Genomic DNA, 143,371 nt, shown 5'->3' with positions numbered 1-143,371 from the left:
TTTAAATTTCTCCTAAATGGGCTATGTGAGTCATTCAAGTTAACAAATGAAGCCTTTGCAGGAAGACGGGTTTGCTGAAAGGAAGGCTGAGGCGGGAAGGGCCAAGACATTCTCCGGCCTCCTCCAACCTCCTCCCACCATCTTTCCGGTGGGATGGGCAGGGCAAGACAAGAGCAGAGGTGTTTGGGCATCTGGACCATGGAGACCATTCCAAAGGCAAAAGACACTCAAGAGCTAGGAACCTCCAGAAATTGATACCCACCCCCCCTCCCCGGCATCCTGAGTTATTGTCTGTAGACTACAAATATGGATAGGCAAAGAGACATTTAATATAATAACTGATTTTTATGCAATGTGGTAAAAGAAGACTTTTACTTTCTAGTTTACAAACTTGTATTGTTTGAATTCTGTAAGTGTACTGCTTTTATGGTCAGAAATAAAGATTTTTTTAAAAAAAGTCAATGCCCCTGAATGGCAACAAACGACACCTCCAATAAGGAACCTTTGCCCACCCAGGCAAGGGGAGGGTCTTCCCCACCTTCCCTCCAGGAATGTCACATGGCCCAGCTCTGAGCACCCATTACCTTGCAGCTGTTTAACATCAGTCCAGAGGTTAACTTCCCAGAACAGGTGCAGCCTCAGCAATGCAGGTTCTCTTGACCAGCAGGCATCACAGGCCCAGGTGAGTCCTGGAGGGAGTGATGGTACGGGAAGACACCATCGGAATAACCTGAAATCTTGACCCCGTGACTTGTGTTATTGGATGACCATCTCTGAGAATGCCAGGCTCTCCCAGTCGCTCCTGCGAGGTCCCACAAGCCCAGTGTGGAACTGCCCAGGGTGCCCCTGCCGCCTATAGGTGGAAGGCTCATGGTGCAAGTCACCTGTTTGTTGGGAGTTCCCAATGGAAATCACATCTCAGAGCTGGGTCTAGGAAATACCTCAAATAAACCCAACCACGAAAAGCAGGCAAGGCAAATGCCGATGAAAAAGACCCTACAGATGAGGGTGGCGCCAGCCTGCTGCTTGGGCTGCCATCACTATTAACTGTCTACCAAAACTATACAGACCAGGATGGTCTTCCCTTGCTGACTGGCACCCCTTAGCTTCCTTTAGGTGAAAGGCATCACCTGTGAACTGTGCCTGTGTGCACTACAATGCAACTTTCCTAAGTTTCTAAAAGCAATCAATTTAATATTTAAGTAGCTCTCTCATTGAAGCTTTAAAATAAGTCACCCTGACAGAAGCCTCAACATATCCCTTAAGTCAGTGGTCCCCAACCTTTTTTGGGCCACGGACTGGTTTAATGTCAGAAAATATTTTCATGAACCGGCCTTTAGGGTGGGATGGATAAATGTATCACGTGACCGAGACAAGCGTCAAGAGTTTTAGACGGATGTAACAGAGGGAATCTGGTCATTTAAAAAAAATAAAACATCGTTCAGACTTAATTATAAATAAAACAGAAATAACGTAAGTTATTCTTTCTCTGCTGACCGGTACCAGTCCACGGCCCGGGGGTTGGGGACCACTGCCTTAAGTGGCCCAAATTCACCTATTACCTTTAAGAAAAACATTCAAAATGGTGTACCCAAACAAAACTGCACTCTTAGGAAGCGCTCCAGCAGCTTGGCTTTCCTCCTGCCAGAGCCCCGGCCTGCCTTCCTTTTGACCTGCACCTGCCCACAGGGTCTGTGGCATGCAGCACAGACAGCACAGCTAGTGGCTTCTAGTCCCACAGTTCAGTCTTCATGTTTCAGGGTGTTGGCTACCTCTGCCTCTGCTGGCTCCTCAGGAGCTGAGTTCAGAGCAATACTGATCAGTTAACATGGGTAGGAAAAGGACTAGAAAACATCCTTCATCTACTTCAGAAATGTATCAAGTGTCACGAATGACATTCAGACCTAGTTACTTTAATTATCCTTGAAACCAAGATAGTGTAGAAGGAAAGCACATTTAGAATTGTGCCAGTGATTAAGTCTGTATTTGAGATCACTGGTATTAAATTCAAGGGGGCACCCAAGTTCTCTGAGGCTTATAGGGAATGGCCGACTCAAAGGCAGTGCCGCCGAGACCACCCACTGAGCAGGGCCAGGGCTCAGACACAGCATCCCTGCCACAACCAGAATTCAAGGCTCCATTCATGCCTTGAGGCAAGGTGGTCCAGTAGTCAGAGCCCCCTCAGAGCAGTTGTGACCCAGGTACAAATGCCCAACCCATCCACACCTAACACTTGTAAATGGTATGGGGGTGGACAGGTAAGCAAGACAAATGTTAGGAACTTGAGTTTAAATTCACTCATTTCTAGCACCATGCTTCCGAAATTTTATATATATACATATAAAGTAGAAGGTACCATGTCCAGCTCAGTAAGGCATTATTTTTTAAGTGAGAGTACACTGACCAGGATCCATCCAGCAACCCATCTGAGGCCCATACTCTGTCCATCTGGGACTATGCTCGTAACCGAGCTATTTTCAACACGAGGCGGAAGCTCCATGGAGCCTTTCTCAGTACCCAGGGCGCTGACATACTTGAACCAATTGAGCCATGGCTGCAGGAGGGGGGGGGGGGGGGAGTGAAGCAGACTGTCGCCTCTCCTGTATGCCCTAACTGGGAACTGAAACCAGGACAACTGGCCAGGGCCAAGACTTCAAAACGTTTAATGTAAAACAAAAATGCTCCCTATGGTATTCAAATTTCAATGTTTCACAACCCTCCAACCAGTTGTAACTGATTAAAATTAGGAATAGAGACTAAAGGTGGCAACTATCTTCTAGTCTCAAAGTATCTAATAGTTAATTACAAAGGTCAGATATGAATGTCACAGAGAAAACCTGAAGGCACCACCAAGTGCTCAGTAATCACCAGTGAAGAGACATCCTTTGAGGGCCTCACTTGTGAAGGCGGCTGCTGCTCTGGTCAACACAGCTGTCGTGGACTCAAAGTGTCCACTGGCCACATTTCAGCACTATGCCAAGGTTAAGCTGCTCCCTCCAACCCCTGTTGAGATCCCTACAGGTACTCAGAGCTGGGAAAGAATTGACAACCATGCTCAAACTGGTAGCATCTGCTGAATGGCCTGGTGGCCACAGGTGCAGATGTGGACTCGTGTCAGTGAGATCATACATGTGGCATCACTGGCTATGTTTGAAACCAATCTTTAACATGTTTCTTTTTTGGTTTGTTATAACGAATGTTCTTGGACCATGAATGATCAGAATAGTTAGACTAAAAGAAATGTCAAAAAAGTAAATCAGAAGGGAGGCCAGGACTGGGCAGACACCGAAATCCTCACCACTGCCAAGTCTTAGTGGTAACTGCAGTCTGAGGCTTGTTTTCCACAAAAACATTCCAGATGATCAGTTTCATTATTTTATTATACAAAGTCCAAACACAAACATCCCCCCCACCCCCCATTAGGAAGGGTGTTCACATCTTAATGTAGATCTGGCCATTTTCTAAAGTAAGCCAACTGGTTTATATACACTTAAGATACTTCTCTCCTCAAATATTTATCTGCCCCCAACTACAAAAATGGTGCTGCAAAGTATACAAAGATAAATGAGATAGTCTTGCTCTTGTTATAGTAAAAACACTTAAGATGACTAAAGAACTGTGCGAGTAAGGGGGAAAGTTACCTAATTAAGGAATGGAATGTCTGTTACCTATAACAAGTAGCTGAATTACTAGGTGTAGTTGGCACCTACCCTAAAATGACTGGTTGTAGGGACATGGCACAAGAAACAGCAAGACGACATGCGCCAGGCAACTGCTCACACTTGTTTCCAGGAGGCACGTGCTGCCTGTACCCTTCCGCAACTAAAGACACACCACAGAACCCAGCTGTAGGTCCTGCCCACTTTTAGCTATCAAATGCATTAGGAAAAGGTTAGTTATATCCAAGTAGCATGTGATAGAAATAGTTTTAAACCAACATGGTTAAGTGTTAAGATTTTTAGAAATCAAATATTTATTCACATAATTTTAAACTAAAGTCAAGGCAATAAATCTCCTGTGGTAATTAATGATTTAAGTGCAAGTGATGCTGGCTTTCACATTCATATCCTTCATCCAGAGTAAAGGCAGATCAGTTGTTCTTGAACAAGTCAATGCAGCTCTGCAACAGGGATACATTGTTCTGGAAGAAAAACAAGTCAAGATAGACCAATGAGTCACTCAGGAGTCTAAGACTTCCTACATATCTGGAAAATCAAACTCAAACCCACCCACCTAACTCTTCAGAGATATGAAGCCAGTCGAATTGGACTGGTATTTTCTTCCTTAAATCACAACAGAACCACAACCTACAAGCCCTCACCCCAATTTCACACTGGTGAGTTTCCTTCAGAAGGTCTGGGACCGCGCACAACTAGCTCAAAAGCAAGTGGCTGCCACTCCAGCACCCACCCCCCCGCCCCAGGTTTCCTCCCAGTGCAGTCACAACAGTTCTGCTTACTGTCAATTAACTTAACCGCTTCACGAATAAGCTGTTCTTGAAGATGAAGGCCTTGGGAAGAGTGGATAAAAAGCTGCTAAAATTAGAACTGTCCCCACATGCTGAGGCTGTGGGTTCAATCCCTGGTCAGGCACGCTTAAGAATCAACCAATAAGCCTGACCAGATGGTGGCACAGTGGACAGAGCATCAACCTGGGACTCTGAGGACCCAGCTTTGAAATCCCGAGGCTTACCAGCTGAAGTGCGGGATAATCATAGACATGACCACATGGTCGCTGGCTTGAGCCCAAAGTTGCTGGCTCAGTTGTAGCCCCCAAGTCAAAGCACATACGAGAAGCAATCAATGAACAACTAAAGTGCTGCAACTATGAGTTAATACTTCTCATCTTTGTCCCTTCCTGTCTACCTCTGTCCATTTGTCTACCTCTCTCACTTAAAAGAAAAAAAATTTGACCAATGAATGCATAAATAAGTGGAACAACAAACTGTGTTTGTTTTTCTCTCCCTTCCTCTAAGAATCAATTTTTTAAAAAGTTGCTAAAACTAGTTAGGGGTGAGATTTTAAACGAGACAACAAATAATTTATCTAGCATTGTGCAGATCACCTTACAAGTCTTACTTTAAAAGAAATTCAGAAATACCCAGAACATTATTGGTATAACTTTATTTATTTTTTAAATTTTATTTATTTATTCATTTAAGAGAGGAGAGGGAGAGAGAGAGAGAGAGAGAGAGAGAGAGAGAGAGAGAGAGGAGAGACAGAGAGAGAGAAGGGGGGGAGGAGCTGGAAGCATCAACTCCCATATGTGCCTTGACCAGGCAAGCCCAGGGTTTCGAACCAGCAACCTCAGCATTTCCAGGTCGACGCTTTATCCACTGCGCCAAAACAGGTCAGGCGGTATAACTTAATTTAAAAGTACTTAAAACTTAAGAGACAAGTGAATAAACACATCTATGCTGAAGCCCACAATAAAGAAATTAAAAACAATAAATGGCCTGACCAAACAGTGGCACAGTGGATAGAGGATCGGCCTGGGACACTGAAGACCAAAGTTTGAAACCCCGAGGGTGCAGTCTTGAGCAAGGAGTCACTGGCTCGGCTGAAGGCCCCCCACCAAGGCATGTATAAGAAAGCAATCATGAACTAAGGTGCCGCAACTACAAGTTGATGCTTCTCATCTATCTCTCTCCCTTCTTGTCTTTCTGTCCTCCTCCTCTAAAAAAATAAATAAGACACCAATGTTTGAAGTCTTCCTGCTTTAACCAATGCTGATGGCCGGTGACAGTTCCCTCCAATGTCTCCTTGCTGACTCAGGGCTAGCCCTGTTGCCCTGGACTAGACAGTACTCTTGGGGGACCAATCTAAGCTGCTGCACCCATGAACCATCCAAAAAGTCTTCCCCACAAACTCTGAGTGAATAGGTCTAGGCAGCAACAAGTCTTAAAAACTCTTCAGTAAATTCTAATGTGCACCCAGTACTGAGAACCATTGTTCAAGTTTTCTGTGCAAAATTAAACTAGGCATCAAATACACAATAAAGTTTTTCATTCTTTCTAAAGAATGAAAAGAAGTATCGGAAGACATTCAGCAAAACTGTAAGAATTTATTTTAAAAAATGGTTTCCATGAAAACTCCAGATATAATGGTGTGATAGATGTGCTCTCAAATTATTAGAACAGAGTCTTCAAAGTGTGGTAGAACTCTGAGAAGGGGGCAGGGTAGCTGCCATCAAGAATGCTTTTCTCAAAAAAAGGAAAAAAAGGCTCTTTTCAAAAAGTTATTTCATCAAGATGTTATGAATTGTTGTTCTGAGATAGAATAAATACTCTAACAAGTGGCTCCCATGTATACCAAAGGGTATTAAAGCCGGAAAGCAAACCCCACCTGCTAATGACACTGGGATAATGAATGAGAAACAACCTAAAAACAAACACCGGCCTGAGCAGGCGATGGCACAGTGGATAGAGCACTGGCCTGGGATGCCGAACACTCAGGTCCCATGGGATCACAGACGTGACTCCATGGTCACTGGCTCAGCTGGGGTCCACTCCGCATCCCACCCCCAACAAGGCACATATGAGAAAGCAACCAATGAACAACTAAGGTGTCGCAATAAAGAACTAACTGATGTTTCTCATCTCTCCCCCTTCCTGTCTCTTCCCCCTCACCCACTAAAAAAACCAAAACCTAAAAACTTTTGGACTTATTTTGGATACTTACCTTTGCATGCTTTATTTCCAGTTCAGACATTTCAATTAGATTCTTTCTAAATGCTGCCACCCTCTTCCGTTTGAAATTGCTTAGTTCTACAAGAGACAGTTTACCAAAAAGGTTGAGCAATTTTCATCTTTAATTTCCAAATATCATCCTTACAAATAAATTATCTCCAAAGCTTTGAAGCACCACCATATTTCCTCACATTTTTATTATCTCTGCAAATAGTACAGATCTCATTTTATGGGCACTGAAATGATATGCTTGCCATTACTTTTAAATGAGCAACACCACCCGATTACTGAGCACCTACACTCAGAGAAGGGCTACTGACTTGGAGACTGAGATGAGTAGCCTTGCCCTTAACTCTAGGTAGGTACCAATGTTTGCAGATAGTGTTGGGAAGGCAGTGAGCCACTCACACTTGAACCAATGGCTTTTTAAAGGATTTTTAAAAAAAATGTGAAAACCCTTCCTTCCTAGCTCATGTAGGTGATGTAGGGTACTTCAGAGCAAACTTATCCTCCTGTACACATCTATATAGCATTGTCCAACAGAAATATAATGCAAGCAAGCCACACTAAAAAGTAAAAACATGAAAAAATGTTTACAGTGATGTGCTGCATACCCTGGATAAACTAGGCTAAATGGGTCTTCCCAAGATGTGGAGATAAGCTCCCCTCCTTTCCATAAGGCCTGCTCACAGGACCAGGACTCCATAATAACCCATCTGTCTCCTGATACCACTGTTCTCCTATGCTTATTCAACCAATTCTAAACCAGTTCAGCCACAAATCTTACAAAGAACAGGTTAAGACCCATTAATCTCTAAACTGTCTAGAATATTGTACTTTTAAACATCATAGACCCAGGCTTACAATGTGACTAAAGAGGATAAACTCTAAAAACACAAGGACAGCCTGACCAGGCGGTGGTGCAGTGGATAGAGCATCGGACTGGGATGCTGAGGACCCAGGTTCGAGACCCCGAGGTTGCCAGCTTGAGCGCGGGCTCATCTGGTTTGAGCAAAGCTTACCAGCTTGAACCCAAGGTCGCTGGCTCTAGCAAGGGGTTGCTCAGCTGCTGAAGGCCCACGGTCAAGGCACATATGAGAAAGCAATCAATGAACTAAAGTGTTGCAACGTGCAATGAAAAACTAATGATTGATGCTTCTCATCTCTCTCCGTTCCTGTCTGTCTATCCCTCTCTCTGACTCACTCTGTCTCTGTAAAAAATAAATAAATTAATTAATTTAAAAAAACCAAAAAACCACAAGGACAAACCTTAGGCGATAAAGGACAGGCCAAAATTGGCACCATTTTTAACCTCTGGTTTTTCTTTAATCTCCTCTAGCTACTAAACTCTGGGCTATACAATAACCTAAAATTTCAACTCGGGAGTTTTTTTTTTTTCCTGTATTTTTCTGAAGCCGGAAACAGGGAGAGACAGTCAGGCAGACTCCTGCATGCGCCCGACCGGGACCCGGCACGCCCACCAGGGGGCTTCGCTCTGCTGCGACCAGAGCCACTCTAGCACCTTGGGCAGAGGCCAAGGAGCCATCCCCAGCACCCGGGCCATCTTTGCTCCAATGGAGCCTTGGCTGTGGGAGGGGAAGAGAGAGACAGAGAGGAAGGAGGGGGTGGGGGTGGAGAAGCAAATGGGTGCTTCTCCTATGTGCCCTGGCCGGGAATCGAACCCAGGTCCCCTGCACGCCAGGCTGACGCTCTACCGCTGAGCCAACCGGCCAGGGCAGGATTTTGAAGTGTGGGATTTTCCTCATAAATTAAATCAGCTGCTAAAAGGGGGGGGGGGGGGGGAAGGGGCAAGAATTTATATTAAAAATTGGGCAAAAAGGAAGACATTTCTTTGAAAGAATCCAAAAGACAGCCAAAACAGCCAAGTGAGTGTGTCTGTACGCCATATGCAAAGTTTTGTACAGAGAAGCTCTGATCCTTAAGTTAAAGAGTTATAGTCCTGAATAGACATGAGCTAACACAGATGAGCAGAACTCTATTGTTCACAGCTATTATATCAGGACATTTCAAAATAGGCCCAGATTTTGAAACCACAGAGGGGGAATAAATGTGGGGGAAAATGAAGTCTTAAAATGAGATAGAAATTTCTCATGGGGGCCCTGGCCGGTTAGCTCAGTGGTAGAGCGTCGGCCTGGCGTGCAGAAGTCCCGGGTTCGATTCCTGACCAGGGCACACAGGAGAAGCGTCCATCTGCTTCTCCACCCCTCTCCCTCTCCTTCCTCTCTGTCTCTCTCTTCCCCTCCCGCAGCAAGGCTCCATTGGAGCAAAGATGGCCCGGGCGCTGGGGATGGCTCCTTGGCCTCTGCCCCAGGCGCTAGAGTGGCTCTGGTCGCAACAGAGCGATGCCCCGGAGGGGCAGAGTATCGCCCCCTGGTGGGCATGCCGGGCGGATCCCGGTCGGGTGCATGTGGGAGTCTGTCTGACTATCTCTCCCCGTTTCCAGCTTCAGAAAAATACAAAAAAAAAAAAAAAAAAAAAAAAAAAAAAATCTCATGGGAAAGTGAGTTTTAAGGGGGTGGGGTTGTATCTTAAGGGTGAATCAAGCACAGAATTACTATAATTATGCTTTCTTCTGGAAGACACATTTTGCTCTGGTGTGTTCCATTGTCCCTGGGAACTACAACAATGATATCCCTTAAAAAAATGCTACATACTACTCTCATGTTCAGTAGCATTGGTATACCACTTCCCCCAAAAGCTACGGACTGGGAGAAGGCAAGAAAAAAATCCTGTGGATATGGACAGGAACTGAGTCGTCACCACAGACTTACAATTCCTGAGTCGAGAAGAGAAGCTAAGTCATGTGCACACATCGCTATACTTTCTTGCTGTCAGCAGAAGGGCTAGAAGCAGAGACTCCCCAGAAGCAATGAGCATATTTTACAGCCAATTTTGTTACCATTCCTTAAGTAACAAGCATATCAGCTCCTGAAAGAAATGGCAATTTCACCCTGGCTGGTTGGCTTAGTGGTAGAGTGTTGGCCTGGCATGTGGAAGTCCTGGGTTCAATTCCCGGCCAGGGCACATAGGAGACACACTCATCTGCTTCTCCACCCTTCCCCCTCTCCTTCCTCTCTATCTCTTCCCTTCCCACAGCCAAGTCTCCACTGGAGCAAGGTTGGTGTCCGGGCACTGAAGATGGCTCCATGACCTACGCCACAGGCACTAGAATGGCTCTGGCCACAACGGAGTTCGTCCCAGATGGGCAGAGCATCGCCCCCTAGTGGGCATGCTGGGTGGATCCCGGTCGGGCGCATGCAGGAGTCTGTCTGACTGCCTCCCCACTTCTAACTTTGGAAAAAACAAAGAAATGGCAATTTCCAGGGCTGGAGTAGAAAACGTGTAAGATTAACACAGAATATCTAACTGCTCATAAGGACATGCCAGCTTAAAGGTACCCCTCACTGGCAAGTCTGAACAATTTGAGCCCCAAAGTAAGTTAGCACAAAAATAAAATTTAAAACTATTAAAAAAAAATAGGAATCCATGTGGCTCTACTGTAATAAAGAAGTAGGAAATTAGGGAAGGCTTCTGCTTAAAGGTCAATGTCAAATGCTAATTTGGGAAGAACACCAGAATTAGGGAAGGGGAAAATTGCTCCTCTGCAATGACCAGGTAAAGGCTAGCTCGTGCAAGAACCATCAACACAGGCTACATTTTGGGGAAAAGTCTGATGAAGAACAGGACATATGCACAGTCTAAAATGGCCTCCTGTGAACTGCTAATTAGTGGCATGGAAAATAAATATTATATTAACTGCATAGCAGAGAAATCCAACACCACCTGACTATCAAAACTAATCCCACAAAATTTTGAAACTGCCAAGAGGAAGATGGACACACATGCCTTCAGATACCAACCCTCAGAGGGACACATTATTTATACAGAATTCTGTTGGGAATGCATAAATGGAATCTAACAACGAGGAAATAGGCCAACCAAAAATGAGGAACATTCTATTTGGAAAAGAGATTATTTTCAAATTGGCAAATGTCATTTTTAAAGAAGACTTAAGAAAAAAGAACATAATACATAAAACTAGATCTCAGTCTCAAATGTTAAATAAAAACTAATGTGTTTATAAAAACACACATGGGAGCATGTGTGACAAGTGACAAAGCAGAAAGAACAAATGGTGGACAGGTGGGTGACCCCCAAGTATATATGGTGTTACTTGCACTATTTATGCAACTTCTCTAAGGTTGAAATTATTTACAAATAAAAAGGAAGAAGTAAAGAGGGGCCCTGCTCAACCTTCTTTTGCAGATTCAGAAAGCTGTTCAAATTTCTGGCAGCATTCCTGCTGGTGTGCCTCAGCCAACTTGACATCTTTGCTTTTTAACCGGGCCTTATCCAATGCTTTGTTTGAGTTCTCAAAGTCAATGAGGGCTTTGGTACGTCTGTATAAGAGATCCTGAGAAAAAAATTAATAAATAGGACACGGCAGTTAAAATATCCTAAGTAATATGGTACCACTGCACTGCCTGAAATGTTAAGATGACAAGAATCTAATCTACACCTCTATGATCCTCCCTCCCCGTTATTTTCTTTTTTAATCTCAAGATTAGGCTGGGGACAATTCTTAGGGCATCACTGAGAGCTTTTTCAGTATTCTTCATATGGGGTAAAGAGAAAAAACCCCAACAGTAAAAGCTAAAGGACTTCTTTTCCAAAGAAAGTAATTTCAGAAAATTAACCACTGTGTTAAAAGCATGTCCAGTTACTGCTGGGCTAAGTCAAATGAGGATATGCTTTCACACTTTGGTGAGAGATAAAACTGAAGTGGCTGTGGTGGGTGGAAGGAGGGGAGTAAGGGGGGGAGGGGGGGACAAATATAAGGTGACAGAAAATGAGATGACTTTGGGTGATGGGCGCACAACGCAATCAATAGTTCAAATGCCATGGAGATGCTCACCTGAAACCTATGTATTGATCAATGTCATCCCATTAAATAAAAAAAGAATTGGAAAAAAAAAAAAGAAGAGGAATGCAAGTGAGCAATGAGACAGTAAGACTATCTCATAACCCTACCTGGAAAATCCTGCCTCTAGAGCAGGGGTCCCCAAACTTTTTACACAGGGGGCCAGTTCACTGTCCCTCAGACCGTTGGAGGGCCACCACATACAGCGCTCCTCTCACTGACCACCAATGAAAGAGGTCCCCTTCCGGAAGTGCGGCGGGGGGCAGATAAATGGCCTCGGGGCTGCATGCGGCCCGCAGGCAGTAGTTTGGGGACACCTGCTCTAGAGGGTCTGTCCTGAGGATCTAATCTGAAATATTCTTTGCAAATTTTACAGCAAAGTGGACATTAATTACCTCAGTATCTAAAATGGGAAGTTATGATGCATGTATGACTGACACATGAGTTTTAATTATGCCCACTTTTGTATTTATGCAAGAAACTTGGTCACCATCAGCACTTAAATCCATTATAAAAGCCTAGTCAAAACTATATTTAAAAATCCCAAATATAAGACTAAGGAAACACACCAAAAGGCAAACTAACTAAAATAAAACTGAACTATGGGGGAAACAATGAATTTCTACATCCTGACAACATTTCCTGTAACGTATTTTCCCTAATTTCATGTTGCCTTAGTACATTTTACACAAAAATAATTTAAGCATTTTTGTTCAGGGCTGTGTAGGTAATTCAATAAAACTCCACAAATCTGAAAACCTGCTTTGCCTCAGAGATATAGCCCTTTTGGGGGTCAAGTTTTCAGTTATGACCTGCATCCACTAACTCATAACCCCCAAACTGCATTATCTGTCTACTCAGCACCACACCCTACGGCTTCCAAGCAATACAAACTCGGGCATAATGCCACAAAAGTCACATCACCGTGAAGATTTCAGTCTAAATGAAACTAGAGGGCACAAAGTGAAGAATCTCATGCATGTGTCCAAAGAAGAACAGAACTTAAGAACCTAAGAGGCTAACTACTGGTATATGCCCAACTTATAGAGGACCCAGTGAACACCCACTCATGAACTTTCTGCTTGAACTCTGGCTGGACTCCCCACTCTTTGTACCCTCCTGCCCATAAGTACAACCTGCCCCAAACCCTCACCAGACTTGCATGTAGCTTGCTACAATATGCATTTTCCAAATTGCAATCCCTTTGCTATTCCTCAATAAACTTAATTTCTGGTCACTCAAATTTGTTTCAGTTTACATCTCTATTTAGGCCCACATCACTTACAAAAACAATCCTGACAAATTCCTATCTTTCTTCATTTTAACAAAAAGAATTCGTGTCTAACATCAGACCTCTTAAGGGTCATGGCCAGGTAAACGTAAAGAACTTACCTTAGCAGCTTCTATGTTAAGCATATAGTACCGAAGGAGCTCTGTCAGCTTTAAATCTTCATCTGAGGAGACTCGACCTTCTACTTTCTATTAAAAACAAATAAAGCTCACCATCATCTGAACAGGAATCTATAGGTTATAAAGTACATAATGAAGACCAACATAAAAATCCTTACCCTAAGTTTTTCAAACAGCTCAGCAACCTTCAATAGGTACCTAAAACACATACGATATTAGTTTAAGGGCTTGAATCCTATAAGACATATGACTTCATCTATAAGATATGAATGGGTAAATTCCGGAGGCCTAGCCTTTGATGCTTTAGAATTAACGTTATCAGAGTAGTGCTTTAAATGCAGTTGACCCAATTTGGTAGAAAAGATGATAAAAACTTATAATCTTAATAGCGTCAGTCATGGGTATCAGCCTTTCTTGGTGTGTCTTAAGCCATGCTGCAGTGCAGAAGCTGTGTCCCCAAGGCAATTCCTTTCCAAATTCAAAGCAGTGCTAACTGCTAACCAAGGTCAGGCTCTAGTGAACCACCTCGTATGTCCCAAAGCCATAAGCATATACTCTTTGGTCCTGCTTCTGCCATTACTACATTCTACTTTTCAAATCAGAAATACAGCTGTCTGTTATATCAAGCTTAGGTGTTACATAGAATATTGCCTCATATCAAAAATGGCCAGGATAGAGAAATAAAAAAATTCATATTAAAAAAAAAAGCTCCAGGTCAGCCTGGGGCCATTCAGTCATCCTTATGACCACTTTCACCAAACCTCTTCCAACTCTGCCAAGCAGCATCTGACAGAGCACATGCAGGACACATTTCAAAGACAACTCCAAAGTTAAAATTATCAAAAAGAAACAGAGACATGTACTAAAGGCTTGAACAAACACATCTGGTAGAGCAGTGTGCCTGTGAGTCCTCTACAAAGTGTCCGTGTTCAGAGAGTGTATAACACTTGAGCTACCAGACTATCTACCCATGATGAGCTTGTGCTCAAGAGCAGAACTGAAACTATGCAGTCATCACTTAGTATACCACCTAGTAATATTTGATTAGAGAATCAGGGGGAAAGCTCTTCCAACAAAAGCTTACTTTTTGATGACTGTGGGCTCTTCTAAAGCCAGGCTATGCAGGCAGGCCGCAGTGTGGATGTAGTCATCTGCAACATCTGCAGAAACAAGGAAAGCCTTTAAGTGAACAGAGCTGGCATACTAGCAAAGCTATGTAGCCAGTGGGTGAATGGTATTTACTTTTATGAGATCTGGTCATTTTGTCAGCTTTTGCACACGAATCCTTGATCCTATTATAATAGTTAATGAGGAAGTTCTTCTCTTGCTCAAAAAAGTCATCTACCTCCTAAAAGGAGAAAAAAAAAATTTAAGACGCAAAACTTTTAAGAACTATGGATTAGAACACTAAGGACACAAGCTCATGTGTATGTTTAACTTCTACAGACCAGGGAAATACAAATTGGAAAGAGACCATTATTTCATATCCAAACCAGCAAAACTCAAGTTTTGGCAGGAAATGTCAAGAGAACCATTTTGAAGATCCATTTAGCAATGCCCAGTACAGCTCTAGTATCTAAGATCTAGCAATTATGCTGGAGCAACAGTTCTGCCTAGTGGGTTGCAACCTAGCCTGGGGAGGGGAGACAGAGGGAGGGAGAGAGGGAGAGAGGGAAAGGGGGGTGAGAGAAACACAGAGAGAGTGTGTGTGTGTAAAAGAGGAATGAATTTGGTTGCTTGCTTCCAGACTAAAAGGCATTACTGGAATCTGGTGGGCATCAACCAGGGACACCAAATAGTCCCATATATCTTCAAATGCACCAATGAGATAGTCAAAGAGCTTCCAAATTTCTGACAATGCTCTCTGTACCCAGCACCTGTATTCTGGGCTACTTCCTCAAGCCCTTAAGTGACAAAGTTCAGAAACCAAATAGTAGCTATTAAAATAACACAGTTAAAAAGGGGGTGAGGGGGGCTGAGTGAAGAAAGAAATCAATCTACGAGGTTAATGAGAGAGACTTCTATATTAACTTGACTTTCTATTAACAGCACTGTCCAGTAGAAATGTGTGAGTCATACAAGCCATTAAGTTCAACAGCTAGCCTGACCAGGTGGTGGTATAGCGGATAAAACATTGGCCTGGGTCACTGAGACCCAGGTATGAAACTGTAAGGTCACCGGCTCAGCTGGAGCCCCTTGGCACACAAAAAAGCAATCAATGAGCAACCAAGGAGCTGCAACTGTGAGTTGATACTTCTCATCTCTCTCTTTTCCTATCTATCCCCGTCTCTCTAAAAATATCTAGTAGCTACATTATTTAAGAAAAGTGAGCCTGACCGGGCGGTGGCGCAGTGGATGATAGAGCATTGAACTGGGATGTGGAAGACCCAGGTTCGAGACCCCGAGGTCGCCAGCTTGAGCGAGGGCTCATCTGGTTTGAGCAAAAGCTCACCAGCTTGAGCCCAAGGTCACTGGCTCAAGCAAGGGGTTACTCGGTCTGCTGTAGCCCCATGGTTAAGGCACATATGAGAGAGCAATCAATGAACAACTAAAGTGTTGCAACGCCCAACGAAAATGATTGATGCTTCTCATCTCTCCGTTCCTGTCTGTCCCTGTCTATCCCTCTCTCTGACTCTGTCTTTGTAAAAAAAAATATATCTACAATAAAATTATCAGTGAGTTTATTAAAATAACTGGATTTCTGAGAAGTTAATCAATTTGCTTCACAAACATCTCTAAAAAAAAGATTTTATTTATTGATTTTGGAGAGAGGGAGGAGAGAGAACGGTGGTAGTGAGGAGTGGGAAGCATCAACTTGTAGTTGCTTCTCTTATGTACCTTGACCAGGCAAGCCCAGGGTCTTGAACTAGCAACTTCAGCATTGCAGGTTGACGCTTTATCCACTGTGCTACCATAGTCATGCCATATCTTTTCTTAATAAATAAAAAGTCACCTATATACAAGAAGTTAATCATTTTCTAAAAGCTAAAAGCCACTTACCTTAACTCCAGAAAAAAGGACTTCATCAGCACTTTTCACCACACTTTTAAAAAAGCCGCCAAACACCTCTTTGGTATTTTTCCGTCTAACACTTAGCTAAAGAAAGAGAATTTTGAAAGAATAGTTTATAGTACATTCTTTTTCTAGATTCTTCTAAAGAAGTACTGAATACATTCCAGACAACAATGTTTACTATATAGTACAGGTACACACGTTAAGATAAAGGTATAAAACGAATTCCATCATATTTCAGAAAAACATGAAAACCACTAGATGTAAAGTACCAAATAAACAGGTAAACCTAAGTACAGGTCAGAATTCTAAAAGTGTGACTTAAGAGATACTGTATTTTGAAAACCATCTTGGCACCAAGTCTTAGTGGCTTTTAAATCCTTGGCAAAATTATTTCTTTTTTTTAATTCATTTTAGAGAGGAGAGAGAGAGAAAGGAGAGAGAGAGAGACAGAGACAGAGAAGGGGGGAGGAGCTGGAAGCATCAATTCCCATATGTGCCTTGACCAGGCAAGCCCAGGGTTTCGAACCGGCGACCTCAGCATTTCCAGGTCGACGCTTTATCCACTGTGCCACCACAGGTCAGGCCATGGCAAAATTATTGTTCCGTTGTTTATTAAAGTTGAATGGTCAGGAGACACTGAGGAAATTTCTAAGTAGTGGTTTCCCTCATACATAATAACGGAAACATAACATTAAAACAAAAGTATACAATCCCAAACTTAATTGAGAAAACTAGCCTTTAAAAGGGGAAAGGATCAAAATTTCTAAGCAACCCTTTATAAAAATGTCTTGCACACTGATCTACAGGAGGGGCAGTGGCATCTACAAAAGGTTTCTGCTGTGTTGGTTAAGAAATCCAGAACTTTAAAAAAGTTAAATTTGCAGAAAATATATTAAGTATATATTTTTAAAGTATAGTCATACAGTTCGTTGGATCGTGGAAATGAAATTTAAAAAATGCCTTACATCTTGATCGTATTCCAGGAAAACATGAAAGTTGCGATCTTTACTGAGAACAGGGTGAGAAGAGAGCCGCTGAAGAAAGACTTCATGGGAGGAGACAGTCTTCTTAAAGACAGCAAGATACTCACTAAAAGGGAAGCACACAGGCATTTAGATGGCGGCACTACTCAACTAGCAACCACTCCTGTGCCCAGTCATCACCACTGCGCTGCTTATGCCATGAAGCAAAAGATCTGACTGGGACCTAAACATTTCAAAATAACTTTATATCTAACTGCCATTTCGGAATCTGTGGCATAAGCAAATGAAGGGGGAAGTGTTATTATAACTGGAATTGATGGAGCAAGTCTGCTAAGCCTGAAACGTACATGCAAAGTACTGTTGGTATTTAACAGCCAACAGAACACTGATTTCTTTAAAACAATAAAAACCTGTTAATTCTGCAGCCATATATACAGCATTGAGTCTCAGTCTCCTAATCATCAGAAATTACAAAGCTGCTTTATTTCAATCTGGACATTAAAAGATCACTCTACACTTCCCGATGGTAGAAACGTGAGTCCTATGTTCAGTGCCTTATCCTTAGTCATGTCACTCGAGTGTACGAATAATTCAAGACCTAGAAGTGTATGAGCACTGGCCCTCAATACAGGCTCAGGGCACAGCATGAAAAAGAACCGCTAGAATGAGCACCTGAATTCCAATACACTGATGGTAGATGAGGGGAAGAAGCCAAGATGAAGTGCAAGGACGGTTTCATAAGAAGCTTTAATGCAAACTAACTATGATATGGAATTTTAAGAATCGTTTTTATTTGAAATTATAACCAAAGAAAAAGAAACTCCCCATGGACCTCAGAATTCTTCTTTGTATCAGCATTCACTGTAATCTAGTTTCAACTCTATTTCCAGTAATAAAACTTCAGGGGAGAAAGCAGCTTGAAGAATTACTTATAATTCCACAAGTATAGCCTACATAGGGGAAAGCTATAGCCAGTGTTAGTGGTCCCCAGGAAGTCAAGGTCTAAAGTTCAAGACCATCCCCTACACTCTGCAAAATGTAATTCTAGAAGATAGCACTACCAACTAATCAAGTACTATACTTAAAAATATTCAATTAATTGTCAAGTCCTTATTTCTGTACCCATCATCCAGAGGCAGATTAAGGTTGGTTGATTTGAGGCCCTGGGCACATTAGAAAATATTGAGCCCCTTAAAAAAAAAGAGACAGGGAAAATAAAAATAGATGTTAACTATATTTTTACATAAATAACAAATATTATGTACTATTAATGTTAAAATTGCACATATGAAACCAAACTTGATGTCATTAGAAAAAAGTGCAAAGTTGGGGTTTTGCGGGGCCTTTCAGAGGTCAGGGCCCAGGGCACACGCCCGGTGTGCCCGTCCTTAAATCCGCCTCTGTCATAATCCGTTTTCTCAAGTCTCAAGAAGAGCCACTCACGCTTCCAGTTCTTGCTTCATCTTGGCAAATTCTTCTTTGGTCATAGACCCTTCACCCTCCCCCAGTTTCTGCATCTTCTCTCGGGGGCCATCGAAGTCAGGCTTTGTGGGAGCCGGTGGAATCTGTAGCCGAGACAGGTAACTCGTGAGCATTCTTGTCCCAGCAGTGAGATTCTAGTTAGGGCCTGTGCACAAGGGGCAGCCAGCCCTGTGGTCAACCTGTTTTTCTCTTAACCTTATTTCTTCTGGCATTTAAGTGTCCTCCCCTTCTGACTCACCTTATCTGCACTTATTCGTTCAGTTTATCTACAGTATTAGACAAGTGGTAGGGTACAACAGTGTTTATTCTGCTTCAACATCAGTTTAAAATTTATTACAATCGGCATTAAAATAAAGCCAATGAAAAATCACCAAGATTATCACCTCTAGACTTCATAAGGAATTTTTAATTCCACAGAATAACCAAAAGATTCTACTACTGAATGAAGAGAACATTCTTAGACATAAGCTTCAGTATTACTTCTGTTGAATTACTTGGCTAGATTCTTCAGTCTGCCTGCCAGCACAAGCCACACTTAATTCTCCTGTAAAATCAGTAAGTCTCTTCCTGCAGCCATGCATTAACTTTCAAGAGTGGAACACAAAGACAACTGCCTGCCTTACTCCTTAGGCAGATGACAGCACTTCTGAGAATGTAAGACTGGATGCCTCAATTCATTGTTATAATACTATTCTCACATATTCAGACTGTAACAGTAATGGTTAGCACATATGTACTCTAGTTGGCAGATGAAATCAGACTTTACACAATCCATTATAAAAAGTGGGTAGGTCTCTTTAAACAAACTGAACAGCAAGGTAGATAGAAGAGACCAGCTTCAGCAATTATTTCATTTTCCAAAATGCACTTACAATAAGCCCAGCATAGTCTGCGGTTTCAGAGAGAGTATCGTGCAGCCACACAAAGTCTTCATGTTGCCGTGTAACAGAAAACTCTGGGCTCTGGAATGTGGGCAGCGTGGTCTGCAAAGGAGGAGATGTGAACCAGTAACTACCACTTTTAGATACCATGGTTTGAGTTTCCTGGGCTACACTATGGGGAAATTCTGCATAACAATGAGATCCAGAAAAGAACAAACAGCAGCAGCACACGATCTCTAGACCACTAGAAGAAGACAGAGCCAAGTCAACATGTTCTATAAGGAATTCTTTTCACAAAATTCCACCTCTCAGGTCAGCTCGGGTATGTAGTGTTCACATTGCCTTCTGAGTAACTGAGGTATGCTAATCAAGTCACCAAGATATTAAGAGAAAAAACATGTGGAAGAAGACCTTATAAGATGATATTTGTGCTTTATTTAAATTGGTGCCTGTTTCTTCACCAGTGAGGCGGGGATAAAAAAACACTATCATAAGGCTGTTAAAAACCAAATCCATGAAAACCCTTTATGATATGATAGTTCCTGGCATAAGACAAGCAGTCAACACATTTTTAACTAGCATGGAGGGAGAAATGAGGCTAGAAGTGTTCCGGAAAGGACCGATTCTGAAAAATTCAATTTTCCCCCCTACATTTTCCACATTGGTATATTGCTTAAAAATATTAAATTAAAAATCCTATAATATCAAATTAAAAATCTGGAGACAAAAAAAGTCTTTGGTATCACAAAAATTAAGAGGGACAAAAGCCAAGAACTTAGTAAACATAGGAAAAGCAAGCACTTCCCAAGCATGCTAAATAAAAACAGAAATGAACTAATTTCATCTGTTGGTAGATGGCTCCGCCTACATCGCTGTGCCTGATTTGCCCTCCATGGAACAGAGTACAAGCCAAATTTAACATTAGCAATGGCCTAGCCTCCCAGCACAGTGGACAGTAGCGCAAGAGCACTGATTAGAGGCTCAAACAAGACAAGCGGGTGCTCCCTCAGCAGTGGTGCTGCACCACAAACAAACGGCAACCGTTTCAGTCCAGGCTGTCCTCCAGACTCTACGGTGAATAACAACAAGGCTGCATCTAGCAATGTGTTTATTATTGAAGTCATTCTGTCACTTACCTTGGTGTGTACTGTGAACTTGACCTTATCTCTCTCACTGAGTGCATCAGGTATGTCAATCTGAAGTGAGGGATCAACATTCAGGTCTACAGACACAGATCTCAGCTGAAATAGATTTTTTGGTTATTAGTTTCAAATTCAATTTAGCACTAAAAAGTATGCTTCCAAAAATAGGAGCTAGAAATTAAAAAGCAGTCAATACAACACCATTTAAAACAAAGTTGATGCCTTGGCCGGTTGGCCCAGGGCGCTAAGGACGGCTCCATGGAGCCTCTGCCTCAGTCACTAAAAATAGGTCAGTTGTGAGCATGGCCCCAAACGGAGGTTGCTGGGTGGATCACAGTTGGGTACATGGAGGGAATCTGTCTCTCTCTCTTCCCTTTGTTGAAATAAATCTAAGTTTATTTGATACTGTGGGGAAATCTGCAATTAAATGCATAGATGGGTCCCAGAGTATTCCTGTAATCTGAACAAAGCAACTATGATTCTAATATCAGGTACATTACTTATTTTATGTCTGCATGAAAAATACATTTAACCAACTACTTGAAACAACTGTACTAAGGAAGGCTTGAACTAGACAAGAGAACTCTTCTTACATAAATGCCCAAAATAGAAAGAACATTCAGGAGGCACTGATCAGACTACACATATCTGAAAGAAGAGACTAAGTAAACAGAGAAAAGGTACAAAGAACAGTCATGTGGTATAAAATCCTAGGTCAATAGAGAAGAAAAATGCAGCTCAAGAGTAGACTTATTTATTATATTCAGGGATTGTTTCAAAGAGTAGAAATCTAGACACAAGAAATGAATTGTAAAACCAACAAAGGCCCTAATTAACACAATTCCACTGTTGTTACACATGAAGGGCAAGTATGAGCATTGCCCAGAAGCAAAAGAGATTTTGTGAGTTAGAAATTCAGGAGGGCCTGGCCGGTTGGCTCAGCAGTAGAGCGTCAGCCCGGAGTGTGGAAGTCCCGAGTTGGATTCCCAGCCAGGGCACACAGGAGAAGCACCCATCTGCTTCTCCACTGTTCCCCCTCTCCTTCCTCTCTATCTCTCTCTTCTCCTCCTGCAGCCAAGGCTCCATTGGAGCAAAGTTGGCCTGGGCGCTGAGGACAGCTCCATGGCCTCCACCTCAGGCGCTAGAATGGCTCCGACTACAACGGAACAACGTCCCAGAATGGGCAGAGCATTGCCCCCTGGTGGACATGGCAGCTAGATCCTGGTCAGGCACATGTGGGAGTTCTGTCTGACTGCCTCCCCGCTTCTAACTTCGAAAAAATACAAAAAAGAAATTCAGAGGAAAATAGCATCCAACCCCATATTTGCTAGTTTAAAAAGAATTCTTAAAGACAAGCCAACAGTCAATCACAACCTGACACAAAATGAAGGATAAAAACTGCATGAAATAAGCATCTCAGGGCCTCATCCTCACACCCAACTATAAGCTGGTGCTTAGGTAAAGTCGTAACAATCTAGATTACTGCACACAGGGAGAATGCCCAGTGAAGACTGTAGAATGAGGACAGGGAATACTGAAGTATTTCCTGGATGAAAAGAATTCATTTTGGATTCTTTTCTTCAAAATAAAAAGCTCAAGACCAAAAACTGATAAACAGTTTTTGAAATTAGACAAACTAGTTCAATCAGGTATAAAAATATTAAATATATCCACTAAAAATGAATAATTTACTTCTCTCCTTTGTATCTAAGAAGCTGTCAGTACCTCCCCTCCCCTCTTAGCACTTAGAAAAAATTTAATTGCAAAAACCAGAGTTAGTCCTGTAACAAAGGCTTTCCTGTAAGCAACAAGCTTCAAGTACTATCACCAGGGCTTGATTTTAATATCAGGTATTAGAGTAAGATCACAATACACTTAAGTCCCCGACATCTCAACCTAAACATTCCTTCCCCAAATGAATTCTTGATGACCTCTATGAAAAATATTTGCTTATTTGGCTTAATTTTCCCATGTCTATTTATCAGAACTCTACAAAGGTTAGCCTCAAGGTCAGGGATACTTCATTTTGTCCTAACTGCCTCTAGCTCTGACATATTTCTGATAAAAGCTTCCTTCCTTCTGATAACTCACCACTGGACAAATATAAAGTTCAAAAAGATGTCAAAATATACACTAAATTTGACCGCAGAAAATAACACCCCCTACCATGTTATGTTTGTACCTGTCAGAGTCAGAACAGGAACAAAGTGAGCAAGTATAATAGGAGTGACAGACACTAGTAGAAAGACAGGCAGACTTGAGGTGCATTTCTCTGAGCTCAGCAATAATGCCATGCTTCCTGCGAGTCCATTTCCTAAAGTCACAAATCCTGGTTTTCTAGCTACCTCTCAATTTCCTGTACCCATAACCACACAGAGTTAATAAGCCTAGACTATTTACTACCTTCCTTTCTTGTCATCATAAAAATGTTTTTTTTTTGTTACAAATACAATGAGGACACATACAATCTACAATGTAGCATAGATACACAAGGCTCCAGAAAATGAAGCAGATAAATCATCAAAAAGTAAAACATTGTCAAATGTTTAAAACTTCAAAGTCAGCACAGAATTCTTACTCCGGAAGCACCAAATGTGATTAAAAGCTCAGCATTCCTTTCCTTCTGCTTAATCAACAAAACCAACACCCCACAGTACTTGCTAAATAAATCCCCAGAATGTATGGTGGGAAAACTGGGTCGCACCCCATCCATATACTATACTTTCCCCCTCGCACCCACCTCTATCTCCTTCCCAAAAAAAGCAGAAAACTGTTTAGCGCTGTGCGCCAACACCCATCTCTGACTAGGGTCCTAGATGTGAAAATGCCTAGAATGGCTGCTTAAATCAATGAGGAAAGGCAGACGTCAGAACAAGTCAGGTTAATAACTTTTCGGTCTTCCAGAGTCCCCTTAGGTCACGTGTGAGAATCAAATTTAAAACACTTATTCTCAAACAACGTAATGTAAATTTTAAAAGTGACCCCCTTTTTAGGGGGTCAGTTTCTACAGAAACCACTGCATCACATACCCAAAGTTTTAGGTGGAGTTTCAGCTCTCAATGTACTTCCCTACCAGATTCATCCTTACAATAAGGATTATAATAATCCTGTAACAAAATTTTAAAAAGGGGTAAACAAAGTAAATTTTTCCACGTTTACCCACGTGTAAGACTCACAATTTTTTGAAAAATTTGGGGTCTAAAAAACTGGGTGCATCTCACACAGTGGTTGATTTTATTTTATTTGCATTTTCCACGCAGATGAGGAGTTGTAGGAATTTTATGATGAATAAAACTTGAGTTCAGTAACTTTATGTAATACACCCCCCCAATTTTGGGCCCCCAAATTAAGGTGCGTCTTATACATGGGGAAATATGGTAAATGTTCTAAGAATTCTAAATGTGCCTGACCAGGCAGTGGTGCAGTGGATAGAGCATTGGCCTGGGATGTGAGGACCCAGGGTCAAAACCCCGAGGCCAAAGGTTGCTGGCTTGAGCTAAGAATCACTGGCTTGGCTTGGCTGGAGCCCCCTGCCCTCCACCAAGGCATATATGAGAAAGCAATCAATTTAACAACTAAGGTGCTGCAATAACGAACTGATGCCGCTCATCTCTCTCCCTTCCTGTGTCTCTCTCTTGCTTTAAAAAACAACAACAAAAAACCCTAAATGCATGGTAAGAGCCTGTAAAGAAGAAAAACTAAGAGAATCCCAGTGCATTTCCCCCACCCGATCATGGGCCTCCCAACTGGGGAACGTGACACTAGCTGCCACACAACTCTGCAGAGCTCAGTTAAGGGCCACTTTTGATCCAAATCTCACTTACGACTGACTTACTTTGGTACAAGACTTAATAGCATCTACAAAGTCACTCTTCAAAAGGTTTAATGACTCAGATGGCAAAGGGCACCTGGACAACATGGAAGGCTAGAATCTAACACAAGGAAAACAAAGACACATAGAGAAGATATAGTTAAGTGTTGTTATGGTGACTAGACTCTTGTTCACCCTAGTGACATATAGCAAAAATAACAAGATGGAAAGGAAACCATCGCCACAGTAACTGATCTGCTAGAATGTGAGCTAGTTGAACAGGACACTCCAATATATCCCCCATGTTAATCTGAATGCTGCAAGGAAACAACAGATAGAAAGACTACTTGTGCATATTTAAGTGATTTTCTGGTTTCCATTCCCAAAGCACAAGTAATGTATGCCAGCACATGTTACATCAGAGTGTTTTATCTTCCAACTGTTTTTCACTCCTAAAGATTTTGCTTTGCTATCCTTCATCCCACTGTATAAGGAATTAAGACTCCTACCAGGGACAGAGCAAATATAACAAGTCATCTATGAATGGTCTGTTAGCTCAAAGCCAAAACAGGCAAGAAGCGGGAAACACCGTATTTCAGGTAGAAACTTATACTGGCCTTGATTAGTACAATTCTCATTAGTGAGGAAACATCCAAAACTGTTCTGCTTGCAGACACTAGATCTGCATTAATTTCTGAAAACAAGACTCACAAGAGACATACTGATTAAACAGTATATATTACTTGGTTCTTGTTTCAACTCACAGGAAAGTAGTGTTCTACGAGAACTTCTAACACCACATCCTTCTCCAAATCCCTCTTTATGATTGAAGTACCATACTCGAATTTTTTGTTAATGTTGTCTTTCAACCTGAAAGTAACCAAAACCTGTTCATCTATTCTATTCCAGCTTTTCCTATGGCACTGGAGCATGAAAACAATGGACTCTCAGCAAGCAGTGAGCTCTTTTACCCATATATGAAGATTAGAGACCCAATGATCTTAGCCGAATTCACTTACACTCAGGGTGATTTCTGCCTTAGTGGTTCTCGAAATATTTCTATTTTCACCAGTCCCCAAGAGTAAAAAGGTTGAAAACCACTGTTCCAGAAGATCACAGTCTACTAACATAGATAAAAGTTATGAAAGTTAGTCATAAGCTTAAAAAAAAAGAAAAGAAAAAAAATTAAAGGGCCACAGCAAGTGATCAGATTTTCACCACTCATCTTGGTGAGATGGAACCCACAGGGGCCATCCCTGCTGACACTAACCATTCTTACCGGTAGTCTACCAATACGCAAGCTGTCCTTGGTAGAACACCACAGACTGCAGGGCATTGGGAGGCTACGTAGCCCCGAGTTCCTAGAACAGGAATCGAGACTTGGAAGAAGGTCAGTGCAGCGTACTCAGCGAATGGATAAACTGAATCATCATTTCACAAGGCTGCAAAGCCCATGAACTAGTCAAATCCCAATAGAAACAAGAAAGATTAAGTTGAACTATTGGCTTAACATGCATTTCAAAGAAATTCACCTAATTACTTACTAGATACCTGGATTACTTTCAAATGAATTCACGGAATGAAAGGGTCAAATTATATGGTCTCTAAGGATATCCTTGCACAGAGTTGTACTGGGAATCAATACAGCACTGCTACAGAGGAAGCAGCTGAACAAATGAAAAACTAATTTCTTCCATTCAAAGCTAAAACCCTTTTCCTACCTAATCCTATCAAAGCTCCTCCCCAAAATTGCCTGGCATATCAATTCCACAGCCCTCTGCTACAAACCTGACGTGTTACACATTACTCATGTTGATGAGAGAATTTAAGAACATTCACTTCCTGACCTTGATGATCAAACCAAGATGAAGAGAAATAAGTTAATAAAAACAACTTACTTTCACCACAAACAAAGATGATAATTCAGCAACATGATTAAAGTGTCTGAGTTTAAGCCTGATTAGGTAAATTTGAGGCACAAATGGCAGCATGAAGAGAAGGGTGCTGCTTCCTGGGGAGAATTCTATTTGGGAGTCAAAGGCACTACACACTCCCCAGACCATTCAGATGTAAATACTTCACTGCCTCATTTCTTGTCTCACCAGCAGCTTTGTACTGCTCTTCAAGAGAGATACAGTGAAAGCCAGGAGTTGGCTTCTGCATTTGTATTCACTCACCATCAACACTGACTAGAATGAAGGTTAGGGGGCCTGACCCTCAAAAACAAGTAAACTATAAACTCTTCAAGAAGAAAACGCCTAACACAGGTTAATATAAGCAGCTATCCTAAGGAAATAACACTTTTCTCTCCAGGCTACATAGCAGTACCTGAAAAACTACACCAAATATGTAAAAGAAATGGGTGGGGTACTCAAACCAAGAACCCAATATCTGAACTGAAACTCGATCCTTCCGCTGAACTTAACCGCAATTTACTTACTCCTCCCTCTGTATTTCTCCTTTGCCTTTGTGGTATGAAACAGTTCATGAATTTCATGTTCCTCTTTTAGAAGGACTATCTTTAAGAGTAATTCAGTGGCCAATCATAAATACACTGTGTTGGAGGTGAAGTAGTAGCTTTCTGGAAAGGGAGATCATGCAGAGAAACTTCCAATTTACACTTGTAAAATGTTCTCCTGCAGCCATCTTTTGTCACTGCTTCAAAAAGAGGAGGCAGAAGCTCTGGTGGGTCAGCTCAGTCAGAGCTGAAGCCTAAACACCAAGGCTGCGGGAGGTCAGGGCATACATTGGAATGGGAAGTGGCCAATCAATGCACAACTAAGTGGAACAAATGAAGGTTTGCGCATCGCTCTCCCCCTTCCTCTCTAAAAATCAATCAATAAAAAATAAAAGAAAGAGCAGACCTTATAATGCTCTGAAACTCCTCATAATTGGGTTCACTAAAAGGTTGTTTTTCTAACTACCTAATTTCACTGCATGCACCTCTCACCAATGGCTATTTGAAAGCTTCTGAGCTACAGAACTACTCTTGCCTAATTTCCTCCAACAACAAAACCCTGACAATAAAGAGAGCGAAATGTTTTTTAAAAGCACAGTTTTATACTTAGGTCTACCCCCTGCAGCACATGCTGTTTATCAAGTGAGCTTCAATTCTAGCCCAGTGTTCTGAGCGCCGCAGTACAAGGGCATTGATTGGGTTTGCAGTTCCCAGAGTGGGAACTAAAGTCTAACTTTGTAAACGCTCAGCTGCCTCTCTGTAATCCTAAATTGCCCAGACCTGCTTACTATCTTTTTTACTATTGCCTGATAAGGTTCCTCAATGTTGGGAGAAGGGGAACAAATCCCAATACAATCAATTATGCTTATGGATTTTTTTTTCTTTGACAGAGACAGAGAGAGGCATAGACAGGGACAGACAGGAAGGGAGAGAGATGAGAAGCATCAATTTTTCGTAACCCGAAACCAGCGACCTTAGGGTTTCGAACCTGGGTCCTCCGTGTCCTAGTTTGACACGCTCTATCCACTGTGCCACCATTTGGTCAGGCAATTATGCTTGTTTTAAACAGCATGTATTTTCTTATAATCTCTCAATTACAGAACTGAAAAAACTGAAAAACTAGTACACTAAATTATTAGACTCTGTAACACAACCTGGACCCACTCATACCATCTTAGAGAGTTTAAATCATTGATTCCCAAACATGGAACATTTAGCAAAGTTGGCATATACTCCTGTCAGAGCAGGGAGCTTTCACTCAGTAGATGCCAGGTATACTGCTAAAATACCCTACAAGGCACAGGACAATTTCCCACAACAAAAAACTACTGAGCCCAAAATGTCAAAAGTGCTCAGGCCGAAAACCCTGGTTTAAAAACTAAACCTCTACATAAGGTGTTAGTAACTTACCAGGTTTCACACTAAATGAGAATTTAGACCTGAGGATGTAGGAATTTCTGTAAATAGCCTCCCTTGACCATTTCTTCCTACAGCCAAAAAACATGTGAGCAGATCATGGAGATCTTAAGACACTGTACATGTTACTGATCCAGAACTAAGGCTTGGGCAGCTTTGATAAGCCCTACTCCCAGAGTTTAGAAAAGAAAAATGAAGTCAAGCCATTAAATGTAAAAAAGTCGGTCCATAAAAATTAGTAAATTTGGAACTGCTGCAATATTGGGCAGGATTGTTCCTAAATGAACCCCCACCCAATCTAGCAGACATTCAAGTGTCCCTAGAGACAACTTCCACACCAGTTTAAAAAAAAAAGCTACAAACCAGAGCAGCAGCATAAACACTGATGCCTGGCTGAGAAGACACTATCCACCCTGGGCCTCCGTAACCAACCAGTGAACTAAGTTGTAACAGCACTAGGCTGGGAAAGGCATCCACCCTGATCTTGCAAAGCTTTTCCTGTGTGCTCAACTTACTTCCTCTATTAGCAATTTACTAATCATTTAAATAAATAAACAAATAAGGTCTTGGGAGGCAATTAGGACCCATACTCTATTTGCCATAGGTCTGGTAGACTCATCACTATGAAGATACATACTGAATCTGAGTGGGAACTTAATCCTTTGAGTCGTGTTTTTTTCATGCTTGCTGACCCCAGGGAGTGAGGTTTTTTTCCCCCCAAAATGAAATTAGTTCTAGTTCAAGTTGTATTAACTTAAAATCATATTTGTTTGATAACAATTTATGGAAATAAGAACATACATTTGCCTTTTTTTAATGTTGCTTCACATATTTTTAAAATAAAAATTTTTGTACGATTGTACTCTGGATGGTCAGAAGGCACAAGGACATACATGAACGTTCGTACTCCTCAAAAGGCTAAAAATGATGCCCAGCTATTCAAATGGCTTTCTAGCAAACAGAAGGCCTGGAGAACCTAAAAGGTGCAAAAGGACTGAAGAACAGGATAACTTATTTTTTATGGGTCAAGGTTCTGCCTGATTTCCAATTAATTTTCCCTTTACCCACTAAAATCTCAAGACACCCAAATGTCGCAATACTCGATTATCATCAAGATGTAACCCAATGCCATTAATGCTTTAATTTTCAGGAGCTACACTTGGTAAAACCCTATGTTTTCTAAATTTAAAGATGAAAATACAATCTTTTCCATCAGTAAAGGATGAGTTAAAAACCATTCAACTCTTCCCTTACATTACTTCTTGGGAATGGAACCAAATCCCAACATCTTCAGCTAAAATGAAAGAGTCACACTAACTGATACAAAACAATATTCCTCTCAAAAAGTACTTTATGAGCCTTCAAAATCCTCAAGAATCAATTATGTTCCCTACTTTATTATATCTAAATCCCATGAACCTCTATTCTCATGGAAATTACAAAACCAAAAACTGAATTTTTAAACTTATAACACTTTCTGTAAAGATATTTCAGTTGACTTAACAAAGCTGTACTAGGTAACATAGTTTTGCCCAAGATTTGGCCTCTTGTTAATTCACACCTGCCACACACACCCCCCCACAAAAACAGAGAAGTAATTCTATATAATCCTCCTCCTGTAACCACCAAAACCAGGGAGCAGGAAACAGTCTTCAATAGCCCTCCAATTTGGCTGAAAGTGAAAATGATAAGAGCACATTATTTTAAATGCCAACTATCATATACTGTACTTGTACCAAAGCCCATTGAAGCAGTCAAGTCCTTTTACACAGCTATTTGAAACATTCTGGTCAATAAAGAAGTGTGGATGTATCACATTGCTATCAAAATTCTACTCAGTATCTAAACTTCTAGAAAAACTACCTTTAGAACAAATTTCTAGATTGGGTGATGGCCACACACAGTTCAAATGCTATAGAAATATTTACCTGAAAGCTACATACTTATTGATCAATATCACCCATTGAATTTAATTCCTAAAACAAAAAAATTTAAGTAGCAAAAAAGAATGTTCTATTAAGAATGGTAGCCTCAAGTTCCCACTTTCAGTTTTAGTAAGAACAACTCACTTCTTTCAACTTTCAAATAAAAGTACTGCAGCTCAGACCCTGCCCTACCCTCAAAACTGCATTTCAATAACTAATATAGCAATGATACTCTTGGTTGGAACATTTTAGTACTTACTATAAGAAAAACCGTCTCTCTCCCCAAATGAGACTTCTAAAATAGATGTAACATTCTAAGATGTTAAATCTTAACAGGTTAAATGTTAAGAACGCCTTGTTTTTAGATTCCTTTTTATTTTACACGTCTGTCGCAAAAACTTTTGTTGACGATTCTGCACATAACAGTGTGGTCACACCAACTTCCATGAACTGCGAAAAGCCAACCCCAAAGTAAAGGAATGACAACGGCGCGGGGGCTCGTCTCTGGCCGATTTCACTCCACTAGACACCTCGAGACCTCCAGATTCCAGCGGCATGCGGGCGACTTACACAAACACCAAAGATAAGAATTAAAAACCGAGTTCAACAAGTATTGGGGCACTTACTAAGAATTACAGAACTCCCGCAGTTAACACTTAGCGTTCATAAAGTTTTAAGAAACATGCTTACTTCAGACTTCTGATTTTCTTCGGAAATTTCCCCAGTATTTGGGCCAGAAAGTTTTCTCAAAAAGTGGAGAGTTTTTGAGGCAACGAAACGTTGCAGTTTAGAGGCAACGAAACCAAACTGTCGCTTCCTGTACGTTAAGTGGGTTCGTGTCCCCCGTCCAGTGGTCCCGAAGTCCAGGTAAGTATAAAAAAGCCCTTTTACATGAGAGCACGTTCTCGGGCCTCCAGAAACTCGCCGCGCGGCCCTCGGGACCGGACACCGGGCCGCGTGCCCGAGAAGCCCCGCGGCAGCCCTCGGGGAGAACAAAGGCGCCAGGGGTCCAGCAGGTGCCTCCCGCGTGGGGGAGCCCCTCGCAATGAGACACGGGTGCACGAGCAGCCCCAAGGCCCCCCCAGGACTTGGGAAGGAACGCGGGGCTCCGGGAGGTCGGCGGGGCCTCCAGTCCTGGAGAATGAACGTGCATAGGGCCTCACCTTGCTGCGGTCCTCCTCCTGCTGCTGCAGCACCTCGGGAACCGCGGCCATGGCGACGCGGGCCTCGAGCAGGGGCTGCCTGGCTGTGCGAGGAAAGAAGACGCTGGGCCGCCGCCGCCGCTGGGGAGCCTTCAGGGGCGGCCGCGGCCCCGCCTCCACTAGCCTCCCAGCCCCACGGCGGCGGGAGGCCTCGGGATTCCGCCACCATCCCAGAAGCCCCACGAAAGCCTAGTGGCACGCCACGTGCTCCCCCAGAGCTGCCTCCCCGGTACCCGCTGCCGTCCATCTTGGAGCCGGGCAAAGAAGCTACGCGGGGCCTACCCTCGCTCCGAGCCACGCAGAAGCCCCTGACCAAAAGGCCGCGACAGGACGAGGAGCCAGAAGTACTCGCAGAGAGGAGCGCCTCAAGAAAGGCCGCGCGCTAACGCGGGGCAATTTATTACTCAGCCAGGGTCCAAGATGGCGACGAGCTGTGACGTAAACAAGATCTCGTGAGAGCGAAAGGGCGAGATTTAGAGGCGCCCGCGCTTTTGCCGAAGAAATGGGGCTCCCTACGGATCGCTTGAGTGTCTGCGGTGGAGAACTAGGATCTAGGGGCGGGGCGTACGCGCCGCGGTGCGTGCTGGGACCGCCATACCGTGGGCGAGGCCGGCCACTAGGCCAGAGCGCGGGAGCGTTGAAAGTGTGCTCGGGAGAGGATCTTAGCATCCTGGAAGATAAGCCGAAGGTGGTAGCCTCAGAGGTACCTGCCCCTGCCCTGGGCGAGGCTTCTGTGTAAGCCGCAGGGCCACAGCTTTTCTCTCGCCGCCGTGGTTCCACACTTGCGGCGGCGGAGCGGGAGGCCACCCTCTGGAGTCATGATGGCGCGCCCCGCCGCCCGCGGCTGGCCAGCTCGGACCTGGCGTGGCCTTCAGAAGGGTCCATTTCCACGTCAGTAAACCGGGACTCAGTAGTACCCGCTATAGAGGGTGTGAGGGTTTATGAGAAATCTCCATCCAGAATACTTGGTATTTAGGGATCTGTGGTTAACTGTTAACTGTGACTCCTAGCCATTATGGGATGGGCTCCAGACCTCTGTTTCTCCATCACACCCTTCCTTCCTGGGCGACCTATTTGTTCAGACTGAATACTGGGGGGTGGCTTGCCCCAAGCTGCCCGGTATTTCGCATTTAGTAAGAGCTGGTCCTTGTGGTATTGCTGAGACCGTTTCTTTGGAAATAGCTATGTCCGAACGTCGCAAACGCGTATTGGATAGGCTTTTCCTGTGCAATATCATACTGATGCAGCTTGCGCACTGATAGTTCAAATATTTAACACATTTGGTACTAACACCTTTTTTCTCTTTAATAGGAATGAGAAAACTAAAAAGTCCCTCGGAATTGCAAGGAAACTAGAGGAAAGTGAAAAGTCTAAAGATGAAGGCGTTTCAGACCATCTGCAGGTGGCCTAGGCGTTCCGAGGGGTTTTCTGTGGGACCGTCCCCACGTGTGGGTTTCTCTACTTCCTCTTATTCCTGTGGTCGGAAGAAAAACATGAGCCCTTATGGGGAGGTGAACCAAGAAAAGTACTCTGATTTAGTAAAGTCTGTCTTGTCATTCAGAAGCCATGCTCAGACTCCAGAGACGTTGTTTGAGGAAGACTCTTTACTCTATGGGCCTGTGAGTAAGTGTAAGCCCCCAAAGCAAGATGAGGAAGCAAGAGTTCCAGGAAACTGGTTTCCTCTCTTTGATCCAGAGAGAAACATAGAACCAAATGCAACAAGCGATGCTACAATTCCTTTGAAAATCCCATTGCGAAGTAATAATATACCAAGTGTGACCCGAGTCCTTCAGAAGACCATGACATCAGAACAGGTTTTCTATTTGGAGAGGTGGAAACAGCGGATGATTCTGAAACTGGGAGAGGATGGCTTTGCAGAATATACTTCAAGTAATTTTCTTAATTCTAGTTTTGTACTGTTCCTATGCTTTCTGGAATGTAGAGCACTTAGTGTCATTCTTTTAAAGATTTTTTTTTTAACCTTAACTAGTGAGGTATTACTTTCAAAAGATACTAGCTTTAAATAGCATTTTAAGTGAGTTAATCTGTATTAACTCACTCAATACTTGTGACAACCCTATATAGCAGGGGTCCCCAAACTTTTTACACAGGGGGCCAGTTCACTGTCCCTCAGACCTTTGGAGGGCCAGACTATAAAAAGAACTATGAACAAATCCCTTTGCACACTACACATATCTTATTTTAAAGTAAAAAAACAAAACGGGAACAAATACAATATTTAAAATAAAAAACAAGTAAATTTAAATCAACAAACTGACCAGTATTTCAATGGGAACTATGCTCCTCTCACTGACCACCAATGAAAGAGGTGCCCCTTCCGGAAGTGCGGTGGGGACCGGATAAATGGCCTCAGGGGGCCACATGCGCCCCACAGGCTGTAGTTTGGGGACCCCTGCTATATAGCATAGATACTATTCCATTTCACAAATGAAACAAGCGTGGAGATCGATACTTTGACTATATGTGTATAAAATTTATTCAATTTATAAGCTACAAACTCGTGTTAGAATCGCCTGTTTCCTTTGATTATGGAGGAGAATCAATCACCTAATAATGGAATTCTAATTATTTGTAAGGCATTCTTTTCAGAATCTAGTAAATACCCCCTTGTTCTACTTACAATGTAGACTGATAAGCCAGACTAATGGAATTAAAACAATAAACTGGAACACATGATCTCTATTTAGATCTTGGTAAATTGATATAGTCAGATGCTCTCAGGAACCGAGAATAAACTTTTGCTTTCGACTTCTTAACTTATACAAGTGAAAAGAATAACTTCCTTGAAACATTGCAATCAAAAGCAAGATAAAAAGAGGGCTGCACAGGTGAATTAGTTGATATTTTGTTAAAACTAAGTTTCACATTGATCATTCCTTAGCCTATGCTTCCCAGATAACAGTATATGTACCCTTAGTGGCACATAAGCACATTTATCTTGAAAAGTAATGCACGTATTTTAAGGCATCTTAGAACTGTGGTGTGTGCGCACGCATATGTACAGGTGTGTGTGTGTACGCAACCCATTAAATGTGGTCACTTTTTTTGTTTTTATCGAGACTGGAAGGGAGAGAGATGAGAAGCATCAACCCATAGTTGCAGCACCTCAGTTCATTGACTGCTTTCTCATATATGCCTTGACCGGGGGACTGCAGCTGAGCCAGTGACCCCTTGCTCAAGCCAGTGACCCCTTGCTTAAGCCAGTGACCATGGGGTCATGTCTGTGATCCGATGCTCAAGCCAGTGTCGGGGTTTCAAACCTGGGTCCTCAGCATCTGAGGCCAATGTTTGGTCCACTGCTCCACTGCCTAGTCTCATGTTTTAAAGAAAATTATTAAGTATGTATGTAGGTGGCACCTTGATATGGCAAAAATTGTCAAGGTCATAGCATCTTACTACATTCCTCAGCTGTTTGAGACAAGTAATTCCTGTAGGGCTGACTTAGGAAGAAATTTAATTAGTAACCACCAAACTACAGACATACTTCATTTTATTGGAATCATTTTATTGCTGTTCACTTTATTGTGTGATTCACTTTATTGTACCTCACAAGTGTTGCATTTTTACAAATTGAAAGAAAAAGATTACAACTCACTTTATTTAGATACTCACTTTATTATGGTGGTGTGATACTGAACCCCCAGCATCTCCAAGATGTGCTCATAGTCTCTGCTTTCTAAACAAGCAACATAAAAAAAAATCTTTTAATGGCATCTTAAGTGTTTTATTTGTCATTTTCCCAAGTATCTGTTTACCTTTTGAAGATTGCTGAGGATAAGAAAGTCTGACTTGCCTGACTGGTGGTGGTGCAGTGGATAGAGCATTGACTTGGGACACTAAGATCCCAGGTTCGAGACCCCAAGGTTTGGGCACAGGCTCACAAGCTTGAAGCCCAAAGTTGCTGGTTTGAGCAAGGGGTCATTGGCTCAGCTTGAGACCCTCCCTGCCCAGCCCCCTTTCTCCACACGAATGAGAAGCAATCAGTGAACAACTAAAGTGATTCAATTATGAGTTGATGCTTCTCATCTCTCTCCCTTTCTGTCTGTCAGTCTGTCACTCTCACAGGCACACTAAAGAAAAGAAAGTTTGGCTTACTTTGATTTATATGTGTTAATCATAGTGGAAATAGCTGGAGTTTATTCTTTTCAGTGTTTTGCTACTGATTTTTTTAAATTCTAAAATACCTATTTTGTGAGTTCTATCAATCAGAAGGAACATTCAAGAGATGCAAGGCCTGTGGTGGTACAGTGGATAAAGCGTTGACCTGGAACACTGAGGTCGCACACTCAAAATCCTGGGCTTGCGTAGTCAAGGCTCATAGAAGAAACAACTATGAGTAGATACTTCCTGCTCTTCCCTTTCTCTCTCTCTCAAATTAAAATAAATCTTTAAAAAAGAAGAATATTGGAGACTTATGAATATAAATGCCCTTGATATACTTGGAGTTAAAAACATTGCACTTTATTTTCTTTAACTTACTGAGTGAATACTCTGACTTGACGCTAGCTGCAATAAATCTTGAATCTTTTGAAACTTACTTTTGACAAATTGAATTTTAATGTTCTGAGCCTTACAATCTAAGGGAGACTGTAATCTAGATTCCCACGTTTGTTGCCTTTGATATGCGAAGACCCTAGCCAGAGATTGTCTGCAGTGGGGAATGAGTTGGCTATTTGCTTGGCAGTTGATGAAGCAGTTTTTGTCTTCCTGTTTTTAACATGTTTGTGTTCTGCTTCCCTAAGCTAGTCTGTAGATGAATACACTTCTTTTTCCTAGGCTTTTTATTTCCCATCAGTCTTAAATTTTTGTAGGCTTTTCTTTGCTAACATTAAGCCCCATTGAGCTAAGTAAAATTGGAGTAGTATGCCTTAATTGCTGAGTTGAATTTCATTCCACTTTCCAAGAAATTTCCCAGAAGTGATTCCTTTTTTTTGCTAGTGGTAGAACTGACGTTTCAAAAATCTTTGTAAAAAAATACCTGATAAATGTAATATGGTTTGATAGTACCTCATTAGATGAGATTGTTTTTCTCATTTCTGTGGGTCTGTTGCCAAGCATGGGTATTTCTTACTGTTTCTGTGTGTATCTGAATGATGGCTCCTGAATTGACCTTCCTTGCTCTGTTGTGTGGTGGACTAGAATGAACACAGACTCTAGTGTCGGTCCAGCTTTTTCCTTGTGGGCAAATTAACAGCTCTGGCTAGGCCTCATTCATTTAAATGAGGGTAATGATCCTTACTTACTTTGCTGATTGTTGTATTTGAAAGCAGGAAGGCCACTGTTTAGCACAATGCCCCTCTTTCCTTCCCTTACAGAGAGTCAAGGGAATATGTAGTATTTCTTTCATTTGTTGAATATGTTTATGGTCTTTTAAAAGTATATGAGGAAAAAAATTCAGGACAGAGCAAGGGTCCTAGGCTGTTCAACCATTTAAAAAAGTGCAAGAGAATGTCACATATTTTCCTTCACTCCTTCCAAATCCCGCAAAATCCTCACAATAATTTCTTGTTTTTAATTTGTATGTGCTTTGATTTTCATTTTTTGGTAATTACTAAGCCTGTAAGTAAAAGGTTTCCCACAGTTTTTATGTCCATAATTAAGTTTAGTTGTAAAAGAAGTGTAAACTAAAGTACAGTTTTCTAAATTTCTAATAATTATATACCACACCAGTTAACTTACTAAACTGAATACTTAATTTCACAGTATCATAAATTAGGTGTGTTCCTATAGCCCTCAACTCTTTCATTTTAGTTTTGGCCTAATTAGAAATACTTGACTTTAATCCATTTTATTGCCAAATTATCTCAGTCCTTTTGGTTTTCAAAGTATTCTTAGGTTTCACAAAGGCTGAAATGTGGTGTCTTGAATTGTCACTTAAAAGTAAATTTTGTATGTTTTTTAGCACTGACTTGGTCTTTTTTTTTTTTCCTTTTTCCTTGATTTTCTTTTCAGATATATTTTTACAAGGCAAACGGTTCCATGAAGCTTTGGAAAGCATACTTTCACCCCAGGGGAACCTGAAGGAGAGAGAGGAAAACCTCGAATCTGGCTACATCGAAAGCGTCCAGCATATTTTGAAAGATGTCAGTGGAGTTCGAGCTCTTGAGAGTGCTGTTCATCATGAGACCTTGAAGTATGTGGGTCTGCTGGACTGCGTGGCTGAGTACCAGTAAGTACTTGGTTGTTTCTGTCAAAGTGTAGAGGTAAATTAATAATGTGGGATGGGGCCTGGCAAGGTAGCTCAGTTGGTTAGAACATAGTCCCAATATGCCAAGATTGGGGGTTCGGTTCCTGATCAGGGCACATAAAAGAATTAACCAGTGAATGCATAAATACGTAAAGCAACAAATTGATGTTTCGCTCTCTCAAATCAATTTTGAAAAAAAAATTATTATTATTTTGATAGACAGAGAAAGGGACAGGTAGGGACAGACAGACAGGAAGGGGAGAGAAATGAGAAGCATCAATTCTTGGTTGTGCACCTGAGTTGTTCATTGACTGCTTTCTCTATGTACCTTGACCTGGGGGGCTATAGCAGACCAAGTGACTCCTAGCTCAAGCCAGCGACCTTGGGGTCATGTCCATGATCCCACGCTCAAGCCAGCGACCCTTCACTCAAGCTGGTGAGCTCGTGCTCAAGCCGGCGACCTCGGGGTTTCAAACTTGGGTCCTCTGTGTTGCAATCCAATGCTCTATCCACTGTGCCACCAACTGTTTGGGCCAGTTTTGAAAATTTTTAATAATGCTGGGTGGACAGATGGTGCCTGTCAAACACAACTTTTTCCTCTTAACTCCTTGTTCAAGGTGCAGCCTCTGTAAAGTAAAAACCTATTTGATAGGTAAAGGAATTGGGTAAGGATGGATACGGGGGAAAGATCCTTGTATATCTATTCCAAAATTGAAGTGTTTGGTGGAGAAAAGATGTAACTTTTCAGTGTCCTTAACTAAGATGGCCTATTTTTTAGCATGTTCTTCCTCCCCACCCCTCAGGCCAGTTACCAGCCGTAAGATCCAATTTGATTTCTGCATTTTCTTTCTTGTTACCCTAAAAATAGCATCTTGCTCTGTTATCCCTGAAAATCATCTGTTTTCCTGCTTTCTGGATAGTTTTTGATATGAATGGGAACTCTGAGAGTACTCCAGCTTCCTGTGGTTTTAAATTGCTTCTCTTAACTGTTTTTCCCACTTGCTCAAGATTCTAAGGGTATATACCTGAAGATATCCCTGTCCCAAAAATGTATGTGAGCAGTTCAACAGAATGGGAGAAAAAAATCCTGTGTGTAACCCTTGGAACTCTAGTTAAAATTTAAATTTAAAGAATTTGACAATACTGTATTTATTACTCTGGAAAGTACATTTAGGCTTCCATACAGTTTTGTGCTTATAAGGTATTTTCCCCTGCTGAGGAAGAAGGAAGGGCGTAGCCACGAAGTGTGGATAAGTAAAGGTTTTATTTAGTACAGTGCATCCTGCCCGAAGAGGTTCTCTGGTCCTGGGGGACAGAGGCTAGGGAAGTCGCATGGGGTGATCCACGTGGGAGATATTTAGAGGGTCTCTAGGGTGGTCGAGCTAATATGACGTGGTGAAATCTCACTGGCTGGCTGACGGTCGCTCTTTTCCAAAGGGCTCCTGGGAAGTTTCTTTTGGCGCGCTTGGTTGTGGGCGGTTCTAGCCAAGTTCTCCGATCTGAGTTTCTCACGTGACCTTCCCCATTGCTGACTACCCTTACTACAGTGCTATATAGCTATGTCATATCTTAGAAGAGCTCTATGTACCTAGAAATTTAGTAGGCTATTTTTGACTGCCCTTTGGATTAATCATTGGAGCCATAGCCTACAAGAAGTTCCTGTCCCTGGCCAGTTAGCTCAGTCGGTTTGAGCATTGGCCCCAAAACACCAAGGTTGCGTGTTTGATCCCCAGTCAGGACACATGGAATACACACCTAAGTGGAATAGCAAATGAGTACTTTCCTCTCTCTATCTCCCTTCCTCACTCTGTTTCTCTAAAATCATTCAATAAAATTAAAAAAAAATAAAAATTTCTGACACTAGCCACTTCATAGGGACCACAAAATACATCTGCAGGACTGCTGGGTTTTTTTGCTCTTGACATAGAGTGTGTCAGCGTTGATAATATGGACATTGAACATTTTTGAAACTAAGGTTTTGGAAATGTAAAAATAACTTTTTATGGGTAATATGTGTACCTGAAACTAATATAATATTGTGTGCCAACTGTAATTGAAGAATTTTTAAAAAGATACCCACCTCACTCTTTTTTTAAATGTTTTTAATGTGATAAAAGACAAAATTGGCTGTTTACTTTTAAGTGTATAATTAAATGGTATTAAGTACATAATGTGCAGCCCTCACCACCATACATCTCCATTATACATTTCATCTGTTAGAACTGAAATTCTGTACCCATTTAAATAGTAACCTCCCCATTTCTCCCCCTACTTTCAGCTGCTGTGAACCACCATTCTACTTCCTGTCTCTGAATTTGAGTACTCTTAAGTACCTCATATATGTGGAATCATATAGTATTTACCTTTTTCTGACAGCTTATTTCATTACTGCGTAATGTCCTTAAGGTTTATCTATGTTGTAAGCATATGTCAGATTTTCCTGTCTTTTTTAGGCTGATTAGTATTACATTTTATGTATATATATATATATTTCACTTATATATTCATCCATCATTGAATACTTGGGTTGCTTTCAGGTTTTGGATATTATGAATAATTCTGTTATGAACATGGGTACATGAATATCTCTTCAAGACTGCTTTTAATTTTTTTGGATAAATGCCAGAAGTGGAATTGCTAGATCATATGGTAATTCTGTTTAATTTTTTGAAAAACCTCCATACTGTATTTTATTGGGGCAGTGCCATTTTATATTCCCAATAGTGCATAAAGATTCCAGTTTCTTCATATTCTCTCTAACACTTGTTATTTTATGAGGTGGGTTTTTTTTTTTTTTTTTTTGGTTGGTTGGTTGGTCGTTTTTTATTTTAGAGTGAGAGGACAGGGAAGAGAGAGAGAGAAAAACATCTATTTGTTGTACCACTCATTTGTGCATTCATTGGTTGATTCTTGTATGTGCCCTGACTGGAGATCAAACCTGCAACCTTGGCTTATCAGGCTAATGCTACAATTTGTTTTTTGGGTTTTTTTATAGTAGCCATGGGTATGAGGTGTGATACCTCATTGTGGAGTTCATTTGCATTTCCCTAATCATTTCATGTGCTGATTGGCCATTTGTTTATTTAATTTCATTGGTGTTTTGTTTTTTGTTGTTGAGGTGTAGAAGTTTTTTATGTATTCTGGATATTAATCCTTTTTCAAATACGTCATTTGAAAAATTTTCTTCCGTTCTGTCGATTACCCTTTCACTCTATTGATAGTGTCTTTTGATGCATAAATTTAAATTTTTTCCTGTAATCCAGTTTGTCTATTTTTCCTTTTGTTGACTGTGCCTTTGGTGTCTTATCCTATAAATCATTGCCAAATCAAATATCATTAAACTTTGGCCCTGTGTTTTAAGTCTTCTGTTTAGGTTATGGATCCATTTTGAGTTACTTTTTGCGTATAACATTAAGTGGGAGTTCAGCTTCATTCTTTGGCGTGTGAATATCCAGTTTTCCCAACATGTGACTATATAGACGAGGGCTTATTTCTGGGCTCGCTATTCTGTTCCATTGGCCTATATGTTTGTCCTTATCCCAGTACTGCACTATTTCAATTACGGTAGCTTTGTAGTAAGTTTCTAAATCAGCAAGTGTGAATCCTCAGTTTTGGTTTTTTTCAAGATTGTTTTGGCTATTTTAGGATAGGTTTTTCTATTTTTGCAAAAAATGTCACTGGGATTTTTAGACATTGCATTAAATTTATAGATTGCTTTCTGTAGTATGAACATCTTAACAATATTAAATCTTCCAATCCATGAACATGGAATGTGTTTCCATTTCATTTGTTTTCTTTCATTTCTTTCAGCAAAGATTTGTAGTTTTCATTATACATGTCTTTCACCTCTTTTGTTAATTACTAAGTTTTATTCATTGCAATGCTATTATAAATGAAGTTATAATTTTCTTTTCAAATTAGATAATACTGTTGATTTTTGTGTGTGGACTTTGTATTGTATCTCTCTATTTCACTGAATTTATTTATTAGTTCCTCCTTTTCTTGTGGATTCCTTTTTATTTTTTTGAGAGACAGGAAGGGAAAGAGATGAGAAGCATTAACTCAAAGTTGTATCACTTCTTAGTTATTCATTGATTGCTTCTCATACATGCCTTAATGGGGGGGGGGGGGGGCTCAAGCTAAACCAGTGACCCCTTGCTCAAGCCAGCAACTATGGTATCATGTTGATAACCCCACACTCAAGCCTCTGATCAAGCTGGTGAACCTGTGCTCAAGCTGGCCACCTCTGGGTTTTGAACCTGGGACCTCAATGCCCCAGGTTGATGCTCTATCCACTGTGCCACCACTGGTCAGGCTTGGCTTTTATGGAGTCTTTAAAGGTTTTTGACATAGACGATTATAACATCTGTGAACAGGGATAATTTTACTTCTTCCTTTCCAATTTATATGCTTTTTATTTCTTTGCATTGCTTAGCTGCTAAAACACCCAGTATTCTGTTGAATAGAAGTGGTGAAAACAGACAGCCTAGTCTTATTCCTTGATCTTAGAGAAAAACCTTTCACTCTTTTACATTGTAAATGTTTACTGTGAGTTTTTTTATATGTGGCTTTTATTATGTTGAGTAATTTTTAATCCTAATTTGTTGTGTGTTTTTATCATGAAAGGGTATTTAATTTTTCAAATGCTTTTTCTGCATCAATTGAGATAATTTTGTGGTTTTCTTCATTTTGTTAATGTGGTATATTACATTGATTGATTTCTGTATGTTGAACCATCATTGAATTCCAGGCATAAATCCTACTTGGTCGTAGTATACAATCTTTTTAATAAGTTGCTGAATTTGTTTAGTATTTTGCATCAGCGTTCATAGGGATATTGGTCTGTAGTGTTTTTTTTGTAGTGTGATTGGCTTTGGTATCAGGGTAATGCTGGATTCAGAAAATTAGTTGCGAAGAGCTCATTACTTTTCAATTTTTTAAAAAAAGTTTTAGAAGGATTGGTATTATTTCTTTAAATGTTTGGTAGAGCTCTCTCTTTTCCAGGAGCATGTTAGCACCTTCCACTCTTCTCCTCCCCACCTCTTCTTTCCCCCAGGAGTGTTTTCCTTGCCTCTCTGTTTCTTCTAAGCTCTAAGGGACCCCACGAGACTTGAACCAAGGAAGCAATGGGCGGCAGCAGTTTGTCAGGGCTAACCCCCTGAATCTGTCTCCAAGGTCCCCTTTTCTTTTACTTTCCACCTACATGGCCAGTAAATTCTTCCTTTACTTGCTGCAAAAAAAAAGAAAAAAGAAAAAAAGTTTGGTAGAATTCACCAGGAAACCTACCAGGTTCAGGGCTTTTATTTGCCAGATTTTTTTTTTAAATGAAAGGAGGGGAGACAGACTTTGCATGTGCCCCAACCAGAATCCACTGGGCAACTCCCATCTGGAGCCGATGCTCAAATCAAGTGAGCTACCCTCGGTGCCTGGGGCCGACACTCAGACCAGCTGAGCTATCTTCAGTGCCTGGGACTGACAGTTGACCAATTGAGTCACTGGCTGCCCAAGGGGAAGAGAGAGAGAAGGGGAAGAGAAGCAGATGGTTGCTTCTCCTGTGTGTCCTGACCGGGAATTGAACCCAGGACATCCATATGCCCGGCCAAAGCTCTATCCAGTGAGCCACTGGCTAGGGCCTTTTAACTTTTTTTGTTTTTTTTTTGTTTGTTTTCTGAAGCTGGAAACAGGAAGAGACAGTCAGACAGACTCCCGCATGCGCTGCCTCTCCGGGGCGTTGCTCTGCCACGACCAGAGCCACTCTAGCGCCTGGGGCAGAGGCCAAGGAGCCATCCCCAGCGCCCGGGCCATCTCCATCTTTGCTCCAATGGAGCCTTGGCGGGAGGGGAAGAGAGAGACAGAGAGGAAGGAGGGGGGAGGGGTGGAGAAGCAAATGGGCGCTTCTCCTATGTGCCCTGGCCGGGAATTGAACCCGGGTCCCCCGCATGCCAGGCCGACGCTCTACCGCTGAGCCAACCGGCCAGGGCCTTAACTTTTTTTTGAATGCCATAACACCTTGTCTATTTTTACTTATTTTTATTTTTATTTCATCGATTTTAGAGAGTGAGAGAAACATTGATTTGTTGTTCTACTTATTTATGCATTCATTGGTTGATTTTTGTCTGTGTCCTGATGGGGAATCAAACCCACATCCTTGTTATATCGGGCTCTAACCAACTGAACTACTAGATTTTTAATTACTGATTCAGTCTTCTTATTAATCATGGATCTATTCATATGTTTTATTTATTCATGATTTAGTACTGGTAGGTTTTGTGTTTCTAGGAATTTGTTCATTTCATTTAGGTTATTCAACTTTTTGGTGTACAGTTTTTCATAGTACTCTTAATCCTTTTTATTTTTATTTTTGTTTATTCATTTTATTGAGAGAGGAAGGGAGAGAGAGAGACAGGAACATCTCGCTGTTCCCCTATGCACCCTGACTGGGAATAGCCCGGCAACTTTTGTGCTTCAGGATGGTGCTCCAACTAACTGCGCTGTCCGGCCAGCGCAATCCTTTTTATTTCTGTAGAATCAGTAGTAATGTCCACAACTCATTTTTAGTTTTTGTAATTCTAGTCTTTTCGCTTTTTTTCAAAGTCCATAGAGTTAAAAGGTTTTTCAATTTTGTTGATCTCAAAGAAACTTTTGGTTTTATTGATTTTACTCTATATCCTTTTTCTGTACCCTGTTACATTTATCTCTGCTCAAATCTTTATTTCTTTTCTTCTGCAAAGTTTGGTTTGCTTCTTAATTTCTGGTTACTTATGTTGTATGATTAGGTTGTGATTTTATTCTTTTTAGTTTTTTAAATTTTATTTATTGAGAATAACATTGTTGTTACTTATATAAGCATTGATTGGTTGATTTTTGTATGTGCCCTGACCAAGTATTAAACCCAAAACTGTGGTGTATTGGGAGAGCTCTAACCAGCTGAGCTACCTGGCTAGGGCTTTTTTTTAAAATTATTTATTGATTAATTTCAGAGAAACAGGGAGAGAGAGATACATACAGTCATTTGTTGTTCCACTTAGTTGAATATTCATTGATCACTTCCCATATGTACCCTGACCAGGGATCAAATCTGCAACCTTGGTGTTTTGGGACAGTTCTCTAACCAATCTTTTTTTGGGTTTTAATGTAAGCATTTATAGCTATCATTTTTCCTCTTCACATTTTTTCACTGTATCTCATATTTTTGGTATGTTGCATTTTAATTTTCATTTGTCTTTAAATAGTCTCTGATATCCCTTGTGTTTTCTTTGGTTAAGAGTGTTAATTACCACAATTTGGTAGTTTTCCAGTTTTACTTATGTTACTAATTTCAAACTTCATCCCATTGTGATCAGAGAATATATACTTTGTATAGTGTCTATCTTTTTTAATAAATTGAGACTAACTTATGGTGTTTCCTAGAAAATGTCCAATGGCCACTTGAGAAGCTTTGTATTATGTTATTGGGTAGAGTGGTTTATTGTGTTATTTTCAGGTTTCTTTTTCCTTACTTAAATTCTCTTTGGTTATTCTATCTATTATTAAGAATAATATATTGAGATCTCCAACTATTATTGTAGAACTGTATTTTTCCACTCAATTTTGTCATGTTGGCCCTGGCTGGTTGGCTAAGTAGATAGAGTGTCAGCCCAGTGTGGATGTCCTGCGTTCAATTGCCGGTCAGGGCACAAAGGAGAAGCAACCATCTGCTTCTCTGCCCCTCCCTATTCCCCTTCTCTATCTCCCTCTTTCTCTTTTTCCCTTCCCTCAGCCATGGCTTGATTGGTTTGAGTACATCGGCCCCAGGTGCTGAGGGGGATGATGGCTCAGGGGAGCCACCACCTCGGATGCTAAAAATAACTGAGTTGCGAGCCTAGCTCCGGTTGGGCAGAGCATCGGCCCCAGATAGGGGTTGCCAGTAGATCCTGGTCAGGGTGCATGCAGGAGTCTGTCTCTATCTCTCCTCTCACTTAGAAAAGAAGTGAAAAAAAAACACCAAATCAATTTTCTCATGTTTTCTTCATATATATTTTGCTGGTTTCTAACTAGCTGCATATATCAATATGTTTATAATTGTTGTACCTTCTTGCTGAACTGAACCTTTTATTAATATATAATGTCTTTGTCTCTTGTCACCTTTTTTTATTTAAAGTGTATTTTGCCTGATACTAGAGCCACTGTTGCTCTTCTGGTTACTATTTGCATAGAATATCTTTTTCTCACCTTTCAGTGTATTTACATCTTTGGATGGATTGTGTGTTTTTATTCATTCTTCCAGTCTCTGTCTTTTGGAGTTTTAATTTGTTTATATCTAAAGTGATTGCTGATAATGAGCCATTTTGCTATTTTTTGCTATATGTCTTACAGCTTTTTTGTCTCTTATTTCCTGTATTGTATTTTTTTGTTCAATTTTTGTAGTGAAATGTTTCAATTCCTCTTTCCTTTTGTGTATATTCTGTAGTTGTTTTCCTTATAATTAACATGAGGATTACATTTAACATCCTAGTTATAATAATTACTATATTTCCCCATGTATAAGATGCACCCTTTTTTGAAAAATTTGGGGTCTAAAAACTGGGTGCATCTTATACAGTGGTTGTAGGTTTTTGTTGTTTTTACAGAGACAGAGTCAGAGAGAAGGATAAATAGGGACAGACAGACAAGAACAGAGAGAGATGAGAAGCGTCAATCATCAGTTTTTCGTTGCAATACCTTAGTTGTTCATTGATTGCTTTCTCATACGTGCCTTGACTGGGGGGCCACAGCAGACGGAGTAACCCCTTGCTCGAGCCAGCGACCTTGGGTCCAAGTTGGTGAGCCTTGCTCAAACCAGATGAGCCTGCACTCAAGCTGGCGACCTTGGGGTCTTGAACCTGGGTCCTCTGCATCTCAGTCCAACACTCTATCCACTGCTCCACCGCTTGGTCAGGCGGTTGTAGGTTTTTTTATTTGCATTTCCTGCTTTTTTGTTCTTGTTTTTGTGCTCATTATTGAAACAGTGATTCATCATCAGACACAGATAGGGACAATCTAATGGATGGGAGTTTTGACAGTGATGAGTTGTGTGAATTTTATGATGAATAAAACTTGAGTTCAATAACTTTATGTAATTTTTTTTTTTCAAATTTCGGGCCCCAAAATTAAGGTGTGCCTTATACATGGGGAAATGTGGTAACTTTGGAAATCAGATTCTCCCTCCACCCCAGGGTTTGCTGAGTTTGGGGGATTATTATTGTAGGCTCCCTCTGTGCAAACATCAGTCTGATATAGCAACCTGAGGCCTTCTCGGGTCTTTTCTGAGCCTTTCCCTGGACAGGTGCAGTCACTTTCTAATTCCCTCCATATGCAGTTGTGTTTGGATGTTGTAGTCTTTAGTGTCTGACTCCCAGAAGGAAATAAAGAGGAAAATGGAGGGGGTGGTGAATGCCAGCTCTTTAAATCCCCTGGAAGTCACTTCAGCGGGCCGAGGTGAGTCTTGCAACAGTGGGGGAGGTGCATCTACAATAGCCACCTTCCTCTTTGTCTGCACCTGTGTGCTATCAGTGATGAAAACACTGACCTCTGACATTCGGAGGAGATGGTCCTTTTTGTCCACTCTGACTCCCACAGCTTTATACTAGCTGCTTCAAGAACATGTGCTCCAGGCTTTCTGTGGACTATATTTCCATAATAGTTATGTCAGACAGATTCTGCCAATGCATTTGTTTTCTAGGTAGGCAGACAGATTTTTGGTACTTCCTACTTTGCCATCTTTCAGAATCCTTTACCAACATTCTTTTTTCAACCTCTGTTTAGAAAGGCCTTATGAGCCTGTCCAGTGGCAGTGCAGTGGATAGAGCATCACCCTGGGATGCTGAGGTTCCAGATTCAAAACCCTGAGGTCGCTGGCCTGAGCACAGGTTCGCGCCAGCTTGAGTGTGGGGTCACCAGCATTATCGTGGGATCATTGACATGATCCTGAGGTCACTGGCTTGAAGTTCAAAATCCGCTGACTTGAGCAAGGAATTAGTTGGCTCGGCTTGAGCTCCTCACCCCCCATCAAGGCATGTTTGAGAAACAATCAGTGAACAACTAAAGTGACTGAATTACAAGTTGATGATTCTTCTCATCTCTCTCCCGTCTTGTCTCTATCTCAAAAAAATAAAAAGTCTTTGTGATTCTGAGATATTTTATGACTCTGTGTATAATCATTTGCCCCACCCCGATTTACTAACAAAGAATACTAAACCCTACTTTTGTTTACTTGAATATATATTTTAGAGATCTTATTAGCTTACATAGATCTGCAACATTTTCTCTTTTAATAATTGTCTACCACTCATAATTAACAGTTATTAATACATTGTCACATTTGTTTTCAATGTTTAAAATATATATAGAACATTACAATCTAAGCTCACATCACTTTTGCAATTTTTTTTTTTTTTTTTTTACAGGGACAGAGAGAGAATCAGAGAGAGGGACAGGTAGGGACAGACAGACAGGAATGGGGAGAGATGAGAAGCATCAATCATCAGGTTTTTTTTGTTGTTGTTGTTGTGACACCTTAGTTGGTCATTGATTGCTTTCTCATATGTGCCTTGACCATGGGGCTACAGCAGACCGAGTAACCCCTTGCTTGAGCCAGCGACCTTGGGTCCAAGCTGGTGAGCTTTTTCTCAAGCCAGATGAGCCCACGCTCAAGCTGGTGATGTCGGGGTCTCGAACCTGGGTCCTCATCATCCCAGTCCGATGCTCTATCCACTGCACCACCGCCTGGTCAGGCTAAGCTCATATGACCTTTAACCTCCTCTTTCCTTCTCTCACAATACCCTGGCCAAAGACAGTCCCTGTTGTGAGTTTGGTACTGTGCCCTTCCAGTCTACTTTCTGTACCACTTTCCGTGCACACCAGTATTGTGAGTGATGCACACACAACATCTGTTCTCTGTACTCTCATACACATGCATGCACACAATGCTGTGCTTAATCCACAAGTACATTCTGTCTTGTTACACACGTATCTGTGAGAGTCACAATATATATAGAAATCTCTAGACTGCAAATCTCTAATATCACAAAGCTGGTAAGAAATTGGGCTCTGGAGCCAGGCTTCCTTGCTTTTCATCTTAACCTTGGGCTAGTTACTTGGTCTCTCTGTACCTCAGTTTATTCATCTGTAAAATAAGACAAATAATAGTACCTACCTCATTAGGGTTGATAGAAAGATTGAATGAAATATTCCCTATACAGTGCTTAAACTCAAAAAAAATGTTAGAATTATTATTTTGACCCTGTTCTCTTCTATTACTGCTGTTTGGTATTCCATTGTATGAATAAACCGCATCCATCTCCCTATTGGGAACATTCAAATTTTTCAGATTACAAACTACTGCAGTAAACGTGTCTCCTGGTACTATTGCGAGGTTTTCTCTAGGCTAACGTACAAGTTCAGTTGTTTGTTTTGGCAGTTGATATATGTGGTTTGGGTAGTCATTTGATCTCAAGTAAGCCTGGGCATGAATATTTCTTAAGTTTTCCAGGCACTGTCATTTGCATGCAAAATATCAAACCATTGCTGTCCTCCAGTCCATACCTAAAAGGGAAATTGCTGGGTGATAGCGTGTGTGCATTTTAAGTTTCCAGAGATAGGAGTGTGCTCATTTGTGGGCACCTTTTTTCTTTTTTCTATTAAGTGAAAGGAGGGGAGATATATAGACAGATTTCCACGTGTGCCTTGACCAAATCAACCAAGCTATCCTCAGTGCTCAGGGCTGACACTTGCACCAATTGAGCCACTAGCGCAAGAAGAGAGGAGAGAGAGAAAGGGGAGGAGGGGAAGAGAAGAAATTGTTGCTTCTCATGTGTGCCCACTGGGGATCAAACCTGGGACATCAATACGCCAGGCCAGTGCTCTATCCACTGAGTAACCAGCCCCTGTGTACCCCTTTAATAACACAATGTTAGTAATTTCAGTAACCTTGTATCTTGTAATTTCAATCTGCATTTTACAAAAATTAGGCTGTGCATCTTTTTATTTGTTTAAGAGCTATTTGTAGATGTCTTACTGCAATTTTAATTGGGTTTATACTACAAAGATTTTTTTTTCACATGACTTAAGTTCTACAAGTTATAGTCCTTGCTAAAAACAGTGGGTCATGGCAAAAATCTTTATTTTTAGGGTATATTGATTTATTCAAGGAAGAGAACTTGGAATGGCAATTAGATTTCAATGTCTTAATATAAAACAATGTAAAATAACCTACTAGTAACTTTTTATATCAATTATATGTTGAAAATAAAATGGGTTAAATAAAATACTAAAATTTTACCTATTTTGTCTTTTTTGATGTGACTACTAGAACATTTCAAATGACATGTAGCTTATATCTTTTTGTAATTTTAAACAGTGCTACTGGTAGAGTGATTTTATAAATACTTTGTATAAATTATAATTCTAGAGCTATGATGACAGGTAGGTAACATACATAGTTCTATAAAATCTCCCTCTAAACTACTGATTTTGAAATTAAAGCCCTGAAAGTCAGAGTCAACAGATAGAGCCCTTTGAGAGTTACTAGTTAACAATCCACTTGCCCACCCTGTGATCCTTTTCACTGGAGTTGGCAAGTATAAAATCCCATCAGAATAGGGGAGGAGTGTGGGTGCACTGGATAGTGTTGATGGATTTGAACTCCAGCCTTAGTTTTTGAGCAAGAGAATTTCTGAAGCACCATGATGTTTAGTCTTTTATGATGAGGACTTTGCTATTGGTCTGTCGTGGTTCATTCTGATAGGCATTTGAAGCAAAATTAACTAAGGTAATAATAGGTGTAGGTTCCACTCCCCTATTAGAGGAAAGGAGGCCTTGGAAGTTCCAAGGAATTTTGGGAGAGTGTAGAAACTTTTTTTCTTCTCTTCCAAGTGAGAGGAGGGGAGATGGAGTGACAGACTCCTGCATGCGCCCCAACCATGATCCACTCAGCAACCCCTGTCTGGGGCCATGCTTGAACTGAGCTATTTTTAGTGCCTGAGGTGAAGGTTTCACAGAGCCATCCTCAGTGCCTGAGGCCAATGCATTCAAACTAATTGAGCCATGGCTGCAGGAGGGGAGGAGAGAGAGAAGGGGCGAAGGAGGGGTGGAGAAGCAGATGATTGCTTCTCCTGTGTACCCTGACCAGGAATCAAACCCACGACATCCACATGCTGGGCCAACGCTCTACCACTGAGCCAACTGGCCAAGATCTAGAAGCGAACTGTGGGAAAGTTGTTTCCCAGCCCTCCCACCTGGGCCTGCACCTATGGGTTTCATTGGTACAATTTAGGAAACAGTTTCCATCAAACCTGACAGGCTCATTTACTGAGTAACATGCTCAAAGGAAAGAGAACATCAGACCTTTCAATTCCGAACAGGTATGTCTCAGAGTAGCTGCCTCTTTGGCAAGTGCCGAGTAGAAGCAACAGTCATTGGGTGAACTATTACCTACAAAGACTTACTTTGGTTTCTCTTTAGAGGCAACTTGTGTGTGATTGATTGGAAGACATCGGAGAAACCGAAACCTTCCATCCGAAATACATTTGATAACCCGCTGCAGGTTGTGGCGTATGTGGGTGCGATAAACCATGATGCCAACTATAGCTTTCAGGTCAGGACACTGAGCTCTGCTCCACGCTTATTTGTAGCCTCTTAACTCCTTATGGTTCTTACTCTGTTTGAATCCCACTGCTTACTTTGTTCCTTGATCACCTTCCACTTTTGAAAGCATTTTCTCCTTCTTCTGGAGCTTTTTATTCTTGTCCATAGTTCTTTAATAATGACAGTCTGTATTCAGCATCTTATCTGTCATCTTGGTGTTTCTCTGTATCCTGGAACAGTCTTTCATCAGTCGTCTTGGAAATTGAGTTAGGAGATGTTACTGTAGATTGTGTTCTGAGTTTGCCCTGGAGTAAGAAGGAAATGAACCTAAACTCTCGTCCTACTCTGCTGCTTCCTAGGTTCGGTGTGGCTTAATTGTGGTGGCCTACAAAGATGGATCCCCTGCCCACCCACACTTCATGGACACAGCGCTGTGTTCCCAGTACTGGGCGAAGTGGCTTCTTCGACTAGAAGAATATACAAAGAAGAACCAGAATGTTCAGAAAACAGATTAGGGGCAGGACACTATTTGGGAACATTCAACACTTTCTCACCGTTTGGGAAAATGTACTGCTGTTTACTATGGCCTAAAATGGAGGTCCCACAGGACTGAGAGCTGCATTAACACAAGCAGAAGTATTAATTGTTGAAATCTATTGCAACCAAAAAGACTAGAAGGCAGAAAGGTTAGATATAAAGAACTGGACTTCCACACAAAAAAGACCAGCTGTGCTACCTCTGATTATGATTTACCTGAAAAAGGGCAAGCAGGATTGGCAGTGTTGGTGGCTCTCTGACCCCGTGTGGGCCTTTCTGTGTCCAGGGCAGGATGCCCAGTCTTTGAACTGCAGTTGGAAGGCAGTGAGGCTTGGTGTGCCGAGCATTTTCCCAGGGTACACCAGGAGGGAAAGGGGCCACACAGCCCCGGGTGTGTGGGGGAGAACTTGCATCAGCCAACTACCACTGCCAGCAGTTTCCTAGAACTGGTGTGTGTAGTGAGGCTTTCTGTCTATTTCTTTGGGAAAGAAAATTACCATGTAACATCTTTGAAACATAAATAGGTGATTCCTTAGCCTCAAATAAATACTGCTCTCTGGAAAGATGAAGCATGTTCACCATATCATTGGCAGTATCCCTTGGCATACCACTGAATCGCCCCCAGAAATAGTAGCTGTATTCTGGTTTGAGTCCTTGAATCACATCCATAGAGAAATATATCATTTGTGGAATTTTTCAGCCCTGGGGAACAATAATGCAATCTATTTTTTATGTGTTTTATAAGTAATAAAAATTATTGGTTGTCATAGGTTTGGGAAACTTAAATAAATCCCCACTATAGTCCCGAGGGATGGGTCCCTTTTCTTATGGAGGGGGTTAGCATTTAAGTTACAGTTACTGTCTTAAAATCATATGGGGCTATAATTACTTTGTTTTATTAACCATGAATTATAAGAAAAAATATAAGGTGTGAGGAAAGTAATGAAGTTTGGGGGTTTTTATTTTGGGGCTTTTAAAAAAGTGCTTATAGATTAATTTTTAAAACCTGGAAGTTTTTAAAGTGGTATAATTGTTATTAAATTCAGAATTATACCACTGGCCCAGTAGTTTTGGTGTGTGTTTTATGTAAATGAACACAAGGAGGTGTCCTGAATCATGTCACCTGGTAAGAGAAGTAAGGTTCGGGTAGGAAACAGGAGGCTGCGGGTGACCTATTGACTCTGCACATCTGCATTTTTGAAGTAGCATATATTCCTGTAACATAATTTCCAAAGTTAGAAATCAAGTGAGAAAACTAAAAATTGTACTACCAGATTTTTCCACACAGTCCTAATACATTATTACCCTGTTAGGGTAATGTAAATGTACCTTAGACCTGTCACTTTGGTCTGAGAGTCTCCCAAGCTAATGATGGTATGAAGAGTTCCAGAAAGACCCTTAGCAGCTGACCAAGAAGACATGGTTGGTAGGACTGTGAAGGTAGTCTCTGGGTACTCCAGTTTCTCACTGCAATCCTGGTGATCTTCAGATCTCACCAGTTAAAGAAAGAATCTTCTGAGAAGGAAATGTCAGGGAAAAAAGTAATTTTCATTCCCAAGGCAAAAGGAGAACACCAAATCTGAGTTTCTAAATGAGGGGTGGAGAAGCAGATGGTTGCTTCTCCTGTGTGCCCTGACCAGGAATCAAACCCACGACATCCACATGCTGGGCCAACGCTCTACCACTGAGCCAACTGGCCAGGACCTAGAAGCGAACTGTGGGAAAGTTGTTTCCCAGCCCTCCCACCTGGGCCTGCACCTGTGGATTTCATTGGTACAATTTAGGAAACAGTTTCCATCAAACCTGACAGGCTCATTTACTGAGTAACGGGCTTAAAGGAAAGAGAACATCAGACCTTTCAAATCCGAACAGGTATGTCTCTCGCTAAAAAAAAAAATTACCTCAATTGGAGACTCTCTTATCACAAATCCTGTTTCATTCACAATTTCTTAGGGGAACAGGTGGTATACAAAAATTAGTAACATAAATGTTAGTTCTTCATTGCGGCTCCTTACTTGTCTATTGATAGCTTTCTCATATGTTCCTTGACCAGGGGGGCTCCAGCTTAGCTAGTAACACTTTGCTCAAGCCAGTGACCCTGGGGTTTCGAACGTGGGTCCTCAGCCAATGCTCTATTGATACACTGCGCCACCGCCTGGTCAGCTAATCAAAAAATTTTTAAAAGGAAGTATGGTGGGGTGATGGGTATATAATGTAATCAACAGTTCAAATGCTATAGAAATGTTTCCCTGAAACCTATGTATACTCTTATTAGTCAATGTCACAACATTAAACTTAGTTTTCTAAATAAAATTATTTTTCAAAAAAGGAAGTATTGCTTATCCAAGGGGGCACCTCACAGAAGGACAAAATGCACCCGTATAGTAGAACTTTGAGACAGTTCATTAGCTTCAAAGCTGCCTGCATTTCCTTCTGCGACTCTACGCATCCTTTTTTTTTTTTTTTTAATTTTATTTATTCATTTTAAAGAGAGGAGACGGACAGATAGAGAAGGGAGGGAGGAGCAGGAAGCATCAACTCCCATGTGTGCCTTGACTAGGGAAGCCTGGGGTTTCAAACCAGCGACCTCAGTGTTTCAGGTTGACGCTTTTACCCACTGCACCACCACAGGTCAGGCTATGCATTCTTATTCATACGGCTGACGAAAGCACCACGCTGGTATTAAATCCATTTTTTTCCAAAGGAAAAATTTTCCCCTCAGACCTGGCCTCTTGCTCACAGCCATTAGCTCCTGTTAATCTTAGAACATTAATCTCTCTATAAGCTCATTATAGTTCTAGGAAAATGTATCAGCATGACCTATAGTTTCATATTTGTTGACTTTGGTAAATGCAGGAAGGGGGTTGTCAAAAGTCAATGTTTCTAGGTAACCGATTTACCTACTAGCTTTAAAAGGAGTTGGAGAGGGGTAATTTATTTTCATCACTGAGTACACCTGAGCAATTAAACATTTGATTATAACCTATTCTACCCTCCGTCTCCCCTGACAAAGTGAAGAAAGAAAATAGAATTTTTACTTTTTTTTTTTTTACAGGGACAGAGAGAGGGATAAACAGGCAGGAATGGAGAGGAGAAGCATCAATCATCAGTTTTTCATTGCGACACCTTAGTTGTTCATTGATTGCTTTCTCATATGTGCCTTGACCGCGGGCCTTCAGCAGACTGAGTATCCCCTTCTTGAGCCAGCGACCTTGGGTCCAAGCTGGTGAGCTTTTTGCTCAAGCCAGATGAGCCCGCGCTCAAGCTGGCAACCTCGGGGTCTCGAACCTGGGTCGTTCTACATCCCAGTTCGACACTATCCACTGCGCCACCACCTGGTCAGGCAAATTTTTACTTTCATTGAGTGTTTATTTTGATTGTACAGAGAGAGAATATTGACCTGTTACTGTATATGCCCTGACTGAGGACTGAACCAGCAATGTCTGTGCTTTGGGATGATGCTCTAACCAAGTGAGCTATCTAGCCAGGGTGAACTTTTATTTTTAAATAGTACTTCAGTGTTTGGAGCTGGTGCCCCAAAGAGAAACACTGTCTTACACTGATCAGTTACTAAATAAAAGGTAGAACTGACTCCCTCCTCCCTCCCTTCTAGCCTCTGAGGCCTACGGGTTAAGCAGAGAGAAAGTTATTCATACTATAAAAGAGAGCTTGAGCCAATCTCTGGGGACATGTCCCGGAGTAAAAGGTTTTTGTATGTTGCCTTGACAATAACAGCTGTCAGGTTTTAGTAGTACATGTGGGATTCCAATCATAAAAGGATATTCTGGGTTAGGGTTCCTTTTTGACCAGGAGTGGGGGAAAGGGGAGAGGAGGAAATTTTTAACAGATCATCACAGATAAAAGTCCTTGTCTTTGTTTCCCTGATCCCATTTCTCTCCCCTGAGATAAACCCCATCATAAATTTGGAGAGTATCTTTCCAGTGTATCCTTTTATGATTTTACCACCTGTGCTGGTCTCCATGAATAATAGACAGTTGTGTTTTTGGTTTTAATTATTTTGCCCCAACACTTATTTTTGAGTTGTCTCCAGGTGACCACTTCCAGATCCTGTATGTCTTCATGCTCCATTGCCTCACCAATGGGCTGATGAGCTAACAATGTTTTGTCAAGGTGCACATGCTGCAGTGAACAGTCCTCGTGTGCGTGTCCCCTGGCCTATAGAAGGCAGGTGCAGTGTGGGGGAAGCAGGATGTGGACCGTGGCTCTGCCACTGACTAGCTCTGTGACCTGGCGAGTCACCTGGCCTTTCTTCGCCCAATTTCACCATTTGTAAATTGAGGGGAAATATTACTATTATATTATGGTAGAGTAGTACAGTGATTTAAGCACTTAGGACAGTGTCGGGCACATCGTGGGAACTAAATAAATGTCAGTCATCATCGTCATCAAATGAACACACCTGGGCGCATCCTTCCTGGCCCCAGGATGTGCACAACTTAAACATTACTGCCAGATTCCTATGCCAAAACAACTTATGCCCCCACTCGTGGTGTCAGAAATTTTCTGTTTCCCCACATGTTCATTAACAAGAATTTTAAGATATTTTTGCCAACATGATGAGGTGAAAACAGTTCATTTTTATTTTTCATTTTCAAGAGCATTATTGCTCAAAATCTGCTTGAAAACAGGACTGCCACCTAGTGGTGGTAGAGTAGATTGCAGTTACCAGACAGAAGCCAGATATGGGTTGGGCCTACATGTATCTCTGGGAATCCGGCGTTTTTAGTTCCTAACAGGACTGGTTTGAATTAAAGTAACTGCACGAGAGTTTTTCTGCAGTTCAAATGCTCCCCATTTTTAGGCAGCTTGATAATTTTCTCACTTTTTCTAACATGGAGACATGGAGACCTGTCTGCACAGCCCTGTGATGCTTCCTCCTCCAGCTAAGCGAATCTGGGTCACTGGCTCAGAAAAGAGAAGGGAGATAAATTAGGAACAAGGCTATCTAGAAACGGGCAGGAGACTGACTCTGAACAGGGCAGGCTTTTCTTGAGCCGTCCTAACTTACTAGTGGAGAGGTGGTCCAGCGCTGCTTCCTCAAGCCGCCACAGAGGGCTGAGCTGAGTCTGTTACCTTCTTTCCAAATCGGGCTTGGACTGCCTGCTGCAGAGACTTCTAAAGTCATAATCTACAAAGACTTCAGGTGCATTCAAATGTTAAATACTAATCGTCAAAGACATAGATACATTTTTAAAGGTTTATACAAGAATGTTCGATGAAAGACAAGGGTATAAAAAAAGGCGGTGTTCCTGAACTGTTACATAACATGTCTTTAAATAAGTACAATCACTGAGTTAATGGGATGTTATAGTTAAGAAAAGGAAGCAGCCTGAATAAGCGTAGGTCAGCTCTGATTAGACCCATCCACTCAGACTGATCCCAGCTGCCTCCCAGCACAGGCTGACACCCATTTCTAAGCTCCTGTTTGTGATGATGCTTTCGTCTAAAATAATTTCCCTTCATCCCTTTGTTCAACTAAGTCTTCATTCTCTAAGTGCTTGGACCTGAACCCCAATCCTATCTGATGTCCAGTGCAGTCTCCCCACCTCTGCAGGAAAGAAGATGGTCTGAGACGTGCAGCAAGTAGGAGCCTCAGAATCAGGCAGACAAGGGTTCAAATCCCAGCCCTGCAGTGTATGGGTCACTTCCCTTCCCAGAACCTACTTCCTCATCAGTAGCTTGGGGGTAGTACTGACCTCAGTGCTGGCAGAGTAGGCACTGGGCAAATATTTGTTCCTTCCCCCCTTGGAACTGACTCCGGTCAGCACATGATGATTACATCCTTTGCTGAACTCCTAGGAGGCCATTATTTTTACCACTCATATAGATTCTTGAATTCTACCATTTTCTGTCACTTAATGATTTCAGATGTTTGTACACCTCCCCAGTCACTGGGACACAATAATAGCACTAGACTGATGTGAGGCATTCTACACGGCTTGCTAAACAAACTGTCCTCCAGGTCAATGCTTCCTTTCCCATTACCATAATCAGCAGGTCCACATAAGGAGTGGGGTTTTTAAACCAAGACTTGGGCAAAAACTACAGAACATGATACAGGGCAGGTAGTCCCCTGATGAGAGAACTGGGTGCGTCTTTTTTGTTTTTAATGTCAGATTCATTAAGGTATAATTTACATACAATAAAGTACACTTGGATGAGGTTTAACAAATGCAGCCCTGGAACCATCACCAGTCTAGATAAAATATTTTCATCACCCCAGAAAGTTCCATTAGGGCCCTTTGCTGTCAATCTCTTTCCTCCCAGGCACACAGAAGGTAATGACTAGTTACCCACTGGATACGGTGAGTTCTGAAGTCTAATAACTAGAACTCAGTCCTGGTACAACAAGAAACCAGTCGCTTAATCCACCAAACACAAACCGCAACAGGGAAAAGGGCTGTGAAAAAGCAATTCTCAGCATGTAGGATGCCAGTTTGCGACCTTTTAGCACAATCACTGGGTGTGTTTAAACAGCCCTTGTTTCACAACTGCTGGGCCTTTTCCCTCTTGGTTTAATCCAGCATCCACAGGATTTAAGCCATCTTCATCTTTTAAGGGAGTTAAGTCCCAAATAAGGCTATTTATAGTGGCGAAATTTTTTGCACAAATATACTCCTTGGGCCCTATCATAGATTCGGTAAGACTTTTAAGATTCTTGTAAGTTTCCATAGGCTGAGGAAACACTGCCCTGTAACAATGCTAGTCTCGTGATGCCCACACAACTTGGAGCTGTTTGTTTCTGCTAACAAAAATGACAAAATAATGAAATATATAAAATCTCTTCTATTCTCCCCTTCATTTCTTGAGTTCAAGTTAAAATAATACAAATATAACCCTGGCCAGGTTGCTCCATGGACATAGCCTCAGCCCAGTGCCCCGTCTTGGGTTTGATCCCTGGTCAGGGCATGCAGGAGAAGCAGTAAGTACACAACTAAATGGAATGGCGAGTTGATGCTTCTTCTACCCACCCCTCACCTTCCTTTCTCTCAAATCAATGGAAAAAAATGTAAAAATAACACAAAAATAAGTTTAGCAAATGAATCCCCCAAAATAACTTGTCACCTACTGCATTTGGAGTGCCTTTTCTGGCTGTTTCTAATGTATTTATATCTGGCTGTTCTAGACTGAAAGAATAAAACACACTTACACAAAAAGGCACGTTAGCTATGAATTCCCTGGGACACTTGCAACGGTCATAGTTTAAATGACGGCACAGTCCCGTGATGTTTGAAATTCAAATAATTGATTTAAATTGAAAACATAGTTCTTAAAACTTCATTAACAGTCAAAACCCTTTGTTATATATATCCTAGAGTATTTCTAGATAAGGCAGAAATAGTTCTAGGTTAATAAGACCAAATTTGACTTGAGACTTTAACCTTTATTTGTTTTTGTTTGTTTGTTTTTTAAGTGAGAGGAGAGGAGATAGACTTCTGCCTTCTCCCTGACAAGGATCCACCCGGCACCCCCATCTGGAGCGGATATCAGAACTAACTGAGCTATCCTCATCGCCCGGGGCTGATGCTCAAACCAGTTGAGCCACTGGCTGTGAGAGGGGATAAGGGAGACATGAGGAAGAGGGTGGGGAAGAGAAGCAGATGGTCACTTTTCATGTGTGCCTTGAGCAGGGGTCGAACCCAGGAGGTCCATATGCCTGGACAACAATCAATCCACTGAGCAAACCGACCAGGGTGAGATTTTATCCTTTAAATTGTAGAGAATGGGAAAACAAAATAGATTATTTACAGAAAACATTATCTACATATGTATTCAGGTGCAAATTTAGTGATAGAAGAGACTTTTAAGGGCATGCTGGAATCTCAGAAGCAGTTCTCAAAGAGCTTGGCTTACTTCTCTTGGATTTTAAAAACACCTAAAATCCTTCTTCTTTCTGCATCTTGGAAGCCAGATAGTACTTTTTTTTTTTTTAATTTATTCATTTTAGAGGAGAGGGGGGAAAGAGGAGGAGCAGGAAGCATCAACTCCTATATGTGCCTTGACCAGGCAAGCCAGGGTTTTGAACCGGCAACCTCAGTGTTTCCAGGTTGATGCTTTATCCACTGCGCCACCACAGGTCAGGCCAGATAGTATTTTAAGTGTCCCATATCAGCAATGTTATACTCCACAGCGAGGACACATCTACAGACATACTGTTACCGTAGGAGAGAGTGGAGTAGCTTTTGTAAAGAAGTTCAGGAACCTCAGTGCAGAAGTTAGCTGAAATGGCTCATTCATCTCTATGGTAACAGCTTCCTCTTCTTTACCGACATGACTTGTTTGTGACAGCTTATTATTTCCATTTGCAAGTTCTTGCAGAAAATTTCATTCCGTCTTTTGCACAGGAAATTACAACAGCATCTCCAATATGACTGAGATCTCGGCATATACGTGCAAATTCACCAGAAGGCATCATTACTACACAGCTATACTCTTGTTCTGTGTTGGTCAAATAAGTTTGTAAATATGATATATATGTTTGCTCGCTTGTGACTTATATTGGGTGTGGGGGACAGGCTATAAGCAGGCCAGGTCGTTGTAGCCTGAGGTTTGGTTTTGGGACTAAGCTTTTCCCCACACCCTTGGCTGATTGTATGATCTGGGTGGTGCACTCTCATGAGGAATCCAATTATGCCTTGGATAAGTGACTTTGTATCGGGGACTTCCTTGTTTGTATATTGGATTAAGGGATTTTGGTTTTCTACACTATAAAGTGGGACAGACCAGGAGCTTGGACACACAGTTCCTGCTATCACAATTGCAGGGGCTTCCCTGATCCCTGGCCCTTCATGGGAAGAGCTGGTTTTCTGCTTTTCCCTTGTCTTCTTTTGTGGTTTGCCTGTCTTGGTGAGACACCAATAAATAGGATGGCCCCCCATCCTCTGACTCTGCCATTTCTTTATCGTCTGCCCGAATCCAATGGGAACCTGCATGTGAATGGCCACGATGGCGGCTCCTGGCCTTACATTCTGGAATTCCAAATTGGTTAACATCTAAATCCATTCATTTCATTTCATAGTCTGAAACTTTTCCTGATTTGGAGCTTCAAATACTGGTGCCACGGTGTCTGCATTATCTCCAGCCCTTAGGTAATGATGCCTTCGTTGTCAGCACAGTTTAGTATTTTGGGCATGCTGGTGAGGCTCACACCCAAGGCCAGGTTGTGGTCGCAGCCGTACGTGTGGGAGCCCTCTGCACGCAGGTTAAGCTGCGCCTGAGAGACAGGGGACAAGACCATGCTCTGCAGGTTCACTATGTCCCCGCAGGCCTCGCTGATGAGGTCCCTAAGCACCGCCAGCACCGCTGGGTCTAGGGATGCTGAGAACTGGGTGCATCTTGAATTAAAAATCAAGAAAGTGAAATAAGCAGACAAAAGACACAACAACTTTAAGAAAAATAAATGAGAGGACAAACAACAAAGAGAAGATGCCCTGCCCCAGAACAACAGAAAGAGTTGGGGTAACACTGGCCCACAGAGGCCCAGTGGTTAGTTCTGGGCAGCCCTTTGCTAAGAGGCTGGGGGTTCCCTGAGCTCAGTGACTTGAAAGTAGGTGTGATGTGAGGAGGTTACAGTGGGGATAGATAGATAGATAGATAGATAGATAGATAGACAGATAGATATTGATGGAGGGAGACTTGACTTGGGGTGCTAAACACACCCTCCAAATATACAGATGATGTATTGTAGAGCTGTGCACCTGAAACCTGTATAATTTTTTTTTTTTTTCATTTACGCCTGACCTGTGGTAGCACAGTAGATAAAGTGCTGACCTGGAACGCTGAGGTTGCCGGTTCGAAATGCTGGGCTTGCCCGGTCTAGGCACATACTAGAAGCAACTACTGCAAGTTGATGCTTCCTGCTCCTCCCTCCACCTTTCTTTCTCTCTTCTCTCTTTAAAATCAATCAATAAAATGATTTTTAATGATTTTATTGATTGATTTTACAGAGAGGAGAGGGACGGGAGTGGAACAGAAGTATCAACTCATAGTTACTTCACTTTAGAAGTAACTTTCATTGACTCGCTTATTATCTGTGCCTTGACTGGGCAAGCCCAGGGTTTTATTTTTTTATTTTTATTTATTTATTTATTTATTTTTTTACAGGGACAGAGAGTCAGAGAGAGGGATAGATAGGGACAGACAGACAGGACCAGAGAGAGATGAGAAGCATCAATCATCAGTTTTTCGTTGCGACACCTTAGTTGTTCATTGATTGCTTTCTCATATGTGCCTTGACCACGGGCCTTCAGCAGACCGAGTAACCCCTTGCTTGAGCCAGCGGCCTTGGGATCAAGCTGGTGAGCTTTTTGCTCAAGCCAGATGAGCCCTCGCTCAAGCTGGCGACCTTGGGATCTCGAACCTGGGTCCTCCGCATCCCAGTTCGACGGTCTATCCACTGCACCACCTCCTGGTCAGGCAAGCCCAGAGTTTTAAACCAGCGACCTCATTATTCTAAGTTGATGCTTTATTCACTGTGCCACCGCAGGTCAGGCAAAAACCTGTATAATTTTATTAACAAATGTCATCCCAATAAATTCAATAGAAATATTTTTTAAAAAGAAAAAAGAAAGTAGATGCAGAACTAGAGGAGTCAGCTGGTGGCCGAGAGCTGTACCGTGGACTTGTGCAGCGGCAGAGACAGACGGGGCGCCGAGAGCTGTACCGTGGACTTGTGCAGCGGCAGAGACAGACGGGGCGCCGAGAGCTGTACCGTGGACTTGTGCAGCGGCAGAGACAGACAGGGCGCCACAGAAAGCACAGGGCCGGGAGTCAGAGGCTGATTCATCCCTTCATCCCACATAAACTGCGTTTCTGTTTTACGCCAGCTTGTGCAAGACACTGAGGATCAGCACAGACATGGAGCTTACAGTCTAGAGGGGCAGGCAATGGACAGGGAAAAAAGGAGTTAGAATTTTACAGACGGAGAGCCGTCACAGAGAAGCAGACTCACCGAGCCGGTGAGCGGAGGGCAGTGTTGGATCAGGTGGTCAGAGAGGCACCTCTGAAGAGTGACATGTAAGCTGAAACCTGAAAGATGAGAAGCTGCCAATGTAAAGAGCCACAGGAACCGTATTCTCAAAGCTGAGAAGGAAGAGGAGTTTGCAGCCTGGAGGGGGGGGGGGGGGTTCGCTAAGAAGGCAGGGGTGGTCAGGAAGCAGGGAGAAAAAGGAAGGAATTGCAGACTAGGGGACAGCGGGCGGGGGGGGGGGGAGCCAGGTGATGTCAAACTCAACAGGCCATGAAAGGATGTTGGATCTATTCTGAGGAAGCTGGAAAGGCTGGATAAACAGGGGAATAGAGTCATCCCATCCCCCTTCAAAAAGATTGGTCTTGTTTGGAGAGCAGAAAACAGGGCCAAGAGTTGAGGCAAAGACCAGCTGGACAGCTATTGCAGTAGTCTTGAGCCCATGGGCCAAGTCCGGCCTGCTGCCTATTTTTGTACAGTCTGTGTGCTAAGGATGGTTTTCTCATGTCACATGGGATGACTAAGAGGCTCAAGCCCTCTTCTGGTATAGCTTTCTTTCTGAATGTCTGGGGGTCACTCTCGTAGTTAGGGATTCTAGCTGTCCAACATCACAGACGGCAGTTACTACATGAATGCAGAGACTCTGACCTGTTAATGGCACATGTGTGACCCTCAACTTGTATCTGGCTTTCAAGAGTCAGCTCGGGTACCCTGTTCTGTGAGCTTCCTGGTCTCTTCGGTGATGATCTCCCTCCCAAAGCATCTGACACGAACCTCTGTGTTCGTGTTTACACCTGCTTGTACATCCATCTCCCCCACCAGACAGCGAGCAAGGAAACAGTTTTATTTTCCTCTGCACGCAGCGCTAGCCCAGGGCCTGACTTGTGGCAGACACCCAGGCCGTGCCGGCTCATGCAGCAACAGTCTCACCCTGCCCATGTCCCCTCAGCACTCGCTACTCCAAATGATGATGCGGTGAAGTTTGTTTCCCTCAAAACTCATAGGTTGAAGCCCCAATCCCAATGTGATGGCATTGGGAGGTGATTAGGTGAAGAGGTTGGAGCCCTTGGGAGTGGGATTAGTGCCCTTATACAAAGAAGCCACGGGGCTACCTTGCTCTTTTCGCTGTATGAGGACACAACCAGAAGTCAGTGGCAGTCTGCACCCAGAAGAGGCCCTCACTAGAACCAGCTGGCTTTCTGACCTCAGACTTCCAGCCTGTGAGAATTTTCTACAGTTTACAAGCTATCTAGTCGATGGTACTTAGTGACAGCATCCCAAGCTAAGACAGGTGGCTTCTTATAAAACCCTGAGAACTGCCTGAAGGTGTCTGGCTGCCGGGCAGGCCAAAGTCCCACGGAGTTAATTCCCTTGGGGACAACCCTTGGCCAGTGAAACATAGGAGTTGGTGGCTGAACAGCCCAGCTTTCTCCCCCCCACCCCCAGGTGGGACAACTCTGAGGCACATTCTGTATGGCTGCTCGGAGCTCCTGGATGGCTGAGGCCCAGCAGTAACCACTCGTTAACATATCCTGTATTTTAAAAAACCTACGCTGTATTGGCTTTCTTCTCTTCCGTTTCACTTCCCCACAACAGTCTCAGTAATAAACCACTGTCTCCGGCACACTTGGTGAGATGGTTAATTGGATGTATGAATGAGGATGCTTAGCAGGAAAGAATGAAATAGAAACCAGCTTGTCCAAATCCTGGCCGGATACCTGGGTTGGTAAAGAGCATTGTCCCGATACGTAGAGGTTGCTGGTTCAATCCCTAGTCAGGGCCCATACGGAACTGATTGATATTTCTGTCTCTCTCTCAAATCAATAAATAAAAATGGAAAGAAACCAGTTTGTCCACTGTGCCCTAGCACATGCAACTGCTTCCCCAGTGTGTCTAGACGATATTGGAGCATGTGCATTGCCAACAGCTCCAACACAGGAAAAAGCACTTCTCAGCTGTCCTCACCACCCTGCTATTTGTCATCCCACCCATCTGCTGTCCCCACGAAACACTCGCCCACGTCAACTAAAATGGTGCACTGGGCTTGGAACTGGTTGAGAAAACGTCCGGCCATTATGACAAGAGAGAACCCAAATAGCAACTGTGTGGACTGTGGTGGTGCTCACACAAATCTGCCCCTGGACATAAAAAGCAGGACTCCCGGAGCCCAGGAGGCCTGGCCAAGGGAATTACTAGGAAGCAGGGGTGCAGGGCAAGCCTGGGGGTCATGAGCAGCTGGGTCAGCATCCTCCAATTCCCTTGGGGACATCCCTTGGCCAGTGAAACACAGGAGCTGGCGGCTGAACTCCCGGTACTCGATGCTCTCCACTCCGCCCCCAGCTGGCCAGGCGTCTCCTACTGCTGCTTGCCCCCTCTGGGAACACAGGCAGTTCTCCAAACACAGAACTGGGTTTGTTTAAAGTTGCTGGTTGTTTTTAAATGTTTATCTGTTAGTTCTCCAAACAGTCTTCCATGTAGCAGGAGTTCAGTAAAAATGTGTGGATTTTCTTAATTTTATTTTTCTTAATTTTAATGCAGTGACATTGATAAATCAGGGTACATATGTTCCGAGAAAACATCTCCAGATTATTTTGACCTTTGATTATGCTGCATACCCCTCACTCAAAGTCAAATTGTCTTCTGTCACCTTCTATCTGGTTTTCTTTGTGCCCCTCCCCTCCCCATCCCTCTCCTTCCTCGCCCCCTCCCCACCCTTCCACCCCACTCCCTGTTACCATCACATTCTTGTCCATGTCTCTGAGTCTCAAAAACTGTGTGGATTTTGATGCCGAAGGTCAGTTGCAGGATGTTTCTTAGAGAACAATGTGGGCCCCTGAGAGCTTGGGGTTAGATGTTTATTCTCAGAGGGAAAGGTTCATTCTAAAACCAAGGCTATTTTGATCTTAGAAGAGTTGATACTTATGTATTCATTCACTGGACAAGTACTTTTTTTTTTTTAATTTCTGGGTTTTTTTTTAAAGATTTTATTTATTCATTTTAGAGAGAAGAATGACAGAGAGAGAAGGAGGGAGGAGGAGGAAGCATCAACTCTCATATGTGCCTCAACCAGGCAAGCCCAAGGTTTTGAACTGGCGACCTCACTGTTCCAGGTTGATGCTTTACCCACTACGCCACCACAGGTCAGACTGGACAAGTACTTACTGAGAGTCTATTAGGATCCAGGCACAGTCCTAAAGTCCAGGATTAAAGCAGTGAGCAGAATAAATAAAACTCCTCACCTCGTGGAGACTACAGTCCAGTGGGAGAGACGGGCGGTAAACAAATGTATGGTGTCAGGAAAGTTTAAAGAGCTGTGAAGAAAAATAAAACAACGGAAAGGCAAGATATCCAGAGGCTGCAGCCTGAGTTGGGATGGTCAGGAAAAGTGTTCTGATTACCTACTGCTGCAGGACAAAACACTTCAAAACTGTCATTAGCACTGGCTGATAGTTCAGTGGGTTTGATGCCTGGTCAGGGCACTTACAAGAATCCACCTGTGAATGCATGGATGGGTGGGCCAGCAAATGGATGTTTCTCTTTTTCTCTCTCTCTCCTCTCCTCCTTGCTCTTTCTCTAAAATCAATGACTAGGCGGTGGCGCAGTGGATGGAGTGTCAGACTGGGATGCGGAGGACCCAGGTTCAACACCCCGAGGTCGCCAGCTTGAGCGCGGGCTCATCTGGTTTGAGCAAAGCTCACCAGCTTGGACCCAAGGTCGCTGGCTCAAGCAAGGGGTTACTCAGTCTGCTGAAGGCCTGTGGTCAAGGCACATATGAGAAAGCAATCAATGAACAACTAAGGTGTCGCAAGGAAAAACTGATGATTGATGCTTCTTATCTCTCTCCATTCCTGTCTGTCTGTCCCTATCTATCCCTCTCTCTGACTCACTCTATGTCTCTGTAAAATGAAATAAAAAAAAAAAACACTAATTAACCTCCTCCGGGGTGATTATAAACAATAACGGTTTTATTATCTCTCAAATTCCGTGTGCTGACTGGGCTCATCTAGGTGGTTCTACTGCTCTTCCCGGATTTTCGCTGGGCTGCAGGTCTGCAGCTGGATGGGGCTGGAAAGGCCAGGTGATGCGCCCGCATGTCTGCTGTCTCGGCAGGGAGGCGAGAAGGCTGGCCTCCTCTGGGATGTCAGGACAGCAGGGCTCCTCGCTCTGTACTCTCAGGGCCTGTCCCTCTCAGGTGACCAGTCCATGTGGCCTCTCACCGGGCCTGTCCAGCAGAGCACACAAGGCAGCTAGCTCAGCACACCCCACATTCAGAAGCAGAAGCAGCAGGCCATCTCAGGGCTCAGGCTTGGAGTTGGCCCAGCATCGCTTTTGACACGTTCTGTTCGTTAAGGTGAGCCACAAGACCAACACAGACACAGCACAGCAGGTGAGCACTGGGAGGCAGGGTTCACTGGGAGACAGCTCCCAAAAAAGCCTGAATGGTTGTGATATTTGAGCAGAGACCAGAATAAAGTGAAGGAGTAAGGCATGCAAAAATAAGAGAGTGTGCAAAGGCCCTGAGACAGAAATGTTCCTCAGATGTGTGAGGTCAGCAGTATCCACTGTGGCTGGACCTGAGAAGTGAGTGATGAGGTCCGGAGGCAGTGGGGCCAGACCCGCTCAGTACTGCCGGCCGTGGAAGGGGTTCGGGAGTTATTCATAAGTGTGAAGGGAAGCCCCGGAGGTGCCGGGATCCACAATAGCCCCTGCCCTGGACGCTGCTGGATCCAGAGCTCGCAGGTGGAGGCTCCCCCTCATCTTCTCATGAAGGCCCCCACGATCACCCTGCTGCAGCTGCAGTTTCCTCTCCCCCGAGCTCCCTATGCACCTCCTCTGCTGGATGACTTCCCACAGCTTTTGGTGTCACCTCCATTCTCAAATTCTACTCCCTTTCCTTATCGTCTACCTTCTCCCTCTACCAGGCAAACTCAAAAATCGCAGGGATCTTTTTTCCGTTAATTTTTTTAAATGTATTGATTGCAAGAGAGAGAAAATCATCGATTTGTTGTTCCACTTATTTATGCACTCATTGGTTGATTCCATTATGTGCCTTGTTTGGGGATCGAACCTGCAACCATGGTACATCAGGACGATGCTCCAACAGTTGAGCTACCCAGCCAGAACTGTGGCAGGGATCTTTGTCTGTTTTGTCTGTAGGCCCACAACTAATATTTGTTGTATAAATGAATTCATCAGTCAGTTTCTAGAATCCCTGCTGGGTCTAACATAATGTTTGGGACACATGGGGAAGGTGTGCCTAGTAAATACTGAATGACTGATTAATTTGGCAACAAAATAACCATTGTAGTTCTATTCCTCTTATCCAAAATTATATTCCAGTAAGCAATTATGCAAGGGACAATGAAGAAGAAAGGAGGCCTTCGAAGCACCTTAAATAGTGAGTATGGCCTGACCAGGCGGTGGCGCAGTGGACACAGTGTTGGACTGGGATGCAGAGGACCCAGTTCGAGACCCAGAAGTTGCCAGCTTGAGCGCGGGCTCATCTGGTTTGAGCAAAGCTCACCAGCTTGGACCCAAGGTCGTTGGCTCGAGCAAGGGGTTACTCAGTCTGCTGTAGCCCCACGGTCAAGGCACGTATGAGAAAGCAGTCAATGAACAACTAAGGTGTCACAACGAAAAACTAATGATTGATGCTTCTCATCTCTCTCTGTTCCTGTCTGTCCCTGTCTATCCCTCTCTCTGACTCTCTATCTGTCTCTGTAAAAAAATAAAAAGTGAGTATGGTCACAGGACAGCCCTCACTTCACCTGTAGTTCTAGTATGCTCAACAAGCTGGTTACGGAACAGCTGCAGCCCGGAACGCCCTGCATTAGAGGAGTGGCTGTGCTGAACTAGGAAGGAAAGTGACGGACACTCAAAGTGCAGACTGAGGGTACAGAACAGCCTGGGCTGCAGGGCACAGGGACAAGCGGGCCTGGGGCCGCAGCGGCTTAGAGAAGCCCTGCCTACAAAGCGCTGTGACCACAGGCCATATTTACAATGATAACTAAGTCACTTTTTAAACATTTTTTATTGATTGATTTTAGAAGAGAAAGGAAGGGAGGGAGAGAGACAGACAGACAGAAACATCAATCTGTTCCTGTATGTGCCCTGATTGGAGATCGAACCCACAACCTTTGTGTATGGGGACGGTGCTCTAACTAACTGAGCTACCTGGCCAGGGCAATGATTAAGCCACTTTTAATAGCAGGTGAGGTTTATTGTCCTCTTTAAGATGAGGAAGTACCCTTATCTAAGATTTTCTTTTTCTTTTTTTTTTTTTTTTTTCTTTTTTTTTAATTGTTTTTTTTTAGATAGAGGAAGGGAGAGAGACACACACTGAATCCTTTGGTTCATCTAATTACATGGATAGAACCACAAACTTATCCCATCTAGGCCACACTGCAAGTTATCCTTGGCTTTTAGTTTTATTACTATTTATGTTAAATTTACTCCCGGGCCATAAGTTTTTGTTTCTTCAGTTTCTTCTGGGATATCTTTTTCTTCTGTGCAACTTCCTCTTCTGGTTTAGGAACAATCTGCTCCTTTTCAGTGAGGATCATCTCAATGTGGCAGGGAGAGCTCACGTAAGGGTTAATCCGCCCATGAGCTCTGTAAGTTCTCCTTCGCATTTTGGGGGCCTTGTTCACCTGGATGTGCTCAATGACCAGAGAATCTACGTCTAACCCCTTAAGTTCAGCATTACTCTCTGCATTTTTAAGCATGTGGAGCATAAATTCAGCACTCTTTTTAGGCCAGCGACCCTGTGTCCAGCCCCACTGTTTGGCCTGGGCACATCTACCAACTACACCATTGTAACGACGGAATGGCACACACTGCTTCTGTAAAGTGACATCCTTCAGGTACTTGGTGGCTTATCGAATATGCATACCCTTGATGGCCTGGGCAGTTTCACGCGTGTTCTTAAAGTGAACTTGAAGGTTTGAGCCTCTTGACTTGCATGATTTTGTGGGGTTTTCTGGGTCAAGTGAGTAGCGAACCATTTTGAGAGGTCACCTAGGCCCGTTTTTGGGAAGAGGAAGAGCAGAGGCTCCTGGGAGAATTCATGAGAACCTAAGATTTTCATTTAAAGCAAAGAGCAGGCACCAAGTGGGTGAGAGGAAACACCTCTCAAAGGAGACTAGCCCCCAGGGCTCCCCCCGCCCCCCGCCTCCTTTCCTATGGCGCTCCTCCTGTTCTTCAGGGTCGTTCTGTTCCGCTCCAGTCCAGCGCTACCCCGCTGTGCCAGGCTCTTCTCATCTGTGCCAGGCTCTTCTCATCTGTGCCAGGCTCTTCTCATCGCAGCAGTGATCGCCTCCAGCCTCGGGGCATCCTGCTTCCTGCGGTCCAGCAAGTGCTGGGCTGCCTAGCTCCACCTCACACCCTGTCCCAGAGTGCCCACCTCCTACTCAGCTGTCCTTGTGCTCTCCAGACACTTGGAAGTCTGTTCAACAACTGTGAAAAGACCCCACCCTTCCCCCGACCCAGCCCCTCAGACCTTGCCATTCTGCCAGTAGCTCTGGCCAAAAGCTTTGGAGCCATTCTCAACTCCCCCCACTCATAACCAGGGTGACCACGTCATTCATTCCATAAACTGGAACTGTCCCAGACAAACAAGGATGTATGCTCTGTCCACAAACCCACAGCCAGTTCATCAACAAAGCCGGTTAGCGGTTTTTAAAAACATATCCAGCATCTGGCGGTTCTCACCACCTCTTTCACCGTCCCCTCGCCCAAGCATGCACGGTGTCCTGCCTTTATTTTCACAGTGACCTCCTAACTCATCTTTCCACTTCCACCTGGGCCTCTCAGCTCCAAATCTGTTCTCAGAACAGCTGCAATAAACCCATTAAAACATAAGTGATGGCCCTGGCCGGTTGGCTCAGCGGTAGAGCGTCGGCCTGGCGTGCGGGGGACCCGGGTTCGATTCCCGGCCAGGGCACATAGGAGAAGCGCCCATCTGCTTCTCCACCCCCTACCCCTCCTTCCTCTCTGTCTCTCTCTTCCCCTCCCGCAGCCAAGGCTCCATTGGAGCAAAGATGGCCCAGGCGCTGGGGATGGCTCCTTGGCCTCTGCCCCAGGTGCTAGAGTGGCTCTGGTCACGGCAAAGCGACGCCCCGGAGGGCCAGAGCATCGCCCCCTGGTGGGCAGAGCGTCGCCCCTGGTGGGCGTGCCGGGTGGATCCCGGTCGGGCGCATGCAGGAGTCTGTCTGACTGTCTCTCCCCGTTTCCAGCTTCAGAAAAATACAAAAAAAAAAAACAACAAAAAAAACCCCACATAAGTGAGATCATGTTACTGCCCTGCTTAAAACTCTCAATGGTTTCCCAATGCATTCAGAAGAAACCCCACGTCTGTACAATAGCCTGCACTAGCGACCAAGCGACCAGCTGCCCATGACCTCTGACCTCATTTACACCCTCTCCTTCTCTTCCACTCTGCTAAAGCTATGCTGGTCCTCCTGCTCTTCCAACCAGTCGAATACGCCCTTGCTTCCTGGCCTTTGCCTTTGCTATTCCTTCTGTCTGAGACTTCCCCAGATAACCAGAAGGCTTATTCCCTCACTTCCCCCAGGCCAAACATCCCTGACCCTTATATAAATGCTAACAGTCTCCACTGACTTCACATAGCTATCCTTCCCAGCCCCCTCTTGCCTTATGTGAAAGATTCTATTTCCTAAAAATGGCCAGAGCGGGTTGTCCATTCCCACAGCTCTGACAACCATGCTTCTCATCAAAAGAGAGTCTTGGTCCCCTCCCCTCCAGGATGGATCAACCTCAGGAATTCACCTTGAACAGATACAATGTGGCAGGAATGATGCTGCAGGAGGCAGGCTTTTCACAGGTGACATAGTCTCTGTTGGTCTTGGAACCCATCACAGCAGAGGAAGTCCAAACAGCCTGCACAGAGACACCATAAGGGGAGCCACATGGGGGGAAGAATCTAGATTCAGCCAACAGCCAGCATCAACCACCAAATGCACGAATGAATGAACCTTCAGATAGAAGGCTACAGCCTTCAATTCTTCTAGCTGAGGCCTGGACATCACAGAGCAGAGGAAAGCCATCCCCTATGCCTCTGTGCTGTGCAAATGCCTGACTCACAAAACCCGTAAGTGTTGGTACAACTTGTTACAGTCATAGAACTAGAGCACCAATGTGATTTTTCTGTCACAGCTAACACAGCATATATTGACTTGCTTATTTCTTGTTTGTCTCTCTCCCAAGAGAGCAAGAGGGACTGGTGTCTACTTTTTCCTAGTCTTGTTATCTGGAAAAGTACTTGGCACACAGTAAGCACTCAGCGAATTTTCATTGGACAAATAAACCTTTGCTAATTAAAGAAAACCGCTCCTTACTATAATTCGCAACACCTGCTGAGGTACACGAACTTTTCCTGAAGAAAGCATTCTCTGGTGTGTTTTGGACCAGCTCCCTGTTAAAATCTCTCTCTTGGTAGCCATCTGGAAAATGACAAAGCTGGACCCATACCTCCCACTATAAACCAGGAAGCAGTCCAAATGGATCAAAGATTTATACATGGTAAAATGAAACGGTGAAAGCCCTAGAAAGAAGGCATGACAGAATTCTGATATAACGTTGGAGTGGGTGGCCTTTCTGACCGCAGCTTAATCTCCTGCAGCCATAAAGGAGAATGATGAATCAACCCAAACTTCAAAAAATTTACAAGACTTCTGTTTGGCCAAGGAAAACCAACATGAGCAAAATTGAAAGATAAGTGATATTCTGGGAGAAAAACTGGTAACTTTCATCAAAAAGAGCTAAACTTCCTAATACATTTAATCAAATAAATAAAAAAACTCCTAGACGTCGGGCAGAAAAAAATAAAAGACCAACAACCCGGTAGACACGTGTTCATTCAGGCAGATCTCAGAACAGGGAACTACAAATGATCCTAGATCATAGTGGAAGACAGCCAGCCTCTCTGACACACACAAAATAAAAGTATAATAAAACTACCTCAGAAACAATTCCCCTATCAGATTGGTCCAAATCCCAAACCATGAAAGTACAACGCTGGCAGAGTGGAGCGGAGAGGGGCACTCTCACATGCGGCCAGTGGGTCTGCAAAGTGGGGCCAGGAAATTGAGCCAAATCTATCAACACTGTTGTAGGCACACCCATAGCCCTCCCAATGGCACTTCTGGGAATTGACCCCACAGATATGCTGGCATATATGTGAAAAGACATGTATATAGTTACTCACTGTAGCATTCTTCATAGGAGCAAAACATTGGAAATAACTTAAAACACCCATCAGTAGAAGACAGATAACCTCAATTATAGCATATCCATTCAACACAACACCAGACAGCTGTAAAGAAGAATGAGAACACTTTTATATTATTATGGAAAGAATTACTAGATATATTATTAAAAGAAAAATGCAAGGCTCCAAACAATATGCATGATGCCATGTGCTAATTAAAAAGAAACAGTAGAAAAAAAAAAACAGTAGAGAACAAGAACACATATGTTCATATTTGCTCACATATGATAAAGAAAACAAAGAAGTGTCACAAGAAGCTGACAGTAGCTGACTACTACATGGAGGAGGGACTTGGTAGATGAACAAATTTGAAGGGAAGACATTTTAATATATATATTTTTAATATAATATATATAATTTGGAGGGAAGACATTTTAATATATATATATTTTTTTTTTTTACAGAGACAGAGAGAGAGAGTCAGACAGGGACAGACAGACAGAAACGGAGATCATTAGTTTTTCGTTGCGCATTGCGACACCTTAGTTGTTCATTGATTGCTTTCTCATATGTGCCTTGACCACGGGCCTTCAGCAGACTGATAACCCCTTGCGACCTTGGGTCCAAGCTGGTGAGCTTTTGCTCAAACCAGATGAGCCTGCACTCAAGCTGGTGATCTCGGGGTCTCGAACCTGGGTCCTTGGCATCCAGTCCGACGCTCTATCCACTGCGCCACCGCCTGGTCAGGCATAATATATTTTTTTATTTCTCCCCCAAATACTGCATAATTTGCAATAAATGATTCACACCTTTAGCTTCAAAAGAGGTCCTCTATCAAAATGTGAATATTCCATGGAGAAGTTGTCAGAGCCTATGGACTTCAATCTTTTTCACCCTTAAGAATCTGCTCATGAGGCCCTGGCCGGTTGGCTCGGCGGTGGAGCGTCGGCCTGGCGTGCGGGGGACCCGGGTTCAATTCCCAGCCAGGGCACATGGGAGAGGCGCCCATTTGCTTCTCCGCCCCCCCCCTTCCTCTCTGTCTCTCTCTTCCCCTCCCGCAGCCGGGGCTCCATTGGAGCAAAGATGGCCTGGGCACTGGGGATGGCTCCTTGGCCTCTGCCCCAGGCGGCAGAGCGACGCCCCGGAGGGGCAGAGCATCGCCCCCTGGTGGGCAGAGCGTCGCCCCTGGTGGGCATGCCGGGTGGATCCCGGTCGGGCGCATGCGGGAGTCTGTCTGACTGTCTCTCCCCGTTTCCAGCTTCGGGGAAATACAAAAAAAAAGGAAAAAAAAAAAAAAAAAAGAATCTGCTCATGAGGCCTGACCTGTGGTGGCACAGTGGATAAAGCGTCGACCTGGAATGCTGAGGTCGCTGGTTCGAAACCCTGGGCTTGACTGGTCAAGGCACATATGGGAGTTGATGCCTCCTGTTCCTCCCCCTCCTTTCTCTTTCTACTCTCTCTAAAATGAATAAATAAAATCTTAAAAAAAAAAAAAGAATCTGCTCATGAGCCTGTGTGGTGGCGCAGTGGATAAAGCGTTGACCTGGGATGCTGAGGTTGCCAGTTCAAAACCCTGGGCTTGCCCGGGTCAAGGCACATATGGGAGTTGATGCTTCCTGCTCCTCCCCCTTTCTCTCTATCTCTGTCTCTCTTCTCTAAAATACATAAAAAATTAAAAAAAAAAAAAGAATCTGCTCATGTGATTTCTCTTCCTCACCTTGAAAATCTCCAAGTGAACCAGCCCCCAGTTGCTTAAAGCATTGGTTGGTAAACAGCTTGGTGGTCATGCCTTTCCCCTCCTTCCCAGGAGTGCCCACAGCTGATGACTAGCTCCTGGGTCAAGGTAAGACAGTACCGGTGGTACCATTCACACCACAGAGCTTTCCCTAAGGTCCGGCTGGGCTAGATCTCAACTGAACCCACATCTTTGCCTAGTTTCTTCCCCTGTTGTACCTTGATCCTCTTACCTCCTTATTGGTTTATCCCTAGAGCCTCTCCCCAATAGATCACTTACCTCAGAATCTGTCTAAGGCTCTGCTTGTAAGAACTCAACCTAAGACATCAACCAAGACTTACGGTCAAGATGGAAGTATAGGTAAACATACTTGCCTCCTCCCACAACCACATCAAAATCACAACTAAACTACAGGACAACCATCATTCAGAACTGTCTGAAATGTAGTTGAAGTCCTGCAACTAGGGAATTAAAGAAGAAGCCACATCAAGGTGGGGTGGAGATGCAGAACTGGCTGGTCCCACACCCACATGAGGTAGATAACAATTGGGAAGGATATCTCAGCTGCAGAAGTCTTCCCTGAGGAGCAAGGGTTCCCAGTGCCACACCAGGACCCCCAGCCCAGGGTGCCAGAGCCAAGAAGTGAAGTCCCTGTAACTTCTGGCTGTAGAAACCAGCGGGTATTGAGGCTGAGGGAGATCGAAGGCTGCTGGAGTCCCAGGCAGCTCCTCTTAAAGGGTCCCCCGCCCCACACCCACTCAGACTCACTCCCTCTGAGCCCCAGCACTGGGGCAACAGCACAAAATGCCCCAGGGTCATACAGGGAGGACCTGAAATGTCTGGCATTAGAGCAAGAGCTGGGGGCAGCTTTCTCCTAGACACAAATGCTGCAGAGGTCATTGTTCTATTACTGGCGGAAATGGGGTTCTTTCATGGAGTCACAAGGAAATCATTCCGGGGACCCACATATGGGAAGATAAGATGCAGTAGTAAGATTTACTGTAAAGCAAAATCAAAGGACTGTCCTGCGTTCAGGTCCGTCCTGTTCTGAGAGAAGTTCAGTCTGGTCTTCATCAGGCCCAGAAGTAGCACTAGTATGCAGACGTTTGTGGCACGGGTTCAGTCCATGTCTTGGTCGCCAGAGAGCTAGCTTAGCTTCTGTTCCCAGCTGTGCTCTGGCTGGCACTGTATCCAGGCTAGTGCTTGGAGACTGCATTGGAAGTCCATGCAGCTGTCCACTGTGCAGCTACTGGGCCTGCTTGGCTGTTATGGAAAGAGAATGTGTGACTGAATGGAGCAAGCACATGTTACCATTGAGAAAGAGAGACAGAGAGAGCAAGAGAACTTTGTCTTTGTTAGGCTGATTAGAATATCTCAGGCTTGGGAAGAACTAGCTGCCTCTTCAAACTAACCAATCAGTTTCCCAATCTTTTGTGAACTGGTGTTGGATCTTTCGCCTAACCAATCCATTTCCTAGACCTTCAGGGGCTCTGTGTTCCTTATCCAACCTGATCCTTTTCCCAGACTAGGCTTTTCCACTTATGGTCAACATCTTAGCTCCTACTGTACATGTGCTTACTCCCCCCACCACTACCACCATGCCCATCGTGACTTCTACTGGTGGTATGTGCCCAGCCAAGGACTTTCTCCTGCTGTTTTTTTTTCTTCTTCTATTCCAAGTGTCTCCTGCTGTTTTTATTCCTCCCTAAGTTATGACTAGTAAAGATTCTGCTATTTAAGGTATAAAGTCCCAAGGGTGGAGGATGAAGGGATCCCCTGGGGATCCTATGAATGCTGCCACTTCCTAGCAAAGCAGGCTGAGTATCTGGAAATGCTTCTTCTTTTTTTTTCTTCTGAAGTTGGAAACGGGGAGGCAGTCAGACAGACTCCTGCATGCGCCCGACCAGGATCCACCCGCATGCCCAGCAGGGGGTGATGCTTTGCCCATCTGGGGCATTGCTCTGTTGCAACCAGAGCCATTCTAGCGCCTGAGGCAGAGGCCATAGAGCCATCCTCAGTGCCAGGGCCAACTTTTGCTCCAATGGAGCCTTGGCTGCTGGAGGGGAAGAGAGAGACAGAGAGGAAGGAGAGGGGGAGGGGTGGAGAAGCAGATGGGCGCTTCTCCTGTGTGTCCTGGCCAGGAATCGAACCCGGGACTCCTGCACGCCAGGCCAATGCTCTACCACTGAGCCAACCAGCCAGGGCTGGAAATGCTTCTCTTTTGATTAGGCTTCTTAATGTCTGACTCCCTTTGCTCCCTTTCTTTACTAATATGGCTACCCATGCTAACAGTTCCTTTGGCATACCCTCCCGCTACAGAGCCAGCAGGCAGGCACCACGTCTGAGACTCCATGGGCGTGGGTCACACTGTTTTCCCTTCCCTGGTGATTGCCTGAGACCCTACCCTACTCAATGTGTAGTCACATCCAAGCCATTTCCAGTAGCTTTTCCATACAAATGGCCTCTTTTGCCTCATGCTTCAGACTTTCCTAAAATCTCTCAAACAAGCATCCTCTGGCCTCAGCATGCCCCATACCTCTTACTATTGATAGATGGCCCTTGTCCTGGCACTAGTGGCAGCCAGCCTTGGTTCACAGCTTGGCCTTGCCTGGGTACCTGCAAGCCCAGCATAAGTAGCAACCATCTGCAGATCACTTTGTAGCTCATGCCAGGTGGCCCTGGGCAGAACACAGGTGGTGGTTGACCTTGGCCTGCATCTCCTGGGAGACCCCAGAGCTAAAGCAACCAGTGAATAGCTTCAGACCAGGTTGAAGTACCAGCACCCAACCACCTCCACAGCCAACATACTCAAGCAGCAGACTCAGTGGGCACCAGAGCCCTGGTGAAGTAAGTCCTGCTCTGTGGGGCGGGGCCCTGCACAGCTGATCCTCCATGGTGGTCGGTAGTTACAGCTAGTCCTTGCAGTTGATCAGCCGAGAGGACAGACAATCCTTCCCACTGACATGCCAACAGCAATCAAGGCACAACTACAAGAGGAGGGTGTACATAACCCACACGGGGGACGCACCTTGAGTGCACAGCCTGCTGGATCAGGGAGGTTAAGCCACTGGACCCTGCAGAATACCTACTATACTAGGTCACTCTACCAAGCCTGGGAGATGTAGCAGTTCTACCTAATACGTAGAGACAAACACAGGGAGGCTGCCAAACTGAGACAAAGAAGCATGTCCCAAATGAAACTCCAGAAAAAGAACTAAACAAAATGGAGACAAGTAATTTACCAAATACAGAGTTCAAAACACTGGTTATAAGGATACTCAATGAACTTAGAACTTCATCAGCATAAAAAAAGATCAGTCAGAAATGAAGAATACATTTTTTTGTGTGTGTGGCAGAGACAGAGAGAGTCAGAGAGAGAGACAGATAGGGACAGACAGACAGGAAGGGAGCAAGATGAGAAAAATCAATTCTTCATTGCAGCTCCTTAGTTCTTCATTGATTGATTTCTCATATGTACCTTGACCGGGGGGCTACAGCAGACCAAGTGACCCCTTGCTTGAGCCAGAAACCTTGGACTCAAGCTGGTGAGCCTTGCTCAAACCAAATGAGCCCACGCTCAAGCTGGCAACCTTGGGGTCTCAAACCTGGGTCCTCCACATCCTAGTCCAATGCTGTATCCACTGTGCCACAGCCTGGTCGGCAAGAATACACTAACTTAAATGAAGAATAATTTACAGGGACTCAACAGTAAAGAAGATGATGCTGAGAACCAAATTAGCAATTTGGAATATAAGGAAGTAAAAAACAGCCAATCAGAACAGCAACATAAATAAATAAACAAACAAACAAATAAATGAGGCTAGAGTAAGGAGCCTCTAAGTCAACTTCAAGTGTACTAACATTTGCATCATGGGGGGGGGGTGGCAAAGGGAGAAGAGAGAGAGCAAGAAATTGAAAACTTATTTGAAAAATAAAATGACAGAAAACTTCCCTAACTTGATGAAGGAAATAGACATACAAGTACAGGAAGTGCCGAGAGTCCCAAACAAGATGAACCCAGGGGGCTCACACCAGGACACATCATAATTAAAATGCAACAGATGAAAGACAAAGAGAGAGTCTTAAAAGCTGGAAGAGAAAAGCAGTTAGTTACCTACAAGGGAGCTCCCATAAGACTGTCAGCTTATTTCTCAACAGAAACTTTGCAGTCCAGAAGGGAGTGGCAAGTGATGAAAATTAAGGGCCTACAGTCAAGATTACTGTACCCAGCAAAGCTATCATTTAGAATTGAAGGACAGATAAAGAGCTTCCCAGACAAGAAAAAGCTAAAGGAGTTCATCACCACCAAACTATTATAGTATATTATATGAAACATTAAAGAGTTTTCTTTAAGAAGAAAAAAAAATGATAAAAAATGTGAACAATAAAATGGCAATAACTTGGCCTTTGGTGGCAGAGTGGATAAGGTGTCGACCTGGAATGCTGAGGTCATCAGTTTGAACCCCTGGGCTTGCCCAGTCAAGGCATGTAGGACAAGCAATCAATGAACAACTAAAGTGAAGAAGCTATGAGTTAATACTTCTCACTGCCCTGCCCCTCTCTCTCCACTCTCTATAAAATCAAATAAAATCTTCAGCCTGACCAGGCAGTGGCACAGTAGATAGAGCGTCAGAGGACCCAGGTTCACAACCACGAGGTCGCTAGCTTGAGTGAGGGTCCACCAGCTTAAGCACGGGGTCGCTGGCTTGAGCCCAAGGTTGCTGGCTTGAGCAAGAGGTCAATCACTCTGCTGTAGCTCCCTGGTCAAGTCACATACGAGAAAGCAATCAGTGAATAACTAAGGTGTTGAAACAAAGACTTGATGCTTCTCATCTCTCTCCCTTCCCGTCTGTCCCTATTTGTCCCTCTCTCTGTCTCTGTCACACACAAAAAAAGTCTTTTAAAAAATGGCAATGAATACAAATCTGTCAACAATTGAATCTAAAAAACAAAATAAACGAACAAGCAGAACAGAAACAGACTCATAGATACAGAGAACATTTTAATCATTGCCAGATGGGAGAGAGGTTGGGGGATGAGTAAAAATAAGAAATACAAATTGATTACTAAAGAATAGTCATTGGGATATAAAATACAGCATAGGGAATGTAGTGAATAATATTCTAATAACAAAGTCTGACCAGATGGTGGCACAGTGGATAGAGTGTTCATCCAGGACACTGAGGACCCTGAGGTCATTGGCTTGATCACAAACACACCAGCTTGAGCATGGGGTCACCAGCTTGAGTGTGGGATCATAGACATGACCCCACGGTCACTGTCTTGAGCCCAAAGATCACTGGCTTGAAGCCCAAGGTTGCTAGCTTGAGTAAGGTGTCACTGGCTCACCTGGAACCCCTTGGTCAAAGCATGTATTATATGAGAAAGTAGTCAGTGAACAACTAAAGTGCCGCAGCTATAAGTTGATGCTTCTCATCTCTCTCCTTTCCTGTATGTATATCTTTCTCTTGCTAAAATAATAATAATAAACATTCTAATAACTATTTCTGGTGTCAGATAGGTGTGAGATTTAAGAGGATGATCGCTTAATAAGTTATGTAATGTGTAATCACTAGGATGTACACCTGAAACTAATATAATAATGTATGTCACTGTGCTTGACAAATTAAAAAGTGATTTAAAAAAGAAGACATCAAAACCACACTGATGCCTGACCAGGCGGTGGCGCAGTGGATAGAGCGTCGGACTAGGATGCGGAAGGACACAGTTTCGAGACCCCGAGGTCGCCAGCTTCAGCGCAGGCTCATCTGGTTTGAGCAAGGCTCACCAGCTTGAGCCCAAGGTCGCTGGCTCCAGCAAGGGGTTACTCGGTCTGCTGAAGGCCCGCGGTCGAGACACATATGAGAAAGCAATCAATGAACAACTAAGGTGTCGCAACGCGCAACGAAAAACTAATGATTGATGCTTCTCATCTCTCTGTTCCTGTCTGTCTGTCCCTGTCTATCTCTCTCTCTGACTCTCTCTCTTTATGTCTCTGTAAAAAACAAAACAAAACAACAACAAAAAACCATTACACTGATTGATAATAGAACCCTCTCTCCAAAATGAATCATCAGTAGGCATTCTGACAAACATGAGCACTGGTTTCCACACTATGCTGACCTAATACCCGCCAAATCAAAGATACTGCTGGGTGAACTTGGTACAGGTTAATAAGTGGTTTTTAATGAGGGATATAAATATTGACAAGAGTTCATCCATTGACAGTCCCACCACCTATGGACCTAAGGTTTCAGGGCTACCAGCCTGAGACCCAGTGCCCTAAGTCATGACCCTGTACACGCTAGCTGAATCTTCTGACAACTGACTGAGAGCAGGACAAGCAAACAGGGTTGGTGGAAAGGCAGTCAAACTGGGGTGGACACCGTTGGTTTGGCCTGCAATGGCAGACTGTGAGTTGTCCATCACAGTCCACTCCCTCATCCTGGCATAAAAGAGCATCATGGCTGAGAAGGCTGCATGTTCCCACACTGCCCCCCACCCCACCCCTCCCTCAGGTAATGTGGCACAGTCCTTGCCCTGGAATGTGAGTGGAAGGGCCATGTGCCAAGTCCAGGCCAGTAGCTTCAGAGTGAGTGAGCTCTCCACACGTGTAACAGACCTGGAAACACCCCCGCCCCAAGGTCGCCTCAGCATTCGGTTCTATGTGCTGAAGACAGCTTATGGCCAACCATCCCTCTGTCCTAGGGCTTTTCCCGGCACAAGAGCATGCTTGGCCAGCGTACAAGGCAAGTTAGAAGGGCCCAGAAATGAATGTCCCCAATGCTGGCACCTCTACTAAATCCCCAGGGATGGGGAGGTAGTGAACAAATGGTTTCTTATGCCCCTCAAATGGGGTAACTCAGGCACATCTGTACTGTCTCCCAGAGACCCCTGCAGTGGTCAAGCTCCAGTCGTCTTCCTTGATTATATTCCCTCTGTTGACTGTCTTCCCTTCCCTGTCACCCCCCCCCACACACACACACACACATGCTTCCTCGGATCACCCTCTAAAGCGATTGACTTGAACTTGAACCCTTGCCTCAGAATCTGCTTCTGGAGGAACTCAAACCAAGACAACTCTACAAGCTGAAACCCAGAGACCCAGCTTCAACCAGGCATATGTTGACAATGCCCTAGGGCATGGCAGAGGAAAAAAAGGAGGAAGTCTGGGTCCCTGAATGATGGCATGAAGGAGTGCCACCCACCAACCCAGAAATGTTGGGTGAAAAAGAAATACCCTCTCTCTTCTTTAAGCACCTCTGGGGACTCTTACTGCAGCTGCACCTTGTCTTAGCTAGAATACCTGCCCAACACTCATTTCCTGTCTGGTCACAGCACCCTGCTTTTCTGCTGGGAAACCATTTTTCCACCACTCCCAGGCCAGAGGTGTTGCTAACCTGCGCTCTCTAACCCTGCTCAGGGAAGCAACAGCAGATGGCTCAGGCCTGGGTGAAGATAGCCCGTGTCTGCCAGAGCAGGGTGCCTGGCTCAGGTGCAGGCCCAAATCAGGCCAATCGGAGACAAGAACCAAAAGCCTGCCTTTGCTGGGCTGCTGCATTGTGGGATAGAAGTCCAAAGTGGGTGGTCATTCAGCTTCCATCTGAGCCTACCTGAGGAAGCCACCTGGCGGGGAAACCGGTTAAGAGAGAAAAAGGTGAAGAATGATGATGTGATTTAAGCACTTATATCCAGCCACCCTCAAAGTGGAACAACCCTAGACTTATCAGCTAAATAACATTAGCTTTTCAGTTAAAGACATTTTAAACTGAATTCCCATCACTTGCAATCAAAAGAGTTCTGTCTAATAAAAGTCTGACCCTAGCCCTGGCCAGATACCTTGGTTAGTTGGAGCATTGTCCTGAAGCGCAGAGGTTGCCAGTTCAATGCCCATTAGGGCGCATACAGGAACAGATTGTTGTTCCTGTCTCTCCCTTTCTCTCTCACTAAAATCAATAAATAAAAATTTAAAAAAAAATCTTACCCTAAAGAGAACATCACATCAGCAAGTTCACAATTCCCTGTGTAAAACAGGTCACAGGCCAGCTGCCCCAGCCAGAGTAACTCAGACATTCCCTTATAGGAACAGTCATTTTTATTGTCTAAATGACCGAGACAACTGAGGAAAGCAAATCAACCACCTTCCGGCCCCCGGCCCCTCTGTATCAAGTGTTAGAAACACAACACGATGCCAGCCACTTGCCCCTGGGAGCCAGGGGTGAGCCCTCAGCGTGGTCTCTGCCCTTGGAGGCTGCACTTCATGCTGCTGTGGGTCCCTTCCTCTGGCCACCAGCTGCTGGCCTCTACTGGCACAGAGAGCAGCCCCCAATCCCCACAGGGCTCTGAGGATGGCTCCTGAGACATGTGCAGTGCCCCACAGGTCACAGGTGCCCTGCACAAGGGTAGGTTTCTTTCCTTCAGAAAGAAAAGTGCTGATTCGGAAGAGACGTGCTATAGGATATGATACTTAACTGTCCATGTGGTGGCATACTGCCTGGGCCACACGTGGGAGAGAAGGGGAGGGAGGGTGGGAGGAGAGGAGGGAGAGGAAGCAAAGGCACGAGGGGAGGAAGGGGAAGATGGAAGAGGGAGGAAGGAAGAAAACGGCCTCATCATCCAAATGTTTCCCTAGACCAAAGAGCATCCTGCTTCTCCTGGTTCCAAAGCAAGATTTTCTTTCTTTTCCAGTTGAATTGATTGGCGTGACACTAGTTAACATAACTACACCGTTTTCCAGTGCCCAATTCTACGACACATCTCTGTACACCGTATTGTGTTTTCACCCCCAAACAGGATTTTCTTGCTCTTCCAGGGTGGAAATGGACCCGAGGCACTCAGCCAGGCAGCGTCCAGGGGACCAGGGACAGGACACCATGGCACAGCCGACTGGCACTTCACTCAGTTCAGGGGACTGGTGTAACACCTCTCTGGGCCACTGTGGTTTCCGGAGGGTTCTGGGCCCTCCTGCTACCCCATCCAGGCAGGGCAGTACACTGCAATTTCTCAGCACCCCCCTCCTGTGGCCCTATCATGGTCTCAGGTTGGTTTACTGGTTAACCTTCCAGGACTCCTAGGTGAGGAGAGGCAGGTAGCTAAAGGTCATTGCACTCAGTAGTCACATGCTGCTGCCGCTGTCCCTCCAAGTGCACGGTGTGCCAGTGAGCATTCCTCACACTCCAACATGTTTGCCACACAGTGTCCCCAGTGCTGGACTCAAGGAAGGGAGAAGTGCCTCCAGCCAGCAAGTCCCAGCCCTGGACAGCCAGAGGCACCTCTGCAGTGACCGGACAGCCACTAAAAGTGTCCAAAATGTCCTACTGATTTGACCCCAGGCACCCCTGCCTGGCGGAGAGGGACTCAGTTGTTCAGTGCAATCTTTTCATCAGCCGTCTGCGCTCTACCCACGCTTAGCATTTGCCTCTCCAACCCCAACGACTGATACAAAATAACCAACCCCCAAAGAACCGGAAGTTGCATGTCACACAAGAAGCCTGTAACAGGGGGCTTTGTAGTTCAACACTCTCCTGTTCTGTTATTATTAAAATAATTTCTATAAACTCTTTTGGAATAAAATTAGTTTTCCTTGCTTAAGTAGCTTTTCAAGTGGAAGTACTTTTATTTCAAGGCACCATAATATGATGGTCTCTCTAAGAACACCTCTGCCTCCATGTGTGAAAGTCCTAAAAAAAAAAAAAAGTCTTGTGCGCTGATCATAGCCGCCCATTATCTTTGATTAACATGATTGTGTTCAATCGGACACGGGTTACAGGGGACCCAACGCCACTTTACAACTGACAGCCTTAAAACAGGTCCCTTTGCTTAGGCCCCAAAAAGAGAGAGATGAACCAAACAAATTAGAAAGAGCCAAAAATCCCAAATCAAAAATCGGTGTGACGTGTCAGCGTTGGCGCCTCTCCCTCCCCCCCTCCTCATTTCTCCTCCTCCTCCTCCTCCTCGCTCAGGTTGGCATTCTCCTGGAGTGTGGATGTCAGTTTGTTTTGCAAAAGGGCTGCTAGTTTTTTGGATGTCTTTTTGAGAAACGCGCTGCCCGGGTGGGCACTGTTCACGTGCAGGTACAAGTCCTCCTGGGTGGGGCCTGTGTAGCCACAGTCCTCGCAGACATAGAGCTTGTCCCGGCGCTGCTTGTAGGCATACTGCTGCTGCACCCCGTGGATTTTCTTCAGGTGGGACTCCAAGGAGCAGCGCTGGGTGAAGGCTTTGTTGCAGACGTCACATTTGTAGGGGCGGATGCCTGCAAGAGCGAGGGGCAGACACACCATTGGTTGGTCACGGCCAAGCCAGAGCCTTCCAACTAGGAAGCCATCAGAAATCATCATGCACAACCCAACAGCAAAATAAAAAAGCCAAACTACCTAGTTCAGAATCAGGCAGAGGAACCGAACAAACATTTTTCCAAAGAGGACATATAAAGGGCCAACAGGTACATGAAAAGGTGATCGTCGTCACTCATCATCAGGGAAATGCAAAGCGCAACCACAGTGAGATATCACCTCACACCCATTAGAATGGCTATGATAAAAAAGACAATGGATAAGATATCACCTCACACCCATTAGAATGGCTATGATAAAAAAGACAATGGATAAGAAGCGCTGGCAAGAATCTGGAGAAAAGGGCACCCTTGTGTACTGTTTATGGGAATGCAAATTGGTGCAGCCACTGTGGAAAACAGTATGAAGGTTCCTCAAAAAATTAAAAATAGAACTACCATATATCCAACAATTTCACTTCTAAGATATATAACCAAGAAAAATAAAAACAGGATCTCAAAGAAATCTCTGCCTTCCCACATTCATGACAGGATTATTCACAAGAGCCAAGATGTGGAAACAACCTAAGTGTCCCTGAATGAATAAATGAATGAATGAATGGATACAAAAGATGTCATATATTTATGCAGTAGAATATATATAGTTCAGCTGCAGGAAAGAAGGAATCCTGCTATCTGCAGCAATATGGATGCCCTTGAGAGCACTGTGCTAAGTGACATAAGCCAGACAAAGACAAATACTGTGTTGGTACCACTTACATGTGGAAAAGTTAAACTCACAGAAACAGAGTAGAAAAAATCATTGCTAGGAGCTATAGGTGGGGGAAATAGGGAGAAAAAAAATCATCATGACCAAGGATTCAAAAGGAGGAAAATGTTTAGAGCAGGATTCAAAAACTGTCCACAAAATTTTACAACATCCACATGAGCACACGTAGTAAACATGGATGCAAACAGAGCAGAAACACACTACCTGGCTTGGGGAAGAGGAGTTTCACTCTTCCCGCTTGTATTCCTTAATGTTCTGTGGGTTTTTTTGAATTTTTCTGAAGTTGGAAACGGGGAAGCAGTCAGACTGACTCCTGCATGTGCCCGACCAGGATCCACCTGGCATGCCCACCAGGGGGTGATGCTCTGCCCATCTGGGGCGTCGCTCTGTTGCAACCAGAGCCATTCTAGTGCCTGAAGCAGAGGCCATGGAGCCATCCTCAGTGCCCGGGCCAACCTTGCTCCAGTGGAGCCTCGCTGCGGGAGGGGAAGAGAGAGACAGAGAGGAAGGAGAGGGGGAGGGGTGGAGAAGCAGATGGGCGTTTCTTCTGTGTGTGCCAGGCCAACACTCTACCACTGAGCCAACCGGCCAGGGCCCCTCCTTAATGTTTTGATGTTACAGTGGGCAAAGTGAACCTTGTTGTTGTCTTAGTTTGGGTTTCCTAGGAAACATGCCCAGTGACAAGGGTTCCTGTACAAGTTATCTGGGAGGCGACTCCAAGAAGCACCTGCAGGGAGTGAAGAACTGAGATAGGGATACAGGAAGAAGTCCTCCAAGATGGGGTCATTGAGCCGCTCATTGCTGTGGGCAACCAGAGTCCAGTGAGCTGGTAAGGTTGGGAAACCGCGTTGAACACTCACCTCTAAGTCACCTGCCCCTGGGAGCTAGGTCTTTGCACACGAGCACCAGCTGCACTGTTGAGGACTGCCCTTGGGTGGTACTGATGTTTCCTCCCTGGCACTACTGGCCTGCTTCATTTAGGTAGAGTGGGCTCCAGCAAGAACACAAGAATAGGGGTGCAGGTGTGGGCAACTTCTGTGTAGATGAGTAAACCCAGAAATGGCGGGCGCTGGGAACAAGGACAGGGCACTGGTGGCAGCTGCTACACTTATGAAAGCATTTCCAAACTAGATCTCGCACTGGCATTAGAACTGGGCTAATATTAACGGGGCTTGCCATCTGGATAGAGAGTTCACATGTGCCACATACACCAGGGAGCTCAGCCTTCTTAAATCACAGTCATTCCTATTTCCACCATCAGTACTCAACCTGACTATGGGAAGTCAAATGTCAGATAAAGAGACTTCAGTAAGGTCTAACTTAGGCTCTAAAGCTGGGGATCCTCGCTGTAAAGGAAGCACAGTGCCACCTAAGCATGAAGCCTGGATATCATGCCTGGAGTACGTGGCAGAGAGGGGGAGCTGCCACCACAGTCAGACAATCTCAGAGCCCAAACGCCACAAGGGTCACTGCCGAGAGGAATTCCCAAAGTCTCAAGCATAAAATTTAAGGGTACCTCCCAAACTCATCAATCAAACAAATATTTTTAAATCAACAAAATAATCCATAATAAACAAGTTATCAAAATTTTAAACAAGGGCCTGACTAGGCGGTGGCACAGTGGATAGAGCATTGGACTGGGATGCCGAGGACCCAGGTTCGAGACCCCGAGGTTGCCAGCTTGAGCACAGGCTCATCTGGTTTGAGCAAAGCTCACCAGCATGGACCCAAGGTCGCTGGCTCGAGCAAGGGGTAACTCGGTCTGCTGAAGGCCCGCGGTCAAGGCAATATGAGAAAGCAATCAATGAACAACTAAGGTGTCGCAACGAAAAACTGATGATTGATGCTTCTCATCTCTCTCCATTCCTGTCTGTTCCTATCTATCCCTCTCTCTGACTCTCTCTCTGTCTCTGTCAAAAAAAAAAAATTAAATAAGGATAAAATCCAGCCTGACCAGTGGTGGTGCAGTGGATAGAACATTGACCTAGGATACTGAGGTCCCAGGTTTGAAACCCCGAGGCCACTGGCTTGAGCGCGGGGTTGCCGGCTTGAGCAAGGGGTCACCGGCTTGGCTGGAGCCCCCCCAGTCAAGACACAGATGAGAAACAATTAATGAACAACTAAAGTGCTGCAACTATGAGTTGATGTTTCTCATTTCTCTCCATTCCTGTCTCTCATTCTCTCTCCAAAATAAATAAATAAATAAATAAATAATAATAAAGAAGAGGATCCAACAGTGCTATTTGGAGCCACACTAGAGCTTGAGGTAAAAGGAAAAATATGCAACCCTATGCTGATGTTTTCTATATACACACACTTATTAAACTAAATGTATTGCAGTAACATTGATTAATAACAGTATATAACTTCTAGGTGTACAAGATTGTAATTCGATTATCTGTGTGCTTTCGTGCTTATCACCAAAAGTCTAGTTTCCTTTCTGCACCATATATTCGACCCCTTTCCCCTCTGCTAACTACTACTCTGTTGTTGTATCTATGAGTTTGTTTTGTTAGTTTCATTCTTTTGTTTTATATTCCACATGAGTGAAATCATCCAGTCTTACATATTTTTAAGTTGTTTCTACCCCAGAATGTTCAAGTTGTTGAAAAAATATTGAAAAATTGAAAATAGATGTAATAGATGAAAATGAAAACACGACCCCAAATCTATGGAGCACAGCGAAAGGAGTCCTTACGGAAACTCACAGCACTGCAGGCCCACATCAAGAAACAAGGACCGTTGCAAATGAACAATCTAACGTCACACTTAAAGGAACTAGAAAAAAGAACAGAAACAAAGCCCAAAGTGAGCAGAAGAAAGGAAGTAATAAAGATCAGAGCAGAAATAAGTGAAATAGAGTCTAAAAAAAGAGAAAGATCAATGAAATCATGGTTCTTTGAAAAGATAAATTTAATAAACCCTTTAAAAAATTTTTATTTGTTAATGATTATTATTTTTTAATTTATTAATTTTCTTTTCTTAGTGAGAGAGAGAGAGAGAGAGACAGTAAGAGAGAAAGATGAGGAGCATCAACTTGTAGTTGTGGCACCTTAGTTGTTTACTGATTGCTTCTCATACGTGCCTTCACGGGGTAGTGGGGGCAGTCCAGCCAAGACAGTGACCCTTTGCTCAAGCCAGCGACCATGGGATCATGTCAGTGTTCTCATGCTCAAGCTGATGAGCCTGCACTCAATCTAGTGAGCCCGCGCTCAAGCCAAATGAGCCTGTGCTCAAGCTGGCGACCTCAGGGTTTTAAACCTGGGATCTCAGCATCCCAGTCCGACACTCTATTTACTGAGCCACCACGGGTCAAGCTATTGATTAATTTTTAAAGAGAGAAAAAGAAAAACATCAATTTGTTGTTCTACTTATTTATGTTTCATTAGATGTTTTTTGTATGTGCCCTGACTGGGGATCAAACCTGCAACCTTGGCATACTGGGACAACATTCTAACCAACTGCCAGAGCTGATAAACCTTTAACCAGACTCATCAAGAAAAGAAGAGAAAAAACTGACAACTGACACCACAGAAATACAAGGATAGTAAAAAAAATTACTATGAACATTTATATGCTAACAAATTGGACAATCTGGAATAAATGGATAAATTCTTAAAAACATACAGTCTTAGGCCCTGGCCGATTGGCTCAGTGGTAGAGCGTCGGCCTGGCGTGCAGGAGTCCCGGGTTCGATTCCCGGCCAGGGCACACAGGAGAAGCGCCCATCTGCTTCTCCACCCCTTCCTTCCTCCTCCTTCCTCCCCTTCCTTCCACCCCTTCCCCTCTCCTTCCTCTCTGTCTCTCTGTTCCCCTCCCGCAGCCAAGGCTCCTTTGGAGCAAAGATGGCCCGGGCACTGAGGACGGCTCTGTGGCCTCTGCCTCAAGCGCTAGAATGGCTCTGGTTGCAACAGAGCGACGCCCCAGATGGGCAGAGCATCGCCCCCTGGTAGGCATGCCGGGTGGATACTGGTCAGGCACATGCAGGAGTCTGTCTGACTGCCTCCCTGTTTCCAACTTCAGAAAAAAAAAATACAGTCTTCTTTGATGAATTCAAGAAGAAACAGGAAATCTGAACAGATTGATTACTACCAACAAAATCAAATTAGGAATCAAAAGTTTCCAACAAGCAAAAAGTTCTAGGCCAGATGGCTTCACAGGTGAATTTTACCAAACCTTCAAAGAATTAACACCTATCCTTCTTGCCTGACCAGGCGGTGGCGCAGTGGATAGAGCATCGGACTGGGATGTGGAGGACCCAAGTTCGAGACCTCGAAATCGCCAGCTTGAGCGCGGGCTCATCTGGATTGAGCAAGGCTCACCCTTGAGCCCAAGGTCGCTGTCTTGAGCAAGGGGTCACTTGGTCTGCTGTAGCCCCTCCCCCAGTCAAGGCACATGTGAGAAAACAATCAATGAACAACAAAGGAACTGCAACAAAGAATTGATGTTTCTCATCTCTCTCCCTTCCTGACTGTCTGTCCCTATCTGTCCCTCTCTCTGATTCTCCCTGTCTCTGCCACAAACAAACAAACAAAACCACCTATCCTTCTCAAACTATTACAAAAAACATCAAGAGGGGGGAAAGCTCCCAAGCTATATTACTCAAAGCAATCTATAGAGTCAATGTAATCCTCATCAAAATATCAATGGCATTTCTCACAGACTAGAACAAGTAATCTTCAAATTTATATGGAATGACAAAAGACTGAATAGCCACAGCAATCCTGAGAAAGAAGAAGGTATTAAGCTACCTGATATCAAACTATACTACAAAACATCATGTGCTGGCATAAAATAGACATATAGATCAATGGAACAAAACAGAAATAAACCCATGCCTATATGGTCAATTAATCTATAAAAAGGAGGTAAGAATGACAATGGGATAAAGACATTCTATTCAATAAATGGTGTTGGGGAAATTGGACAGATACCTGCAAAAAACAAAAATCAAATGAAACGGCCACCTTCTTACACAATATATAAGAATAAACTCAAAATGAATTAAAGATTTAAATATAAGACCTGAAACCATAAAGCTCCTAGAAGAAAACATAGATGGTAAACTCTCTGACACTACTCTTAGTAATATCTTTTCTGAAATCTTTTCTCAGGCAAGGAAAACAAATGGAAAAAATAAACAAATGGGACTACATCAAACTAAAAAGATTTTGCACAGCAAAAAACACCATCAACAAAACGAAAAGACAACCTACTGAATGGGAGAACGTATTCAGCAATGATACATCCAATAAGGGGTTAATATCCAAAATTTGTAAAGAACTCACACAGCTCAACACCAGAAAAACAAACAAACAAACAAACCAATTAAAAACTGGGCACAGACTTGAACAGCCACTTCTCCAAAGAGGACATACAGACATATATTTTGCTCAACATCACTAATTACCAGAGAAATTCAAATCAAAACCATAGTGAGACAACACCTCACACCTGTCAAAATGGCTATCATCAATAAATCAAGAAATCAAGAAAAGCATTGGTAAGGATGTGGAGAAGAGGAAACCCTCGTGCACTGCTAGTGGGAATGCAGACTGGTGCAGCCACTATAGAAAACAGTATGAAGAGGACTGTACTCAAAAAATTAAAAATTTAACTACCTTATGACTCAGTATTTCTACTTCTGATTATTTATTCAAAAAAATCCAAAACAGTAATTAAAAAAGATATATGCACAAGGCCCTGGCTGGTGCTTAGTGGATGGAGCCTCGGCCTGACCTATGGATGTCCCAGGTTCGACTCCTGGTCAAGGCACACAGAAAAAGCTAATGATCTGCTTCTCCTCCACTCCCATCCTCCTTCTTTCTCTCTCTTCTCCTGTAGCCAGTGGCTCAATTAGTTTGAGCATGGCCCTGGGTGCTAAAGATAGATCCATTGGAGAACATCAGCTTTGGGTGCTAAAAATAGCTTGGTATGCTACAGCCCCTGATAGGGTTGCCGGGTGGATCCTAGTTGGGGTGCATGTGAGAGTCTGTCTATCTCCTTTTCTCTCATCTTAAAAAAAAAAAGAGATATATGTACCACCTAGGTTCATTGCAGCATTATTTACAATCTAAGATATGAAATCAACCTAAGTGTCTATTGATAGATGATTGGATAGGGAAATGGTACAGCCTGACCAGGCAATGGCACAGTGGATAGAGTATCAGACTGGGACACAGAGGACTCAGGTTTGAAACCCCGAGGTCACTGGCTTGAGCTCAGGCTTATCCGGCTTGAGCATGGGCTCACCAGCTTGAGCGTGGGATCATAGACATGACCCATGGTTGCTGGCTTGAGCCCAAGGTCATTGGCTTGAGCAAGAGCTCATTCACTTTGCTGTAGCCCCCCAAGTCAAGGCATATATAAGAAAGCAATCAATGAAAAACTAAGGTACCATAATGAAGAACTTATGCTTCCATTTCATTTCCTTCCTGTCCATCTGTCTCTATCTGTCCCTTTCTCTGACTCTCTCTGCCTCTGTCAAAAAAAAAAAAAAAGAAGTGGTACAATTCCTAACCAGTGGTGGCACAGTGGCTAGAGCATCGTCCGGGATTGCTGGCTTGAGTGTGGCATCATCAACATAATCCTATGGTCGCTGGCTTGAGCAAGGGGTCACTGGCTTGGCTGGAGCCCCACCCACCAGTCAAGGCACATATGAGAAAGTAATCAATGACAACTAAGGTGCCGCAACTATGAGTTGATGCTTTTCATCTCCCTTTTCTTGCCTGTCTGTCTCTTTTTCTTACTCTCTCACTGAAAAAATAAAGAAAGATTAATGCCATATGGTTTTACTTCTATGTGGAATCTAAAGAACAAAATAAACGAATACACAAAACAAGCAGACTCACAGATAGAGAGAACAAACTGACGGTTACCAGATGGGAGGAGGACTGGGGAACTGGGTGAAAAAGGTGACGGGATTAAGAACAAACTGGTTGTTACAAAATGGAGATGAGAAGTACAGCATAGGGAACGCAGTCAGTAATATTGTAGTAACTATATATGGTGCCAGGTGAGTACTGGACTTATCAGGAAAACCACTTTGTAAATTATGTAAGTGTCTAACCACTATGCAGTACATCTGAACTAATATAAAACAACATTAAATGTCAACTGTCATTTAAAATAAAACAAATTTAATTTTAAAAAAGTATGAGGCTGGACTGACCAGGCAGTGGTGCAATGGATAGAGCATCAGACTGAGATGCAAAGGACCCAGGTTCGAGACCCCGAGGTCGCCAGCTTGAGTGCGGGCTCATCTGGTTTGAGCAAAACTCACCAGCTTGAGCCCAAGGTCACTAGCTCAAGCAAGGGATCACTTGGTCTGCTGTAGCCTCCTCCCCATCAAGGTACATATGAGAAAGCAATCAATGAACAACTAAGGAGCTGCAATGAAGAACTAATGTTTCTCATTTCATTTCCTTGCTGTCCATCTGTCCCTATCTGTTCCTTTCTCTGACTCTCTCTCCCTTTCTGCCTGTCTTTCCCTATCTGTCCCTCTGTCTGACTGTCTCTGTCACCACACACACAAAAAACTACTAGGCTGGTTTTAATGGAAGCAAATCTTTTTTTTTTTTTTTTTTGTATTTTTCCAAAGTTAAAAGCAGAGAGTCAGTCAGACAGACTCCTGCATGTGCCTGACCGGGATCCACCTGGCATGCCCACCAGGGGGTGATGTGCTGCCCATCTGAGGCATTTCTCTGTTGCTGCCGGAGCCATTCTAGCACCTGAGGTGGAGGCCATGGAGCCATCCTCAGCGCCCGGGCCAACTTTGCTGCAGTGGAGCCTTGGCTGCAGGAGGAGAAGAGAGAGAAAGAGAGGAAGGAGAGAGGGAACGGTGGAGAAGCAGATGGGCACCTCTCCTGTGTGCCCTGACCGGGAATTGAACCTAGGACTTCTACACGGCGGGCCAATGCTCTACCTCTGAGCCAACCAGCCAGAGCCAATGAAAGCAAATTTATCACAAAATATTTTTCTTTTTCTTTTTTTAAAAAAGATTTTATTTATTCATTTTAGAGAGGGGAGAGAGAAAGAAAGGAAGGAAGGAAGGAAGGAAGGAAGGAAGGAAGGAAGGAAGGAAGGAAGGAAGGAAAGAAGGAAAGAAGGAAGGAAGAAAGAAAGGGAAAGGAAAGGGAAAGGAAAGGAAAGGAAAGGAAAGGGAAGGAAGGAAGGAAGGAAGGAAGGAAGGAAGGAAGGAAAGAAAGAAAGAAAGAAAGAAAGAAAGAAAGAAAGAAAGAAAGAAAGAAAGAAAGAAAGAAAGAGAAAGAAAGAAAGAAAGAAAGGAGGGAGGAGCAGAAAACATCAACTCCCATATGTGCCTTGACTGGGCAAACCCAGGGTTTCAAACTACCGACCTCAATGTTCCAGGTTGATGCTTTATCCACTGTGCCGCTATGAGTCAGGCATAAAAAATTTTCCAAAAAAAAAAAAAAATCTAAATCTACTTTTTTCACTTAACACTATTCCTGGAGTTTCTTCCACATTGGTGCTTAAAGCTCAACTTCCATTCCTGTTTAACAGTGCCGTGGCATTCTGTTGTGCTCACATCCCATCTTTTAGAAAACTAGAGAGATGGAGGAAGCAGTGCCCCAGCCCGCACTCTCAGGTCATGCCATATTGCCTTGTACAACCTGGGTCTAAGGTAGTGCATGGATCAAGGGTCAAATAGTATCACCTGTGAGCTCACTGGAAATGCAGACTTCCAGGCCCCACCCCAGACCTTCTGACTCAAATGTAACAGCTGTGGTTCCACAAACCAGGAGGCTTGTCAAAACACAAGTCCCAAGCCCCAACCCTGTTGGGATAGGCCGAGGCTGCCTTCCTTTTTTTTTTTTTTTTTTTTTTTTTTTTTTTTTTTTTTTTTTTACAGAGACAGAGAGTCAGAGAGAGGGATAGACAGGGACAGAGAGAGATGAGAGGCATCAATCATTAGTTTTTTGTTGTGACACTTTAGTTGTTCATTGATTGCTTTCTTTTTTTTTTCTTTTTTTGTTTTACAGAGACAGAGAGAGAGTCAGAGAGAGGGATAGACAGGGACAGACAGACAGGAATGAAGAGAGATGAGAAACATCAATCATTAGTTCCTCGTTGGGACACCTTAGTTGTTCATTGATTGCTTTTTCATATGTGCCTTGACCGCGAGCCTTCAGCAGACCGAGTAACTGCTTGCTCTAGCTAGAGATCTTGGGTTCAAGCTGGTGAGCTTTGCTCAAGCCAGATTAGCCCGCACTCAAGCTGGCGAGCTCGGGGTCTCGAACCTGGGTCCTCCGCATTCCAGTCTGACGCTCTATCCACTGCGCCACCGCCTGGTCAGGCGAGAGACTGCCTTTCTAACACGTTCCCGGAAATCAATGCTGAAGATGCCTGTGCGAGCACTTGAAAGTCACGGGTGTAAACGATGGCAAACTAAGCACAAGGCCGTCATGCCACCCCCTCTCTTCAAGGAAAGCCATTTCTGCCTGTAAAGATTTTTTAAGTATACAAAGGAGGAAGGAAGTCAAAATGGAAAAAAAAAAATATTCCCCCTACCTCTGTACAACCACCTGAACAAATCAAGCCACTCATTTTTCTTCCCATCCACATCATTTCTTTTAATACTCTGATAAAAACTGTGCTGGATCAGGGTTATGGTGAGATATTACTCCAGCCTGCTCAAGCAGAAGGTAGACCCAGATTATATTTCACACATTCTAGAAAAACTGCACAGAGTTAAAGACTCTTTTACAAACCTCAGCGCACTGCACATAGTAGGTGCTCAGTAAATACTTTTTAAATGAATGAATGAACGTGGCATTTTGAAAAAGATGAATGAATGAAAGGTCCCTACCACGCAGCCAAAGGGCACCACGATTGGCCCACCATGAAAGCTGGTAGGGACCAGGTTGACCAGCACTGCAAAAGTGGGCGGTTTTTATAAAAAGTTTGACGAGCCCTGCAAGGGTTATGAGACTCTTCTGAAGGAATATGCCTACATGGCAGCTGCTCCCCCACCTCCGGCAGACCAAGCAGCAAACCTGAGTTCAAACCCACAGCCCATCAGAACAGAAATTCACCCAGAGACCAGCTGCTCCTTTCAATAGTTAATGGAAAAAAGCTGTTTAAAAATATCTAGCCTGGGCCCTGGCTGGTTGGCTCAGCGGTAGAGCGTCGGCCTGGCATGCGGGGAACCTGGGTTCGATTCCTGGCCAGGGCACATAGGAGAAGCGCCCATTTGCTTCTCCACCCCCGCCCTCCTTCCTCTCTGTCTCTCTCTTCCCCTCCTGCAGCGGAGGCTCCATTGGAGCAGAGATGGCCCGGGCGCTGGGGATGGCTCCTTGGCCTCTGCCCCAGGCACTAGAGTGGCTCTGGTCGCGGCAGAGCGACGCCCCGGAGGGGCAGAGCATCGCCCCCTGGTGGGCAGAGCGTCGCCCCTGGTGGGCGTGCCGGGTGGATCCCGGTCGGGCGCATGCGGGAGTCTGTCTGACTGTCTCTCCCCTTTCCAGCTTCGGAAAAATACCAAAAAAAAAAAAAAAAAAAATCTAGCCTGACCAGGCGGTGGCGCAGAGGATAGAGCGTCGAACTGGGATGCAAAGGACCCAGGTTCGAGACCCCGAGGTCGCCAGCTTGAGCGCAGGCTCATCTGGTTTGAGCAAAGCTCACCAGCTTGGACCCAAGGTCACTGGCTTGAGCAAGGGTTTACTCGGTCTGCTGAAGGCCCGCAGTCAGGGCACATATGAGAGAGCAATCAATGAACTAAGGTGTTGCAACATAAAACTAACGATTGGTTCTTCTCATCTTTCTCCATTCCCGTCTGTCTGTCCCTATCTATCCTTCTCTCTGACTATCTGTCTTTGTAAAAAAAAAAATCTAAACTAAACATGTGGGGAACCCAGCACACTTACATGAGGCTTTAACTTGGATGCAACAAACTCTGGATTCCTGAAAACGGATGCTTTCAAACCTAATCATGGGGACCTGGAAAGGTGATCTGGAAGTGACTGCACTACTCTACCTGACCCGTAGCCCCTGGGAGAGGCCAGTATGTCAAGACCAATTGGGGTGAGACCAGGGTCACACCTCATTCCTGCCTCCGTTCAGGTCAGCCAGCACCTGCTATGGGCAGAGCACCCATCAGGCCTGCACAGGAAAGGCTAGAAGGTTTCACACCTGATTCCTCCCTCCGTTCAGGTCAGCCAGCACCTGCTACGGGCAGAGCACCCATCAGGCCTGCACAGGAAAGGCTAGAAGGTTTCACAGCCCGGTCTCCGGCCTTGTCAGGGCAATGAAGAGAATGAGGGTGACTGAGCACAGGGTTTTTGTTGTTGTTTTTTTTTTGAGGGAGGGGTGGGAATGAGCCTGGCTTGGAGGAGGGGTGACTCACAGACACAGAGATGGAAAGGAAACAGTAGGCCCTAAGAACTCTAGTTATGGCAATTCTGACCTTTATAAATCTGCTTACCCTCCGCTCTCTGTAAATAGTACATTCACACCTCACTCACTGGTGTAGGCAGACACTGTCATGCAGCAGCCCCCTTGGTCACCCTTTCTGGAGTTGGGAACAACTTCTGAATCTCCATCCCCCATGAATTCAGGTGTGGGAGATAAAGATGGCCAGACAGGAGCCCTGGACGAGGGGGGCTGATACCACGGCTTCCCTGGTAGTGGGGCCTCACCCACCCTAGCGCTCTCAGCAAAAGCCAATCTTGTCCACACCCGGAGCGGGGCACTGAAAACAGCATTCCTGCTCTGGACACCATTAACCTACTGACACCTCATTAGATGATAACAGAGTCCAAGGCCACTGAAAACCCAGGCACCACACAGCTGCTACTCATTAACTGAGTCCACGGTCAGAGTGCTGAACTCCCAAAGCCTCAGTTTTATTCACTGTAAAATAGGGACAATATTCATACCCTCCCCCCCCCCCCCTGTAGGGCTTGCTTTGAAGATTAATGAGACATGACATGCAAAGAGCCAGTGCATACTAAGTACCGAGCGGGACACAGCTGCAAGAGCTTCCAATCCAGCTCAATATAACACACATACACTACACATTCATAAGCTAGCTGGTGGCGAGGTGACTGCTTACTATTTGTCTTTAAATTGTACCTATATGTATGCTGTTTGTATTTGTATAAACCTTTGGTGGATGTATTATTTATTTCCCAGTTAAAAAATAAAAAGGATGAATGGTGGTCATTAGGTGGAGAGAAGGGAAGGGAAGACTTCCTTCACTATCTGTTCTACAATAGAATGTTGTGCCGTGGTCCTGTGTGGCCTACCGCCTAGTGTTTTGGGTTACCAAAGAGGGCTTCTCCTTTTCAAACTTGCTATTCCTACTGCCAAAATCAGGCTTCAAATTACCAAAGAAAATGCTTTGTTATGGGTGTTCTCTACTCGTTGTAGCTAAGTGCTCCTTTACTAAACTTGGTGCAAACACAAAACTCAGTGAGAAACTTTTCACTGTCCTCCTTGTGGGCATGGATACTTGGGGCAACCTCCTGGAAGGTAATGTGACAATGCTGATGAAAAAATGGTCATGTCTACCCTTTGGCCCACTTCAGGGACATTATCTATAGAAAAACACACACAGGGAGGCGAAGGATATACAAGAATAGTCATGGTAGTAGTGTCTGAAATAAAAAATAAATAAATAAAATGAAAAATGCTGAAATTGGAAATAAATGTCATCAGTTGGGGCAAGGAAAAACGATGGTGCCTCCATATCTGAAATTATGTCATAGGCACATATTTAAGAAATGCTCTGACAATCATTAAAAGGAATGAGCTGCGGTGGCACAGTGAAGAAAGAGTTGACCTAGAATGCTGAGGTTGTGGGTTTGAAACCCTGGATGCCTGGTGTTGGGCAAACAAGTGTGTCAGGCTTGCTCGCTTATACTTTGCTTGATTGGTGCGTGAGCACCGGGCAACACCATGTATAGTCTATGTGAGGCTGTAGGTGCTAGCCCTCAGGGCGGCAGATTATAGATTGCTGATTGCCTGCTGCCAGTGGGCGGGGCTATTGTCCCCTACACCCACCCCTGCCCCTGTTTGCTCCTCAGGCCAAAGAGAGAGAGGGAAGCAGTTTGCCCTGTCTGCTTGCTCGTCCACCATTGCGAGGCTCTAATAAACACATCCTCCGGCTCCACAGCTCCTTTACCAAGTCTGCATGGCCACGGCCACCGGCCTTACACCTGGTCAAGGCACATATGAAAGCAACTACGAATTGATGCTTCCTGCTCTTCCCCACCCCCTTCTCTCTCTAAAACAAGTCAATAAAATCTTTAAAGAACAAAAAGAGTGAGGTGCGTCTACCTGTGCAGATGTGAAATGATCTCCAAGATACACAGTACATTAAAAAAGCAATGTGCAGCCTGACCAGTCATGGTGCAGTAGATAGAGCGTCCACCTGGGACACTGAGGTCCCAGATTTGAAACCCTGAGGTCGTTGGCTTGAGCATGGGATCACTGGCTTGGCTGGAGCTTCCCCCCTCTCTCCCCACCCCCATCAAGGCATGTGTGAGAAGCAATCAATGAACAACTAGTGATGCAACTATGAGTTCATGCTTCTCATCTCTCTCCCTTCCAGTCTCTGCTCTCTCTCTCTCTCTCTCTCTCTTAAAAAAAAACACAAGCGATGTGTACTTAAAACTTCTGCAAAATTTTTTTCTTAATTAAATGATGGTTTTCTTTCAGGAGTGGACATAAAGAGGGAGGAGGCTTACTTGTTTTCTGTCATTTATTTCCCTTTCATACTACATTTTAGCTGAAAAGGAAGTCAAAATCGAGCAGAGACAGTGTGATGAGCGAAGGAGGCAATCCCACCAGACAGCATTCACCTGCTGGAGATAGAGGATACTTGATTCCTCCTCCTCCATCTGCCCCACTCCAAACCTCTCCTAATCTCGTCAATCTTCCCTTTAGGCTCCAAACAAAGACATCATTGTTTCCTCTTCTTCAATCAAAATGGGATTTGTTTGCCTGTCCCTCACAACAGTGGCTGATGGAAGATAAGGCAGAAGTCATCCCAGAGGGCGGGGCAAATACTTCCTTTGGCCAATGCTCCCCCCCCCCCCCCCCCCACTGCCTTAACCTCCAATCTGAATTCCTCAGCTTCTCTAACGAACTCAGAAGCTTTCCCAGGAAGGGCAGGCGTCTTGAAATGACTGCTCTATTACAGTCAGGGTTGTAAAGTTATAACCAACATGGGTTATGTCCCCTGGCACCCTGCCCCCTAAAGACTCAGCCAGGGATCCTACAGATGTGTGTGTCCTTTTCACCCATTGACAGTGTCTTATACTTTCTTTTCTACAGCTTTTATAATGGCTGAAGTCTTTTACAGAATAAGTAGACATTTTACAAAGAAGAAAAATAAAATACTTTCAATAAAAGCTGTACTTGTCTGATAAACCTGGCACATCTGGTCATATCAGGGGGTACCGCCCAGACCACGCCTGACATGTGGCCCCCAGTCAATGAGATTCTGCAGTTCCAACACACTCCCAGCTGCTGCTGGTGCCACTGGTGCATGGACTACAGACACTGGAAGCAGGACTACAGACATGAGGGTGCAGACAGGGTGCAGTCTGGCACAAGCAAGTGTTAGCAGTATTTTTTATTCAAATACGGATCTCCCTCCACCAAAAAAGCAAACCATTCCTTCAACCGATGGATGTTCTGAGAATGAATCCCAGATGGCTCAACCTAAACACTTAAACAAATCCAAAAGAATATCCTCTAAAAACAGGCCCATGATGTTTTTCACCGGCTGTGAACTGGATACAGGTTGGTTGCTTTAAAGCTCAGGCCTCTCCCTGCCCCCATGTCCATTCTGACCTGAAGTGGATAAACAGCCATAATTTCCCACGTTGGCCTCAGCAATCCTGTCCACGTAAATAGAGCAAGGCCCTCTACTGTGGGTGTAATGGAGGCTGCTGGGCCCAGTCCAGACCCCCATTCCCAGTCAGTGCACAGGGCCCCAGCTGTCATGTGTTTGGTGAGCTAACAGCACCCGGCCGCTCCGTTCTCCTAGGAATGGGCACTGAATAACCGACCTCTCTGCCCAGGGAAGAGGCAGCCCACAGCCAACACCTGACTGATATGGTGTGGAAATGCTCCCACTAGCTTATAGACAGGACAAGGCTGTGGGGCCACCCACACTCCGGAGCCCCACGGGGAGGAGGCCGGGGCTGGACTCCAGCTGAGGGCACAGTCCTGCTCAGCTCCACCCTCTACCCTGCCCCACTCACTCCTCCCTTAGAGGTTTCTGCTGGGCATTCCCCCTCCAATCATTTTATAAGAATCACCATCGCACAATCTGCTCCTCGGGAACCCAACCCAAGACCATTTGGATTGAAAATAGCCATTCGTTTGCTGAAACGTTTTTACAAACTGTTGTGGAGTTTTTTTATGCTCTAGTTTCTCTCTTCCAATCTTGAACCAGATGTCATTTGGCTAACATCCTCGCTCCCTATCTCAAACACACCCCTCTGATTTGCTCTCTTCTTGGAGAAGTCATATCCAAAAAAGATGTCTTAATCTTTTCTTTCATCTGCTTGAATATTAAGGTCAGACACTTTCAGGCTCTGGTTTCCCTGGACCATTTCCAAGATATTTCCTTGTGTTTTGAATCTTTTCTTAGATGCCCTGTCCTCTAGCAGTTGCAGGAGACAGAAGGGGTAAGGTGGGGAGGGGGAAATAATCCTGATTCTCTATCCTGCTGTCTCCAATATCGTCGCTACAATCTCAGAAGGGTCCTGGCATCCCAGAGAAGTCTGAATCCGTTGTGGCCTGGCTAACTGGACTATGAACAAACATACCTTCACTCAGCTGTCTACTGTATTTGTGTTATCAGTGTTGCTAGCGTTGCTTCTTGGCTAACTACAACTTTCGCTTAGCAGTCAATAGCAAAATTCCAATATTCACGTCTCAATCAAAGGCAAGACTGAACTCACAGAATTCTGATGAGAACTTTTAGAAACAGGGATATTGTTCAATGAAGTAAAAAAAAAAAATGTCTGAAATGCCAAATTTTTGCTCTCTCTACTGAAGATAAGATGGCAGGCATGTCTCTCACACCAGAGGCTCCGGGCACTGCAGCGCCCCCAGCTAACTGGTCAGTAAGCCCCTGGCTCATCTTTCTGGTCCACTATCACTGGACGGCACATCTCCATCAGAAGAAAATAAACCAGGGCAGGGAAAAGAGGTTGAAGACATTTTCATTATTTTATTTGTTGATCATTTTAAGAGTCAAAATTATGATTAAACTTTTTAAAAATAGTTATTTATAGATTTCAATGATTTTAGTGCTGCCCACTAGAAATTAGAATTCAAGCTGTGTGAGCCTCCGCAAGGTCTCCATTCTGAGCCAGGCCAGTCCCCTCACTTGCTAACCCTTCTACTTCCGGGACAGACACTCTCAACACCCCACCCAAACCCCTCAGCCTCCGCTAGCTCATCTCAGGGAGTTCCTGGAAGGACAGAGGTTTCTGGCATCCCTGACTGGGGATTCCCCAGGAAACATGAGAGGCCTAGGAGGGGACAGGGTAGAGGGCTGCCTAGGAGTTGAGGGTCCCAGAATGAACCACAGCAAGGAGGGACGGGAGTTGATAGATCAATACCCTAGCTTCCTCGTCCCTGGAGCAGCTCTGGGCTGCATTCTATACATTTCTTCAGAGGAACCCCAGTGGGATTGAGCGTCAGCTGCCCGGAGTGGTAACCTGCTCATTAACTCCTCTTACTGGCTGTCTTCTCACTGTGCTTCCTGGGAGCATCTCCCAAACAAACTGCTCACACAGTCAGCTAACTCAGATCCGGAGTTCTAAAGTACTACACCACTGACTCAACTTGCAAACTCTTCCCCAAGAAGCAGTCAGTCCCTAACAGTTTCTGGTTAAGTCTCTGGCAGTGGCATTCATAAGGCGCCCCATCAGCTGTTCACTCCACGTGAAGGTGCCAACAGCCAGCGATGCTCCCTGATTTTGTCTTAAAAGACAGGAAGGAGGAAGTAACCACAGAGCCTACCAGGAGAAGAAATCGGCCACACCCTCAAGGACATCCTCAGACAGAGATGGAAAGCTGAGACACTCTCCAGGGCAATCCATGACAAATGACTGCACAAGTGCTCCCCAAGTTCCTCCAGCCCTTTGGTCAGTTGTCTATGAGACTAGATATGCGGTCACTTGATGGGTCCATTGATACCTCTGGGACCCTCCCCCACCTTCAGGACCATCCACCCACCTCATGGGACCCTCCCCAACCTGCACCCCCTAACATTCTCCCTGTACCAACCTAAAGTACCAGCGTGGCCACACAGAGGTCAATCTTTTACTGATTCACTGGTACTAAGAACTAAAAAGAAGCCTTGTACCCAGACCCAAGAGTACACGCTATAGGGTTCCATATCTGTCACATCCAAACCCAGGCAACAGCAATTTGTGCTGTCAGAAGTCACAATATCAGGGCCTCCTGGAAGGAAGCAGACAGTGATCTGAAGGGGCAGTACACTCCAGGGTCTGGAAACATCCCATTTCTTGGTCTGGGCGCTAGTTATACGGTTATGCTTGCTTTGTAAAAATTCCTAAATTTGTTGAATTTTGCACTTATGATTTGTGCACTTTTCTGGATGTTATAATTAAATTAAAAATTCCTTTCAGAAAACCGTTTTAAAAAGAAACCTTTTAGGCCCTGGCCAGTTGGCTCAGCAGTAGAGCGTCGGCCTGGCGTGCGGGGGACCCGGGTTCAATTCCCGGCCAGGGCACATAGGAGAAGCGCCCATTTGCTACTCCACCCCCCTTTCTCTCTGTCTCTCTCTTCCCCTCCTGCAGCCAAGGCTCCATTGGAGCAAAGATGGCCCGGGCGCTGGGGATGGCTCCTTGGCCTCCGCCCCAGGCACTAGAGTGGCTCTGGTCGCGTCAGAGCGACGCCCCGGAGGGGCAGAGCATCGCCCTCTGGTGGACAGAGCGTAGCCCCTGGTGGGCGTGCCGGGTGGATCCCGGTCGGGCGCATGCAGGAGTCTGTCTGACTGTCTCTCCCCGTTTCCAGCTTCAGAAAAATACAAAAAAAAAAAAAAAAAAAAAAAAGAAACCTTTTAGTATGCTAGCCTAACCTCTAAGGTGGGGCACACCACCCCAGGCCAGGGAGGCAGCTTGTGGTGAGTACCCTAAGAACAAAGAAGCTAAGGTCCACAAAAGAAATCTGAATGAGAGGATCTGAGAAGGACCTTGTAGGGTGTGGAGGGGCTGGAAACCCCTCAGGGAGGGAGTAGTAGACACTCCCCCACCCGCACTGAAATGTCAGGAGAAACCTGAGCTCCGAAAGAGCCTCAGGGACCGGGGCACTGTCTACAGCAGGGGTCCCCAAACTTTTTACACAGGGGGCCAGTTCACTGTCCCTCAGACCCTTGGAGGGCCAGACTATAGAAAAAACTATGAACAAATCCCTATGCACACTGCACATATCTTATTTTAAAGTAAAAAAAAAACAAAATGAGAACAAATACAATATTTAAAATAAAGAACAAGTAAATTTAAATCAACAAACTGACCAGTATTTCAATGGGAACTATGCTCCTCTCACTGACCACCAATGAAAGAGGTGACCCTTCCGGAAGTGCGGCGGGGGCCGGATAAATGGCCTCAGGGGGGCCGCATGTGGCCCACGGGCCGTGGTTTGGGAACCCCTGGTCTACAGTAAATTCCATGAGGCTGTAGGGAGAGTAGGTAGCAACCAGCATGAGGCTGAATGGGTTAGGATGGGATACGTTTATAGAATGGGTTAGGATGGGATACGTTTATAGAATGGGTTAGGATGGGATACGTTTATAGAATGGGTTAGGATGGGATACGTTTATAGAATGGGTTAGGATGGGATACGTTTATACAGTAGGAAATGGATGGGATGGGCTGGAAAAGGATGGGGATTTGAAGATGGGCCCCAGATTTTGAGGGGCTTTGCAGCAAGCCCATCAAGAGGAGGATTTTGGGTTTCCTCCTGACCTGAGTTGGGAACTGTCTTAGCAGGGAAGTGGCATCCTTGGAATTCTCCTCAAGGGATCACTCTGGCGAAGGTGTGGACCATGGAGCTCAAGGAGAAGCTTAGAGGCCAGATGTATTTCTGATAAATCTAATGAGGCTGTCACCAATCAGAAGAGCTAGGAGAAAGGCCCATGAGCACCCTCAGGATCCTCTGTGTAATGATCTGGGAAAGACCCAGATTTGCCTTCATGAGAAGGGAAACTGAGGAAGGCCCAAGGGGAGGAAGACAAGGGCCTGCCAGCCTCAAGTAGGAGGAAAAGTCAGCTCTCAGTGAGCAAGCATTTTCTTCTCTGAGTTCTCAGGAGGACCATGATGCTATCTGGAGTCAGGCTTACTTCCCAAGAAAGGTACATGAAATGGCACCAGTGGGACCACAGGAACCACAGCCCTGCATCAGGAGGGAGCGAGGGGGCCAGAGCATTGCGTCAGGCATCCCGACTCCCAGAACATCGCGGGCCAGTGATTCATCCTGAGCTACGCTAAAACTTGTATCATTATCCCCATCTCACAGGGGTGAAAACAGGCTAAGAGAAGGGGCTTGCCCAGCCCAAGGTGACACAGCTGGAAGGTGACACAGCCAGGAGGTAAACCCAGATGGGCTGGCCCCAACTGCACCATCCTGTGATCTTCCCAGAAATACAACATTGTGTTATGCCATCAACCTGGTTTTGGTGGGAAAGAAAGAGGAGGAACTCTCGTCCAGAAAAACAGAACTAAAATGAAGCACACGCCCCTTCCTCACCTGTATGTGTGCGGACATGCCTCTTTAGGTCGAAGGTGTCATTGAAGCCCTTGCCGCAGAAGGTGCACAAGTGCCTCTTCACCTGGCTGTGGCACTTGAGGTGCCGGTTGAGCATACGCTGTAGGCGGAAGCCCTTGCCACACAGGTCACAGCTGTGAACTGCCGAGTCGCTGCATGTGCCTGTGGTGAACTGGGACAGAGAGAGAGGCCGTGAGGACCACAGTGTGGGTGGGCACACCCTGGAGCTTACTCCAGGGGCTCACTTCCTTATGTCTCTGAGCTTGGCTTGGCTTCTGCCTCTTAAAAATTTTAAGCAGGTTTTGGCTTCAGGGAAGATGAAACAACCGGCAGCTCCTCCCAACATTCATTCTCCCCTTATTCCTTAGGACAGACCTCTGATTTCTAGCACACTCTGCCCCCAGCTAAACATCAGCATTTCCCAACAAGTCATGGCTCTATGACTACCTGGCTGATGAAATATACTCTATCCAAGGGGGGAGGGTATTAGCCTCTCTCTCCTTTACTCCTTCCTTGTACCACAAGGGGAAAGCCAGTTCTGAGGATGGAAGAGCAGAAAGGAGGAGTCTAGGTCCTGATGACATGGAACCTGTGGTAAGAAGTCCCACAGCCACAGCCAATCCCTTTCTCTCTGTGCCTGCATGCTGCTGCATCCATCAAGAGATGGAGACTGTTTCTTGTCCCCTTGGACCAACAGGATGCAGAGATAATGTGTCAGTTCCAGTCTTCACACACCATGTGGCATCTACATCCTCCCTCTAGGAAGTCAGCTGCCATTTTAGAAATTTACAACCACCACGTTGTGAGGAAGCCCAAGCAGCCAAGTGGAGAGCAAAAGGCCACCTGGAGGAGCACAGAGGTGCCAGGTATGAAGAAAGCCTCACTGGACCTTCCAGCCCAGCTGTGGCTTCCACTAGCTGAGTGAGTGACCTTAACCAATGCTGCCTGGAATAGAATTGCCTAACTGAGCCATGCCCCAGTTCCTGACACACAAAATCATGAACAAATAAAATGATCATTTTGGGAAGTGACTTGTTCAGGATCCCACAGCTTCATTACCAGCAAACCCACAACCAAATTGCAGGCTCTGGGCTCCTACTCCAGTGTTCTCTCAACTGTGTTTGCCATCTCTAAGGAAGAAAACTGAATCTATAATGACCTGGTGAAAAACACTATATCTAATACATTCATCAAAGGTTTCCTAGTTACCAAATCAGATCCTTTGGAAGAATAATCCAATTGCTCTGCCAAAATTCTACTTGTAAAAGAGCCTAAAAAATGTATTTTCAGACTAACATCCTTAGCAGGAAGAGTTGGACCTTTTCTGGTCCCTCTTCCTTGTACCCACCCTGGGTTTGCCGTCCGCTGAGATCCAGTTCAACTGTTCCCTCCCTGAGGCAGCTTCTCTGACTACTGCAGCCCCTGCCTGCACTGTTCTCTCCCACCAGCAAGACCCGTGACTCTCAAATGCAGAGTGCACACGAACACCTGGTGGGTCTTCTAAAACGCAGGTTTTAATTCAGGAGGTCTGGTGGGGTCTACACACAGCATTTCTAACCAGCTCCATACTTAAGACATGACTCGTCCTGGCCGGTTGGCTCAGTGGCAGAGCGTCAGCCTGGCGTGCAGGAGTCCCGGGTTCAATTCCTGGCCAGGGCACACAGGAGGAGCACCCATCTGCTTCTCCACCCCCCCCCCCTTCCTCTCTGTTTCTCTCTTCCCCTCCCACAGCCAGGGCTCCACTGGAGCAAAGTCTGGCCAGGCGCCGAGGATGGCTCTGTGGCCTCTGCCTCAGGCGCTAGAATGGCTCTGGTTGCAACAGAGCAATGCCCCAGATGGGCAGAGCATCGCCCCCTGGTGGGCATGCCAGGTAGATCCTGGTCGGGCACATGCGGGAGTCTGTCTGACTGCCTCCCCGTTTCCACCTTCAGAAAAAAAAAAAAAAAAAAAAAAAAAAAAAAAATATATATATATATATATATATATATATATATATATATATATATATATATATATAAACAAGACATGAGGCAGGAGCCCTGGCCCTCTCACAGTTCAGGACTGTATTCCATCTCACGCACAAATGTTTCCTCAGAGTCAAGTGCCTTGTGTCAGCAAGTCTTTGTGCACATGTTCCCCATACTCCGAGCCCACACTTGGGTCAATGCACATTCAGAAAGTGTCGACAGGCAGTGGGTTCACAGGTGGCAAGATCCAAAGGGTTCAAAGAGACCCGAAGGAAGCACAAGACTCCTGAACAGGGTTTTCTAGTCTGTCTCCTTGGTTCTCATCTGCTCAGCGCATCATTTATCTCAGCCCACTGACTAGTGCCTGACCTGTAAGAGGCCCGTGCTCAGAGCTGGAGGGAGTAGTCACCAGGATGGCTTGTCTCCAAGAAGCTGCCAGTCCAGGGGGAGAGGAGACCAGTCTACCTGAGCACCTCAGCCAGGCAGAGATGAGGAGAAGAAATGCAAAGAACATTCCAGGAGACGGCGCAGGGAAACAGGGGGACCGGGTGTGTGTTTCCACGCCGTTAGCCTGAGCCCCAGGAAAGCGGTTAATGAAGAGTGCCGTGGGGGCAGAGAAGGGCAGGTCCCCCTTAGGGCTCTTCCTTGGGGGGAGGTGAACTTGACTGTGTTCAAAGGGGGGCGAGTTGGGGCATTGAGAGAGAAAGGGGGACAACTGAAGGAGTTGAGTGATGACTCAGAGGGCTGGCCATCCCAGACCCCCAGCTGCCTCACACCCCCCTCTACCATGTTCCCAGAGGGGTAGGACCCCGCACTCAGCCTGAAGGAGACCAGCTGGGCCCAAGGCTTTCACATTCCTGTTGCCAGGAGAGCCCATGGTCTCCTCCTTGTCCGGGAGTCCCCATTCTGGTCTTGCCTCTCTTGAAGAGACGTAAAAAGGTTAAATATGGCCCACGGCTTGGCAAACTGAGTCCTTTGAGCTTCTCAAGGCCAAAGCTACACCAGATAAAAGTCACTTGAGAGGTGCCAATAAAATAAATAGAACATAGATAAATGACCTTGGTAATTCGGACAGAAAACAGGTAGAAAACTAGAACTGTCTTTGGAAAGCTTTGCAAAGTGTGCCTGAGGGCTCACCAACTACAGGCCAAACCTGACCTCTGTTAACTTGAACCTTTTTGGTAAATGCCTATTTTTAAAATGCTCAGCATGTAATATAGACACCTTTTAATATAGTCCAGGATGAAAAAAATCTCAAATCACTGGCATTATTTTGTTTGAAAAGAATAAAATCTCAAAGGCAAGAAGGAAGGGAGAGTGGCGACAATGTAAAGGAGTGCAGGGCTTGCCTGACCAGGTGGTGGCACAATGGACAGAGCGTCCATCCGGGATGCTGAGGACCCAGATTAGAAACCCCAAGGTTGCCTGCTTGAGCGTGGGCTCACTAGCTTGTACGTGGGATCACAGACATGACCTCAAGGTTGCTGGCTTGAGCAAAGAGTCACTAGCTCAGCTGGAGCCCCCCCAGTCAAGGCAGGTATGAGAAGCAATCAATGAACTAAGTGATGCATGCTTCTCATCTCTCTCGTTTCCTGCCCCTCTCTCCCTGACTCTCCTTCTCAAACAAACAAACAAACAAGAACAACCCTCAGAAGAGTCCAGCTCCCAGCTGTCATCTGACATTCGACTGCCATAGCAAGAGAAGCCCACGGGAAGGCCTGCCCAGCAGAGAAGACTCATTCCACAGAACTAGAAGACATAATAGTAAGTATTTTACGGTAAATTATTCGGGGTTATTTGTGAAGCAGCAATACAATTAAGTAGAACAGTAACAGACACATCACATCCTCTCCAGAACACCAGATCTGCCACAGTTCTGAATGTTCTGTCCTGGGGTGGGCTGTGTAAGATAAAAGACTCATCAGATCCCTGGAACGACATCCTGGGAGCCACAGGACCAGCAACCCCTCCCAGGGCACGTCTCCTCACTAGGCCATCTTTACTACATTCACACAGGTTGATACCTAACACTCTACCTCCTAAAGTTTCAAAATAGCGTCAACCCATTTCACCCTGTTCCTCTACTCTGCAAGTAGTAGACCAAAACTAGTTACACTTTAGTCATCTTAGTTACACAATGAGAGTGGAATGTTGAGACAGAAATGCTGAGGAGCAAATAAAAATCTAGACCTAGGTCCTGGCTGAGTAGCTCAGTCAGTTAGAGCATCACCCTGACACGCTAAGGTGGTAGGTTTGATCCCCGGCCAGGGCACATAAAAGAATCAATCAATGAATGCATAAGTAAGTAACCACAAATTGATGTTTCTCTATCTCTTTTTTTCTGTCTCTCAAATTAACTTTAAAAAACAAAAACAAAAAACCTAGACCTGACTAGTTGTATGGTGTCACGTAATATCCCTGGGCCATAATTTCCCACATGTAAAAATAATAAAATGCTATTAGATGCGCTCTTCAGCAGAATGAGAAGCTAAGAGCAAAGTCTGTTTTCCAATTTCTTAAGTTCAAATCCAGTTCCGCTACTTGCAGACTGTGGGGTGTAGGTAAGCTACTCAACCTCTCTGAGCTTTAATTTCATCACCTGTAAAATGTAGCTAATAATGATATTTGCCTGTTGGGATTATTAAGGAATTAAATTTAAAAAGCTACTTTAAAAGAACGTGGTGCTAGCTAAGTCCTAACTCTTAGACAACAAAAGTCTGTGTTCCTAACTAAAAGTCAACTGGTCAAAATCCCTTATTTTTCCATTCGGCTTTTGAATTGTTCCCTTTCTGATGAAAGACAAAGGGGGTTAACCTGCGGTGTGAGCCACAAGTCCCTAGTTCGTCATCCGAATCTATGAAATCCAAAAAGCTCTGAAAACTGACATTCTCTCTCATCTCCCTTGGCAATAGAAACAGACCTGAGCAAACATGAAGCTGCACACAGACTTTATCCCGTTTGGTGTCAATATCCATGTGTTTTGATACAGAAATTATGAATGTGTTTAATTACAGGGTACCACTCCAGACCTGCCAGGGATGGTGTTTATACCATGCTACTTTCTGAGAAGCTTGGTAGTCTCACCCATAATCCAAAATTAACACTTTGCAAAATGCTTATTAATGAAGCGAGGAAGCTACCATGGAGGGTGGGAGATGACATCAGCCTGGAAATTAATTCCGGGCAAGAAAAATGAAGACAGAGCGAGCGATTCTTCAACACCATGGTTTGGCACTGTCTTGCTTGCTGTCCTGTTTTCTGCAGGATCTCGGCTTTCATTTTAAAAAACACACAAAGTTCCCCTCTAGTTTTTCTACAAAACAGGCCTCTGCAGCAGGAACAAACCGATCATTGTATCAATGCTGCTGAAAACTTCAGGAACGTCTGGGGGGGGCAGGGAATCCAACTGGCCCTCTGACCGATTGCAAAGCTGGCTAAGGTCACTTACCTGTCAAACTGCTAAAGTAAAAATTTCTTAATCTTTTATTTTCTGTTGATGCTTCCACCAGACAACTTCATTAAATTAATGGTCCTGTCTCCCGTGGGAGAGTACTATGAGTCTGGACTACCACCTTCTGATGGCCAAACGGACAAGGTTTCCACTGATACATTTGCTATGTATACTCAAGTGCTCAAAAAATGTTAATCATACTTCCCCAATTCCTTTGAGATAAAAATTCTCCTCCTGACCTCATGTACCATTTCCTTAGGCTTCACCAGTCCGCTCTATGGCAGGGGAGAACCTTCTCAAATGCAGAGATGATAAAGGAAATATATTCTTTTTTTTTTTTTTTTTTTACAGAGACAGTCAGAGAGAGGGATAGATAGGGACAGACAGACAGGAACGAAGAGAGATGAGAAGCATCAATCATCAGGTTTTTTTTTTTTGTTTTTTTTTTACAGAGGCAGAGATAGACAGGGACAGACAGGAACGGAGAGAGATGAGAAGCATCAATCATTAGTTTTTCGTTGCGTGTTGCGACTTATTAGTTGTTCATTGATTGCTTTCTCATACGTGCCTTGACTGTGGGCCTTCAGCAGACTGAGTAACCCCTTGCTGGAGCCAGCAACCTCAGGTCCAAGCTGGTGAGCTTTTTGCTCAAACCAGATGAGCCCACGCTCAAGCTGGCGACCTTAGGGTCTCGAACCTGGATCCTTCCGCATCCCAGTCCGATGCTCTATCTACTGTGCCACCGCCTGGTCAGGCAATCATCAGTTTTTTGTTGAGACATCTTAATTGTTCATTGATTGCTTTCTCATATGTGCCTTGACCACGGGCCTTCAGCAGACCGAGTGACCTCTTGCTCAAGCCAGTGACCTTGTGTACAAGCTGGTGAGCTTTGCTCAAACTAAATAAGCCCGAACTCAAGCTGGCGACCTCGGGGTTTCGAACCTGGGTCCTCCGCATCCCAGTCCTATGCTCTATCCACTGCGCCACCGCCTGGTCAGAAGAAAGGGAATATATTCTTATAATCCAGAAAAAAACTGGGGCTCAAAGAGCTGTAAACCTCCCATGGTCATATGACTTATAGGTGCCCACACTGAGATTTTGAATGTAGCTTGTCTGCCAAACTCGTGCCTACAGTTAAACTGTAAGGGAGATGAGGGAGAGGAGAGACTGTTTGTCTCATATGGTGAGAAACAGCTTCAAATTCCTTTATGTCAGACTGTCAATGTTAATGACTAAAGTGTTAAGATACTTCCACAATGCAATACAACAACGTTAGCTCAGTAGGATCTGGCCTGACCTGTGGTGGAGCAGAGCTAAGGCGTCAACCTGGAATGCTGAGGTCGCTGGTTTGAAACCCCAGCCTTGTCTGGTCAGGGCACATACAAGAAGCAATTACTATGAGCTGATGCTTTCTGCTGCTTTCCCCACTCCCCTTTCTTGCTCTTTCCTCTCTTTAAAAAAAATAATAATAACTAAAAGTAAAAAGAATAAGGATCCTGGCTGGGTGGCTCAGTGGATAAAGCATCATCTCAGCACCTCGAAGACTGTGGGTTCAATCCCCAGTCAGGGCATGTATGAGAAGCAATCAAAGAGAGCACAATTAAATAGAACTAAATGGAATAACAAGTTGATGCTTCTTTTCCTTCGTCTCTCTCTCTCTCTCAAATCAATGGGGGAATAAAAGGCTCTGGCCAGATAGCTCAGTTGGTTAGAGCATTGTCCCAACACACCAAGGTTGTTGGTTTGATACCTAGTCAGGGCACACAGGAATAGATTGATGTTTTTGTCTGTTTCTCTCCCTTTCTCTCTCTCTCTCTGAAATCAATAAATAATTAAAAAAAAAAAAAAAGAAGAAAGATCCTTGGTTTGTGCTTTGCCACTAAGGACTGTAAGGAATTCAATAAAACCTCTCTGGTTTTTACCTTTCTCCCTTTCAAAATGAGGATACTGTACCACATAAGCATTAAAGGTCACTGTTGTGGATCCTATGGATACACTCTCAGCCTCTACTCCTACTCCTCTGGTGAACTATTCTGTACCGCAGAGGCCAGAAGCTAGAAGCTACATTTCTCAGACTCCCTTGCAGCTAAGGTTTTTAGATGAAGCCCAGTAGAAACTTGGGTTCTACCAATTACACGAACTATCAGAAGATTTGAATTTGGACCTGGGTTAACTGAACAGAGGCAGGCATGTGGCAACTGCTTTACCCTCTGCATTACCAAAAGCATCATGATGCATGAGCAGGCAGCCACAAAGGCAGCAGCTGCAGTTCCCTAGGTTGCCCAGTTCTGCGATGTGGCTCTCAGAGGAGTCTTTCCTGTGAGCTCAGCCCGGTCTTTCTTTAGTCCATTTAATACCCTATAATTAACCGTTCTCTTCTTGAGCTAGCTGTAGAGGATTCTGTTTTCTGTAACAAAACCCATTCAGATCCTTCCAACAACAAAAATTCACTTCACCTACTGTATTTCCCCATGTATAAGATGCTCCCATGTATAAGACACACCTTAATTTTGGGGCCCGAAATTTGAAAAAAAAGTATTACATAAAGTTATTGAACTCAAGTTTTACTCATCATAAAATTCATCCTCATTATTGTCAAAACTCCCATCCATTAGCTTGTCCTCATCTGTGTCTGATGACAAATCACTGTCTTCATATATTGCCTCGTCGTCAGTTCCATCTATGGCATTTGAAGTGCCACAACCACTGTATAAGACGCAACCAGTTTTTAGACCTCAAATTTTTCGGAAAAAGGTGCCTCTTACACATGAGGAAATACAGTATATTCAGATTAAAATCTTGCCTGACCTGTGGTGGTGCAGTGGATAAAGTGTTGACTTGGAGTGCTAAGGTCACCAGTTCGAAACCCCAGGCTTGCCCAGTCAAGGCACATATGGGAAGCAACTACTACGAGCTTATGCTTTCTGTTTCTCGCCAGACCCCCCCACCACCACCATCTAAAAATCAATAAATAAAAAAGAAAAATAAGAAAATAAAAATTCAGTCTGATGCCATTAACACATATTGTTCTCCTATTCCTCCTTTTTCCCCTTGAAATTAATTTAAACTTTCTCGAGCAACCATTCTAGGTATTTCCCCAGACCTCCCTTTTCTTCTTACTTCCTGTTTTCCTCCAAATGCTATCACTTATATCTGGGGACTGTCGACTCCTTCTTCCCTGTGTGTATTTCTGTTATGTGTTGACTTATGTCTTCCTATGAGTCAGGCATTGCTGTACCAGGTGCCGAAAACACAAGCCCTGTAGGGATTTGCTTCCTGCTTTTGGTGTCAAGATCAAGAGGAATCTGGTCAGCCAAATGTACAGTCAAGATGACCACTGAGTTACTGTGGGGGCAGGAAGAGGGGCATCCAATTCTGTCCTGCTTGGGAGATAGAAGACAACTAGGGACAGTGCTTATGTTCCCTTTCCAATATAAAATGGCTGTATTTATAAACTACTTAAATCCATGATTCATAACAATATTTAAAATAAACTAATTGGGCCTGATTGGTGGCAGCACAGTGGATTAGAGCATCAACCTGGAACACTGAGGTCCCTGGTTCAAAACCCTGAGGTTGCCGGCTTGAGCAAAGGGTCACTGGCTCAGTTTGAGCCTCCCGAGAAGCCATCAATGAACAATTAAAGTGAAGCAACTACAAGTTGATGCTTCTCACTCTCTCTCCTCCCTCTTTCTCTCCCTTATCTCTCTTTCTCTCTTAAAAAAATATAAAATCAAAATAAAAACTAACTGGGCCTTGGCTGGTTAGCTCAATTGATTAGAGCATCATCCTCATAAACCAAGGTTGAGGGTTTGATGCCTGGTCAGGGCACATAGAAGAATCAACCAATGGCCTGATTGGTAGTGGTGCAATGGACCCCTACCAATATACTGTATATTGAATATACTGTATTTCCTCATCAACCTGGAACACTGAGGTCACAGGTTTAAAACCCCAAGGACACCCGCTTGAACATGGGGTCACTGGTTTGAGTGTGAGGTTATCAACATGATCCCAAGGTCACTAGCTTGAGCAAGTTGTCACTGGCTTGGCTTGATCCTCCCCAACCCCCCATCAAATCAAGGCATATATGAGAAGCAATCAACAACCAACTAAAGTGAAGCAACTACCAGTTGATGTTTCTTACTCTCTCCTCCCTGCCCTTCTCTCTCAAAATGGAAAAAAAAAATCAACTAATGAATGCATAAAAAAATGAAACAACACATTGATGTTTCTCTCTTATTCTCCTCCTTGGAGACAAAGAGACAACCAAACATTATGTACCTCTTAATGAAAACAGACACTCCTTGTGACAGATTTTAGCCAAAGTAAACCTGATCAAGCATCTAGAGCAGTGCTGTCCAATGGAACCTCTGTGCTGATAGAAATGTCTAATCTGCACTGTCCAATACAGTAGCTACTAGTCACACATGGCTATGGAGCACTTGAAATATGGGTTGTGCAACTAAGGAATTTACTTTTTAGTTTTACTTAATTTAAATTTAAGTGGTTACATGTGACAATGGCTATATTTTGGACAATGCAGCTGCAGATTCAACTACCATTTAGAAAAAATACATAGGAATAAGGAGCGATAGTCACCACGTTGTTGCATTCTGCAAAATCCAGATTGCTAGAACTGTAAAAACAAATTGCCGAAGAAAAATAACAAATTAACAATTAGTTAACTAATTAACAATTAGCTAAAAAAGAGAGGGGAGAAATATATAAATAAAAAGATTGAAGCCTGACCAGGCAGTGGTGCAGTGGATAGAGCGTCAGACTGGGATGCGGAGGACCCAGGTTTGAGACCCCGAGGTCGTCAGCTTGAGCGCGGGCTCATCTGGCTTGAGCAAAAAGCTCACCAGCTTGGACCCAAGGTCGCTGGCTCGAGCAAGGGGTTACTTGGTCTGCTGAAGGCCTGTGGTCAGGGCACATATAAGAAAGCAATCAATGAACAACTAAAGTGTCGCAACGAAAAACTGATAATTGATGCTTCTCATCTCTCTCTGTCCCTGTAAAAAAAAAAAAAAAGAAGAAAGAAAGAAAAAAGGGATTGAAAGACACACAGGAATCAATTACAATGTGGACCGGACTCAGTAAACTGAAAAAAAAAAAAAAAAAAAGTATGGATTTATGAGACAATTAGCAAAGTTAACACCATTGGTAATGTGAGCATAATCATATATTTTGGTCTTTATCTATTAAAGGCACATTCTAAAATATTTATGATGTTTGAGATTTGCCTCAAAATAGTGCCAGGGAGCCCTGGCCATGCAGCTTAGTTGGTTTGAGTGTCATCCCGATATGCAAAGGTTGCAAGGTCAATACCCAGTCAGGGCAAATACAAGAATCAACCAATGAATGCATAAATAAGTAGATGACAAATCTGTTTCTTTCTCCCTTCTCTCTAAAATTAATATTTTTAAAAAGTTTAAGAATTAAAAATATAAAATGTGGGGGTAGATGGGGAATGATGGATAGGACTGGCCATGGCTTCATTGTTAGAGCCAGGTGACAGGTACTCTGCCTTTGCAGACCTCTAAAATAAAAAATGATAGAAAAAGAAAAGAAACTACCCCACATTCACACATACATCAATGCTGGATGACTCGGTCTACAGAGCCAGGTAAAAGGCCAAGAATACTTTTGAAGGAATTCTAAACTCAATTTCCCTGAAGAATCTTTTGGAGAAACCAAAGGAAGAGAGAAAAGAATGGGATGGGGTAGGAAGACATTCATTACTAAGTTCACACTTGCATGGGGGGGGGGGGGTGTCTCACCAGCCACTTTGATTCAGGAATGAATAACATCAATCACCTAACTAATGTAACTTCAGGTACTTTGTTTCTGATACACCTTAAAATGACAGTGGTGTCTGGGGTTAGAGGGGGATTTGTCTCTACCCCACAGCTGGAGACCTGCAAATGGATCCAGCCCAAAAAGGACTTATAGTGACCTTAACCTCTGGCATGAACACTTTCCCAATGGTACATCATCTCCCCACCCCAATCTGTTTTGCAAATTACAGCATCTTCAGTAGTAAAGAAACAATTTCATAACCTCCCCTAAGGCACCCAGTCCAAAGACTGCTAGCCTGGGGAAAAGAACACTTTTCCTAACAGGCACTCACAACTCCTCTCTAGAGCAAGCAGGTTAGCAAATCCCTTATCCTTACTGGAGGCAGCAAAATACTGCTATAAGTAATTGTTAGCTAACTTCCTATTGGGCAGTTTATACATGCACAAAAAATGCTAACCATTTCACATCCTTTATCTCATTTGATCTACGCGACACTTCCGAGAGGCTGATTCTTTCCATTATGTCTCCATTTTACACTTCAGGGGACTGAGGCTCAGAACAGGTTACATATCCCCAACCACAGCTGGTAAGATAGACCCAATTTAGGTTTTCCTTTTCAAAAACCCTCCAGAGCCCCTCCCCCACCCAAGGGAACTCCACACTTCTTGGCTTAGCCTCTACCATCCCACCCTGTACTAGCTACATTTCCAGCTCTTCACCTACAACTTTCTCTAACCCCAGCAGTTTCCCATTCTACAGCTGCCATAGCTCTGAGTCCTTTCCTTGCTTAAGTTTTGGGCTGAGCCCACACACCCTAAAGCCTGCTTCTTTCTTCCTTTGTCCCTAGTCCTAAAATCCACAGTATGAGAACTTCCCCTGTTCAGAATTGACCACATCTTTGCTTGTGCTTCTGGGTTAGCATTCACATTCCTGTAGTAGAGCTCATATTTGAGTCTTTCCACCAACCCAGATAATTCTAGCTAGAGTTACTGGACACCTACACTTTCTATTCTTAACTCGTTTACTCTGCGCAACTCTGTAAGCATCATTATTCCCATTTTAAAGACAAGAAAACTGAGGCCCAGAGAGATTAGCAATCTGCCCAAGGTCATCCAGCTAAGAAGTGCCAAAGTCAGAGCCTAGTGACTTAACCATCACTGTCAACAATTCTGGAAAACAAGGGTGGGAGCATTTTCATCTCTGGCTTGCCTGGTACACAGCAGGCACTCCATACTGTTAGATGAGATGCTGCTTCTCTGTAGGTCACACTTGCCCTTCCTTTGGTCCTAATCATCAACTGTCAAGTGTCTTCAAGGCATTCAAACTAAGTCATTAAAACAATGCATCATGGAGTAAAAAACAAAAAATAACAATGCATCATGTATGGGCCTCAACCTTGAGACGCTTTTCACTTCTTCTAGTTAGAAAACTAATTTTTAAAGAGTTCAGCGTGATTTCCACAGAACTCTAGCCTTACACATCATGCTAAATCATGAGCAATCTAGCTAGTCCATTGAAAATGGCCAATATCATGACTAATAATTCTGGAGGCTCAAAACATCTTAATGCCTAGATGTCTGCGGATCGTGGGTGGAAGCTGAGAGGGAGAAGGAACCTCCCTCAGTACCCGCCTCCTCAGTAAACAAACACTCCTCCGGAAACTATGTTAACAGTTGAGGGGCAAACTCGAGGCCCCACCCCCATCCCTGAGACAGCACGTAGGCAGCAACCATGGAAATAAAATTGGTTTATTCATTCCCTTACACCAGGGCTCCAGTGGCGCTGTTTGCCTGGGGCAGCAAAGAGAGACCTCCTGAAATGTCGGGTAAGGGATGAATATTTTTCCTCTGCCACTTTCTATCAAGGGTAATCTGGGCATCCAGGAGCAACAGTCTACAATCCATTCCAAAACAACGTTGCAATTGTCCTTCCACTCTGGTGATAAAATATGCAAGTGGGACACTTTATAGAATTTCCTGGAGGGCAGAGCTACCAGCCTCAGGCAAACTGAGCCCTCCCATTTAACCCCATCTGGCCCACAAAGCCTCAGGCTAGCTGACGTTGAACCTCAGCAGAACGGTAAACACTAAGCAGCAGGCTCTCGTTCGCAGCATTCTTTAAGGATGTCTTTCCTAAGGATTCTAGCCCAGGCCTCTAGCTTCAATTCATAACCAAATGCACCCTAGGCCACCTCCAGCCAAGCCCTAGGTGCTAGGAATCAGAAATATGCTCAGAGGGCGCTCGCCCTCTCTGAGGCAGGCCCACGCATTCCCCTACCCTCTCTTCTCTTCCCAGTGCCCCCCCCCCCCACCTTACCTTTGCATTTACCTCTCCTAAACTCCAAGGGTCATTTTGCTTCTATAACTTGTTTCCTAAGCCTATGCGAGCCTGCTGGCTTACTTCTACTATCTCTGTAACTTTCTAAATTAACTTTCTCTTATAGTGTGAAAAAAAAAGAAAAAAGAAAAACATTTTCTTTTGAGGAGGGTGAGCTCTCCCAGGAAAAGTAACGGAGACGTTCCTAATCCATAGCAAACGTTACGGATATTCTTCCCCAGCTCCCCACCCCCGAGCCAAGCCCCTGGAGCCAAGTGTCTGCATGGGGAAGAGATACCCTCTCCCAGGAAAAATAACGGAAGCTTTCCCAATCCACAGCAAACCCTAGAGTCCCCCCCCCCCCCCATCCTCCCCACCCCCTCCTAAGCAGCGGGACTGAGGGAACGCCCAGGAATTGTCACCTACAAGGAGGGCCTGGAGCCTGCAAAGGGTCACATTCTGGCCCATCCGGCTAAGAACTGGGTTCATGTGGTTCCTCAACACCACTCCCTGACTCCAGCTGGCTGTGAGTCGGTAGAATAGGATTCCCTAATCTAAGGAGTAGCGGATACCTTTGAGCAGGCAATCATGAAAGCGCAGATGGGCGTCTGGATAAAACGTCGCTTACAATTCTAGAGATTGGGGCGGGTGGGAAGGGGAGGCTGAAGCGCGATGGTGGAGGGGAACACTCTATAACGCACTGGGGACGCGGCACTGAGGCAATCTGCAGTTGGTCTCATTTATTCATCATTTTAATTCAAGCAAATGTGACAGGACAAATGTAAAGTGCCCAGCACAGACCTCGTGTCTAACGGGCCGTCCATAATTGGCACTAGGAATCGCTGTTATTGTGAGAGGACCACTGTGTTACCATGCTGTCGCCACTGTCTCCAAAACGCAAGGGTGTGAAATTCAGAATTCGCATAGCGCTAAAAACTGCGCCTCAGAGGGTGGAGTTCTGCTGCCTGGGTCTCCCCTTTCCGACTGGAACCCCGACGGCCTGGTTATACTTTGGGCCTTGCGCACTGAATGGGAAGGAGGAAGCTATGCTCGAGCCTTTCAGGTACTTCCAGAGACCGCCGGGCGGACTGTGCCCGCTCGGGGATCTGGCCTTCAGGGCGCAGCGACGCAGGCGGCTGGGTCTCCAGCCTGTGAGCGGACGCGCCGAGGCGTCCTGGCCGCGGCCCAGGGGCAGGTGCAGGGGCGGCGCGGCGGGCGCGCAGTGCACTCGGGTGCGCGGGCGTGCGCTGCAGGGAGGGGCGCGGGTCCCCGGAGCCCGACGCCAGGGCGTGGTGCAGGTGGCGGCGGGGGCAGAGTCGACACTGTACCTTGATTTTCGACCTGGCGACCGGGCGCTGCTTCGCCGCCAGGTGTCCACCAGAGCCCTCAGCGTCTCCAGGCTCCAGGGCTTCGCGCTCCGGTGCGCGCGGGGACGAATTACTCTCGGTGCCTCCAGGCTCCCCAGCGCTGCTGCTGCCTCCACCGCTGCTGCTGCCGCCGTCGCTGCGGCAGTCCTCGGGAGGGTCGCAGAGCAGACGGCCCAGGCCCACTGGGAAGGGAGGAGCCGAGCCGGGACACAGACACGCGGCGTCAGGGCTGGGCGCCCGCGGTAGTTTGACCTGCGGGCGGTGCCGCCGCTGCCCCGCCCCGGACCTGGGCATCTCGCCAAGTGGGCAACGCCGAGAGAGTGGGCGAGCGAGCTCCCGGCTCGGCTTCCCAAGAGAGCTCGGGGTTCTGGTCCCCGCTCCCAATTGGAACTGAGAAACCCCGCGCGCCAAGTTTCCTCTCCCTGGGATGAGGGTGGAGGGGGTCTAACATCTACCCACCCAGGCCCAGAGGGGGTCACGGATACTTCTGCAACCCCGGGAAGATGTAGGTCTGGAAAGAGCCCTCTCCTGGCCTTCAGCCCCACCCCCATCCTGGGCCACTTCGGCCCCAGCAGCAGCCAACGGTCCCGCCGCCGGGCAATTAGAGGCGCCCACTAGGGAGTAGGGGGAGCACGATGCCGCGGATTTCCCAGCCTCTCTCTCGGTCTTCCCGCGCCTCAGAGACCTCCTACTCACCCCTGCAAGAGGAAGCAGGGGGTGGAGAGTCCAGTCCCAGCCGAGGAGCTCCGGGGACCTGGTCCCCCCTGCCCCCACCCCAGGAGCCCCGCGCTCAGGCCCGGCCCCCGCGCCGTGCTCACCTGGGATGTATGTGTCTGCCCTTTCCTCGTCCGGGAGCTCATCCCAGCTGCGGACCGAGACCCCCGGGCTCCTTCTCTTTACTAGGAAGACTTTGGGCATGGTGGGGGCTCTTTCCCCGGACTGCGACTCCCTCTCCCCGGCTGGCCCCCGCTAGGGGCGGCGGCAATGGCTGGGTCCCCCGGCTTCTGGCGGCCAGAGCCCACCTTCCCGCCTAGCCGGCCTTTTCCCTCCGCCCCTGGCCCCAGCGCGGCCCCAGCCTCTCTCCCACACTTCTGGTGACTCCCAGCCTCGTGGCTGGGCGATACCTATTCCTTAAATCGCGGGTGAGACCACGCCGAGGAAAAAGTTTCATAAGGTGGAATAGAAAAGGCACCAGGAAACTTGGGAGTGAGCATGCGCCCTGCAACATAACGGTGTCAACAAGCTCGCTACCTGTCCGACCGGTTCCGGCGGCCGGGGCTGCCTGTTCCAGCCCTTCCTTAGGCATGAATGTTTGCAAAAGAATTTAACGTCTGATTCTTCCCCCTCCCCTTTTTAAAAAGGGAAGGACGTGTTTCTGTTTCTGTTTTTTTATCAACCCCTAATGCCATTCCCCATCACAGGCACCTCGGGGCGAACTCTGAGGTCTAAAGCTCAGGTCCTCTTCCCAGCGCATCCCTCCCTAGAGTTGGGGCCTCCTGGGAATTGTCCCCCACTTCACCGTTCGCCGAGTTTTTGTCTCCGACAAGCAAGCCAGAAAATGGCTCAGTAACTCTGGACCCTGTGGATCGTTCCCTGAGCTGTTGAAATCTTGGCGGGCAGAAGGGGGAGGCTGTGGGGAGACTCCCCAGGACCGTGATCTGGTAAAGGGGGGATCTTGGGGTTTAAGCTCCTATGACTACAACAGACCCCCCAAATAAACACAGTAATAATAAATTTAAAAATTCAGCATCTTTAGAACACATTATTATTTCGTGCCATACAATACAAGATAAGAAGCCCGGCTTGTTCCACCAACGCTGCTTCCACCCCAAGCCCTTGCACCCCAAGTTCATCACCACAAACTATTACACAATGGAAAGAAAAGCCGAGTGCATATTATACAAACGCAGCTTCGCCCGCTCCCATTATTGCTCCCCCTAACCTCCTGCTCCTCAAATTCTGAGTCTGGGAAATACCTTTTTCAGGAAGCCACTAAAAATGGCTACAATCCCTTTCTTCTCCAACGGGGAAAGTGGTTGGAGCGCTTGTATACATTTTTGGTTTTGGTTTTTCCTATCTACCTTTATACCTGGAGTGGGGAGGGAGAGAAAGATACCAAGTTTCTCTGAGCAGTCAGTCCCGCCCGCGTAGGGCGATAGGCTACCCTCCCGTGGCCCCTGCTCCGGTGCGCCCCGGGCAGCACAGCGCTGCCTCCAGCGCTGCGTCCGGCGCACCCCTCCAGGGGGTGGTCGGAAGTGTGTCAGCTCCGGAGGCAGCAGGGGCGCGTCTGGCCAGGGGTTCCCTGGCACCTTCAGCTCGCCCATCCGCCAGACTCACCTGTCTGTAACCTGAGCCGCTGCTCGCCCAGCCCACAGTCCTGGGGAATGTACACAGCGGTTTCCCTGTCCTCTTCCGCCCTGGAATGGCCCTTAGGGACACAGCCGCCTGGTAACGGATTTCTTGGCTCCGCTGGCGTGCTCCGCGGGAACGCAGAGGGGGCGCAGTTCTCTCCCGACTGCGGAGGCGCAAGACGCGCGATGCCTTCGGGTCTACCCTCAAGGGGCCGCCCTCTCTGGGCTCAATTTTATCTGGATTCCAGATTTTCTCTGAGAACAACCATGAAAAAAAGACTTTAATACGAGTAGCCGGGACGGGGGGCGGTAGGGTGGAGGAGGAAGACATTTATACCTCGCTATAGGGAAACGAGGCTTTCTTCTAATCTACGAGGCTGGTGGCGCAGCTTCTGGAAGACTCTACGCTTGTATTTTTATCGGCAGCAAACTGGAGATTTGTTAGAAAGGAGCTTGGTTGAATGGAAGTAAAAATAAAGCAACTTTACACAATAATAATTATCCTTCATCTCATGAAAATCAAAACTTGCCACTAGCCAGTCAGCTCGGTGGATTAGAGCGTCATGCCAAAACACCAAGGTTTCAGGTTCTATCCCTGGTCAGGGCACAAACGAGAAATGACCAATGAAGGCACAACTAAGTGGAATAATGAGTGAATGCTTCCCCCCCCCCTAAAATAAATCAATTTTAAAAATTATTTTTAACCTTTAAAATTTCACTTTGTTCAAAATTCCTAATTTTACAAAAATGTCAACTCCATTAACAGAGTTTTCTTGCTTTATTGGATTTCAAAGTAATGAGTGACTGGATCACTTTGTCCAGTTTGAAAAGACTATAGACTAATGAGATATAAAGCTAGACACCTCAGAAATGCAACATTTATGGAATTGGGGATGAAAAATAATACAGATAACTAACTACACTTTTATTCAATAAATGTTGGATGCATACCTACTATAATATTTTCTGGGTGTTTCTGAGCAAAAGGAATTCCAATGTATTATTTTTCCTGTTTCTTAATCAGACTTGAAAGGAGTTTATCAATATTATTAACATTTTCAAAGAACAAGTTTTGCCTTTGTTGACTTTTCTCTATTTGTGAAGTTAGTTTTCTAAGTATATGGAAGGAGCTCATAGAGCACCCCCTAAAAGTGAGATAAGAAATAAATTCGATTCTTTAAAAATCATAAAACTTGGAGCTGGAAGAGACAGGAGACATGATATGGTCCAAACCCCACCCACTACTGGGAGGAGAAGATGGCCCTGCATAGTATCCTTGGTAGGTTGCTTCCAGTCCTGCTAGAATACTCCAGTGCTGGGCAGCACACTTTTTCAAAAAGCAGACTATTCTCTGACCATGATGTTAGAAAGCTTTTCCTTCTGCTTTATGGAGATCTGTTTCCCTGCATTTTCATCTCCCCTCCCCATTTTGCCCTCAGGGACTGCTAAAACTACACCTGGGCCCCCTTTCTCTAGTAGTTCTTCAAATACATGAAAGCATCCATTGGTGTTCTCACTTAGGATTAGTTTTCTCCAGTAATGTACCGTCAGGTTGAAAATAGGTACAAACCTGCTCAGTGGCATCCTTAGAGAATACAGTTATAAGAAAAGGTTAGGACCTGACCAGGTGGTGGCGCAGTGGATAGAGCATTGGTCTACTATGCAGAAGACCCAGGTTCGAAACCCTTGAACACGGGGTCACTGACTTGAGCATGGGATCATAGACACTGGCTTGTGCCCAAAGGTTGCTGGCTTGAAGGCCAAGGTTGCTGGCTTGAGCAAGGGGTCACTGGCTTGGCTGCAGCCCCCCCCCCCCCGAAAGGCACATATGAGAAAGCAATCAATAAACAACTAAAGTGCTGGAACAAAGAATTGATGCTTCTCATCTCTCTTTCTTCCTGTCTGTCCCTCTCTCTGTCTCTCTCTCTAAAAAAAAAAAGAGAAAAAGAAAAGAAAAGAAAAATAGAAGAAGAACCTGCATAAAAAGGAAGTTAAAACCCCCAAATTTATCTATAAATTTAATACAACTCTTAAAAATACTTGAAAAGAGATATTTTTGTAGGACCTGATAAACTTGTTTTAAAGTTTATATGAAAAACAACCAACCATTCCTGAAGAACAACGAAGTATGGAGACTAGGTCTGTCAGCTATCAGTAGTGTCCCAGTAGAGCCCAAGCTCTACGTCGATCAGGTGTCCCTGATGCAACTTCCCTGTGCAGTGGGACACTCCTGCTTATCAGCAGGGTTGGCAGCCTCTTTGAGACTACTCTTGAGGCGGCTAAGAGGATGCTACTGATAAGTGCCGACACTAACTGCCACCGGAGGAAAAACACAACCGAACACACAAGTTAGTTGCAAGAATCACACAGGCAATTAATTATTCACAAATCCTTTTGGTGTGTCTGGGTACAGCTTAAGGGGGTCCTGTCGGTGTGCTCCTCTCAGCTGTCTTTGGTCAGAGCTCAGAGCAGCATGGAGACAGTCCACGTTCACACTGGAGTCTGGGCGACTACCTCAGAAGGGGGCCCCTCAGCTTTAGTACCTTTTCTGGCCAACACCTTCTAACAGGTGTCAGTCTACAGGATTATCACCTCAAACCAACTTTTTGGGAGTTCCTTGCAGGGAACCCCTTTTATGTTAATCTACTGAAATCTTACATCAAACCACTTTTTAAGATGTTCCTAGGGAAGCTTCTTATTTATGTTAACTTACAAAGTTATGACATCAAGCCACTTCTTATCTGTGTATAACTTCACACACACACACACACACACACACACACACACACACACACTAACTGGGCCCTCCTGCAAAGTCAGAGTCTGTTTATCACATCTGCACACACTATATTAATTCCTATCCAGATGGCATAACTTTATTTAATTTCCTTAATTAAACTTAATATTATATCTTAATTACTTTTATATGTCTTCCATATTTTTTATATTTCTATATATTTAATTACTATAACATTATATTACTACCACAAGTAGTAATTAAAATAGTGTGCCATCGGTGCACAGCTAAACCACCAGCACAGAACAGAGAGCCCAGAAGCAGACTCACAGATGTGTGGACATTGGATTTATGAAAGAGGGCACTGCAGAGCAGTGGGGAGAGAGGTGCTCCTCAGCAATGTGAATATGGGACAGGAACGCTTATTATCCATTGGAGAAGGGAAATGCACATACATATCAATTTCTGGCGGATTAAACATTTAAATGTGTGTGTTGAAAGAAAGAAGGAAAGAGGAAAAAAAGAAAGAGAAAATTTAGAATATCTTTATGAACATAGGATAGAGGAGAATTTCTTAAGACATAAAAATCAAACCATAAAAATTTTGATAAGTATGCCTGACCTGTGGTGGCTCACTGGGTAAAGCATTGACCTGGAATGCTGAGGTTGCTGGTTCGAGACCCTGGGCTTGCCTGGTCAAGGCACATATGGGAGTTGATGCTTCCTGCTCCTCCCTCTGTTCTCTCTATCTCTTTCCTCTCTCTCTCTCTCTCTCTCTCTCATAAAAATGAATAAATTAAAAAATTTTTTGATAAGTATAACTGCAGAAAGATTTTAAATGACTATTAAAAGATACAATAAAGCAAATAAGCTAAACAGCAAACTGAGGGAACTTGTTTCATTCATCTTATAAAGGATTAAAATCCAGGATATTGGTCCTGGCCAGTGGCTCAGTGGATAAAGCATTGGCCCGGCATGTGGATGTGCAGGGTTTGAGTCCTGGTCAGAGCACACAGGAGAAGCGACCATCTGCTTCTCTTTCCCTCCCTCTTCCCTTCTTGTATCCAGTGGTTCTATTGGTTTGAGTATGGCCCTGGGCATTGAGGGTAGCTCAGTTGGTCCAGTTGATCTGAGCACATCAGCCTCAAGTGCTTAAAAGTAGCTCAGTTCTCGAGCATCTGGGGTGGATCCCAGTCAAGTGCATGCAGGACTCTGTCTCACTATCTCCCCTCCTCTCACATAAAATAATAATAATAACAATAATAATAATAATAATAATAAAGAATCCAGGATTATAAAGAACTTTTAGAAATAAATAAGAAAAAGACAAACTCTATAGAAAATGGCAAAAGACATGAACAGACATTTCTTAGAAGAGAAACACGAATGGCCCATCTAGAAAGAAGTTCAATCTCTTTAATAAACAGGAAAATGCAAGTTAAAATAACAAAGAAATACTATTTCATGTTTACCAGGCTGATAAAATTTTAAAGTTTGACAATACTAAGTGTTGATGAGGATATGGAGCAATGAGACTGTTCACACATTGCTAATGGGGATGTAGACTGAGTCAAACATTTTGGAAAAGAATTTGACTTTTCTAGTAAAATCGGACATACACATATTAAATGAGCCAAAAATCTTGAACTTTTGCATCAAGACTCACAGACAAAAATATTCATAGTAGCATTATTCCTCACACTCAAAAGAAAAAGAGAAAAGAAAGAAAAAATTAAAACCTTAACTGATTGGATTAAAATGGTAATAAATCCATACAGTGAAGATAGATGGCCCATGCACATCAACAAAGATCTCAAAAACATATGGTTGAATGAAAAAAAGCAAGCTACAGAATAACTGTACTATAAGATTCAAATTATTCTTAAAAAACAGATAAAAGTATGACTTTGGGTGATGAGTATGCAACATAATCAAATGTCAAAATAACCTGGAGATGTTTTCTCTGAACCTATGTACCCTGATTGATTAATGTCACCCCATTAAAATTAATATAAAAAACAAATAAAAGTAAGCAATATCTTGTTTATGAATATAAACCCATATACTAAAACCATTAGGCAATGAGCAACAACTTGGAGGAACATCTAGAGAGCTCTGCTGAGTAAAAAGAAGCAATCCCAAAGGTTACATATTATATGATTCCTTTTAAAAAACATTCTTGAAATGACAACATTATAAAAACGGGGCAGGCCCTGGCCGGTTGGCTCAGCAGTGGAGCGTCGGCCTGGCGTGCAGGGACCTGGGTTCGATTCCCGGCCAGGGCACATAGGAGAGGCGCCCATTTGCTTCTCCACCCCCCCCCCCTTCCTCCCTGTCTCTCTCTTCCCCTCCTGCAGCCGAGGCTCCATTGGAGCAAAGATGGCCCGGGCGCTGGCCTCTGCCCCAGGCTCTAGAGTGGCTCTGGTCGCCGCAGAGCGACGCCCGGGAGGGGCAGAGCATCGCCCCCTGGTGGGCAGAGCGTCGCCCCTGGTGGGCGTTCTGGGTGGATCCCGGTCGGGCACATGCGGGAGTCTGACTGTCTCTCCCCGTTTCCAGCTTCAGAAAAATACAAAAAAACCCAACCAAACAAACAAACAAAAAAAACGGGGCAAAGACTGGTGGCTGTCAGGAGTTAAGAATTATAAGAGGGAAACATGAAGCATCCTTGTGATGATGGAGCCATTCAGTATCTGTGGTAGATGATACATGTACCTATACATGTCATACAATTATATAGAACTAAATACACACACACACAAACACACACACACACATAATGAGTACAAGTAAAACTGGGTAAATCTGAATAAGACCCATGGATTGTCTCAATGCTAATATCCTGCTGGTGACACTGTATTCTAGTTCTGTAAATTTTACCACTGGGAAACTCAGTGAAGAGAACACAGCTGGGCCCTGGCTGACTGGGTCAGTGGATGGAGCATCGGTCCAGGGTATGGATGTCCTGGGTTTGATTCCTGGTCAAGGCACAAATGACAAGCAACCATTTGCTTCTCTCCACTTTCTGTCTCTCTTCCCCGCTTGCAACCAGTGGCTCCATTGGTTCTAGCAATGGCCCCGGGCACTGAGGATAGCTCGGTTGGTCTGAGCATTGGCCCTAGATGGGGGTTGCTGGGTGGATCCTGGTTGGGGCACATGTGGGAGTCTATCTCTCCATCTCACCTCCTCGCATTAAAAAAACCCCAAAACTGCACGTGATTGTGCATGATGTCAAAATAAAAAGTTTAATTAAAAAAATTGAAAGTTGCTAAGAAAGTACATCTTAAGAGTTATCATCACAAGAATAGAATTGTAACTACATGCATTGATGGATATTAACAAAAACATTTGGCCTTCCTGTGATGGTGCAGTGGATAAAGCATTGACCTGAAACGCTGAGGTCCATTTTGAAAACCTGAGCTTGCCTGGTCAAGGCACATATGGGAGTTGATGCTACCTGCTTCTCCTCTCCTTGTGTCTCTGCCTCTCTCTCTTTCTCTCCCTCTCTAAAATGAATAAATAAATTTTTTAAAAAAAAATCTCATTTAAAATACTTTTGGTAATCATTTTATAACATGTACATACATACAAACTTACCATGTTATACACCTAAAACTAATACAATATTATATGTCAATGGTATCTCAATTTAAAGGAAATAGGTAAAACAAGAAAATAATTGATATGAAAGTCAAGATAGTGGTGATTATTGGGAAGAGAAACCGGTGTATAACTAGGGAGAGACAAATGAGGGTTTCAAAGTAGGTAGTTCCCCATCCTCCGCCCTCCTGGTCCCCAGCTTATCCAAGGTTTTACTTTACACAGTTTCAGTTATCTGTGGTCTGCCACAGTCTGAAAATATTAAATGGAAAATTCCAAAAATAAACAATTCATAAGTTTTAAATTGCTCACTTTTTTGAGTAGTGTGGTGAAATCTTGCGCCTTCCTGTCCCATCCTGCCAGGACGTGAATCATCCTTTTGTCTAGCATCTCCACACTGTGTGCGCTCTCCAGCGAGTGATCACTTAGCAGCCATGTGCTTTACCAGATCCACTGTCCTGACGTCACAGTGCTAGTGTTCAGGTAACCCTTATTTTACTTAGCAATGGCCCCAAAGCACAAGAGCAGTGATGCTGGTAATTCAGATACGTCTCTTTGGCATCAAAGAGAAGCCGTAAAGTGCTTTCTTTATGTTAAATATTGTATATGTGTACAGGGTCCAGTACCATCCATGGTTTCTGGCATCTACTAGGGGTCTTGGAAACTATCTCTTGCGGGACTACTGTACTGGTAATGCTGAATATCTTAATCTGAAGTGTAAGAATAATTATTGTCTTATCATGTATTCACTCTTGTCTATGTTATATATTTCACAGTAACTTTTTTTTTTCACAATAATTTTTAAATGAGAAAAACAAATCAGTTGGTGTAGTGGATATGGGCTATGCTTTAGGAAACCCAATACCCTTCCTACACCTTCATTTTTGGGCTGTTTCTTCTTATGAGTCTCACTTTTTCACAAGGGAAACAGAAATTTGCTTTCCCAGACTTCCTTGCTCTGGGTGCAAACATATGACCCGCATATACCACAGACTCCAGTTAGGAAGATTGCGGTGGTCAGGGAGACGGCAGCGACAGAACCCCTACTGGAGAAGCCTGGCACTGCAATTTGAGCATCGTTTCAGGTGGCTCCCTTCAGAGACTGATTCTTTGGTTTCCTGAAGATTCCATGAGCTATCTAACATTCTTTAATAAATTCTTTTCTGATTAAATTAGCTAGAGTGGGTTCTGTTGCCACGTCTTGGGTCATCTATTCTGCAAATGGCATTGTCTCAAGGACCGCATTAAGACCTTCAGTTGTCTCCTAATCAAGGGTACGATTTGGTGTCCCACTATCCCCACCCTACTATAATTTGGAATAAAATACTAAACCACAAAATGTGTATGCCTATATTAAGTTTCTTCTTTGTAGACTAATTTGCAAGGTTCTGGCTAGATATCGAAGCAAAATCTCTTTCTCCCCCCAACCCTTCTCTTTCAGGTTCCTGCTTTGCAGGTGCCCCAAATTTGTGCCTAATTGCCTCTTTGAACAGGACTCTGCATTGTTCAAAACGAGAATCACCAGTTGATCATGTGTAGCTTCTGAGCACCTGAAAGGTGGCTGGTCCCAACTGAGATGTGCTGTAAGTGTAAAATACACACTGGATCGTGAAGACTTACTGTGCAAACGGACTACAAAATATTTCATTGATACTTTTGTATGTTGATTTATACATCAAAATAAAAATATTTGGGGTATATTGGGTTAAATAAAATATATTATTAAAATCAATTTCAGGATTTTTTTAACTTTTTTATGTGGCTGCTATAAATTTTAACATTATTTCTGTGATTTGCATTATCATTCTATTGAACAGTGCTGGTCTAGATTAGTGATGGCTAGCATGAGGAGTGTGTGTCATTGGAACAGACTTATAGACACAGAGAGCTGACTGGTGATTGGCAGAGGGGAAGGGTGTTGGGGGATTGGGTGAAAGAGGTGAAGGGGTTAAGCAGTTACAGAATATTCATGAAGATGTAAAGTACAGCCTAAGGCATAGAGTCAATAATATTATCATGACCAAGTATGGTACCATGTGGGTACTGGAAATGTCAGGGGCAACACTCTGTAAAGTATATGATCGTCTAACTACTATGCTGTGCACCTGAAACCAACACAAATAATACTGAAAGTAAACTGTAATTGGAAAATAAAAAAGAATTTTTAAAAAAATACATAAAAAAGAGCCTGTGTCATTCTGGAACGCTATTCTCAGGCATTCCCACATTTTCCTGGTCAGCACTGTGATTTGGGGGGGTCACAGGGAGGTAGCACAGAAAGATCAATGCCTCGGCTTTGAAACCTGCCTCTGCCACTGACAAGTTCTAGGGACACCGCAAAATCATTCAAATTCTCTGAGCCTCAGTGTCTTCATCCCTGAAATGAGACAGTAATGTGTCTCTTATCTACTTCTCGGAAATCAAATGGGATCTGTAAACACACGCAGAATTTTCCTAGAACAAGATTCAGTGTCTCCTCCACACTAACAAGCTCTCCCTACTCCTGGGCACACCTGTGTCTGGGGAAGGGAAGATTCTGCCTGTGGAGAACACCTGGTGTTTTCACCTGCCCTCCAGCACCCATTTCCCTCATCTTCCAGGAACTGATTATGCAGTTCTGGATGAGTTGACTCCACTTTTCTTATGGGAGGTGGATATAGAGCCTTTAACTTGGCCACAGCGATTGCCTCAAGGATGGACATGAAATCTAAACTGAACCAGCCCTGGAGTTGGAGCTGTTGCTTAAACTCCCCTTTCCCCTGGAGGCGGAGAGAGGATGTGATATAAGACCTGGGCAGGCAGCCAACTTTGCCACCAGCAGCCACCTGAGAATGATGCCACCACAGAAGAAAGCAAAGCCGGGAGATGGAGAAGACAAGCATGAGTTCTCAGGACAGTACTGGATCTAGCTCTGCCTGAAGCAGATGGACCCTTGCTTTGAGTGGTCAAATAAATTCTCACTTTCTCCCTTAAGCCAGTTGGAGTTGTGCTTTCTCATTTGCAGCCAACAGCTTCAACTAAATGGCACTTATTAAATGGCACCTATTAAAATGGCACTTATTCACTGTTTTGCTTTCCTAGGACTCAGAAAAGACAATATGTATTTTCCCAGTGAATTACAGACTGGTTCTCCAAAGGTCACCCAACCACAGTTACTTTTTAGCTTACAACTATGAGACAGAAGGTATGGTTCTGTAAATTAAGGATATACATGTGGAACAATAAGTCTCCATCATTTGGGTATGTTAAAAATATCAATGTAAATAGAGAAATATCACTGTTGACTACCATTCTGAGTTTCTAAGTTACTGATCTAATCTTCTTGAGATGCTTGTGCTGTGGGTGTATATGAATCTGGATCCACAAACTCAGATGTGTGAACATCACATTAGTTTTTTTTCCCTTTACCCGGACTCCTAGGTCCCATCCCAATGTGGTGTGTTTGCCATGCAGCAGCCTTCTTCCCCTTCCCTTTAAATCCTGCCCCCAGCAAAGGGCATGAGAATCTTCACTGCTCCCTGGGTCTCGGGTCTCTGTGTCCTTCCCCCCTCCAGCTTTTAACCTCCCTGTTCACTCTGTGCTCCTGCATCCATATCTCTCTTTCTCATTCATGAGTTTACATTTTCTTAAAGACAGCAAGAGAGTGCCTTCAACAACTTTGCTTCCAGACCTCCCCAAAGACAAGAAAGTACGAAGGAACAGCTATCTGCTTGGTACTGCTAGAACAACACACAAATTGATGTCTTAATAATTTCTCTACTGTAAGGGTTCCCAACAGTGGACTCATCATATCGCTCGTCAGTCACGTGCAAGGCTCTGAGATTGAGGCACATTTACTGATCATTGGTAAATGTTAATATGGACGCCCCAAGTGAGAAAGCTATTCTTTTTTAAAATTCTGTTTTGATCCTTCTGATTAGGTCTAGCAGAAAGTCCTAGTTTGGTGTTAATAGGTCTTTAACACCTTTCTAACACTCACTAAGCTCCCTTTAATGAGCCAGCCAACCTCAGACTTTCATCCTCTGGTAGGCAAGCAATGGGTACCTGCTGAAATTTAATAACATCTTTTGTTGATCTATGTCTCTATTTTCGGTTTTTCCTCTATTTACGACAAGTAATATTGGCTTTCTGTTTCTAGTAGTGATGCAAGATTTCCTTTTAAAATACATTTATTTAATGATGACATTTAAAGCTGAGTACTAAGTAGGTAATATATGTTAGTCTGAATCATCTAAGAAGCAGCTATTAGGAAGGGATTAAAAATGCAAGACGTGAGGGAATATGGCTGAGAGAAAATGGAGAGGAAATGGGGAGGAATCTGGAGAGCTATCACACCAGGATGGAGGTCTGCCCCCAGTGAAGGAGAGCAGGGACGACAGGGAGGAGTGTCCATGGAAGGGTCTTCAACTGCTGGGCAGTTCTAAGGAAGGTTCAACAAGGCCTTCAGAGGAGTCCCGTGTCTCCCGAGGTGGGCCTGCCTCAGTATCACCGCTGTGCTCAGCAACACTGGCTGGAGCAACCCATGGGAAGCATGGCCTCCTCCTCAACTCAGTGACGAAATTAAGAGTGTGGTGGCCGAAGCCCAGGGTCAATCAGCTCCCTGTAGTCAGAGAGTGAGCGTCACGTTCTCATGGGCGCTGTATGATGGAATGGGTGGTGCACACATAAGGCTAAAATCATCCAGATGATGGTAGAGAGAATGATTTGGGGGCAATACTCTTCCAAAAGAAGGTGGTCTTTCGAGTGGGAGAGGCTGACAGCTTGTCCTCTCCTTTTCTCCTGTCTCTCTCCCACTGCAGGAGGTTGAAAAATGACCCTCCCCAGAATATATTCATGCCTCAACCCCTGGGAACTGGGAATGTGGTATTATTTGGAAAAAGGGTCTTTGCAGATTTGATAAAATTGAGGAGATTATCCTGGACTATTGTGGGGGAGGATTTAAATGCCACCACAAGTGTCCCTATTAGAGAGGGACAGAGGGAGATCATATGGACAGAGGAGCGGAACCTGAATAGGCAGGAACAATTGTGCTCTGGAGTCTCCAGAGGGAATGTGGCCCCGCTGACACCTTGATTTCAGCCCAAGGGCACTAATTTCAAACTTCTGCCCCCAGAACTGTGAGAGAATAAGTTTCTGTGGTTTAACCCACTAAATTTGTGGGAATTTGTTACAGCAGCCTGAGGAGGCTAACATATCCACCTTCCCTGCTTTCCCTTTCTCTCTCTTTCTTTCTTTCTTTCTTTCTTTCTTTCTTTCTTTCTTTCTTTCTTTCTTTCTTTCTTTCTTTCTTTCTTTCTTTCTTTCTTTCTTTCTTTCCTTCCTTCCTTCCTTCCTTCCTTCCTTCCTTCCTTTTTTCTTTCTTTCTTTCGTTCTTTCTTTCTTTCTTTCTTCTTTCTTTCTTTCTTTCTTTCTTTCTTTCTTTCTTTCTTTCTTTCTTTCTTTCTTTCTTTCTTTCTTTCTTTCTTTCTTTCTTTCTTTCTTCCCGTCCTTTTGTGCTCCTTCCTCATCATTTCAAATCTTTTTCACTGCATTTTGTATTTTTTTTCTTACTCTCCTTTTTACTGAATCAGCAGCAGTAATTTTACTTGCTAATTACCATCTCTTATATTTCTATTTTTCAAAAAAACTTTGTCACCGGTCCTGAATGTTTCTTCCATTTTGTTTTCTCTTTTTCTGACTCCTCCCACTTTTCCTAAATAAACCCTCTACTATCATCAAAACTTTCCCCAAACCTATGACTCACTATCACATTCACTGTCCCAACCTGTTAGGTTATCAGGATCCAAAGATGAACAAATCTTGGCTCCTAAACTCAAAGGGTCACAACAGAGAAGAAGGAGAGAAATGCAAACGTAAGAGTCATACCTGCTTTGATAAAAGTCTGTCCTGGGTATTGTTGGATAGAGGCTGTAATTGTTCATTCTATCACAGGGCAAGGGGTTAAGTATCTTTCTTAGAGGAGGTGACCTGGAGCCCTGACTTCCCCATTCATGATAGCCACCATCCATCATAAGAGTGTTGCATAGCTACTATCCACCAAGTACTGAGCAGTGATTAGTCACACACATGAATGTGGCTGACAGAATGTGGCAAGTTTTCTGCCTACTAAATATCTATTTCCTGCTTTTTCCTTGATAACAAACCTCCAACTTTTTGTGGCTTTTTATTTTTATTTTTAATTTTTATTTTTTATTTTTTTACAGGGACAGAGAGAGTCAGACAGAGGGATAGATAGGGACAGACAGACAGGAACGGAGAGAGATGAGAAGCACCAATCATCAGCCTTTCGTTGCAACACCTTAGTTGCTCATTGATTGCCCCCTCACATGTGCCATGACCGCGGGCCTTTAGCAGACCGAGCAACCCCCCCCCCCCCTGCTCGAGCCAGTGACCTTGGGTCCATGCTAGTGAGCTTTTTGCTCAAGCCAGATGAGCCTGTGCTCAAGCTGGCAACCCTGGAGTCTCGAACCTGGGTCCTTCCGCATCCCAGTTCGACCCTCTATCCACTGCGCCACCGCCTGGTCAGGCTTTTTGTGGCATTGTAATGTGCCAAGCTCCATTCTTTCTTTTCAGCCTCACTTTCAGTTAGTTATAACCATGTGACATATATAGTTAGAACTCCGCTCCACTGGAGGTTTGGAGGCATGGCAGCCATCCTGTGACCATGAGGATGCCAGCATCATGATGAAAACCCAGATGCCAATGTTGGCAGAGCAAAAAGAAAGAGCATGTGACTGTGAAGGCATCCTTGAACAGTTGAAGCAATGCCTGCAACTGTCCATTTTCATATTTTTATAATAAAAATGTATCCTCTATTATTTAAGCTACTAATGTTTACTGCGTGCAATGTGCTCCTAGAATATCAATATTTTGAGAAATTATGATTTAGAGATGTTGGAGGAGGATGAGAGAGGGAGTGAGGGAGGGAGAGAAAGAGAGTAAGGGAGGTCATTTTTATAATGGAGAGTAAAGTTTATTTCACAAATGAATGACTTTGAGGCTTTCTCCCTGGTACTGCACCAAGTGCCTTCTTTTTAGAACCCTGGTGGCTCTGTGACAGCTTTAACTAATAGAATATAGTAGAATTGACGTTCCAAGCTCTAAGAGATCAGAAGTTCCACTTCGTGCTCACTTTGAGGGAATCCAGCTGTTATGAACAAAGTCCCAAGTACTTTGAGAGGAACACGAAGTTAGCTATGGGGAGAGGCCACATAGGGGAAGAGAGAGAGAGAGAGAGAGAGAGGCAACAAAAGAGAACAACAAAAGAGATAATGCCTTCATGATACTTGGCTATGAAAGGATGGAGAGAAGCAGGTGCATATCTGGTAAGAGTATTCAGAGTAGGAAGGGTTATTTTATTATTATTATTATTATTTGTTAATTTGAGAGACAGAGAGAAACTTCGATTTGTTATTCCATTTATTTATGCATTCACTGGTTGATTTTTTTTGCATGCATGAGAAATGGGGGGAGGGAGACAGGAAGGGAGAGAGATGAGAAGCATCAATTCTTTGTTGTGGCACCTTAGTTGTTTATTTATTGCTTTCTCATATGTGCCTTGACCAGAGGATTCCAGCCAAGCCAGTGACCTCTTGCTCAAGCCAGTGACCTTGGGCTCAAGCCAACGACCTTGGGCTTTAAGCCAGTGAACATGGGGTCATGTCTATGATCCCATGTTCAAGTCAGTGACCCCACAGTCAAGCTGGTGAGACCGTGCTCAAGCTGGATGAGGCTGTGCTCAAGCTGGTGAACTCAGGGTTTCAAACCTGGGTCTTCAGCATCCCAGGCCTATGTTCTATCCACTGTGCCACTGCCTGGTCAGGCCATTGGATAATTCTGATCAAACCAGCAAACTTGGCATATTGGGATGATGCTCTAACTAACTGAACTACTTGGCCAGAGCAAGGAAGAATTATTATTACTTCAGAATTTAAAATTTTTTTATTTATTCATTTTAAAGAGGAGAGAGAGAGAAGGGAGGAGCAGGAAGCATCAATTCCTATATGTGCCTTGACCAGGCAAGCCCAGAGTTTTGAACCAGCAACCTTGGTGTTCCAGGTTGATGCTTTATCCACTGCACCGCCACAGATCAGGTTATTTTTAAATTGATCTTGAGAGATAGAGAGAGTGTGTGAGAGGGAAAAGTGAGAAGCATCAACTTATAGCTGCTTCATTTAGTTGTTCACTGATTGCTTCTCCTGTGTGCCTTGACCAGTGGTAGAGCAGGACAGGAGGCTCAAGCCTAGCCAGTGCAGTGACCCCTTGCTCAAGCCAGTGACTTTGGGCTCAAGCTAGTGACCATGGGATAATGTCAATAATCCCATACTCAAGCCAGTGACACCACGTTCAAGCCTGAGACCTTGGGGTTTCCAACCTGGGACCTCAGCATCTGAGGTCGATGCTCTATCCACTGTGCCACCATCGGTCAATTCCCCCTTTACCTTCTTCTGCCTCCCCTATCCCCTTTTTCTCTTGTAATCACCATACTGTTGTCTGTGAGGGTGTTTTTTTATTGCTTAATCCCTTCATCTTTTCCACCCAGTCCCCTATTCCCCATCCCCTCTGACAGCTGTCAGTCCCAGATACTAATTTCACTTGTTAATATTTCAGTATATTACTAAGATACAAGGACATCTAAAACACATAACCACAATATCATTATTGATGTGTCTCATAAATCTCTTTTAGGTTCCCTCTTCAGCTCTTTTCCTTGCAGTTAATTTGTTTAAGGAACCAAGTTATTTATTTGGTAGAATTTTCCACAGTCTAGATTTTACTGATTCTAGCTCCTTGATGCTAACATGTTCTGTAGATTGGTTGTTGGATTTAGATGCTTGATCAAACTCAGTGTTTTTTTTTGGTTTTGGTTGTTTTTTTTGGGGGGGAGCAAGGATACATCAGGTAGTGTTGAGTTCTTCCATCAAGAGACACAAAAAATCTTGTCCCTCTTTTTTTGTGTTTTTAGCAGCCATTGATGAGCATTGCCTACAACCAGTCTTTTACTAGGGATATACAGATTGTTGATACTTTAATTCTACCACTCTTTTATTAGCTGGAATATTGCATAAAGAGAAATTTCCCCTTGTCCACAATTTATTCTTGAGATACCCATTATAGAAAAAGTAAGATAATGCTTTATTCTGGAAGGGTCATTTTAACAGTGAGGACACGTTTGTGAGTCCTCTTGGCTTCATTACTCTTCTTGTCTCATGCCTTGTCCTAGACATTTCATAGACCTGCATTATAACCACTGTATCCCCAATACATTTTTTGGCCCTCTCTCCCCTTGTCCTTCTTATCTTGGAAAAATCCCCCCTGAAAGGGCTGCATCAGCAACATTCTCTGGGCCTGTCACTAAGCTGGTGAGTGTTGCTGGGAAAAAAATTACAAACCAGGTCTGGCTGGTTTTATGAACCTCAAGTACACCCTCAACACAGCTCCACAGCCCAACTCAATTTCTCTAAAAATGTACCATTGATACTTAAGATGTGATGAGTAAGCCTAAGGAACTGAGTTACTGTTTTTATTTTATTTTAATTAATTTAAGTATAATTGTCTCATATGGCTAGTGGCTACCATATTGGACATTACAAATTATAAACATTTTCCCGCCCTGGCCGGTTGGCTCAGTGGTAGAGCATCAGCCTGGTGTGCAGGAGTCCTGGGTTTGATTCCTGGCCAGGGCACACAGGAGAAGCACCCATCTGCTTCTCCACCCCTCCCCCTCTCCTTCCTCTCTGTCTCTCTCTTCCCTTCCCGCAGCCAAGGCTCCATTGGAGCAAAGTTGGCCCTGGTGCTGAGGATGGCTCTATGGCCTCTGCCTCAGGCACTAGAATGGCTCTGGTTGCAACAGAGCAACGCCCCAGATGGGCAGAGCATCGCCCCCTGGTGGGCATGCCGGGTGGATCCTGGTCGGGTGCATGCGCGAGTCTGTCTGACTGTCTCCCCGTTTCCAACTTCAGAAAAAAAAAAAAAAAAAAAAAACCCAAAAAATATTTTCCCAATTACAGAAAGTGTTATTAGGCTGGTCAAGTAAGTTTGAGATTTTGCTTTCTAAAACAAGTAGTTCACACCTTCTCCCTTTGCCTCAAATGTCCTCTTGTCACTGTCTCTACTCTTCCTTGAGAATACAGAATATGGAAGCTTCTACATAAGGTCTTCCTTTTGAGACTACAAGCTTGTGTCATCTCCTACTTCCACTCCTATAAACCTGTGAAAACTTGTGACTTTGGGGTACATGTCCATTCTCCCATCAGAGGCCAAAGTCACCATGATACTCCAAATTCAACCCCATTTTGAATTATCAAGGATTTTGTCTCTACATTTATCCCCCTTTCTTCTGCCTCATTTGCCTCCCCCTCTAAATCATTTCCCTCAGGAAGCAAACATGCTGTTACCTTAGAAACTCTCTTTTATTCTCACTCCTCCCAGTTCTTTGATGCCCATTCATTGCCAACCATATCAAAAGTGTTTATTCTGGCAGTGGTTCTCAAAATGTAGTCCTCAGGCTAGAGGCATCAGGATCATCCAGGAATTTTTTTAGAAATGCAAATTCCCAGGCATCATCCTAGACCCACCTACTGCATCAGAAACTCTGGGCCCAGAGATGTAAGTTTTACAAGCCCTGCAGGTAATTCTGATAATCACATGGGTTTGAGAACCACCCTATGTGCTCTATAATATGTACCCATTCTTTTCAACTTTCTGTTTACTCTTCCTTCCATGGAACTCCTTACAGCAGGGGTCCCCAAACTTTTTACACAGGGGGCCAGTTCACTGTCCCTCAGACTACTGGAGGGCCGGACTATAAAAAAACTAGGAACAAATCCCTATGCACACTGCACATATTTTATTTTAAAGTAAAAAAACAAAACGGCAACAAATACAATATTTAAAATAAAGAACAAGTAAATTTAAATCAACAAACTGACCAGTATTTCAATGGGAACTATGCTCCTCTCACTGACCACCAATGAAAGAGGTGCCTCTTCCGGAAGTGCGGTGGGGGCCGGATAAATGGCCTCAAGGGGCCGCATGTGGCCCGCGGGCCGTAGTTTGGGGACCCCTGCCTTACAGCCTGGCTTTTGTTCTCAACTCTTCCTCAGCCCTTGGTTCTGGCTCCTTTCAGCTTCTCTGGCTGCATTCTTTCCTGCAGAGGTCTTACTCATTACTTAGTGTTTAATTTCCAAAACTTCAACGTCAGATGTACAACCCACACCTTCCTTAAGGTTCCCAATCCCCCCCCTCCCCAATCCAGTGTGGGTTGCACAGCTACTTCATTCCAAAGAGGTCAGTATGAAATGGGGAAGAATAAGGGTGGCTTCAGTGGGGAAACCTGACAAACATTATCTAAAGATCAACATCAACAGTGACAAATCATGTAGATAATATATACTGTTGATGAGATGTGATGAGAATGGCACTTTACCTCTGTGTTCTTTCTCCCCAAAACCCATAACCCTAGTTTAATCAGGAGAAAAACTCAGATAAATTCCAAGTGAGGGATGTTCTACAAAAAGCTGCTTATACTCAGTAATGGGATTCAGTCAGTTTGCACTGGTTCAGCAGAACTGATACCTAATTTTTTGTTGAGTTTGGTGAATCAGTTGTTAAAATGGCACTTGTCATCAGGGTTCTCTCTAAGGTGGGCACCTGGGCAGCCGCCCAATGTGGAAATCACAAATTGACTTTCCTTATTCTTTTTTAACATTCATCTGCACAACAGCATAGTCTAAGTGCCCGTAGTAATGTTCATTCTGTCCATGGGTGAAAAAAATTGCAAGTGAGGATGCCAATCAAAAAGCAATATGAAAATATCTTAAATAATAGTTTTATTGGTTTTTGTCAAATATTATTTAATATTTTTTATTACTATTTTAAAACCCTTTCTTGTAACATAATCTAGTTTTGTGTACCTCTTTTATTGTTTCTATTTAAGTATTATATGCATGAAATAATAAACTACCTTTCGGTATATCTTTTTTTTATACTTAAAACGGTCATTAGGGCAGAGAACCAGTTGTTAAATTATTTGAATTCCATCACTGCTTATACTCCTCAAAACTGACAATGTTATCAAGAACAAGGAAAGTCTGAGAAGCTGTCACAGTCGAGAGGAGCACTTACATAGACATGATGACTAAATGCAATGTGTTAGCCAGCTCTTAACAGAAAAAGTTTGCTGCCTCCCAACCAGTGGTTTGGTTTAGGGACATCAAACTTGAGTGTGCATTAGAATCCCTGAGGTCTTGTGAACACACACATTGCTGAGCCCCATTCCCAGGTTTTGATTTACTTCTGAGTGGAACCTGAGAATTTGCATTTCTAACAAGCTCCGGTGAAGCTAACTGCTGTTCTGGGGGCAGGCTTTGCGGACCACTGCTCTAACCTTATTGCATTGATACTTAATGTCAAGCCATTTCTTTCAATGCTCCATTTGACAGGTGTGGCTGCCAAGGCCCTATACTACATGGTCATTCTGACTGACTTCAGCTCATCAGGAAATTGCACAGCAGCAGCTCATGAGCCCCAAGTCTCTGCTACTTGTGGTTTGACAGCTGCACTATGTAACATGTGAGAAAGGGCTTAGGTATTACAACAAAGAGACCCCAAAATATAACAACTTAATTAAGAAGGAAGTTTGTTTCTCTCACATTGACATCCCAGCTCATCTAGGATGACAGTGTGATTCTGAATCACGTGGTCATTCAAGACCTGCTTTCTTTCCGTTTTGTGGCTCTGCCAACCCCCAAGGTGCTATTCCGGTCTGCACAGTCAAAGATGGGTCCTTGCCATCTCCGTATTCAGGCGCCCAAGAAAGAGTAAAAGAAAATTCTGTGGCAAGTGGCTCAGCATATGCTGGAGATAACCAGACAGTCTCATCTTTGGCTTCCCACTAGCCCACATGGGAGGCTGGGGAAAGGAGCCTTGTTAGGCATGCTTGTGTCCAGGAATATGGAGCAGAGACTTGCGAGGACAACTAGCCAGCCACCCCAGAGCACTCACTATATTCTGGTAACTTAAGAAAACAAAGGCTTCTCCCTGGCCAGTTAGTTCAGTTGGTTAGAGCATAGACCTGAAACACCAAAGTTGTGTGTTCAATTGCCAATCAGAGCACATACCAGAAGTGACCAATGAATGCACAACTAAGTAGAACAACAAATGAATGCTTCCCCCACCCTTCTTTCTCTCTGTATCTCTTTCTTCCTCTCTCTTTCTAAAAGTTCAATCTATTAAAAAATTTAAAAAGAAAACAAAGGCGTCGTTCTCTCTCATGTTACATGTCCATGCTAAGTAGCTAGCAGCTTGCTCTAGCCTGATGTTGTCCTCACCTTTGGACCCAGGTTGAAGGGGAAGGGCTAAATATTTAAAATTCTACTTTTTAAAAACTTGTATTAAAATACAACATGCATACAGAAAAGTGCACAAACCAAAAAGCATATAGCTCAGTGGATTTTTTCACAAAGCGAATACACCCACATAACCAGTTCACAGCCAAAAAACAGTGACCAGTGCATTGGAAGTCCTCTCAAGCCCTATTGAGTTATCATCCTCCTGCCACTATTATGACAAAACATTAAGTCAGTTTTTATTGCTGTGTAACGCTTCACCGATGAATACATTCTTTGTCCATTATACTGTTCATGAATAACTATTTGCTTCTAGTGTTTGACTATTACTAATAGTGTGTCTATGCACATTCTCATATATGTCTCCTGATGAACATATACTGCATTTCTCTTGGGTATTTCCCTTAGAGTGGCACTGCTGGGTCCGAAGGTTAGGGCAGGTATATGCTCAGTCTTACTGACAAACAGTTCACCAAAATGGTTGTGTCAGTTTACACACCCACGAGCAGTGTGTGACAGCTCTGGTTGCTCCACACCTCACCAACACTTAGAATGTCAAGCATCGAGTCTGTTTCGGTTGACCTTGCTTGAACACACATATATACACAGGCCAACTTACACTTTCAAAAGCCACAGGATGTCCAGAGAGACACATGGGCAATGTATATTGAGTATGACATTTAACTCAGTGTTCTCATTCACTGTACCAGGATGCTGAAATTGGCAACTGAATAAGTTGGATAGCCCAGATAGAAAATCTAGAGATTTTATGTAAAAAAATATCTGGCTGTTTTGCTTCTGAGGAAAAATGAAAGCTTTAGCAACATAGGGTCCACATTCCTTCATGAGTATAATTGACTGGAGTTGAGTGAGTACGGGTGGCTCCCAATCCACTGTTCCCCCATTCCCTATGCCTTCCATAGCTGACCCACTTTATTCATTCTAC

General features: G+C 44.2%; 3 protein-coding genes, 1 non-coding gene and 2 pseudogenes across 9 annotated transcripts; 1 reads left to right on the top strand and 5 right to left on the bottom strand.

Annotated features, from left to right (window-relative positions):
• Positions 1–3,362: 3,362 nt before the first annotated feature.
• Positions 3,363–31,542, bottom strand: SNX5 (sorting nexin 5). Its single transcript, XM_066387080.1, has 13 exons — positions 31,317–31,542; positions 20,538–20,642; positions 19,393–19,503; positions 18,482–18,603; positions 17,021–17,144; positions 16,041–16,136; positions 14,283–14,388; positions 14,125–14,200; positions 13,199–13,238; positions 13,023–13,109; positions 10,964–11,123; positions 6,681–6,766; positions 3,363–4,141 (listed from the first exon to the last, which is right to left on the bottom strand). Exons 1-13 carry the CDS (start codon positions 31,365–31,367, stop codon positions 4,091–4,093), a joined length of 1,215 nt encoding a protein of 404 aa, XP_066243177.1. The 5' UTR covers positions 31,368–31,542; the 3' UTR covers positions 3,363–4,090.
• LOC136407419 (small nucleolar RNA SNORD17) lies at positions 25,557–25,792 on the bottom strand. Its single transcript, XR_010751953.1, has one exon. It is a non-coding gene; the product is annotated as a small nucleolar RNA SNORD17 (small nucleolar RNA).
• Positions 31,543–31,637: 95 nt separating the features above from the next.
• MGME1 (mitochondrial genome maintenance exonuclease 1) lies at positions 31,638–54,002 on the top strand. Of its 4 annotated transcripts, none has more exons than XM_066387085.1 (5): positions 31,638–32,058; positions 32,667–32,978; positions 37,329–37,545; positions 51,043–51,175; positions 51,525–54,002. In XM_066387085.1, the coding sequence occupies exons 2-5, from the start codon at positions 32,732–32,734 to the stop codon at positions 51,678–51,680; spliced, it is 753 nt and encodes a 250-aa protein (XP_066243182.1). In that variant the 5' UTR covers positions 31,638–32,058; positions 32,667–32,731; the 3' UTR covers positions 51,681–54,002. The 4 variants fall into 4 exon arrangements, with proteins under 4 accessions (XP_066243182.1, XP_066243180.1, XP_066243179.1 ...); XM_066387083.1 differs by having other exon boundaries at positions 31,638–32,043; positions 32,667–33,245; positions 51,525–54,001; XM_066387082.1 differs by having other exon boundaries at positions 32,667–33,245; positions 51,525–54,001.
• Positions 54,003–59,801: 5,799 nt separating this feature from the next.
• LOC136406621 (proliferating cell nuclear antigen-like) lies at positions 59,802–61,739 on the bottom strand (annotated as a pseudogene).
• A 7,265-nt stretch (positions 61,740–69,004) lies between these two features.
• On the bottom strand, positions 69,005–69,764 carry LOC136405885 (large ribosomal subunit protein uL22 pseudogene; annotated as a pseudogene).
• Positions 69,765–83,211: 13,447 nt separating this feature from the next.
• OVOL2 (ovo like zinc finger 2) lies at positions 83,212–122,802 on the bottom strand. 3 transcript variants are annotated; one of them, XM_066387073.1, is made up of 4 exons: positions 121,210–121,627; positions 120,353–120,573; positions 105,471–105,660; positions 83,216–84,904 (listed from the first exon to the last, which is right to left on the bottom strand). In XM_066387073.1, the coding sequence occupies exons 1-4, from the start codon at positions 121,307–121,309 to the stop codon at positions 84,582–84,584; spliced, it is 834 nt and encodes a 277-aa protein (XP_066243170.1). In that variant the 5' UTR covers positions 121,310–121,627; the 3' UTR covers positions 83,216–84,581. The 3 variants fall into 3 exon arrangements, with proteins under 3 accessions (XP_066243172.1, XP_066243171.1, XP_066243170.1); XM_066387075.1 differs by lacking the exons at positions 120,353–120,573; positions 121,210–121,627 and adding an exon at positions 122,729–122,802 and having other exon boundaries at positions 83,212–84,904; XM_066387074.1 differs by lacking the exon at positions 120,353–120,573 and having other exon boundaries at positions 83,212–84,904; positions 121,210–121,629.
• Positions 122,803–143,371: the final 20,569 nt, after the last annotated feature.

The sequence above is a fragment of the Saccopteryx leptura genome, chromosome 5 (genome assembly GCF_036850995.1).
Source record: "Saccopteryx leptura isolate mSacLep1 chromosome 5, mSacLep1_pri_phased_curated, whole genome shotgun sequence".
NCBI lineage: Eukaryota > Metazoa > Chordata > Mammalia > Chiroptera > Emballonuridae > Saccopteryx > Saccopteryx leptura.
The sequence above is the reverse complement of the archived record's forward strand: the minus strand, read 5'-3'. Positions and strand labels throughout refer to the sequence as shown.

Excerpts from the sequence above, each read along its gene's own strand:
- MGME1 (XM_066387083.1), top strand. The coding sequence starts at position 32,732 with ATGAAGGCGTTTCAGACCATCTGCAGGTGGCCTAGGCGTTCCGAGGGG. Across the intron at positions 33,246-37,328 it reads CTTTGCAGAATATACTTCAA|ATATATTTTTACAAGGCAAA; the intron begins GTAATTTTCTTA and ends TTTTCTTTTCAG. Across the intron at positions 51,176-51,524 it reads ATGCCAACTATAGCTTTCAG|GTTCGGTGTGGCTTAATTGT; the intron begins GTCAGGACACTG and ends GCTGCTTCCTAG.
- SNX5 (XM_066387080.1), bottom strand. The coding sequence starts at position 31,367 with ATGGCCGCGGTTCCCGAGGTGCTGCAGCAGCAGGAGGAGGACCGCAGC. Across the intron at positions 13,239-14,124 it reads GAGCCCACAGTCATCAAAAA|GTACCTATTGAAGGTTGCTG; the intron begins GTAAGCTTTTGT and ends TATGTGTTTTAG. Across the intron at positions 11,124-13,022 it reads TTAACATAGAAGCTGCTAAG|GATCTCTTATACAGACGTAC; the intron begins GTAAGTTCTTTA and ends TTTTTTTCTCAG.
- OVOL2 (XM_066387073.1), bottom strand. The coding sequence starts at position 121,309 with ATGCCCAAAGTCTTCCTAGTAAAGAGAAGGAGCCCGGGGGTCTCGGTC. Across the intron at positions 105,661-120,352 it reads TCGCCAGGTCGAAAATCAAG|TTCACCACAGGCACATGCAG; the intron begins GTACAGTGTCGA and ends TCTCTGTCCCAG. Across the intron at positions 84,905-105,470 it reads GCATGTCCGCACACATACAG|GCATCCGCCCCTACAAATGT; the intron begins GTGAGGAAGGGG and ends TCGCTCTTGCAG.